The sequence below is a fragment of the Cibotium barometz genome, chromosome 25 (genome assembly GCF_041138505.1).
Source record: "Cibotium barometz isolate CiBa-2024 chromosome 25, ASM4113850v1, whole genome shotgun sequence".
Lineage (NCBI taxonomy): Eukaryota > Viridiplantae > Streptophyta > Polypodiopsida > Cyatheales > Cibotiaceae > Cibotium > Cibotium barometz.
In genome coordinates, this window is record NC_141070.1 from 30361759 (window position 1) to 30505937 (window position 144179).

The 144179-nt window shown below is 41.2% G+C and overlaps 3 protein-coding genes and 1 pseudogene across 8 annotated transcripts; 3 read left to right on the forward strand and 1 right to left on the reverse strand.

Moving 5' to 3' along the window:
* Window positions 1-12271: 12271 nt before the first annotated feature.
* Window positions 12272-51210, forward strand: LOC147624453 (mitochondrial metalloendopeptidase OMA1-like). 2 transcript variants are annotated; one of them, XM_086819443.1, is made up of 4 exons: window positions 12272-13016; window positions 13175-13639; window positions 13863-14014; window positions 50846-51210. In XM_086819443.1, exons 1-4 carry the CDS (start codon window positions 12480-12482, stop codon window positions 51096-51098), a joined length of 1407 nt encoding a protein of 468 aa, XP_086675569.1. In that variant the 5' UTR covers window positions 12272-12479; the 3' UTR covers window positions 51099-51210. The 2 variants fall into 2 exon arrangements, with proteins under 2 accessions (XP_086675569.1, XP_086675568.1); XM_086819442.1 differs by having other exon boundaries at window positions 12275-13016; window positions 13112-13639.
* Window positions 51211-60915: 9705 nt separating this feature from the next.
* On the reverse strand, window positions 60916-108222 carry LOC147624454 (DNA (cytosine-5)-methyltransferase 1-like). Of its 3 annotated transcripts, none has more exons than XM_086819444.1 (22): window positions 107868-108219; window positions 107606-107667; window positions 107418-107514; window positions 107105-107209; window positions 106643-106765; window positions 105868-105970; window positions 92014-92171; window positions 91821-91886; window positions 91498-91716; window positions 91345-91403; window positions 91192-91258; window positions 90789-91031; window positions 90591-90677; window positions 90373-90441; window positions 90202-90288; window positions 90021-90108; window positions 74605-74726; window positions 74338-74442; window positions 66546-66589; window positions 62045-62114; window positions 61862-61965; window positions 60916-61779 (listed from the first exon to the last, which is right to left on the reverse strand). In XM_086819444.1, the coding sequence occupies exons 1-22, from the start codon at window positions 108099-108101 to the stop codon at window positions 61608-61610; spliced, it is 2484 nt and encodes an 827-aa protein (XP_086675570.1). In that variant the 5' UTR covers window positions 108102-108219; the 3' UTR covers window positions 60916-61607. The 3 variants fall into 3 exon arrangements, with proteins under 3 accessions (XP_086675570.1, XP_086675573.1, XP_086675572.1); XM_086819447.1 differs by lacking the exon at window positions 107868-108219 and adding an exon at window positions 107757-107805; XM_086819446.1 differs by lacking the exons at window positions 60916-61779; window positions 66546-66589 and having other exon boundaries at window positions 107868-108222.
* LOC147624455 (uncharacterized) lies at window positions 61009-70048 on the forward strand. Of its 2 annotated transcripts, none has more exons than XR_015269101.1 (2): window positions 61009-61141; window positions 62077-62436. XR_015269101.1 is itself a non-coding variant. In XM_086819448.1 (2 exons), the coding sequence occupies exons 1-2, from the start codon at window positions 61016-61018 to the stop codon at window positions 67938-67940; spliced, it is 405 nt and encodes a 134-aa protein (XP_086675574.1). In that variant the 5' UTR covers window positions 61013-61015; the 3' UTR covers window positions 67941-70048. The 2 variants fall into 2 exon arrangements, 1 of the variants encoding a protein (XP_086675574.1); XM_086819448.1 differs by lacking the exon at window positions 62077-62436 and adding an exon at window positions 67662-70048 and having other exon boundaries at window positions 61013-61141.
* Window positions 108223-138654: 30432 nt separating the features above from the next.
* Window positions 138655-140077, forward strand: LOC147624456 (caffeoylshikimate esterase pseudogene; annotated as a pseudogene). Its single transcript, XR_015269150.1, has one exon. The product of XR_015269150.1 is annotated as a caffeoylshikimate esterase pseudogene (transcript).
* Window positions 140078-144179: the final 4102 nt, after the last annotated feature.

A 144179-nucleotide genomic window follows, 5' to 3' on the forward strand; every position in this document is an offset into this window, starting at 1 on the left:
AGGGTAGTCTAGTTTGTGTTTGCTTGGTTGGGCTAGGATGCATCCAATTGCAAAGTTAGAAGCATCGATATGCACATGGAAGATAGTATCCCAGTTTAGCACTCCTAGTATGGGACCACTATCTAAAGCTTGCTTCAACGTGTCATAGGATTGTTGGCATTCTTCTGTCCACTCAAATATAATGAGACGCTTATGTAAGGGACGTGTAATCTCGGCATAGAAGAGGATGAATTGCCTATAGTACCCTACATGTCCTATAAACCTTTGGACTCCCTTGTAGTTTCTTGGTGGGGCTAATTCCAAGATAATTTTGATTTTACTTTCATCTATGGAAATCCCATTTTTGGACACTATATGTCCTAAGATGACTCCGTGTTTAGCCCAAAATTGGCATTTGAATGGGTTTAAAGATAGGTGATAAAGTCTACATCATTCAAAGACCTTTTGTAAGTAGGATATATGCTCTTTCCATGACGAATAAATGCACAAATCATCTAAGAAAGCTTCAAGAAATTTCCTTAGAAAATCTTTAATAAAGGCAGTGTTCATAAGCCATTGGAATGTGGCCAATGCATTTGTCAAGCCAAATGGCATAAAGTCCGTGTTTTGTAACAAAAGAAGCTTTCACTTGATCCTCTAGAGTAATGGAAATTTCGTTATATCTTGAATACCCATCTAAGAAGTTGTATGCTTCCTTTTTGCCAGCTAAGAATTTGTATGCTTCTTTGAATATACATCTAAGAAGTTGTATGCTTCCTTTCCAGCTACTCATTCAAGTATGTGTTCTGAATATGTAAATGGGTAATGATCTCATCTTGTTACACTGCATTGATCTTTTTGAGATCGACACATACTCATAATTTTTCATTTTTTTAAGGTACAACTACAATGGGTGACACCCAGTCTAAATGTTCAATCTCATAGATGAATCCACATTTGATGAACTTGTTTATATCTTCTTTAACAATGTTAGCATACTTTGGATTCATTGGAAAAGGTCACTGATGTATAGGTTTAGCATTTGGGACCATGGGGATTGTGTGCTGCACAACCTCAACAAGTACTCCCTTCATATCATGGTAAGTCCATGCAAAGAAATTCTTATATTCCTTGAGGAGATCGATGAGTTCAACTTCCTGATTTTGAGTGAGGTCTTTTGCTATAAAGACTGGCTTAGGGTCTTCCCCAAGTTCATCAACCAAGGCTACTTCTTTTAGTTCAGTCAAACCATCATAAGTTGCAATACATAACTTTTTGTAATTCCTCTCCCCAGTTTGTCAATAAACTTGCAATGTTCATACTATGCACCCACATATTGTAGCCATTGGTGGTTGTTCTTTCTTGCAGCCTTCAATGATGATTAGACATATAGCGTTTACATCTCCACCATTTTCGGAGATGCTCCTTGGTGTTTTTAAGAACTTCATTCATTTCTTCGGATTAGGAATCATCAGTATCAAATTCTGAGCTACTCCATGCAATTTCTTTTGATGTTGTTAGCTTTATTTTGCTTGTGGCAACAACTAAGGACTTGGTGTCACTTTTGGTCTCTGTTTCAGACTCCTCATCACCACCATTAGTGCTTGAGTCCAAGTCATTCCATGTTTTCTCAAGTTCACTATAACCATTCCCCTCATAAGGTAGAACATGAATCATTCCTAATGGCACAACCTTGGGGAGCTCCTCACCATCAAGTGTAACCCATGCAAATCCTCTGGTTCCCTAACTATCTATTGTAGCCATCATATGTATCTAGTTTAGATCATCTTCAGGCTCAATAGCTTGTTTGTCCATCGTAGGTTGGGTCCTTTCCTACATCAGTATCTTCTCTACAAGTATAGTAATATTGCAATGGGGTTGAATAAGTGGTGGTGTCTGAATGATTTTCAAAAGTCCTCTATTACCCATAGGATATACATGGCTAGTCACAAGATCAACCTTGATGATGGAATCATCGAATTGGAGGTAGGCATGGTTCTTAGACCAGTCATGTACCATCTTTGCCTCTCTCATGAATGGGCATCCCAAGACCATTTCATATGATTCAGGCTATTTGGAAAAGTCCATAACAATGAAGGTATGTTTAACTCGACGTTTAAGAACCTTGATCTTTAAATCTTGTAGCATCCCAATAGGTTTGGTGACAATTCTTGACAATGATGTGTGAGACTTCTAGACGTGGCTTGGCCATCTTCTCCTAGCATTTCTTGGTGATTATGCTCACTTTCGCACCACCACTTAGGACTTCCATTACTGTGATGCCCATCGGACTTGTCACCTTCCAAGTATTGTCTTAGTTTATTAAGCAAAATTTTAACCATAGATTTGGTATTTTCTTCTTCAACTAGGATTGTTGATTCGGGCACAACTCAAGGTGTCTCCATTGTATATTAGGGACATGCCTTATGCATATTAGCAAATGGTGGTAATCCTACATTGAGTTCTCCCATTGCTTCAAAAAATCAAGGATCTCCACTCAATTGGGGGCGGTTATAGTTGTACTTGCTTGTGAGACCATAAAATCTAACAATTTGGGGATGTTCAGTGGTGGCAAACTCATGACCTCCTTTCCATAAAAAGGTGAGACTAGAAGATCCATCTTTGAGATGGGCTCATGGTTTCCATAGGGTAGTTTTCCCTTAAACTAATGAGGGATCAAACTATGAGAGGTGGAGGCCTCATTCTCTTCCATGATGACACTCAGCACATCTAGAGGTTTGTGAATCTCAGTAGTAGGACATTAAGGTACTAGGGTGTATGGTTTAATCTCCTCTTGTGTTTTTGTAAAACTAAATCACTAAATTCTTGAACTTGCTCAATTTCCATCTAAGAATTAGGATAAGAGCCAAGTTTTTTTTTGTATTATCTAGTTTCAAGAATTACACATTCCTGTGGGGTCTCCTTCCTCATGCTCTTGGTTTTGGGGAGTATTTACCTACCATGTTAAAAATTGGCCCTTATGTCCAAGGAGTCTAAGTCCTCATCTAGGTCCCTAATGAAGACTGGCTCTTGAGGCTTTCCTAGCCTTTTGTCTTTTTAGTTTACTTCATTTTTCCATTCTTAACTAACTTTTTTCTACTATGGCCCTTCTTCTTTTGACTCTTTTATCAAGGCCATATATGCTTGTTTGAGAACATGTTGGTTTTGGGCTCAGGTGATATCATTCAAAGGTGTGATCAAGATTTTTTAGGATCTACCTTTGAGTTTGATTACTTATCCCAATCATGTTTAGGGGCATGATGATGGGTCCCATCTATGTACTTGTCACCACAATCTTGTTGGGGCAATCCTTAATCCAATGATCTATGCCACAATGGTTACAAGTAGCCGGTGGCATGTTTGAGGGAACAACTTGGTTAAGTTGAGGGAAACTTTATAGGACATTATGAAACTCGATGGGGACCTTAATAGTGGTAACACTGAAGAGGCCTTCTCCTTCCTCTTGGCCCCTTCCTATTGTGGCAAGTTGGTAAACTAGCTTGACTCCCCCTCTCCCATCCATTACATATCATGATGAAGCTCTATGTGGTCCTTAAAGAGGTGTAGGGTGGGTTTGACATCCACATCATATTCTTGGTAATTGTTAGGCTCCTCAAAGCTTACTTTATTATTAGGAGGTGTCACCCTTGGTGGAGGTGGTTGAGGTTCTAGGACTGGTGGCACATTGGGCGCATTGTGTATGCCCTTTGATATGAAAAGATGCAGGGGAGAAGAGAGCTTGAGCTCTTGCAAGCACACACACACACAAACCCTAGAAGAGAGCACATAAGGTGAGAGACTGAAAACTCTTCTTCTTCTTCACATAACAAAAGAGGTCTACAAAGAAGATGAAGTGACTAACACACATAATAAAGTATATACAAGCGGTCCATAATGTCAACACGCTAAGAGGAGTGGGTAGATGTGGACTAGTCAGTGTAGTCTAGTTGTAGAATCTCTAGCAAAGATATGTCGGTGCCAGCTACCAAACCCGTCCCAGTGATATAAATGTTAAACAGTCAAGCAGGCGTCTCGTGAGTGTCAACTCATGTTGAGCTTGACATCTCAACACTCCCCCTCAAGCTCAACTCCAGCTCATGAACTCCAATCATATCTCAAAATCTGCGGAGCTTCTTAGCTCCCAAGGTCTTCGTGAAGATGTCAGGAACCTGATCCTTTGTGCTGACATAGACCAAGTCAATGTCGCCTGCCAAGACTCTCTCCCTGATGAAGTGGTAATGCACCTCAATGTGTTTCATCCGCACATGGAAAACTGGGTTCCTAGCCAATTGTATACTGCTAAGATTGTCACAATATATGATAACCTTTCTCTCCACATGCAACCACAAATCAAGAAGTAGCTTGCGTAACCAAGCTACCTCACATGCTGCCACTGCAGCTCCTCTGTACTCTGCCTCTATGCTCGACAAGGCAACTGTGGGCTGCTTCTTTTGCTGCTCCATGTCACAGCACCACTCCCCAAGAAAAACATAAATCCACTAGTAGATCCCCTATCTAAAATGCTACCTACCCAATCTGCATCTGTGTACCCATATAGCTCCAATGGTACACTTGCTACATAAAACAATGCATAATCAACAATGGTCCTCAAATACCAAAGTGTGCGTCGTATACAGTCAAGATATGGTTTACGCCGCGGAACCTGCATAAACTGGCTCTCTAAGCCAACAGTGTAGCTCAAATCTGGCCTGTTAATCGTGACATAGATCAGACTCCCCATAATCTTCCTGTACATAGTGGGATCCTCCAACGCATAACCTGCATCATCGGCACTAAGCTTGCCATTTTGATCTAATGGCACTGAGATTGGCTTACAACCAGCCATCCCATACTTGGACAACATGCAACTGTCTCTGTGATAACCAAATACCCTCAGGTGAGCGAATGACCTCAATTCGCAAAAAGTAGCGCAGATCTCCCAACGCAGATCTCCCAAATCCTTCATCTAAAACTTCCTTTTGAGAAGAATTTTCACATGCTCAATCTCTTCCAAGTTGTCACCCCCAACAATAAGATCATCGACATATATGGTGATAATCACAATACCCTCATCACTCTTGCACACATACAAAGAGTGATCTACATCTGCCATATGAAAACCAATATTGACAAGATACTCAGCAATCTTGTCATGCCATGCTTGTGGAGCTTGCTTCAGCCCATACAAGGCCTTACGAAGCTTACATACATACTCTGGGTGACCTGTATCCTCAAAACCTGATGGCTAATCCATATACACCTCTTCTTGCAAGTCACCATGCAAGAACACATTTTTTATATCCATTTGATGATGTAAAAACTAGCCTTTAGCTACAGCCACCGCAATCACAACTCTCACAGTTGCCATCTTTGCAAAAACTGGAGCAAATGTCTCCTCATAATCAATCCCATGTGTCTGCGCATATCCTTTGGCTACCAATCTAGCCTTGTACCTGCTTATGCTACCATCACTATTATGTTTCACCTTATACACCCACTTACAACCAATAGCTTTCTTGCCTTCACGCAATGGAACCAAATCCGAAGTTTCATTTCCATAAATGCATCCATCTCCTCATCCGTAGCTTTCTCCCAACACGCATTTCCAATAGCCTCATCAAAGAATGTGGGTTCTACAACCTGCACAACTTTTGCCATATACGCATAGTGATGTGCCATACATAACCATCATAAGTCAACCTCTGCCATATACGCATAGTGATGTGCCAACATAACCATCATAAGTCAACCTCTGCACATGATTTTTGACTCTTCCAGATCTTTGTAACTTTGCATTCATGGGGCTTCCATAGCCTTCTTCACACCAAGTGTCCTCATTGCTGAAATCCCAAGCTCCTCATCAAGGCTCATCGCCGAGCCACTAGAATCTCCATCACAAGAGAATGCCCTATAGAAATGTCAGGCATACCAAGGGGCTCAACCACTTTCTCTTTGCCTTTATGTGATATACCAACTACATTTTCAGGACTGGTATTATGACGCAGCCTGCCACTCCATGGTCTATCAACAAAACCACTGATGAGGACTTTCCTGCCATCCACTCAGTCACTGTGATTGCTGACCTGCATTCTATACAACCACATTTCCACTTACATCAGCCCCAACAACATCCTTTTCAGTAGCATACCAGCTACTCATCTCATCAAATACAACATCCTTTTCAGCAGCATACCATCTACTCATCTCATCAAATACAACCTCCCTGCTTACCCTCAATTCACGTGTAGCAAGATTATAACATCTATATCCCTTTTTCTCAAGGGAATACCCAATAAACACACATTTTTCTACTTTTGAATCTAGCTTGGTATGTAACTCATCTGGCACATGCACTTATGCAATACATCCAAAAACTTTCAAGTGAGACAAATCAGGTTTCTTGCCAATAAACTTCTCCTCTGGCGTTACATCATGTATGGCTGCCAGTAGGAGTCCTATTCATGATATAAACTTCTATAGACACAACCTCAGCCCAATAGCTATGTGGCATATTCTTCTCAGCCACCATTAATGCTCGTGCTATCTGTGCAATGTGCTTGTATTTTCGCTCAGCAACTCCATTTTGCATGCGGAGTGTATCTACATGTAAATTGTCTCTGAATGCCATTCTTTCACAAGACTTCAGAGAACTCATTAGAGAAGTATTCTCCCCCTCCATCTGACCTTAGGCACTTCATATGCTTTCCTGTGTGTTTTTCACAGCCATAACTCTAAAATTTTAAAAATGAGTGAACACTTCACTCTTCTCCTTCATGAAGTACACCCACATTTTCCTTGTGTAGTCATCAATGAATGTTATGTAGTACCTGTAGCCACCCATAGACATAGTCTTCGTAGGACCCCATACATCTGAATGCACAACATCTAGTACATTCCTGCTCACATTTTTGTCATGTGAAAATACATGTTTTGTTTGCTTTCCAAATTGACATGCTTCACAAAGTTTCTGCATACCTTCAACTTTAAACTTAGGCAACCCTGTCACAATTTGTTTAGTCTACATAGACTTCATTCTTTGCACATAGACATGCCCAATTCTCTTATGCCAAATGTCTGTATTTGCAACAACTCCTGAACCATTTGCAAACATTGCAGCACTCACTTCAGGCATATTCACATTACGTGTACATGTAGCTGTAGCATCTTCATCAAGACACCTGAATGGGTATCTTAGCTCTCTTGGGTGTTGATATTTTGGTGGGTGGTGGTCTTTCTTTCTATTTTAGTGGTTTGTCTTCTTCTATCGTGGTAGCACATGTGATTGGAAAACTAGTCTAATGAGAGTGGTAGTTGACGGCGGCGGCGAGGATCCATAGGTGTAGCAGCTTTTGATTATGGAAGTAGAAGCTACTTTGGAGCATTTGGCTTTCAAAGCTAAGGTAGCATAAGAAGAAGTTATAGGGGGGTCAATGAGACATGAAGTACAATTATTTGGTCGAAGTTGGGGTGATCAAGAAGATCCAGGTGATGGGTCATACCATTGACCAGGCTTACACCATCCATGGTCCCCCCCATCCAGAGATGTACCTGGAGATGACTGTCGATGATGAAGCTTTGTGCGGTATGCGCAAATGACAGAGCCCAGTGAGAATTGCAGGTGTCATGCATGGGTGAGGGAAAAAGGTGTGCCCATGGTCCTAATCACCTAGACATGGCTAATCACCTAGAGAAGCTTTCTTTTTGTTTTTTGTTTTTTGGTCCTCCTTGTGGGTGGGTGAGCACTTGAAGGTTTTTTATTGATCAGCACCTCAAAAAAAGAGGATTGTGAAATGATTAGTCCATTTGGCTAGATTTATGAGCTTACCCTTGAGGCTAGCTTTGAATGCCTGTATAAGCTCTAGCATTTGTGGCACTTCCCCTTGGCTTGGTGTGATGAAGTGGAGGGATGGGTTGGAGCTTCATGGTGGACAAGGATCTTTTCATTGAAAGGATTGGGAAAATTGAGCTTGTGAGTGCCCATGCTCTGTGTGTGGGCAAGTCCGTGGTGGGATTTGGTTGATGAAGAGGAGACTTGCTTCCTTATTGGTGGCCGCCAACAAACTAGCAGCGTGGATTGGACAGGTCGGTTTTTGTGGATTTGGCCAACTTTTGAGGGTGATTTTGTGGGACTTAAATGATGGAGTTTCTATCATTGAAGTGTTCGGCGTCTAAGAGATGTTTTGGCACCCATTGTTGCTAAGTGATGAGGGTCCGTGGTTGATAAGGCTTCTTGGTTTTTTGTTGAGATGGAATTGAGCTTGAGCTTTGAGCACGTTGGTAGGCACCTGTTAACCCAATTCTAGGGTTGACAAGATCTACTGCAATTATCTTACATCAAGGAGTCACGAGATAGATACACCAAAGGGTCATACATTCAAGATATGAAGCAATAGTGTCGAAAGCTACAACTTGGATGGGCGCCCGTAATGGTGTGACAGAGTATTTCTGGTGATTCCCGCTTCAAGAGCGTGTGGTAGCAAGTTAGGATGAAGTCCTAAGTGATGTACTTCATGGATGTATTATGAGAGTAGTCATTGTAATATTATTAGGCCTCTTATGAGCCTAAAGTGCCTGGCCGGCCACAGTTTAAGTGAGTGTGAACACTTATGGCCATGTATATAAGTGAATATCTCTCATAATACAACATACTCTCCCATTGTGCAATTGAGTCTTGCTCTTGCTAATCGTCTTGCTAGTCTCTCTTCCTAATGCATGCTAGTGAGTGTGTGTGATTGAAGTGAGGTGAGAGGAGGGACGAGTACCCATAGTGCAACGCAGCGGTGTGACAACACTAGCGGGAGGCGCGGTGGAATTGCTTCTCAAGGAGTTGTAGAGCTTGGAGATCTCAAGGGTTACGAGCTTGGCCATTGGAAAGATCCTCACGACAGTTGCGGCTCACCAAGTAATCTCTTGTTGGATGTGTTTCAAGGGGGGTTAGGGTGAGCCATAACATTTTTGGTGCCGATGCCGGGGATTACCTTACATTAAAAGATATGGTTGACATCGGGTTCTGGAGATCACACTTTGCATTAAGAAGAACCCTAAAAAAGCTTCAATCACGCCAGAACTTCTATTGTCCTCAACGAGTTCGGCGACCAAGTCTTTAGATCTCGGTGCAGGTTCTGAGGACACAACCTACATCAGGTAGGGGGGGATGTTAATCCCAGTTAGGATTAACAATTATGCTCCTCCAATTGAGGACATTAATAAGTGTCATGCAAAGGCACTATGGGCACCCAAGCGTGTCTTGAGAGAGAGAGTGCGAGAGAGTACTCTAGCACATGTGCCTTATCTATACTTGTATGCTTGTATGCTTGTGTGTGGAGAAGTGAGAGAGAGTGATTGCCTTGTGTTATGGTGTGAGCGACTCTATGGTGAGACAGCGTGGAGGTGAAGCTTGGAGGATTGGAGCTTCTCAAGTAAGCTTGGAGACCTCAAGGGACACGAGCTCGAAGCATTGGTAAGTTCCCTACTACGACAGTTGTGTTCTATTGCTTCTTCCAAAGGTGAATGCATAGAGTTCCTTCTTGGAGGTGTGGTAGCCCATAGCAGTGCACTCGCCAAGTTGCCCTCCTCATCGTTGTACATGATGATATGGTCGTGCCAAATACTATAGCCGGAGTTGGAGTCGTCATGGAAGGCGACGCAGATGTGGTGGTGGCCCACTGCGACAGACTTACCGGAGTTAGGCTTGAGGGAGGCTCGGTCTCGCCAAAGACTATGATACGTACGGCCAAGTATGTGCGGTGGCAACTCCAGGCTGATGACGTTGATAGTGGCTAGGGGGTTGAGGCCGTTTTGGCCTGGAAGGTCGTTGAGGCTACTCATGCCACTCTGTAGGATGAAGCTGCTTGCTGTGAGGTGATTAGCGATGCAACTGACAATGAAGCTGCTGCTGTGAGGTGATTAGCGATGCAACTTCTTGCCTAACTGCTCCCCCTCTTCTTTGCGCTTTGCCCACTTTGCAAATACTAGCAGTTGTTCGGTCTCTCTCTTTGTTTCATAAGACACGGATCACATGTCTTTAGCACCAAGATGGCCCATCGTGTCTTCTTTGCTCCTTTGTGTTCTAGTACAACCACCTTGACTATGGCTCTTATGCTACCACAAGCTTTCAAGCTACCAAGAAATATGCTAGTAACCAGAGAGATGCCCTTTGCTTTCTCTTTCTCTTGATGAAATCAACAGTGTTTAAGATTGAGACCTAACACAATACTTTCATGCTTTGATGATTCTTCTATTCTTTTTCCTTCTCTACAAATCTTTAATTTGGCAACACCACTTTTCAAGAGTGAAAGGAAGATCTAATCTTAATGCACAGTCTAACCTATTCACCTTGCTAAGTCTAGCCTGATACCATGTTGAGAAACATGGATCAAGGCTAAACATGATTAAAATGCTAAGGTGGATTAAAGCAAATGCTAAACATGATTAAAATAACATGAGCAAGAGTAAGAATAACTAAAAGGAGATGAACAAAGTATGCAACCAAATGGACTTGCTTAATATTGCTTGAGATGAGTTGATTATGTTTACATTGCTTGAAGGTGCCCCTTTTATATGAGGTGGCTACTAAGTTGCTTGAGAGCTCATGTGGGATAAATTAGCTTTGATGATGTGGCAACTTGCTAGATGACCTTATACCTTACTCACTCCCAACCTCTTCCTTGTACTCTTTGGCACCACATTTCTCAACATCATCTAATCGATCAAGTTTAAAATAGGTGAATATAGTATTATTTTTAGCACGTAAATTTTTGTTTGGTCTCAGTAATCCATTTAGCATATAAATATTCAAATTTTCATCGCATATTATTCTTTTTGAACTTCTAATTGTATATGCTTCCAAAGTTCCAAGTTTAGAATAATCCAATATGTACATGACTTTTTGCTCATATAAAGCATTTGTAACTCATTTCTTTTGCTTTGTTTTAAATTTGTCCAGCATTGTAATTCAATCTATATGATAATGTATCATCCTTAAATATTTCTTTAACTTCAACTACGAAACTAAATGCTTATTTTTTAGATTTAGTAGTTGATTATTATCCAAACACATCGGCTAAATATGAATTACTTTTGTTTGGTCATCCTTTTCATAATGTGAATGCAATTCCTTGATCTTACATGCGTAGTAGCAATTCTCTACCTTGTAAATTTCAAGTGCAATCATAAATTTCAAGTGCAATCATAAATATATGTGAGAGAGAGAGAGAGAGAGAGAGAGAGAGAGAGAGAGAGTTAATATGCTACCTATGATGAAAAGTCGGGCCTACTTGATATGCTAGGTATGATGATGAAAAGTGGGGGCTACTTGATATGCTAGGTATGATTATGAAAAGTGGGGCCTACTTGATATTCTATGAGGAGAAAAAGTGGAGTGTTCAAGGTTTTTTTAATAAATGTTTTATTTTTGCCTTGTTAAAGTTTAGAATACCCCTAAGGCCTCCTTTTGAAAGGGCATAAAAGACAATCAAAAGTAGTCCCTACATTTGTTTATTTTTAAGTAGGCTTTAGTTAGGGGTTTACACATTTAGCCCACAAAACTTGGGCTCTCAGTGCCATTTTTCACATGGACAAAATGAGGGAGACTCCTTGTCCATATGAGAGAGAGAGAGAGAGACTTTCTTTGATGTGGGTAAGTTAGATGCCACTTTATATGCTTAGTGGGGCCTACTTGATATGCTATGATGAGGAAAAGTGGAGTGCAAAAATAAACCTCAACCAATAGTTTTTTGCCACCAAATATATATGTATCGAAGCTTCTTTTTTTTATGAATACCTTATTTTTGCTAGTTAAAGTTTGGAATTCCCTTAAGGCATGCTTTTGCAAAGGCATAAAAGACAATAAAAAGCAACCCCTAGGCTCGTCTCTTTTTAAATAGGCTTGAGTTAGGTGATTTACACAACCTACAAAACGAGGGATCTCTTAATAACGTGAAGATAAACGAGGGAGACTCATCCTCAGCACTATATGGCACGGTGCATTTAAGAAGTGGGAGGCATGGGATCTAAGGTGGGGAAGTGGTGGTGCGAAGGTCGGGGGACTATAAGATGGGTTGGGCCGTCGCACACTCTGACCCACCAGATGCGCACTCTAACCCCGCTGGACTACTCAGCGTGGCCCCTAACGAGTTCGAAACTCCCCACGCACACGCACGCGGCCCGTAACGAGTTCGAAACACGCACACGCACATGCACACTCACATGCACACGCACACGCACGCGTGCACATTCTCACTCACTCTCACGCTAGTAGAAAGTTGGCAAGGAGTTCAGTTGCTTCTAGAAATTCTAGAAAACAGACCGGAAGTAGCAGCTGTTCCATACCTGTTGGAGTCCACATCCAGACTCTTCCCAACCAGCATGTGCTCGTTTCTTACAGATCGTCTTGGGTTCTGCTGCAGACTGTCAAGCAAAACCTACGACAGTTGATCTTCACATAGCTCTGCACACGTTAGGAATTCATATTTTGGAGAGACACACACAGAGGCACACACATGGCGCGGTACCTTAAGAAAGGATTTCAAGGCGCGGCCTCGCTTCATAAAAGACTTTTTACCAGACAAACCCTGTCTTCCTGGCCCTCATACCTACAAGGGTGCTTGACAATGATAGTAAGGGGCGATGGCCGCATAACCAGAGAGCCAGTATCCATAGTTAGGGTTTATGGCAGAGAATCCGTGTCCACATTTAAGGTTCACAGCCACAGAGCCTCTTCATCATCTCTCTGCCGCTCACCACCGGCCGCAACCGCCGCCACCAGAAGTGCGGTCTCCCACCTGAAAGCTTCCAAGGGGCTCCGCTTCTACTACGCGGACTCGCGTGGCGTCGAGCATTTTCAAAGGAGAGGAGTCAGAGGATCTGGTAGGAAGTGGAGCAGCCGGCAGTATGTGCTTGTCACCATTGCGACCACTGGTTTGTGCATTGCGATCTACTACTCTAACCGCGAGGTTGTGCCGTACACCTACCGCAAGCACTTTGTCCTCATTCCACCAGACTTCGAGATCAAATTGGTGGAAGATCAGTTCCAAACTGTAAGTTCATATTTAATCTTTGACTGTTTCTTTTTTCTTTTTTTTTTAAAGCTCTTTGAGAGTTAATAGATTTGCCCAATTTTCTACAAAAAAAGGGGGGGGTCACATTTCAGAAAAATCATCCCCCCCCACTCCCCTCATACCTTGTATCTGCACAGCTCAAGGAGGAGTGGAAACCATTCATCCTCCCACCCTTCCACCCTGAGACCATTCGAGTGCGTAGAATTGTCAAAGATATCATCAGAGCCGTACTTGAAGGGACACAACTCGAGGATTCGCATACTGTGGAGTTGAAACACGGAGGCCAGCTGCACGTACCCAAGGCAGGTGACAAGAATGTCTTGATGTGGAAAGATAACATTGATTTTCCAGTCTCGGCACAATGGGGAAGTAAAGATCAAGTGTTGGATGATCGATGGGTCGACAAAAGCCGGAAAAAGGGATTGAAAGAGGGCTCCAAGCCTTTTGTGGAACATCTGAAGAAAATCCAGTGGGAAGTCTTCGTTGTAGACAAAGATATTGTGAATGCTTTCTGCCTTCCTGGGGGTAAAATTGTTGTGTTCACTGGGCTTCTAAAGTGTTTCCCAACAGATGAAGAGATTGCAACAGTTTTGGGTCATGAGGTAAAAAACTTTACTGTCCATGTTTTTGTTTTAGGTTGTATTTTTCTTTGGGACAAGGATGACACATCCAACCTTTTTTCTTTTTCACGCGCGCGCGCGCACACACACACAGGGGTGCACGTATGCACACATGCATGCACACACACACATACACGTTTATCATGATACATGACCAATAGAGCTTTGCTTGATAATGTCTTGAATGCGGTTTTGTAATTTACAGGTTGCACATGTTGTTGCGAGACACAGTGCCGAGCGCATGACACGCCATTTATATTTGACCCTGATACAGCTATTTATGCTTGCTTTTTTCTACGCTCCAGAACTTATTCAGTCAGTGTCATTATTATTTTTGGAGCTTCCTTTCTCACGAAGGTATGTGCAATTGGCTCAGCTCCCCATAGACTGGCTTGCCTCCTCATGCAATGGCCATCCATATGGTGTTGTACTATGCTACAGGAACTAGCTACTGTCGTGGGTACCATTTTGCAAGTGCATTTGCTTTATGTTTGTCCATTGTCCCTAGTGTGTCATTGGCTTTTTTTTCTGGGAAACAATGGAATGGACCAAGGAGGGAAAATCTCAACTTTTAGTGGATTGGTATTTCTTAGAAGACACCTTCAGGCAGTTCAGCTTTTCCAAGGAACTGGTTTAATGTGTTCCTCCCTTGATTACATCGTCCTTAGTCAAGTACTCATCTAGGAAGACAAAGGCGAGAGCTTTTCGATTTCCTGATCTCATGCAACAGCCTCTCTGGACCAGCACACTTGAATACTTGACACCACATTGGGACCGAATGGGCCCGGCCCCCCTTGGTTATGTCACATTACCAAGGAGTATTTATCTGATACAAGCTTTGGGGGGTGCTTCCTATGTCGAGCACAAGGTTATCCAGAATACAATAACAATGATATCCACATATCCACGGTTTTTTGTAAACCATTGAATCCATAAACATGGATTATAGCCCACATGCGGTTGTTGAGACCGATAAAGAGTGTGGACAATAGTATCCATAGCTCAATCCTCAGATCAAACAATCCACGGTCTGCAACTTCATGATGTCCAATTGTATATTCATGATAACATCACTTCTCAAATGTGCCCGAAAAAGCTAAAAATCGCCCAAAAACAGTCGCTATATTTTAGATTCTGCACCCTATTATAGGTTTGTGTGTACAATCCATATATGTATATACATGGTCATACGACCTTGAGGAGGCACCTACACTGGCTTCAGGGAAGTCAGAGGGTTCTGCATAGTGGTTCACGATGAAGATCCCTCAAGGCACACTGAATCAGCCGTCAAATATGTATATATTTTGCTTTTGATTTCGGCATTTTTCCTTCTCCACATTTTTTTTCTCCATACGCTTTGGCCATAGTGGCACCCGGTTCGCACACCGCCTAGGAGGTACGGTTCGGTACAGTTGATACGTACGGTTCGGTATGGTACGGTGGAGGTATGGTCGACTAGGATTCGCGACCATTTTTTTGCCCTTCTTTTTTCTGACCATTTTTTGGGGCTGTTTTTTGATCTTTTTTTCACTCACAAGTGCTCATTGCTCAAGTCTATCCTCTCCCTTGAGCTTCCTTCAAGGCTCAAGCCTCTCTCCCCTCTAGACTCTCTCAATCATTTCCCTCTTCCTCCACCATATTTTTTTATTTTATTTTTTGAATGGACCGTACCTCCACCGTATTTTTATTTTCAAAATTTAGCGGTGCGTTCCGAGACTGTATTTGAACGTACCGTACCAAATCGAACTTTTCGTACTTGACAACTATGGCTTTGGCTTTCTAAACTTGTAGATATGGTCATGAAGCCTTTAGAGCAAATTAGTGACTGGTCATCAAGTCTTTCTTGGGGACTGCATCTCATATGGAGATATAGGGCTTTGTGTGAATATATGCTTTTATGTGTGTGTGTGTGTGTGTGTGAGTGTGTGTGGAGTGCGCGTGTGAGAGCATATCTTGATATAGAGTTCTACACCCACCATTGGGCACTGATGACGTTGTTAGGTATTTTTTGGTAATATTTTCTTGGCATATGTACACACTTATGCATGGCATTTACAAATAAAGGGTGTCCATCTCCAAGGGCCAAAGGGGGTATAAGGCCACATGTGAACGGATCTAACAAAAATATGCAATGTGTACAGTTAGTTATTGGTTTACCTTGATAAATAAGAAATGGAAGGAGTGTGAGATGAGAATCAGTTTCACAAGGCAGGTTTTAGCACTATCATATGTGGACAAGGATGTTGACAAATAATGTGAGCATGCAAAGCACTATTTTTAAAAAAAAAAAACTGGATAAGGGACCCGTCAGAGGAGGTCAGCTACAGTACCGGTCCTTGGCATTTCATGGGAAACAAAGGTATTTGTGGTCCACAAGATATTATTAAAAAGGTGCAAAGTCTTCCTTGAATGCAAGAGTCACCATGGAATTTAATACAAGGCTTGCTAAAAATAGAAGGTGGCCTTGGATGGTTTCAAAAGTTCCTCAACTAGCCTCAAAATTCAAAAGGGCGCCGCGTGGAGGTGGGGTGAGCACTCTGACATACGTTGGAGTATTATGAATAATATAATGCTCTTTGGTTGAACGGGCAGCGCACGCTGGTGTATAAGAAGAGGAGGGGAGCAAGCTCAAGAAGATAGAGATGGTACCCGCAGCTCTAAAGCTCTAAGCCCAGCCCATGTGTGTAGAAAAGCTGCGTAGCTGTGCGTAGCAAATTGTGTGAGAGAGGCGCTGCACTCTCTATAGGTGTATAGGAGGGGAGCTGTAGCTTTCAGAGTGAGTAAAAGGGAGAACTCGCCATTCTTATGCGCAGTACATGTGCGCAGCCAGGTGTGTATAAGAGATAGCCTGTATAGCCAGTGTGATGGTGAGAGCTCGACTCTCTGATGCTCTCAGAGGGAGTAAGGAAGGTGCGTAGCTGTGCGTAGCAGAGTGTGTGAGAGCACAGCTCTCTCTATTTGGTGTGTAGAAGGGCTCTCAGAGAGAAGCGCTGCACTCTCTATAGGTGTGTAGAGGGAGAGCTGCAGTCCACGTGTGTATAGGAGGGCTGCGTAGTTATGAGGCTCTCAAAGAGCTGCGCAATCCATGTTTATAAGAGTGTGAGAGAGCTCGTAGTTTCCAGTGTGTGAAGGGGAGTTGTAGTTCTAATGTTCTCAAAGAGCGCGGCCCATGTGAGTAAGGGGAGAAGCACAGCCATTGTGTGAGAAGGCGTGTGTTTTTTTTCCTTATGAGTAAGAAGCTGCTCTCTGTGTTTGAGAGAGAAAGGAGACGAGCTCGTTTTCTTTGAAGAGAAGTACCCTCAGAACAGCCCACGGCACTCCAATTTGGGAGGGGAGGAGAAGCTGCAACGCTACTTGTATGAATGAAGAGAAGGTACCACGCCTAAAGAGTGCGGCTCTCTGTCATGATGGCAGCTTATGCAATGTAAGTGACGGCTGGCTAGTTTTTTGTTCTCTTTTTTGTGAAATAACTCATATACATAGGAGGAATCACCAGTTTGTGGCTTTGGAAAACCCATGTATATGATAACCAACTCTCTGATTTTGTGGAAAGCTCATGTGTATGAGAAAGACAGCCCTCTGGTTTTGCTTGAGAGAATATGTATGTATGGTGGTATGCTTCTTCAACAGACAGACTGAAGACCATAAAGTGATTGTGCCTCCTAGTCACACACTGCTTGCCAGGTTGGGAGAATTGAAGTTCCTTACTGATGTTGACTTTTCTTGGGGAACTGAAGTTTTGCAGAAAGCTCATAATTGATGGAATGTAACCTTGTTATGTCAAGTGGTTCTCTCACCATTTCTCTGTGGTGATCATTTTGCTTATGGTTGTGAGCCTATTTCATTATAAGGGTGCACCCCTATATGCATATGTATCAATTGAGTAAAGGGTGGCAGATGTTGATGTGCCCATCTCCCCTTGCATGTCTTGATCAAATGTATGTTCCAGTTACTTAGAAAATTGAATGAGGGTAGAGACAAGATTTTATGCTTAAGATGTTAAATGTTGTGTCAGCACACTGAGTAGCTGACTGGTGCCCCTTTTTCTTGATGTTGGTGTGTACTCCGAACTGTGGAAAGGCATTGCTATAGAGGTGTTCCGTGTTTCTCCGCCTCCCTTCACAGTTTTTGGTGCCCCCACTGAGGAGCATTCCAAGAACCTTCAGTTTACAAGACTGAAAACATGTGCATGTGATTAATCTCAGTGAATGACTGCTATGCCAGGACAGTTGTGTGACAGATGCCTTCTAAAATTGTGCTATATTACCTTGATTTGACAGCCAACTGAAGTATGGTTTGCAGGCTGAAATTCTTGGGATTAGTGCCGTTTCACAGTTGATGTGTTGCCTAAAAATTCTGGTAGAATTGGGAAATTAGCCAGTCGTGCCTCTTGGGAGTTGGATGGCCACTCTCAATGGATAATCACAATGGACCTCAATTTACTCCCTTCCATTTTACCCAAAGAATTCAGATAAATGTTCATGTGGACAGAAAAATTTTCTTTCAACAGCGTATGGCATATATGTTTGGGCCAGAAAGACTGAGGGAAATATTGGAGTCTCCTTTGCCGGTGGTAATTCCCATGATTAACTATGCAAATTCGTTTGATGTGCATGTATTCATCCTCTTCTAAACCTGAAGTGTTTTGAAGTTTTCTTCTGAGAATTGAGTTAGTAGAAGGTTTTGTTTTTGCATCTGTGTCAAAAGAGTTTTTTTTTGGGTAACAATGGCTTTCCCTTATCCAGAGTTTCATGGAAAAAATGATGAGAGTGTGGAAGAGTTCTTAGAAAACATGGAAGTTGCGTGCATAAGCAACCATATCCAGACACCCGCTCAAATGTTACGCCTTTTGCAAATCTGTTTGAAGGGTGATGCACGGAGCTGGTGTAAGGGTTATGAGGAGGAGTTGCAGAGGGCTGATCCACCTATGCCATTGACATTATTGTGAATCTTCCAATGACTAGGTAAAGCAAGCCTGTAGGACACTTCATTGATTTTGTGAATCACCTTGAAGGGTCCATAATAGCGAGGAGAAAGCTTAGGATATGATCCTTCTCGTCCTGGCCTCTTCCGAAGCCTAGCCTTCTCAAATTTCAGCAATACCCAATCACCTTCTTTGACTTCCATGTCCCTTCTATGTTTGTCAGCAGCCATTTTATGCTTATCCTGAGATCTTGCTATGGCTGTCCGCACCTGACCAAAGGCAACATCCAAGTCACGAACATATTCATCAGCTGCAAATATCTCATCCTTTGTACGAAGGATGGGTGGCAAGACCACTCTGTCATAAATAATCTCAAACGGAGCCTTGCCTGTGGAAGCATGGATTGTATTGTTGTAGGCAAACTCAACAAGTGGAAGATACTTCTCCCATGCACTCTTTTGATCTGCCACATAACACTTCAATAAATCCAACATGGCTGAATTTGCAGCTTCACTTTGGCCATCCGTTTGGGGATGATAAGCTGATGAAAACTCAAGTTTAGTACCCATATTATCAAATAAAGCCCTCCAAAATAGGGTTGTAGTCTTGGGATCTCTATCCCCAACAATGGATTTAGGCATACCATGATGCTTGAAAATATTAGCAAGAAAAAGCTTTACCATATGATCAGCTTTAATGGTTTTCTTGACGGGCAAGAAGTGAGCTTGCTTGCTAAACCTGTCCACGATAGTCCAAATAGCATCATTCCCATGCTGGGATCTAGGCAAATCCATAATAAAATCCATCGTGATACTGGTTGCGAGGAAATAGGCAATGGCTGAAGCAAACCTGGAGGCTTTTGCCTGTCAAATTTCACCTTTTGGCAAGTAATACATGCACGCACATAAGCCTCAAAGTCTTTACGCATGCTTGGCCAAAAGAAATACCTCTGAATCATACGAGTAGTAGGCATAATATCTCTATGACCAGCATAAGGTGGAGCGTGACATTCGTCCATAACCTTTGGACGCAAATCCTTTACCACACACAGGCAATTATTCTTCATGAGATAACCCTCGTTGATAACATAAGAGGCATGTGAATGACCAGCCATCAAATCAGTCCATATATGGCAAAAATCAGCATCGAAATGATACAAATCTCTCATAGCAGATAGATCTCCATGAGAGGCCACTGAGACTGCAGCAACATAAGGCCTCCTAGATAGTGCATTGGCCACTACATTTTTCTTTCCTGGGGTATGCACAATCTGAAAATGAATCATGGAAAGAAAGTTTGCCATTCTCATCTGCTTCTCTGAAAGCTTGGTTTGAGATAGAAAGTATCTCAAGCTTTGATGATCTGTCTTGACTACAAATTCAGCCCCAAGAAGGTAGTGTTTCCAAATCTTTAAGGCATGAATTACAGCCAAGAGCTCTTTCTCATAGATATCCATATGAAGCTCAGCATCATGCAAACGACGGCTCTCGTATGCAACTGCATGCCCTTCTTGATTTAGGACAGCTCCTATGCAATCACCACAAGCATCACATTCAACCACGAATGACTTGTGCAAGTCAGGAACAATCAATACTGGACCACATATGATCGCATGCTTGAGCTGCAAGAAAGCATCCTGTTCCTTGGAAGTCCATTTGAAAGCAGTTTTCTTCTTCGTGAGATCATGTAGAGGAGTGGCAATCATAGCAAAATGCCTTATGAAACGCGTGTAGTACGAACATAATCCCAGAAAACTACGTACTTGATGTACGTTTTGCAATTCGGGCCAATTCCGAATGGTCTCTATCTTTGCAGGATCCATTGTAACTCCATCCTTGGATACAATATGACCCAGATAATGAATCTCTGAAAGGAAAAACTCACTTTTCTTGGCATTGACGAAAAGTTTATGCTTTCGCAACTCTTCGAACACTGTGACGAAATGAGTTCTGTGTTCCTGCTCATTCTTGGAGAAAACCAAGATATCATCAAAGAAGACTCCTGTGAATTTGCGATGGGGTCGGAATATCCTATCCATCATACGATTAAAAGTAGCAGGAGCATTGGTGAGACCAAAAGGCATTACCAAGAATTCATATAATCCGAAGGCTGTCCTGAATGCAGTCTTATGGACATCTTGTGGCACCACGCGTATCTGGTGATAACCACTCTTCAAATCAAGTCTGCTAAAACAAGCCGAGCCATCAAGCTTATCCAAGATATCATCAATACGTGGAATAGGAAATCTGTTCTTGATGGTAAGCTTGTTCAAAGCTCTATAGTCTACACACATACGGAATGATCCGTCCTTCTTTTGAACAAGAAGCACAGGAGAGCAGTAAGGTGAGGAACTGGGCTGAACCAAACCTTTCTCTAAAAGCTCGTTGACCTGCTTCATGATTTCTTCTTGTTGTGCAGCACTCACTCGGTATGCGGGTTTGTTAGGTGGAGAACTACCTGGCACAAGATCTATACGGTGATCTTCGGGCCTGTTGGGAGGTACTTCACCTGGCAACGAGTCAGCAAAACAGTCTTTGAATGCATTAAGGAAATCCAGCCTATCATTAGACATAGCATCCACATTTTGATGATTTGGGACAAGACTATCACGCACAAAAACCAAGTACGCTGAAAGACTCTTTTTCATTGCTTTATTAATTTGGATGTGTGATACAACTGGGATAGAATCCCCTTCTTTGCCAGCATCAATAAAATGCATGCGGCCTTTATGCATAAAAGAAATCATATTAGACTTGTAGTCTTTGCGGGGCTCAAGCCTATGGTGCCACGGCTTGCCCAACAATACATCACATCCATTCAGTGGAGCAACTAAGAAATGCTCATTATCAAGGTAGCCCTGGATATGGATGCGCAACTTCCCTATCAAAGGGGTAACCTGCACCTCTTTACCAATAAATGCAGCTTCGGCTTCAATCTGAGTTCCATGTTTTCAACCTCAATTCCCAATGCAACTGCCATTTGCATAGAGATGAAATTGTCAGTTGCACAGTCATCAAACATAAAGAGTGCGGGCTGATCCTTGATTTGTCCCCAAGCCTTGCAAACCATACGCTCTTTTGCATCATGACCTGTATTTCCTTGCACATCAGGAACTGCATGTACATTAGCTTTGGTGTGCTTGTCCTCGTGCTTTGGTTTGCGATCTGGGCATTGCCGAAACATGTGGTCTTTGCTACCACAAGAAAAGCATTTTCCATCCTTGGCATATTGCTCTCTTTGCTCCGAGGTTAAGCCGAATTTGTTCTTTCTTGGGCCCTGTTCTTTAGATGTATTATTTTCAGCTTTACCACCCTTGTAAGGCTCCCGGAAGTTCTTTTTAGGTGGTTGTCCACCCTTTTGCTGATTTGGGACAGCCTTGTCTTTTCCCTTGGAACCTCCTTGATCCTGCTTAATCTTGAGCACCAATTGCTCCGTAGCAAGAGCAGAAGCTGTGAGTTGTTGCAACGTATGTTTCGGGTGCAATTCAATACCCGATCTATATGCTGGTTGTAGTCCAGAACGAAACTTCCTCTTTCTTTCATCCTCTGTGATTTGCATGAAGGGAGTCACTTCCAGCAACACTTTCCAGAATTTGTTAATGTTGAGAGATGTAATCGTGGTGTTGTGTGTATGTGGGAAAGCACCCTAGAGGTGCAAGATATTGTGTGTATGTGTGTATGTGGGAAAGCACTCTAGAAGTGCAAGATATTGTGGTGAGATGGAATGCCACATGTAATATTGTATGGTGTGTGAGTGTTGACTAAAAGAGTGGAAAAGGAGTTGCCACATGGATGATGATGTGTAAAGTGGGATAAGGCTAGAGAGCCTATATCATTGTATGGTTCATTGTGATATGCAATACAAGGGAATAGTGTTGAGTGTGCAATCTCTCTCTCTCTAGTCATGGAGTTTTTAGTGTGGTTTAATCCACCTTAATCTTATGCTTAATCTATGTCCTTCACCATGACCAATCCCATTTCTAGAATCTTAACATGGTATCAGAGCCAAATGGGCTCTTGGTCATGGGTGATTATTATGTATATTAGCTTGTTTGTGTGTTTGTTTGATTAAGCATTATTTTCAGTTTATTATGAAAAAAAATTATGCACACTCATATTATCATTTGGATTTGCATTTGTGATGAGATTTGAGAGGAGATTTGCATTTGTGAGGATTTGAGAGGAGATTTGCAACAAGGAGGTTGCATAGAAGCTGCCCAAGAGAGTTGCAAATGGAGTTTTGCAACATGGAGAGCTTGCTCATCATCAAGGAAGCTGAAAATGAAGATTTCAGCATTATGAAGGCTATGGAGTCTTCATCATCATCAAGGAAAAGCTGCCAAGAGAAGATATGCTGCTGATTATGTCTCAAGAAGGTTGGTTTTGTGAAGTTTTGCCTCAAAATTTTGTATTTGAGCATGGAAGAATGTTCATATTTGAGAAGGGTTGCTATGTGTGGGATTTGTGGATCCCATGGTTCTTTGCATTTGGGCAAAGAGTGTAAGAGGTGCAATGCTTGTCTAAGAAGGGACAAGCGGTTATGGGCTTAGAAGAAGTCCATGGTTGAGCACATTGGAAAGAGTGATGCTCATGTTTTTGCTCATAGAAGATGGGCAATGTTTGGTGGAAGCTTTTGGAGTTTTCACATTGGTTTGCACCTATGGTTTCATTTGAGAGACCATGTGAAGAAGCACCCTTGAAGTTTGTATGCAAGAAAAAGCATAGAGAGTGCAAGTTCATTTGGAAACTTGCAAGGCCATGTTGATGGCTATGGGAAAAACCTCAATGAGAGGTTTAGAAGAGGCAAAGAGACTAAAACTTGAATGGATGCATGCATGTTAGAGCTCAAATCGGGGAGCTCTTGAAGGCCATTTGGATGGCTGTGTGAACCTCATTGAAGAGGTAGAGGAGGCAAAGTGACAGTAACAAGTGCAAATGGCAACTCTCAACACCCACTGCTGAGAGATTGAGAGGTGGATCTCAATGAGCAAGCAAAGAGCTCATATTAGGCAGTTTTGCAGGAGGCGGTTGTTACGCACACAACGTTAAGCAGCTTGGTTACAGAGAAGGGCAACACAACAGCTAAGCGAGCAAGACAATAGCATGAAGAGACTCGTGGTGGTGTAGACAAAGATACACCCAAGACTATAGAGGGCAGCACACACTAGCTGGAACAGCGTATGGAGTAGAGATCTGAGCCGAGGAGAGAAGCAATCGAGAGGAAGGAGAAACGAAGTACTCAGAGTACAACTTTGAAGAGCTATAATCAGCAGCGCAGATAACTTCCATACAGAGAACAAGCTAGGAGATGATTGCAGAGATAGTATAGGAGCTGTAGAGAAAGCGAGCAGCGAACAGCAACATTTGCTCACAGAAATCGTGAGAAGCGAAACCATGTGAAGAGACTAGAGGAGGCGCATCAGCAACGCTTGCAGCAGGTAATAATAGGAAAGGCGATAGAGCACGCAGTCGCCAGACAACAAGGCCATCAATGTAGGCATGGAAGCCACATGAGTTGAGTTGAGGCAGAAGCCATCAATGTAGACGGCCATTGTAGCTGCTGGGGAATGATAGCTGCAACTACAGCAGGAACAAGTCGCCATAGCTTGGCGAGGAAAAGTCAGAAAAAGCTTATGGAGGAGAAGACCCCAGTGGGTCCAAAGTTGCAAGTGGCGCAAAGGTTGACAGCTCTGCAGGATACCGCGTGGGTGGATGAGACAGAAATCTAGCACACACGCCTATCGTTTTCTTTATTTCATAGCATAAATGCCGTAATTCGAGTGGATGATTTTTTTTAAAAAAAACGTTAATAGAGCTAAGGTCACAATGCCACATAAAGATGGATTCACACACACCTTAATTGGACATCACTCATCTGCACTTGGGTCCGCTGCCCGGCTTCGGCCAAAAAGGTTTGTAATTTTGTATTTTTCACCCAAAAATGATGATGGACAAATCGTCCACGAGCATGCGTGCTCAAAACGGAAAAAATTTTGTAATCATCCATGGTATGAGGGTCGCCCTGCCCGAGCTCACCTAGAAGCTCGAAATGGTAGTTATTGTGATGTGTGCATGAGCGATGCACGTGTGAGGTGCATGCGCATGGGTTGGTTCCCACCCGAACTTCCATGTTCAAATCGGACTCAGTGGTTCCGCTGTGAGCGATGAGTCGGCTCAAAATGGACTAGGTGTCTAAGATGGTAGACACGGGCACACATGTTTGGATGATGGACACTCCAATGTATCATTGAGGGGGAGTGTTGAGAGATAGCGATTGCGTTTGTGCAATGCTACATTGTATGGATGATGGATGATGGGTGAGTTGTAGAACACCTCGATTAAGAGGGGGTGTTGAGAGATGTAATCGTGGTGTTGTGTGTATGTGGGAAAGCACCCTAGAGGTGCAAGATATTGTGTGTATGTGTGTATGTGGGAAAGCACTCTAGAAGTGCAAGATATTGTGGTGAGATGGAATGCCACATGTAATATTGTATGGTGTGTGAGTGTTGACTAAAAGAGTGGAAAAGGAGTTGCCACATGGATGATGATGTGTAAAGTGGGATAAGGCTAGAGAGCCTATATCATTGTATGGTTCATTGTGATATGCAATACAAGGGAATAGTGTTGAGTGTGCAATCTCTCTCTCTCTCTAGTCATGGAGTTTTTAGTGTGGTTTAATCCACCTTAATCTTATGCTTAATCTATGTCCTTCACCATGACCAATCCCATTTCTAGAATCTTAACAGTTAACATACTGTTGCACACTCTCATTGTCTCTTTGTTCCAGCCTGTCCCACTTTTGAGTGAGAGTTTGCTCTGCATTGGGTAGCAAGAACTGAGCATAAAATCTATCTTTGAATTCCTTCCAAGTGGAGATGGGATCCTTGGTGATCTTTTCAGTGATCCACCAATGAGCAGCAGTCCCTTTCAAAAACATGCTAGCATGGCGCACCTTCGACTTTTCTGTGAAATCCTCATCGCTAAAAGCAATGTCAAACTGTGCCACAAATGCTAACACCTTAGAAGCATCATGTTCACCATGAAAGACATCAAATTTGACAGATTTATCACCTGCTTTGAATTCCTTGAGCTTCCTGGCATGAGGCTCATGGTCTTCTCTTTTTCTTTTCTCCTTATCCAACGGGGTAGCCCTATCTGCATGGGCTCCATGGGCTGTCATAGAAGCTTCATGGGGCACGGTGGCATGTGCTCCACGAATTCGAAACTCAGATGCATGTGACTTACCTGCATATGGCAATGTCTCTCCATGAGACAACTCAGAAGGCAAAATTTTTCTGGAAGTAGACCTGTCACCATGAGATACATGTCTTGCATGCATGTGACTTTCATGCCCTCCATGAGCACTGGCATACATATATCTATCAGGCTTTGTGCCTTGTGGAGAGGATGCATGTCGAGAGGTGACAGTCACCTCTTCCTTTTGCATAAAAGATTTCAGCCTTTGGGATGCGGGATCTCCATGTTTCAAACGAGGTGGATTTCTGAATTTCAGCTCTCCGTCATCCCCCTCTTTGATATCACCTTTGCGGAGGAGGTAGGCAAGTGCCAACTCCCTTGGTTTCTTGCCCACTTCACGAGCCATTGATTCAAAAGTTACATCTACCATAGCATCAGCCTTCCTGGCTTCAATAGCACTTTGTAGATGGGGATCTTCATGCAAAAACTTTAACTCTTGCTCTTGAGCCTGCAAAAGTTTTCTCATATGTTCCATTTCAGCCCTCATAGCATCAGGCTCTTGTTCAAGCATAACTGTCTTTCCTGGAGACAGTTGACCCTTGGATTCACTATCCATAACCCTTTCAAGGGGCTTGTGTCTACCTCGCAGGGCATCAGACCCACGAGAGGTACTAGATGGACACCTCGAATTTGGCACTTCCAAAGGGTTTCCTTGGCTGTCCATTGTGTTTTAAGTTTGCTAAAAGCGGGATGTCCAGTACACAGGTTCGTTTCCCCACTAGGAAGAGGGAAACAACCGTGCTCTGATACCAATGAAACCGATCCCGTCAAGTGGGAAAGACTCCGTTGGACACCCACACGCTTAATAACACAACTTTAAAACCACAAATTTGAAATGGACAACTTAATACAACTTGAAATTTAAATGAAATGAAATGGAAAGATGGACACCAGCACTGGGGCCGGAACGGGCCGACCCCCCCCTCAATATATGATATATTTATTGGGAGTATTTAATAAATACAATGCTCCATGGGTTCCAAGAACCAGATAATGTCCATGTACATATGAAAACAGTACCAAACAAATAGGCTCGAATTTCGATGTAGAAGCTCGAAGCAGTACGACCACTAGTGTGGTCCAATCTCTACGGTCCTGTTCTTTCACTGGACTCCGCGGAGAGCGCCTCACTGGTGTTCCGAGACCACGCACAAACAGGCGCTCTCGTACTAACGCCTGGCTCTCCCGATCTCAGCACCTTTGGACCGAGGTTTGCCAATATAGCTTGGACAACCCGGCATCGAACGGGTGTTGGCCGAGCGGGATGAATTCTTTATCAGATTTAAACATAAAATACTTTACTCAAATCTGAAAATCACTTACTTGTAGATGGTTGATAGAGAACCAATACTTATGGTATTTGTGTAGAATTTGAAACCACCCAAGAGATGTGAAGTCTTCTTGTAGCCGCCGATGGAAAAGAAGTACAACCTCGTGCAAATAGGCGATAGAAAAACTGCCTTGGGAGAAATAAAGTCTTGCTTCAGGAACACAGCCACCCGTGGTATAGGAGAAGGTGGCTCAGTCTCAAGAGGCGTGGAAAAACAGCCAGTATAGAGTGGCCTGGCTGCAGATGAATGCTCTGACTGCAAAGAGGTAGTGTAGGTGCGTGCAGTGGAACAAGGTAATCTGCTGGAAGAGATGCGCAGGAGAGCACACAGGCGCCTACAAAGGCACCTCCGTCTGCTGGTGGCAGTCTGCTGGGGGTACCACGCTGCCTGCTGGTCCAGGAGTCGTCGCCGGCTGCAGTACAACCTGTAAGAGGAGGTAGCGCAGCAATCTGGAGGTGACAGCCGCCTGCAAAAGGTGCAGTCACCTATAAAGGAGATGAAGAAGCCGCCTGTGGAGATTAGAGGCAGTCGCTTGTATGGGTGGTGGAGCAGCCGATAGGACAGCCAGCGAAGGTGATCGCCGGGTGATGAACCAACGCCAGATAGAAGCGATAGGTGTCCACGCTTGAAGAAGAGAGTCCCTTGTTATAAAAATTAAGGTGAAGTTAACTTTGGTGATACCCACGTTTGCATGTGGGTGGGGAGTTTGGGTAGGTAACCATGCCCACCCCCACACTCACTTAAGTGGGGCTCCCCACCTTGGCCCCTAAGTGGGTGCCCAAAGGGGGTGCCCACATTTAAGTGAATGTGAACACCTAACCTTATAAAATGAAAGGTTAGAATATGAAACATTAAAACAATATGTGCGACATACTTACCACCTGTTCACATGCACCAAAACTTGTCAGAATACAGAGCAGACTTCACGACTCACTGGCAGGCGTCCCCGCTCAGTAAGTAACACGTCAAACAGGCAAACACACAAATACATGTCATGCGAAAGCAATGGAAATATATACATGGGGGTTTTAAATCAAACTAGAAACATGTACACTTACAAAATGGAGGTAAGTAATTGCATTTAAAATGTAAACATTAAAAATATGGGTATTTTAAATATATGCATGCACTGTCAGAATATGCAGCGGAAATGATGACCAAATCTGGGAACACAAGAGCAAAAACGCAGGCAGAAAAAACAGCACAAAAAGAGAGAGATGTAGGCGTGTAACTCTGCTCTGATATACACAAGAAGATCCCGAATATGATACAAATGAGGTATGGGGGCTGAGGAGCTATATATACTCCCCTAGAGGGCAGTCGGCCAGCACTGGAAGAGGCCCACGACTGGACAAAACCCACGACTGCTGAAAAACAGCAGTCGGCCAGCATCTGGTGCCCCATGTCTGCACAGAACAAGTCGGCCAGCACTCAGACAGCCCACGACTGCTACAGATGCAGTCGGCCAGCTTCAGAGTGCTCCTGGCATCACCTGGCAGCCCTCCCAAGCCTCAGAAAAATGGGAAAAAATAGGGGAAAAATACGGAGAGTGGGGAAAAAATGATAAAACACCTCATAAGGGCGGGCACACCCACAACAAAGGCCCTGGTGTATAAATCTAGACAGGAGATGACTTCTAACACCCCCTCTCAGCTCCTGGCTGTGTAACCAACCACTGGGAGCTGGGGTGCCGCCTGAGCAAATCCTGAGAGCGACTTCGTGAAGAGGTCCACTGTACTGTCCTCCGTCAAACAGAACTCCAGCAAGATGTCATCAGCAACAATCTGTTCACGAACAAAGTGCCTCTGGATGACCATGGGTTCCTCCAGTGGAAGCCCAAACCTGCAATGTAACCTCCTCCTGCTCCGTAAAACTGCTCCTGGGCCATAAGTAGATCCCCTCGTGTCCGAATCTCCTCCCCAAACTGAGTCACTCCAACCGCGGAGTCGGACTCCATCCAACAATCCCCCTCCTGTGTACAAGAGTCCATGATCCTTCGCATGCCGCAGAAACCACAGGAAACGCAATCCTGCCTCACAAAGAGACATCTGCAACCAAGAGCTCAACTGCCTCATCAGGAAGCTCTCGTCCAATCCGGTGTCCATCAACCAGATCCATGAACCATACAGCTTCTGAATCACAGAGACATCACACTGCTCACAAGGATCAACACCTGTTACGGTGCACAAGCAAGTCCTGGAAACCTTCTGAAGACCACGCAAGGCCTTCTGAAACCTGTCAACCACCCCCTCTGAATCCGGAACCACAAAGCCTGGAGAAACCACCTCCTTCTGCAAGTAATCACCTGTCACCTGCCTGGCTTTCCGAAAGGTCCCCGTGGAAAGAACATCCTCAACTACTGGAAGTTCTATGTCCCGAACACTACGAGACATCAGAGCATAAGTGACCTGTTCAGCTTCCTCTGACTCACGAACACAAGAACTACCAACCTCAGTACTGGAAAGTTCCTGCCAACTGCTGCCATCTACTGGTAAGCTATCCACCACCTGGTCTCGGAAAGCTCGCACCTGCAGCGTATCCACACCTGAGTAGCCATTACCATACTGCCACTCATCACAATCCTGAGGACCTGGGAGAGAGAGTGCTGAAAGCCTGTAAACTCCATTCTCCACTCCGCCTTCCCAAACCACTTGGCCTGTTGCTTTGTCCCGGAGAGCAACAAAATGCTCATCAAACTCCACCCGTACGCCAGTCTTGCAAACCTGATGCACTGACAACAGATGAAAACCAAGTGCTGGAACATACAACACCTGGGAGGAATGCTTCCCCCCTCTGCCATCGGGAACTATCTCCATCCTGCCCTCACTGTGAACTGGGATAGTGGACGTATCCCCAGTAAGAATATGACCAGAACACCTACAGAGATCCTGTAAACCGGAACGGGAAGGAGTCATGTGCCTGGAAGCACCACTATCGAGAATCCACTCCCGAGTATCCGTTGCGGAGAGTCCTCCAATCTCCTCCCTGCCTGAAGAAAATGAAGCATCGGTGTCCATCACCTCCAGGTGCACAAAAGCCGGAGTCTTCATGATTGCTGAGGAGTCTTCACCCTTCTCGGTCTTCCGCTTGGGACACTGCCTCCAGTAGTGGCCTTTCTCGCCACAATCATTACAGGTCCTCTCTGCCTTTAGTTTCTCGCGGTCAGCGTCGGACATCTTCTCAGAAGACTTCTCCGATGAAGCCTTCCCCTTGCCCGTGTTACGGCCTTTCGACCGTTGGCCAGTAAAGGCCTCCGAACCTCCACCTTGAGGAGGGTTCGTGAATCGTTCCTCCTGGTCCAGGACCATGGGCACAAGCTCCTCCCACGTGATGGTGCTGAGCCTGCCACTGGTAATCAACGACGAGTAGAATGCTGAGTACGAAGAGGGCAAATGTGACAGCAACGTTATGGCCATGTCCTCTGACGATATCTCCTTCCCAGCCTGAAGAACTTCCTGCTGAAGAGCCTGCAGCTTGTTAATATGCTCCCGCATCGTCGCCGACTTTGCAGGGCTCATAACCCGCATCTGTACTTCCAAAGAAATCCTCTTCATGGGTGATACCCTGTTGTACAGAGAAGCCAAATGCTGCCATATACCTCTGGCCAGCGTCATGTGCTTTACATGATTGATTACCTGTGGTGTGCAATTGAGGAAAATAAACGAACGGACCCTGGCGTTGACGCGATCCCACATTTGCGTCTGGGCCTCCCGGTCCTTTCGGGTTGACGGTAACTCCCCTTCCTCTACTTCCGGCCGTGGAACACCAACAACGACAAAATCGGCGAGGTCGTAAGACTCCAGAACGGATTCCATCATCACCTTCCATATGCCGTAGTTGCTCCCGTCTAACTGACGGTCCACCGGAAACGTGGGGAGTGTCGGGATCTTCACATGTCTCTCGGCCATCTCATACAAATCTGCCATAGCGGGGATGTACTCTGAAAAGGGTGGGTGGGTGGGAACAAAGAAGAATTGATACCTGCAAGTGGCTGTCCAGCAAATCAGCCCGCCTTCCTCTTGCTTCTCCTCTTCCCGAACAGTCCAAAACAGTCCACCAATCAGCCACAAAACAGCCCCCTCTTGCTCACACAAATCCCAAGACCTATCTAGAGCCTAGGCTCTGATACCATGTCAGAATATGCAGCGGAAATGATGACCAAATCTGGGAACACAAGAGCAAAAACGCAGGCAGAAAAAACAGCACAAAAAGAGAGAGATGTAGGCGTGTAACTCTGCTCTGATATACACAAGAAGATCCCGAATATGATACAAATGAGGTATGGGGGCTGAGGAGCTATATATACTCCCCTAGAGGGCAGTCGGCCAGCACTGGAAGAGGCCCACGACTGGACAAAACCCACGACTGCTGAAAAACAGCAGTCGGCCAGCATCTAGTGCCCCATGTCTGCACAGAACAAGTCGGCCAGCACTCAGACAGCCCACGACTGCTACAGATGCAGTCGGCCAGCTTCAGAGTGCTCCTGGCATCACCTGGCAGCCCTCCCAAGCCTCAGAAAAATGGGAAAAAATAGGGGAAAAATACGGAGAGTGGGGAAAAAATGATAAAACACCTCATAAGGGCGGGCACACCCACAACAAAGGCCCTGGTGTATAAATCTAGACAGGAGATGACTTCTAACATGCACCACATGATATATTGGTTTTCTTAGAGTGACCCCACGAGTTTCCTCTAGGGGAGGTCATGATTGAAGCCATTTTTCATCAAAGCTAGTACACAACTTGCATGTGCACACATGGATATGCATAATTGCCAAGTAACATAAGCCTTGATTGGTGCACGGAGCCATTTGATTGGCATGAACCCAATAAGGTTCTTCACGTCAGAATTTATTTTAGGGTGTTAGGTATAGGAATGCTTTAGCATAGAGTTGAAATAGAACCATGAAAGTTAGTAGCTACTATGACACTATCCACTATCAAGCACCAACCATTGACCATTGACATGTGACCACTATTATTAGTTTCAAAAATGCAAAATATGTGTGCATGTGCAAATAGTAACATGGACATATCTCCCGTTCATGGAACAAGTACAAAATATCTGCCAGCACAAAACTGGCACGACATAAAAACATAAAAACCTGGTCTTCCTATGGAGTGACAGTCCCATAGGTAAGACACAGTTCCAGGCACGAGTCTCCCTATGGTGTGACAGTCCCATAGGCAAAACACGGCACGAATACTGGCTCTTCCATGGCGTGACAATCCCATGGGTCGAACACAGTCCAGGTCATACACGGGTGGCACTGGTCTAGCTCCCGTCCATACGACACCATCCTGCTAACACACGGGTGGCACCAGTCTGGCTCCCGTCCATGTCAGCAAAATACTGGCCTCTTCACACGAGACACCGGCCTGGCCTCAAGTGAACGAGACGCAAAAACTGGAGATGGACCAAACGGTCGGCCAATTGGTGACAGTAGGGCGGCGGGCCTTGTGTGAGAGGCTTGGAACTTGGAAGTTGGAAGCTAGAAGAAGCTTGAAAGCTTGAAAGTTGTGTGTGCTTGTAGCCTTGTAGAGGCTTATTCTTATATAGATAGGCAAGAGAGAGAGACAAGCCACAAGGGCAAGAAAGAGAGAGAGGGCCAAGCCATCCCCAAACGGCTAAGCCAACAGCCATAAACGGTGAACGAAATGGCTAGAAACGGGCAGAAAAACGCGCAATGGCTCCTTGTCGCCCCCCCACAGAGCCGTCCCCGTTCTTGAAGGCGTCCCCGTCCCTTGTGAGTGACGATTCCTAGGGGATGTCCGTCCTTCCCCTGCCGTCCCCGTCCCCATCGCCGGTCCGTCCCGTTTCGGCGTCCCTCCGTTCCAAGCTCTTGTCCCTTCCGTCCCCTGTGACTATGTCGAAAAGCTATCCCTCAAGGCCCCCTAATGAGGACCGCCGAATATAGGGTGTAACTGTCACCATTTGGTCCATCTCCATTTTTGGAGCCACTTCTATGGGGCTGTCACTCGATAGAGCAGCCAGATTTGTGCCATGTTCACATAGGCCAGGCCAACGTCCTATATGAAAGGGCCAGTTTTATGGTGTCACGTGGACGGGAGCCAGATCAATGCCACCCGTGTGTGACCAATGTTGCGTCACATGGACGGGAGCCTGTCGGTGCCACCCGTGTGTGATTTGCTTTGTGCTGTATGGACGGGAGCCTCTTGGTGCCACCCGTGTATGGCCAGGATGGTGTCTTACTTATGGGACTGTCACTCCATATAGGAAGACCAGGACATATTTATTTATATATGTAGAGCCAGTTTTGTGCCCGACAAGAACCTCTTGGACAAGTTTCATGAAAGGGAGATTTCGTCCATTATTTGTGCACATGCATTTATGCCTGCATGCATAAATTTGTTTTTGCATGACTTATTTGCGTGTGTCTGCCTATTATGTCGTGCCAATACGCTGGACAGGGACGCCCCCAGTGTACCGTGGAGTGTTGTTTGCTGACTTGGTGGTGTGGCGTGTAAACAGGTGGTAAGTATATTTCGTTTTGGCCTTTTACAATGGTAAAATCCATAAACTAGAGTGAACCTTAATATTTATAAGGTATAGTGTTCACACCCATTTTTAAATAGGGGGTGGACATTTGCTTATGAGGAAGGGGCCCAAAGATAATAAGTTGAATTAAGGTTTTAATAACCCTTAAATAAAATCCCTGCATGGAACTCTTTTCGAAAGAAGCCACGTGTGGGTTGGTGGCATCTCTTGCCTTCTCCACGCTTGGTTGCAATTGGGTTCCTTCTCCACGCCTGGATGCGCCCACCTCTTCCACGCTTGTGTACTTGCTCCTTCACACCGCCTCTACGCCTGAATACAGTCGCCTACTTGCTGCCTTGTGTACGTGTTGTACCACCTGCAGTACCTGCTCATTTACTACCTTGTGTACTTGCTGTACCTGGTGGCTGCCCACGTGTACTTGACAAGTACATGCTGTACCTGCTAGCTTCCCACATGTACCTGATGAGTACCTACTGTACCTGCAACTGTTGGCTGCCCACGTGTACCTGCTGGCTGCCCATATGTACGTGCTGTACCTGCCCTATGTACCGGCTGGTTGCTTTGTTTACAGTAGCTGAAGCTTCCATTTTGGAGTACAAAACAAGGGAAATGGTCTTCACTACTGAGACTTGAATTAAAATCCATGCTAGGTATTTATTTCAATATTTTATCTCAAATTCAGATAATAATTCAAGTTAAATGCTGCTATTTCAAGCTTTGTGTAGGAAAGTTTCTTCTCCAGTTGCATAAACTGTAGAAGATCATTGGGAAGAGGTTTCTCCCATGACTGCCCTGACCATGTCCTCATTTATAGAGGAGCCAGTGAAGGTCAAGAGGGTATGAGGAAAAACCAAGTACAAAGCTTAATTTGGAGAACTGGGAAACGTTCCCTCTGCGGTGTACACTATTGCGTGCGTTAGTACGGGCGTGCCCGTTTGTGCACGGTCTCGGAAGACCAGTGTGTCACGTGCATCCCGCACTTGGATGCCACGTAGACATTTCTGTATAGAAGGTGCAGGACCTGGGATGGTGAACTGGTCCCATGTGAGCCCAGTCCGAGACGAGTCAGCCAGGGATCCATCTCAGTCGTCCGAGGTCAGGTGTGCATTGTCCTGCACATGAGTCCAAGGTGAGGTGTGCACTGTCCTGCACATGAAACAGTGCCAGTCCCGCGCTGTGAATCTCCCTCTAGAATGATGTCAGTGGTTCTGTGTATCTGGTATGGTACCGGATGCCAGATCACTGAGTAGATTATGTTTAGGACAAGGGGCCAGCCCATAGGGCTACCCCGGAGCTTAGTATGGGCATGGGAATGGTGTGAAACCATCCCCATGAGGGCCAGGAAGGCCCAGGCTGGACCCACCAGCCATGGAGGGGCTGTAGGACAGCCCTAGGGCACAGATAAGGCAATCTCCAGGAGATTACAGCCTTTATATTGCTGTAGGGCATGTATGGGGCAGCCCATACAGGCTGCCCAGCCTTGGGATTGTGGACAAAAGTGGTGTCCAGCCAATCAGAAGCAGGCGCATCACTTTCAGCCTGTTAGGAAAAAAAGGCAGTATTTTTTGGGATTTAATTCAGCATTTATTGCTGAATTTTCACCAGTCGTGGGACAAAGCCTGTTTTTCAGCTGGCCGACTGCTCCTGAGGAGGAGTATAAATTGTGGAGGCCATAATCCCATCATTCATCTCAGTTTTCACCAAGTGCTCAAGCCAATCTAGGGCCAAACAAGCCAAGGAGATTGCCAAGCAAAGGGGTGGACTTCTGAAGGTCAAGGGCAGGATTTTCCAGCCAAGAAAAGGTCAAGTTTTCTGTATTTGTTTTCAGATTTACATCATTCTAATAAAGCAAATACACCATCCGTGGTGGGGGCCCTACAGAGGGTAATTGGGACCCAATACTGTGTCCTGTCCATCTCCCCCTTCTCTCTCTATTTTTCTGCACATCCCCTTTCAGTTTGTGCATTAATTTCCGTCGCAAAAGGAGTGCTGATTTTTGAGTTTTGAAGTACCGATCCTTCTCCGAAGCTTCCGCATATTACAGTGGTATGAGAGCCTACTTCAAGGACAAAGATTCAGCAAAGAAAACCAGAAATTTTTTCTCGCTCGTGTGGTTGGTTTTTAGACGCCGGTGGACTACCCCTTTCGGAGTGACTCCTGTCCCTTGAAGGACGGTTGGTTTTTAGCCTCCGGAAGCCTCCGGAAGTCTCCCACACAGATAGTGGATGGTCAGATTGCGTTCCGGAAAGGAATTGCATTTTCCCGCTATGGCGAGCTTCGGTGACGAGAGAGAACTAGAACCACGGGACTAGAGTGCACTAGGCAGCCCAGCTAGGGCACCAGGCTTGAGTGTCACAGACATGTTCCAGCAGATGATGCGAGCAATCGCAGACCAGACAGCCAAGTTGAATGAGCAGAAGGCGCGGATCTTGGCTCTGGAGGAGCGTTCTCGCTCTCCAGCGTCGCGTTTTCCATCTCCTCCTCTCTCTCCTTCCGTATCCCAGATACCAGATCCTCGTCACAGGGATCCTCTCGTGGGGTCACAGCCGCAGCCAAGCTCCTTGCTTGAGTTGCAGATGCGTGCATTGGAGATTCGACAACGAGAAGACGACGCCATGCGACGCGTGGAACACGAGCGTTACCTCAGAGCTTTGGACGCCAGATTGACACCGGCGGCGCCCTCGAATCATTTTCCCGAGAAAATGAATTTCAGTAAGTATAATGGTAAACTCGATCCCACAACTCTTTATTCATGGTTACATCAATTTGAAGCTTACTTTGCCGCAGTTAGGAAAACAGATACTGACAAAGTGATCTTAGCCAGTTGGTACTTGGAAGGTCCTTGGTGGACTCAGTGGGCTCATACCCACACCAGAGCAGGTATGGCAGCTTATGTGTGGGACGAGTTCGTCCGCGACCTTAAGCAGCGGTTTCTACCGCCCCACTACCTTGAGCGACTCGAAGACGAGTTCAGGGGAGCGCGTCAGAACGCGCAACCAGTCCTTCAGTTTGCCAATAAAATTTCAACCTTGTGTCAGCAATTAGGCTTATCTGATACGGACAAAAAAGGGCAGTTTTTGTATGGCCTGGACACGCAAATCCAATGGGAGGTGCGTATGTTTAGGCCAGCCACCTTTGAGGACGCACTCTCGCTTGCGCAGAGTGCAGAAATGAAACACAATGGTGGCAAACCCAAGACTTCCCAGCCGGCTTCTCCCAAGGCTAACGCCTTGGGGGACAAAAGCCAGAACCAGACGGGGTCTTCCCCAGGACAGAGCCCGGGAGCCTCTGGCTCCAAGAACTCGAACAATGCGTCTAAGCTTACTCCAGACCAGAAAGCGGAGGCATGCAAGACAGGTGGCAAGTTGAGTGCTGAGGAGCTTTCTCAGTACAAGGAGGAGGGAAGATGTTTCTTTTGTCATACAAAAGGACATACTTCTCGGGATTATCCGAAGAAGCCTCCAAAGGCCGCCGCCGCCTCCACAGCTTCCGTGGTGAGCTCAGCTCCCACACAGACCCTAGCGGCTAACCCTAGTTCTTCAACCCCCGGTGCTTTAGTTGGAGCAATTATTAGCCGGGAACTCGAAGATAAGCAGAAGGGCGCCCATGACCAGGAGTATGAGCGCAACGAATTGCTCAAGTCCTTTGGCTACATAGGTGGCCAGAGAGTCGTTGTCTTGTTTGACAGCGGCAGCACGGAGGATGTGGTCACGGAACAGGCCGCTAGGCGTGCCCGTTTCGAGCCGACTCTGGTGGACAAACAGGTTGAGGGTTTTAGCACAGGTATGACAACGAGCGTCAAGTATGAAGCTCTAGGTGCTAAGTTAGTGATTCAGGGCATAGAGTTTGTGCGTGACTTTATGGTTGTCCCTCTTGTAGGAGCAGACATAATTTTGGGTATCCAGTGGTTTCACAAGTTTCTTCGTGATGTCAAGTGGGACAAGCACACGTTCCAGATCAATCGGAACGTGTCAAACACCCCGGTGACCATTAAGTGTGAGCCAGGTATTCCAAACTTTCCGCTCATAAGCCACTTGCAGGCTAAACGAGCAGTCAGGAAAGGCGCACAGTGTGCGATGATTTACATCCAGACAGCCCAAACGGTGGCCAGTGCTTCCGAGAAGTACTCGGTTCTCCATGAAAAGTTCCAGAAGATTTTTCTTCGGGACAGTCTCCCTCCCCAGCTCCCCCCGTCCAGACCGAAGGATCACAGGATTGACCTCCTCCCAGGCTCGGAACCCTCGAGCAAGTTTCCGTATCGCCTTTCTAAGGCAATGGAATCGGAGTTGGACCGCCAACTCCAAGAATTGTTGCAAGCTGACTTCATCCGCCCCAGCGTATTGCCATTTGCAGCACCGATCTTGTTTGTCAAGAAGAAAGATGGGTCTTCCCGGTTGTGTGTCGATTATCGTGCACTCAACAAGCGGACTATCAAGAGCAGATTCCCGATGCCTCAAATTGACTATATTCTCGAGAGGCTGAATGGAGCAAAGGTGTTCTCCAAACTGGATTTAAAGAGTGGGTACCACCAGGTACGGATTGTAGAGGCGGACATCCCCAAGACAGCCTTCCGTATAGAACGGGCCCACTATGAATTTGTGGTCATGCCATTTGGTTTGGCGAATGCCCCAGCTACATTTAACCGCATGATGATGCGTGTTTTCCGGGAGTTGATTGGAGAGTGTGTGTTCATATTTTTGGACGACATACTCATATTTTCAGCTACAGTTGAGCAGCATGACATTGATGTGGAGAAAGTCCTTAAGTTGCTGGAAAGCAACGAGCTCTATGTCAATGAAGAGAAGTCAGAATTTTATCTGTTCCAGGTACATTACTTGGGATATATAATTAGTGCTGAAGGCATTCGACTTGATCCGGCTAAGGTGGCCGAGATTGTTAACTGGGAAGTATCACAGACAGCTTATGACATTAGATCATTTGTGGGTATATGCCAGGCATATTCCACCCACATTGACAAGTTTTCTGATCTCTCGGCAGATCTCACTGATCTGCTAAAGGGAGTGAAAACCAGAAGGCAAAAGATTCGAATGACTCCACGAGCGTTGAAGGCATTCTAGAACCTCAAGGTGGCTTTGTCAGAAGCGCCTTGTTTAGCCCTTGCCTCGTGGGACGAACCATTTCAGGTGATCACCGATGCGAGTAACATCGCAATTGGAGGTGTATTGCAACAAAATGGTCATCCAGTGCTTCCGTCAAGTTAAGCAGAAGGGGATGTCACGTGCATCCTGCACTTGGATGCCACGTAGACATTTCTGTACAGAAGGTGCAGGACCTAGGATGGTGAACTGGTCCCATGTGAGCCCAGTCCGGGACGAGTCAGCCAGGGATCCATCTCAGTCGTCCGAGGTCAGGTGTGCATTGTCTTGCACATGAGTCCAAGGTGAGGTGTGCACTGTCCTGCACATGAAACAGTGCCGCGCTGTGAATCTCCCTCTAGAATGATGTTAGTGGTTCTGTGTATCGGGTATGGTACCGGATGCCAGATCACTGAGTAGATTATGTTTAGGACAAGGGGCCAGTCCATAGGGCTACCCCGGAGCTTAGTATGGGCATTGGAATGGTGTGAAACCATCCCCATGAGGGCCAGGAAGGCCCAGGCTAGACCCACCAGCCATGGAGGGGCTGTAGGACAGCCCTAGGGCACAGATAAGGCAATCTCCAGGAGATTACAGCCTTTATATTGCTGTAGGGCATGTATGGGGCAGCCCATACAGGCTGCCCAGCCTTGGGATTGTGGACAAAAGTGGTGTCCAGCCAATCAGAAGCAGGCGCATCACTTTCAGCCTGTTAGGAAAAAAAGGCAGTATTTTTTGGGATTTAATTCAGCATTTATTGCTGAATTTTCACCAGTCGTGGGACATAGTCTGTTTTTTAGCTGGCCGACTGCTCCTGAGGAGGAGTATAAATAGTGGAGGCCATAATCCCATCATTCATCTCAGTTTTCACCAAGTGCTCAAGCCAATCTAGGGCCAGTCAAGCCAAGGAGATTGCCAAGCAAAGGGGTGGACTTCTGAAGGTCAAGGGCAGGATTTTCCAGCCAAGAAAAGGTCAAGTTTTCTGTATTTGTTTTCAGATTTACATCGTTCTAATAAAGCAAATACACCATCCGTGGTGGGGGCCCTACAGAAGGTAATTGGGACCCAATACTGTGTCCTCTCCATCTCCCCCTTCTCTCTCTATTTTTCTGCACATCCCCTTTCAGTTTGTGCGTTAATTTCCGTCGCGAAAAGAGTGCTGATTTCTGAGTTTTGAAGTACCGATCCTTCTCCGAAGCTTCCGCATATTACACAGTGAAAGGCAAGTGTACACCCAGTGAAGGTGGGAACGAGTCTGTGATTTAAGGCTACTCCGACCAACACTTTCTTCATCGGTTTGAACCAGATCTGTTTAGTTGTTTGCACTCCCTAGTGGAGGAATCTGGCCTTTTCAAGCCCATGACACTTGTACAAATATAAATACTCCAAGAAATACAATAAGTATTGAGGGGGGGAGCGGCCCTCTCCGGCCCCAGTGCTGGTGTCATTTGTATTTTTCAGTATTTCCAGTGTTTGTGTTGCTGGTGTTGTTTCCATTGATTAATAACAATTAGATTAAGTGTTCTAAATATGTGTATATTGTCTTCCGATCTATAGGCGTCCTCATTGGTATCAGAGCCCGGTCGTCTCTCTTTCTCAAGAGGAGACACGGAGTTTTGGAGATCGGAAGCAAGCACAAACAATTAATTCAATGGACAGCCAAGGCAACCCATTGGAAGTGCCGAATTCGAGGGGCCAATCAAGTGCTTCACGGGATTCCGATGCCTTGCATGGAAGGCATAAGCCTCTTGAGAGAGTCTATGACAGTGCATACATGGGACAGCAATCACGTGGTAAAGAAACCCATGCACGAAGAAGGGCCCAATGCATTGAGGGCTGAGTTGGAGCACATGAAGAGGCTCTTGCAGCAAGCAAAAGAGCAAGAGCTGAAATTCTTGCATGAGGACCCCCATGTACAAAGTGTCATAGAAGCCAAGAAAGCTGATGCGATGGTGGACATGACTTTTGAGTCTATGGCTCGAGAGGTGGGCAATAAGCCAAGGGAGCTGGCACTCTCTTATCTTATCCGTAGGGTGACCTTAAAGAGGGAGAGGATGGACAGCTTATGTTCAAGAATCCACCCCGTTTGCAGCATGGAGACCCAGCCTCTCAAAGGTTGAGATCATACTTGCATAAAGAAGAAGTATCGGTCACCTCTCACCATGCATCCACTCCTCATGGCACAGGAGAAAACAGATTTATACATGCTCAAGGCCATTTGGATTTCAAGAATGTACATCATGGGGACAGTGGTCGTCGGCATGCAAGCCAAAAGACCTTGCCTATTGAGTTGTCTCGTGCGAGACAAGGCATCTTTCAGCGAGGTTACATGCAGTGGGGCCACAAGAACCAAAGACCCATGTCACTTTGGCTAGTGGAACACCTATGATTGCCCATGAAGCTCATGCAGAGAGAGCTACCCCGTTGGACAGGGGCAAGAGAAGGAGGCAAGAGCTTGAGCCTCATGCCAAAAAGCTCAAGGAGTTCAAGGCCGGGGATAAATTAGTGAAATTTGATGCCTATCATGGGGAGTTTGATGCTTCCAAGGTGCTTGCTTTTGTGGCTCAGTTTGATATTGCTTTTAGTGAAGAGGACTTCACTGAGAAGTCCAAGATCCATCATGCAAGCATGTTTTTTGAAGGGGACAGCTGCCCATTGGTGGATCACTGAAAAGACCACCAAAGACCCCATTTGCACTTGGAAAGAGTTTAAGGACAGATTTTATGCCCAATTTTTGCCACCAAATGCAAAGCATACACCCACATTAAAGTGAGATAGACTTGATCAAAAGGATAATGAGAGTGTGCAGCAGTATGTGAGCAAATTTTGGAAAGTTTTCCTCAAGGTTACTCCTTTCATGCAACTCTCCGAGGATGAAAAGAAAAGAAAGTTTCGTTCCGGGTTGTAGCCAGCCTATCGTTTAGGCATTGAATTGCACCTGAAACACACTCTTCAGCAGCTTATATCCGCTCTTGCTACAGAGCAATTGGTGCTCAAAATCAAGCAAGATCAAGGTGGTTCCAAGGGCAAAGAGAAGGCTATCCCAAACTTGCAAAAAAGGTGGACAGCCACCTAAAAAGAGCTTCCGGGATGTCCAGAAAGGAGGTAAAGCTGAAAATACCTCATCCAAGGATCAGGGGCCAAAGAAAAACAAGTTTGGCTTGACCCTCGAACAAAGGGAGCAATATGCAAAGGAGGGGAAATACTTTTCTTGTGGTAGCAAAGAGCATATGTTTAGACAATGCCTCAACCGCAAACAAAAGCAAGAGGACAAGCAACCCAAGGCAAATGTGCATGCAGTTCCCGATGTGCAAGGAAATACAAAGCATGATGGTAAAGAGAGGATGGTATGCAAAGCATGGGGTCAAATCAAGGATCAGTCCGCTCTATTTATGTTTGATGATTGTGCAACAAATAACTTCATCTCTATTCAGATGGCAGCCGCCTTGGGCATTGAGGTTGAGGACATGGGGCCTCAAATTGAAGCAGAAGCTGCCTTTGTTGGTAAAGAGGTACAGGTTACCCCACTTATTGGGAAGTTGCGTATACATATTCAGGGTTATCTTGATCATGAGCTTTTCTTGGTTGCACCTGTGATGTATTGCTTGGCAAGCCATGGCACCATATGCTTGAGCCCCGCAAAGCGTACAAGACAAACATGATTTCCTTTATGCATAGAGGCCACACGCATGTTATTGATGCTGGCAAGGAAGGGGATTCTATCCTAGTTGTATTCCACATCCAGATTAATAAAGCAATGAAAAAGAGTCTTTCTGCGTACTTGTTTTTGTTCGTGATAGCATTGAACCAAGTCATGAAAATGTGGATGTTTTGACTCAGTATAGGCTGAATTTTCTTCATGCATACAAAGATTGTTTTGCTGATGCATTGCCAGGTGCATTACCTCCTCAAAGGCCCGAGGATCATTGCATAGATCTTGTGCCAGGTAGTTCTCCACCTAACAAACCCGCATATCGTGTGAGTGCCGCACAACATGAAGAGATCATGAAGCAAGTTAATGAGCTTTTGGAGAAAGATTTGGTTCAGCCAAGTTCCTCACCTTTTTGCTCTCCCGTGCTTCTTGTTCAAAAGAAAGATGGGTCATTCCGCATGTGTGTGGATTATAGAGCTCTAAATAAGCTCACCATCAAGAATAGATTTCCAATCCCGCGCATTGATGACATTTTGGATAAGCTTGATGGCTTGGCTTGTTTCAGCCGTATTGATTTGAAGAGTGGTTATCACCAGATACGAGTGGTGCCAGAGAATGTCCACAAAACTACTTTCAGGATAGCTTTTGGACTGTATGAGTTTTTGGTGATGCCTTTTGGTCTCAGCAATGTCCCAGCCACATTCAATCATATGATGGATACAATATTCCGACCCCATTGAAAATTTACAGGTGTATTCTTTGATGACATCTTGGTTTTCTCCAAGAATGAGCAGGAGCATAGGACTCATTTGGCCACAGTGTTTGAAGAGTTGTAAAAGCATAAACTCTTCATTAATGCCAAGAAAAGTGAGTTCTTTCTTTCAGAGATACACTATTTGGACCACATTGTATCCAAGGATAGTGTAAGAATGGATCCTGCCAAGATTGAAACCATTCGAAATTGGTCCGAGTTGCAAAATGTACATCAAGTACGTAGTTTTCTAGGGTTATGTTCATATTACATGCGCTTCATAAAGCACTTTGCTATGATTGCCATGCCTCTACATGATCTCACGAAGAAGAAAGTCACTTTTAAATGGATCCCTAAGGAGCAGGATGCCTTCTTGCAACTCAAGAATGCTATCATATATGGAGCCGTCTTGATTGTTCCCGATTTGCAAAAGCCATTCATGGTGGAATGTGATGCATGTGGGAATTGTATAGGGGTTGTCCTAAATCAAAAAGGTCATGCAGTTATTGCATAATGCCGAGCTTCATATGGACATCTATGAGAAAGAGCTCTTGGTTGTAATTCATGCCTTAAAGATATGGAAACATTATCTTCTTGGGGATGAATTTGTAGTCAAGACAGATCATCAAAGCTTGAGATATTTTCTATCTCAAACAAAGCTTTCGTAGAAGCAGCTAAGAATGGCAAACTTTCTTTCCATGTTTCATTTTCAGATTGTACATACTCCGAGAAAGAAAAATGTAGTGGCAGATGCATTATCCAGGAGGGCTTATGTGGCTGCAGTTTCAGTGGCCTCTCATGGAGACTTATCTACCATGCGAGATTTGTATCATTTGGATGTTGATTTTTGCCATATATGGACTGATTTAATGGCTGGTCACTCACATGCCTCTTATGTGATCAAAGAGGGTTATCTTATGAAGGATAATTGCTTATGTGTGGTGAAGGATATCCGTCCAAAGGTTATGGAGGAATGTCACGCTCCACCTTATGCTGGTCATAGAGGTATCATGCCTGCTACATGCATGATTGAGAGATATTTCTTATGTCCAAGCATGCGTAAAGACATTGAGGCATATGTACGTGCATGTCTTACTTGCCAAAAGGTGAAATTTGATAGGCAAAAGCCTCCAAGTTTGCTTCAGCCATTGCCTATTCCCTCGCAGCAATGGGAAAGCATTACTATGGACTTCATTATGGATTTACCTAGATCCCAACATGGGAATGATGCTATTTGGACCATTGTGGATAGGTTTAGCAAGCAAGCTCACTTCTTACCTGTCAAGAAAACCATTAAAGTTGATCATATGGTGAAGCTTTTTCTTGCTAACATCTTCAAGCATCATGGTATGCCCAAGTCCATTGTTGGGGATGGAGATCCCAGGACTACGAGCCTCTTTTGGAGGGCTTTATTTGATAACATGGGTACTAAACTTGAGTTTTCATTAGCTTATCACCCTCAAACAGATGGTCAAAGTGAAGCTACAAATTCAGCCGTGTTGGATTTGTTGAAGTGTTATGTGGCAGATCAAAAGACTACGTGGGAGAAATATCTTCCACTTGTAGAGTTTGCCTACAACAACACAGTTCATGCCTCCACAGGAAAGGCCCCGTTTGAGATTATTTATGGCAGAGTAGTCTTACCACTCATCTTTCGTGCAAAGAATGAGATTTTTGCAGCTGATGAGTATGTGCGTGACTTGGATGTAGCCTTTGCTTAGGTGCGGACAGCCATTGCAAGGTCACAAGATAAGCATAAAAGGGCTGCTGAAGGTGATTGGGTATTGCTGAAATTTGAGAAAGCTAGGCTTCGGAAGAGGCCAGGACGAGAGGGATCATATCCAAAGCTTTCTACTCGATATTATGGACCTTTCAAAGTGATTGAAAAGATCAATGAAGTGTCCTTCAGGCTTGCTTTACCCAGCCATTGGAAGATTCACAATGCTTTTCATGTGAGTCTTTTGCAGAAGTATGTGGGGCCAGATCCAGAGGAGCCTGTCACAAAAGATCCGCCAGAAGTTGATGAGCTTGAGGAGATCCTTCAACCAGAGCAGATTGTATTTCACAACGAGAGAAAGTTACCACATGGGAAGCTTTCTAGGAGATACCTTGTGAAATTTAAAAATTATTAGCAAAGTGGGTAGATGGAGGATTATTTTGCTGACTACCCTCAGCTTCTGCAAACATATCTTGAGGCTTTTCAGTTGAGGTCAACTGTTTAGAAGCCCGGGGGGATGTCACCACTTGGTCCATCTCCATGTCTGGAGCCACTTCTATGGGACTGTCACTCCATAGAGCGGCCAAATTTGTGCCATGTTCACATGGAGCCAGGCCAGTGTCCCATGTGAAAGGGCCAGTTTTATGGTGTCACATGGACGGGAGTCAGCTTCATGCCACCCGTGTGTGACCAATGCTGCGTCACATGGATGGGAACCAGCTTCGTGCCACCCATGTGTGATTTGCTTCGTGCTGTATGGACAGGAGCCTGCTAGCGTCACCCATGTATGGCCAGGATAGTGTCTTACCTATCGGACTGTCACTCCATAGGAAGACTAGGACATATTTATTTATATCTGTCGAGCCAGTTTTGTGCTTGATAGGAACCTCTTGTACAAGTTTCATGAAAGGGAGATTTCGGCCATTATTTGTGCACATGCATTTATGCCTGCATGCATAAATTTGTTTTTGAATGACTTATGCGTGTCTGCCTGTTATGCCGTGCCAGAGGTATAGTGTTCACACCCATGTTTAAATAGGGGGTGGGCATTTGCTTATGAGGGAGGAGCCCAAAGATAATAAGTTAAATTAAGGTTTTAATAACCCTTAAATAAAATCCCTGCATGGAACTCTTTTGGAAAGAAGCCATGTGTGGGTTGGTGGCATCTCTTGCCTTCTCTACGCCTGGCTGCAATCCGCAGTGTACACTGTTGCATGCGTTAGTACAGGCGTGCCCGTTTGTGCACGGTCCCGGAAGACCAATGAAAGGCAAGTATACACCCAGTGAAGGTGGGGAATGAGCTTGTGATTTAAGGCTACTCCGACCAACACTTTCTTCATCGGTTTGAACCAGATCTGTTTGGTTGTTTGCACTCCCTAGTGGAGGAATCTGGCCTTTTCAGGCCCATGACACTTGTACAAATATAAATACTCCAAGAAATACAATAAGTATTGAGGGGGGAGGGGCTGGCCCTTTCCGGCTCCAATGCTGGTGTCATTTGTATTTTTCAGTATTTCCAGTGTTTGTGTTGCTGGTGTTGTTTCCATTGATTAATAATAATTAGATTAAGTGTTCTAAATATGTGTATATTGTCTTCCGATGTGTAGGCCTCCTATAGGGAGCGGTCACAGAGACGCTTCTAATCCATTCGGCCGAAAATCCCATCTTGATCATGGTGCTCTTTAGAAAAGCCCAATTGACCTTGTCACACAGGCCTTGTCAAAATCCAGAAGAAGAACTGCCATGTCCTTGCGAAGTCTGGCTGCAACAATCACCTCCCAAAAGGTGAAGATGTTATCCAAGATGCTCCTAACATGGATGAAGCCGGTTTGGGTTCCATGGATCAAGTCGCGGAGATTAGGTAGGCAATGGCCGATGGCTTTGGTGAGGATTTTGTAAGCGTTTCCTAGGAGGGTGATGGAATGCCACTGGCGAATCTCCAACAGGTCACCACCCTCCTCCATAATCAAATAAATCAGCCCCTCTCAGAGAGTCTCTCTGGCATGTGACCTCATGCCATGATCTCATTGAAGGTGGCCATGAATTGGTCTTCCATGAGATCCCAATAACGCAAAAGGAGAGAGATTGGTGTAACTCGATTAGAGAGGAGGAGGAGCACAAAAGAGCCTGGAGGCCTAGGGACCACCACCACTTGCGTATGTTGCCAGACTCTCTCACCTCCTCCACCTGAGGGGTGAGGGAATCTGTTGAAATGAGATTTTTGAAGAAACCTATGGTGGCTATGGCCTGAACTTGGGGGGGATCCGTGTTACAACCCCACGGATCTCCTAAACACGAAACACAAGTGATTACTATGAACCCCTTGAGAGGGGTGCATGCTAGCTCACCTCCCAACCAATAGGTTCTATGCCTCGAACCACCCTTGAGCCAAGGGCCAAGGTTTGACTCCCACATATCCATGCCAGTCTTCCCCATAGAGGCCTTTGGCATGTCGATCTATGCTTTGCTACATGCGTGGCTGGAGTCTTGGTCGAACTTTGACCACTGGTGAGGTTATAACAATAATAACCCATGTTTCACTTATATAGTGCCACTACTGCTATCAATAACGATCATGTTATAAATAGCTAGTACACATGGATTTATTAGTAATAACCTTAGCTGCCCGTATTAGCCTGCTCTCTCTTAATCCCAAGGCTTCCCTAATCTTGCTAGATTAGGCCACTAATCTTTAGATTTAGCACTAAGGACGTAACATACTTTCCCCCCTCAGGCGTTTCCACTCTTGGAAATGAAATTTGTCTAAGAAAGAAAACTGGGAAACCTATGCTATAAACCAGAAAAACTCCCCTCCCCCCCCTCCCAAGTCGAGCCCTTTGTTCTATCTTTCCACTTAATTTTATACTCATGTCATGTGCATGCACATGGACATGCTTAATCCCAGGCTAATCCCTAATTTGGGCAGCAAATAAACATAGTTTTAGGCATGATTAGGGTCTTGTTAGGCACTAAAGCTGATCCAGGTGGACAAGCATGATATTCATCAAAGCTGACATCTCTGGATACAATAATCTTCCTGGTGGAAGGTACATACAGCCTATATCCCTTGCTCTCACTACTATACCCCACAAAAATACATTTCAATGCCTTTGCTTCAAGTTTGTCTTTGTTGTTGTGTTGGTACATGCACGTAAGCCAGACATCCAAAAACACGCATATGAGTGACTACAGGGATTCTGACATTCAAAAGCCTCATAAGCTGTCATAGATTTGAATGCATTAATGGGACAACGGTTCAACACATAGTTGGCGCACATGACCGCTTCAAGCCAAAATCTGGATGGAAAATCGTTGCTTTTAAGCATACATTTCGCAATTTCCGTAAGTGTACGATTACGGCACTTAGCCACACCATTCTCTTGTGGTGTATAAAGACTAGTCACTCATGAGAAATACGACGTGTTTGCATAAAAGCTGTAAACTCATGTGACAAATATTCCCCCCTGGATTTGTACGCAATGTCACGAGCTTATGGCTGCAAGCATTTTCAGCCATAGGGAGAAACTGATGGAAAGCTAAAAATGCATCTGATTTAGCTTTCAAACCATACACCCAACAAAAACAAGTGTAATCGTCAATGAAAGTCATAAAGTACAGATGTCGTGCAAAAGTGGATGCCCTCATAGGGCCACATAAATCACTATGTACGAGTTGCAAAGGCTAAGTAGCTCGCACAGTGCCATCCTTTGGAAAGGATTAACGATGCATCTTTCTCAATATACATCCCTCGCATACATGCTTGTGTGGGAGCTGCATAGGTGGCAGCTCATGAACCATAGACTGACGTTGTAAACGCATAAGAGAAGGGAAATTAAGGTGACCAAACCGAGCATGCCATAGTTCAGTGTCATGCATAACCTGTGATGTGGAAGCAACCATGGCATCATCATGAGAATCACTACTGCTGTCATACATGTCAAGCATGTAAAGGTCATTGTGCAGTGTACCAGAGAGCATAAGCGCATCAGAATCTATTTTGTCATAAATGGAGCAGCAATGATTAGACAATTGGATTTTGAGACCAACTTTCGCAAGTGCTTAGATAGAAATAAGATTCTTGCGAATTCCAGGTACATACAAAGTATCTACAAGAGTAAACATGTCCCCACTACATGACTTTGGGCCGGTACCACTTGCAACATTTTGGGCCGATTCAGTTAGCTCCTGACTAGAGTTGTATACTCTATGTACACCAAAAGTGTGATCGAGGCACCAACAACTTTGTAGCACAAAGTTAGCAAAGGACTGCTGGCAAGAACTGTTCCTGAGAGTTTGTAGCACAAAGTTAGCAAATGACTGTTGGCAAGAACTGTTCCTGAGAGCTACACTGTGCAATGAATTCATGCTATGGTTGTCTTTGGTGGGACTCATTACAATTCAGCTTTTTTTTTCATTGTATCAACTTTGACCTTTACGTTAGGATAGAATTGGATTGGCTTATAGGGAATCTGTGATGCCAGTAGTAGGAATCCACTCGAGGAGTTCCATTCTAGTTTAGGCTAGGGCTAGTGGATGCTATGGTGGAATATAAGAATTAGACGTTACACTTAATAGTTGATTCTCCCACTTAGATTCACGAAGATATGAATCTAATAGAAGGGGGAATAATGTGTCATCCCTAACTAGGCTTAGGACCAGTGTTAGTGAGATGTTTGAATAACTGAGGTTAACGGGATGTGCAAACTGAGGGTTAGAGCTAGGGCTTAGCTGAACATAGGAACTAATGGGATCGGCCCATGAGGGTAAGGGCTAGCAAGGATGAGGTCTCGATTGGCCTAGGGTCAGTCTTAAGCTAATTAGGAGCTAATAATGGCAAAAAGCTCATTGATGGAGGAGTATGCTAATTATAGCCTGGTTACTAGTATATGAGTGTGCCTTGGGTTCACTTATGAGAAAGGAGGCATCCTCGTGTGGTAGCGACATCTACCAGGATGAGGTGGATCTCGTGGCCAAGAGTAGCAGCAAGCAAGTGGATGATTTGGTGGTATAGGACGCCAATGAGTGTTGTTAGGTCATAGTTGACTCACGGCCTTCTGGACTTGAGGCTCTGGAATGGGACCTGTGGCTGGGAGGAGAGTTGCTAACCGAATTCTATCGCGATTGTCCTCAGTAGGACTCGACACGCGTTACTTCAACCTTGATAGGGCTTCCATGTATGTGGACCTAAAAGAGTAGAAGATTCCAAGGGATGTAAGCAATGATGTAGATTAAGTGATGTCGTGGGTTGACCACTTCTGGTGTGACTAGCATGCATAAGGATTGGAGTTAATGAGGGCTAGTAGGAAGAATAAGGCCAAGGGCCTAATATATGCATTGTACTTCTTATAATTGACTCTCATATATTGCAATTTGTATGTTGTTGCTATCTTAATAAAGCATGGAGTTGATTCTATGCTTTGATCCTCCTTAGATCCAAGTTTTAGTCCTTTGGCCAGGCTGGACTAAACCTACCTTTAAGCTTCCTAAACTGTCCCAAACATGTCCATTTCTGCCCAATGCTGATTTGCTACCAATTAATTCCTAACAGAAGTGTCTCACATTGCCAACACGGGTCTTCAGTTTCCATCTCGTTCATAGCCTGCCCCTCCTCATAGGCCTTTTACTTTTTGAACACTGATTGACCTTCAGAACTGCTAACCGTATGCAAACCCGAATCATCTATGATTATTCAATAACGGTGTCCCTTCTTAAATGAAGACTGCTAACGGTCTGCTAACCCTAAAACTCTGATCGAGGAGTCTCTTCAATCCCAGTACATGTCTTTGCTTACTAAGTCTAATTTGTGTCTCTCTATATATTGCCCTTTTTGTGGACGTTGGATTGAGGTGGAAATTTTTTGAAGGGTTACGATACGTTGAAGTCTAATTCTTAATTCAATAAAGACTTGGAATACAAACTGAGTTGTTCAATGTATACTTCAGGCAGGAGCTTGAAGCAGACCATATAGGATTGCTTCTGATGGCAGCTGCAGGTTACGATCCCCGGATTGCGCCACATCTGTATGAAAAACTAGGAGAGCTTGGTGGATCCTCTGCTGAGTTGCTTCAATACGTGACGACACATCCATCGGGTAAAAAACGAGGTGAGAGGCTAAGGAATACTGGCACAATGGAGAAAGCTTTTAAAATTTACTTAGAAAGGGCTGGAGGCAAAGCCATTGAAGGTTTCTTATGAGCTTTGCAGGAAGGCCTTCACAAGCTGGGGGTACTTGCTTGCAATTTTTAAATGAACTTATGTAAAAAGAAAGAATTGTACAGAAGTTCTTGCAATAAAAGAATTTTGCCAACACAATCTTTATCTGTCGTGTGGAGAAATGTTTAAATGCTAGGTTACATTTTAGTGTGGGAAAAAGTCAATCGCTAGGTAAGTACGAAACATTAACCAATAGTTGTAATTGGAAATAGTGTCCCCTTATTTATCTTTGCATTTGAAAGCCACGGTTATGTCAATTTCAAATGGAGTAATTCTCAAGGCACAGATTCATGGTGATTTACAATGCTTTAGCACTGCTACTTCCATGGCCATTGTACCCAATGATGTGCAGTAGCATACTCGGTCGTGGTTATACATTGAATCCTGTGATTGGTCAGTGGAGAAGGGCCCATGGATGATGAATTTTCATGTTTTCTCCTTTACCATTATGGTTCTCCAACTATTGAAGGAATAAATGAATGTTTTTCTGGTCTCATATGCCATTTTGGCCTTTCACAGGTGCTAAAAGCTCTCCCCTCACCACTGTAAATATGTCCACCTGCCAAAGAGAGAACACTAATTGGCTGTTTCTTCTCTAAGCTATCTCATAGAGACGAACAAATTGGATCCGCCCAAGCAAAGGTCTTGCACATGCTTCACTCAAATTACACCCACAGGAATGTCATCATGCATGAAGCAGGCACGACCAGCAACATCAAATCACCAAAATTCACCACAACTAACTCACGATGCCCACCATCATTGGAATTATAACTTTCTCCATTTGAAGCAACAAATCTAAGGTACCCTATTTGGCTCGACTTGAATCTATAGCTCACAACCACACACATGCATGTTTTAAACAAGTATAAGAAACAAATAGAGATACTATGAAACACACCTCAACCCAAGCATAGGCGCAAAGAGCTCAAAGCCACTTGAAGCACATCATCATGTTTTGAGTCATGTTGCTCGTTTGTCTACCTTTGCCTTCTATGATTAAACTTTTGTATAAGTTGAACTTTGGGCACTAAATTCGGAGTAGATTTAAAACCCCACTAATGTCATTGAAAGTTTCCCTCAAGTGTTTTTTAACACTAGTTTTAGACACACGAACTTCGTGTAGAACTTCTTGTCATTGTCATGTGTGTGTGCATCCACTCGTTGAAGTATAATCCTGTTGGGTTTTCACCAAAGTCGCGAATAAAATGAATAGACCTGTACTTTCTTCAATCCAAGGCATAAGAAAGAGGTCAAGTCAAGCTTATGTATAATTTTGTCATTGAAGAAGATAAGAAAAGTCATAAGCTTTATTGTTCGGAATGGATCCTTTCCCTTTGCAACCAAGGCTTACATTGGTGATATGTTGAAGCAAGACTTGGCTTTGTAAAATACTATTTGTGTGAGCTCCCCTTTCAAACCATTTGGGGTATCCTCAAAACTTGGGTACTAGTTGAGACAAGAAGCGTAGAACTAGTTAGGCCTAGTTAGCAACGTTCTTAAGACTATTTTTATTAAACCTTACACAAATCCTTTTGACCATAAGTTCAAGAGGAAATGATAATTTTTAACAAGCATATTCTTCATGCTTTCATTGGAATATAACTAAAACTTGACAATTTTGAGAAGGTTTTCTTCCTTCTCCCACCATTTTGAGAAGGAATTTTCAAAACTTGAACATGCCTTACCTATCTTTTCCCAAACCTTTCTAGTTAGAGGTGCAATTACCAAACAATGACTTTTGGTAAGCCTAACACATACCAAATAGGAAATTTACATTTTAAAAGCCGACGACTATTTTGTGAACATGTCAAATGTAGACCTAGAACTAGAAACATGGATTCCATAGAGTAATAGCTTACTATTTAGAGCCTAGCATTGTCAATGGGGAGGTACTGGGTTCAAAACTAGAAACGACACTTGCTCCCTTATAAGACACAAATCACATGCTAGTGTGTTAGGCATGTAGATGTCATGGTGGTGGTTTCCATACACAAATCACATGCTAGTGTGTTAGGCATGTAGATGTCATGGTGGTGGTTTCCATACACAAACACTGAAACTTCTCCACCTCCATTGGCATTTGTGTGGCAACATATGCATGCAATCTAGCTCATCCATCATTGTCTCTCATACGGAACACTATTTTCCATAGACATCAAAGATCACACTAAACAACTACATAGATTTTTCACTCTAATCAACCAAGCAACTCATTGTGGGGTTTATCTTGTGGCTTGTCCAATGCCTTGACTATTGATTAAACATTTGAACAACATAGGGTGGTATAAGAAACAATGACATCACATGTAGATAGACCTATTGGAGGCCTAAGTTAGGACACTTAGACATATATATATGCTAGTCCATTTTATGGAGTTAACAACTATTAATATCAACAAACAAAGATGGACACAACAACACAATGACAACTCAAGATATGAAGTGGTAGCGTCCATTTCAACCACTTAGACGGGCGCCCTTAAATGTCTTCGGAATGCTTCCAGCGATTCTCAATCCAAGAGCGTGTAACAACAAGCTACTATGTACCCATGTGAATGTAGTTCATGCATGTATTTATGCTAATATAATTATATTTGTATAAGGTCACTTATGAGCCAACATTAGACATTGGGCACCTCAATTGGCCACACTTTGAGTGTGTGTGAACACATAAGGCCTCGTATGTAAGTCTACTTTTCTCATAATATAAACACTCTCATTGTACAATTTAGTCTTGATCTTGCTACCTAAACCTCTTGCTAATCATCTTTCTATTGCATGCTAGTTCACACACCACTCATTTGATCCACAACACCTCTAACCCAATCACTCGACAATGCAAAATCCATCAAGCTACTGAGGCTACCTATCTCTATTGCAAATGGTGGGCACAACCCTATAAAAGTTCGCTACCATGCCTCCAACAATCTAAAAATCGTGACTCCCCAAGAAAAGTTATATCAAGTAAATGTCGAAGTAGCAAAGAGAGGCGACGAAAGCAATTGAGTTGGAGAAGTCTTTGTGCTATTCTCTAGAAGTGTACAGACATGGGCACACCTTCTGCCCATTGTTGTCTATGCATGTCACTCGCATATTTCACTACAAGAATCATAAATTTTCAACCTAACTAATCTCGTCAATCCCAACTATCCAAGTACATTTCTTGATGAGGAGACCATGGCTGGCACAAGTCTAGTCCATGGTACGATCGAGTTTCTAGAGCTATAGATATCTTCAATGAGCTCTCATGCATGTTTCCTCTGCTTCATCTCCAATTCATCCCCAACACCTCGCCCTAGCCAACACTTTTCCATGAAGGTGCCTTACTTCTCTACATCACATTGTGAGATTGGGGCATACTCTCATGTCATGCCATGAAGCTCCAGACCTCCATCTGCCCATGCAAATCATTGCATAGTGGTCTCCAATTCATCCCCAACACCTCGCCCTAGCCAACACTTTTCCATGAAGGTGCCTTACTTCTCTACATCACATTGTGAGATTGGGGCATACTCTCATGTCATGCCATGAAACTCCAGACCTCCATCTGCCCATGCAAATCATTGCATTGTGGTCTTAGCACTCCTTTCATAAATCGCAGGTATGGTTTGAGATTTATACCAATTTTGACTAGTTTGGTCTACATGTTCAATAAAGCAAGCTATTTTTCTTGAAGTCGACATCTTTGTAAAAATGGACACACTACTTTGAGATTTATACCTATTTTGAGTAGTTTGGCCTACACGTTCAGTAAAACAAGCTATTTTTGTTGAAATCGGCATCTTTGTAAAAGTGCACACTGTTTTGAGCCCCACAAGTAATATGATTAAAATACACCAAGAGAAAGCGTGGGCTTACTCTTGTGTGAACCCGATCTTATGTTATGCCATGTCAATTATTATTTTATAATTTATTTACCAGTCATTTTCTTCCAATAGGGTTATCAAAGCCAAGATTATTTATAAAGCTTGAAGTCGATGAAGAAATGGGAAGAACTAGAAGATAGAGAGGTGAAGGAAGCCAAGGAAAAGGTAAATTTTCAATTGCAATTGAAGAGGGAATTCTAAGGTTCAAAAGAAAGCTTACTATGACCCGCCGCCGTTGGACAACCAATTTCCACAATTATTTTAGTCACAAGGGAAATATAGATAGAAAAAACCACCCAAACCCAAAAATGGTTTTTTGGAATTTTTAACTTTCTTCAAATCAAAGAGCACGAATGTGATTTTTCCAACCCAAAGGCTCCAAAACCACTATTTTCAAGGCTTGCTATTGAATTTCATCTCCCTTCCTCTCTCAACGACATGCACGACCACATTTTCTTTTCCCTAAGTTACTTCTCTAGATCGCTATTATGCAGGCAATGAGTGGCTTCTCTTTTACCCTTTAAGCTTTCAAACCTTAAAGCTTTCATAAGCTTTCAAAAGCTTATCTTAAAGCTCTCATGTATAAGTTATAAACATTTTTTTAAATAAAATCCCACTCCATAGCATATCTTAGCTCGTGCAAATGATTTTTCCTTGCCCGTAAATTTCAACAATTTACAAAGCACTATTTGGTCCCAAAATCTATATTTTTACAAGTGCCCTAAAAATTAACCCAAAATTAAAAAAAACTTTTAAAATTTCCTCAAAAAATTTTAGAGCTTTTATCAATAGTTGGGACAAAAAAAATTGCCACTTAACGAAGTCGTATCAAACCTCTTTATTTTAAAGTAATGGATTCGAGTATTGATTTCAATCAAGCCACGAACGACGACACTACCAATGAAGCTGCTCATGTTCGAGATGGTAGATTTTCTACTTTTCCACTTCCACAACCGACCTTTAAAAATTGAATTCAACTTCTCGAGCAACTACTCCAAGATGAGCAACAAAAATGCCTCGCCTTCGAGTACCGTCTTGTTGGTACTGACGTTTCCAATTCTTCTTCTGAAGACGCATGCATCACCAAGATCATCAAGGCTACTTTCAATGCTTGACAAACCAAACAAGACAATAATATCACGTCTTGACAAACCAAACAAGACAATAATATCACGTCATATTTTTTCTCTTATCAAATTTGATGGCAAAAAGGATGCTTGTCTTGTGCTTTCATGGTTAATTCAACTAGATAATTACTTTTGTGAAGAGACTTTTTCAGAATAGGGGATAAGATTAAATGTGTTGTCAACCATATGGTAGATCACAGATCATTTACGGTAGGATGTTCGTCTCATAAATAGCCATGACAAAGCTACTACTTAAGAGGATTTCAATGCAAAGTGAAGGTTAGCATTTTACCACAGTTTGTCCTCAAAGCTCGTTGTGGTGCATGGGACACTTTCACAATGTCCAACCCCGAGATGATACCCCAATATAGTGTAAAGCTTTAGCAAACTCTACTTATACTCCTGATGCTTGAAGAAGTTTTTTAAGATACGATTCAATGTGGTTATGAATCTAGTCTCAAAGAAACTCTTCAAGTAAAGATAAACATATTCAAACCTACTTCACTGATGATGCTATTCCTTTAGCTCATGATGCGAAACGCAAAAGAAATTTACACAAGCCTACTCATCAATTTATTACTTCTCTTTCAAATAATCAAAAAACCTAGGGCTTCAACAATAACCGACAATCTTTTCCTCGTCATTATGGTGCTCTTATTGGGTCACCTTCCTTTAATGGTTTTAATGCAAATAAAAAGTCATGGGTAGCGGCTAGTAATACGCACACTAATTTTAATTAAAATGTAAAGACTATTAATGTATTAAAGCACTATAACTCAACCAAGAAGCCTCACCCTATGTGCTACAAGTGCAACCAACCAGGTCACTTTGCTACTCGATGTTGGAAGACCTCTAAACAACCAATTACTTGCCTTCAAAACATCGAGGAGGTGTTTGACGAAGATGGTGCATATGCTCCACATTAGTTTGAAGATATGCTAAATAATCATGGTTATCCCGACCAAAGCGATGTGCCAGGTAACCCTATTTTAACTTATTCATTTCTTAAAAAGAAGGGTAAAATTAATGGTCATGTTATTATTGTGTTGCATGATGATAGACTCAACAAGCTTTTCAAGATCAATTTAGAGATTCTTTTACAAATGACCTACCGAGACCATACATCTCACCCCAAAGATCATACTATTCAGATTCTCCTTGCTAGTCAACTGCCTCATAGAGTCCTTTATAGACAAAATCAAGTCCAACAAAAAGATATTCAATGATAAATTGAAGAGCTCTTATATTGTACCCTTATACGACCTAGTAGTTGGTATTTGAGTACTATTAGTCCAAAATTGAAGAGCTCTTATATTGTACCCTTATACGACCTAATAGTTGGTATTTGAGTACTATTAGTCCAAAATAAGAATTAAACCTATCACATGTGCATTGACTATAAAGTATTGAATAATATAACTATTAAAAACATGTATCGTATTCCTCATGTTGATGATTTGTTAGATAAGCTTCATGGTGCATGTGTGTGTAGTAAGATTGATTCAAAATCTGGATATGATCAAGCTCGTATGTATACTTCTGATGTTTATAAGATTGCATTTCACGCTTAAACAAGTCACTATGAATATCTTGTTATGCCTTTTGGTCTTACCAATGCACCTACCACATTTAGTAAAATGATGAAGCACATTTTCTTGAAACACTAACATTTTGTTATCGTATTCTTTGATGACATTCGTGTTATTCAAAATGGAAAAGGCCAATAACATTTAACGTTTACCTTCAAACTTTTGAAAGAAAAACCACTCATTAATCCTAAGAAAAGCTCTTACTTTATATATATATATATATATATATTTAGGTCACATTGTCTAAGGTGATGGCATTAGTGTTGGCCCAACGAAAGGATCTGCCTCCGACATGGTGCAAGAGTCTCCCCAGTCTCCTCACCCATTGTCCACTCACCCAAAGGGTGTTGGAGGGATGAGAGGAGTCTCATGCTAATTAGTATATGTATAACATATTTTTTTCAGCATTGGTAGGCTCACCTTAGCGCAACATGGACCCCAGCATGAACTCAACCCATTGGCAACCACCACAATGCTTCTTAGCTCCAAGCGATAGCAAACAGTGAAGACCAACATAAGCCATCCTAGCACTATGATACCAAACGAAAGGATCTACCTCAAACATGGCGGTGGTGGGAGAGCCCCCCCATCACCTCATCCCATTGCCCACTCACCCAAAGGGTGTTAGAGAGATGAGGGGATGAAGGCTAATTATTTTTTCCAAGCACAGAGTTAACATGTACGATACAACTCAGCCATGTCTCAACATGAGGCTACAATATTCCAATAATAAAGGTAGACCCCAAAAAGTTCAAACTATTGAGACTTCGCCTACTAAGCTTCATTTCTTTCTAGGTCTTTGCAATTTCTATAAAAAGTATATTCTGAACTTTTTCTTTGATTGCTTTATCTTTAACTATACTCCTTCCAAAACAAACTATTTTTCATTGGGGTTGCATAAACCTACTTGCATCAATTATAGAGGTATAATCACTACTTTGTAAAAGTTATAGATCATTTTTAGTAATCTAATGTAAAGAACAAAGTTTTCAAATTTATTTCCAAATGTCTTGTTTGTTAATGAGTTAAGCGACATCATAAGAAACATGGCTTACTCATGCCATTGTCTATACCTAATGAATCTTCAAAAGAAATTTCTATGGATTTTATTACTAGTTTAAATGACCTTCTTTAGAGTATTGTTGATAGATTTACTAAGCAAACATAATTTTTATTGACGCAAAAAGACATTGTCTACTTAACAAGGTGGACATCTATGTTTTACACATGATGATTTGTCTAAAGTTTTTTGTATTTGATCATGATTCTAGATTTTGTAATCATTTTTATATTACTTTATTTTTAAATCTTAGCTCTAAAATTGATTTCACAACTTCTTTTCATTCTCACAATATAACAAGACCGAAGAAACTATAATTTACTTACATCTTCATTTACTATAAATTGCTTACAATAATACACCATATTCTACTACAAGAAAACCTCCTTTTGAAGTCGTTTATCTCGCAAGAAATTACCAACATCTGCCTCTTTACTTTCATATATTATACTTGTAGTAGTTAATAATTTAATAAATGCTATATCCATATTCTTTAACAAGTACATGAAGCAATCACAAAACCCAAACATAATATATTACGAACATAGGGTAATAATTTTTCAAGAAAGTAATTAAGTTTGGCTAAGTGAAGAAAAAGAAGATTAAAAAGTGTAAAGAAACACCTTACCATTAAATTAGCTTCTAGATTTTATAGTCCATTGAGGATTCTTAGAAAGATTAATTTTCATTTCAATATACCATCACATTAACATATTCATAAACTTTTCACATTAGTCTATTATGATAATTAAAAGACACTCTTCCCATATTTCCAATCTATGAATGATACCCCACATTATTACACAAAGATTATCATAAAACCAAAAATTATTTTAAACAATGAGCAAACCATAACAAGGGAAGAAATATTTATCACAAATACTTAGTGAAATTTACCATCTTATTAAAGAGGCTCAATGGCTCCATGATCATGTCCTAAATGCCTATCTATCTCTTAATGATTATTTTGTGATTTTATTCCAACTGAGAACAATTGCTTATTACTCTTGAGACACATTAATAGAAAAAAATTTATAAAATTCTATTATTTCTTATTTTTATTATTTATGAATTTTTTTATACAAAATAAAGTCAAAGTACCTTTTTAAATATGGATAATTGTATCTTATTGTACAAGTATGCATAAGATTTCATACATACATGAAAGTATAGATTACATCGTCTTGATTTATTGTGTTTCATATGGTTATTTATATTTTTTACTAATTAATTTATGAACTAATTAACATAATTAATGTAGGTATAGATCCTTAGATTAAATAATGAAAGCGAGCAAATGATAGTCATGAAGATTTTGAGAGAATTAAATTTCATTGTCGATAGATTATTACTATTGATTCTATTTTTTTGTATATTTATATTTATTATTAACAAGCATATTTATTGAAACGTGTGAAAGTTACCTTATGCATATTTAATTGTTATGCTCAATATATTATTACTATTTTTTGTAATATCAATATTTATTATTAATGGACATATTTAAAACATGTGAGTTTTCTTATATTTTATAAGAGATGTACACATTTATATGGTTTGAGATTTATATCTATTTTGAGTAGTTTAGCTTGCACGTTCAATAAAGTAAGTATTTTTATTGAAATCGATATCTTTGTAATAGTGGACACTAGTGAGTCCACAAGTTGTTTCAAGCAATATGATTAAAATACACCAAGGGAAAGCATAGACTCACTCTTGTATGAGGGCAAATTAGACCGAATCTTGTGTTATGTGTAAACTTTACTCTACCAGGTTAATTATTATTTTACAATTTACCTACATATTATTTACCCCAACATAACCTCGACGACACCTTGATGGAAGATGCTAGACCATCCAGAGTTCTTACCCCCGACAACAACTTCAACATCACCTTGGTTGTGATGCAAGGATGGGATCACTATTAGGAAAGAGAACATGCAAAATCTGCTTTTTGTGATATACATGTCCCATGTCACTTGGGAGTTTTTTTGTGCTCATATCAGCTCTTACTTTAGGGTGCAAGAAACTATAGCTTTAGATTAAGCCTGTATAAAATGTGTGGAAGCATGCATATAATTTCTCCCTTATTGCTTGCATTGAGTGGATTGAAGCATGGGAATGAGATTTGTTGGAGAAACTAGCCAAGTGTAAGAGAGAAACCAAGAATGAAGCTTGGTATTTTGGGCTTGCAGATATGCTGCACGCTCAAATAGCATGAGTCTCTTTTAATAACTCTCTCCGAAGGACAATTATGAGTCTCTCGATGACCTTCATGAGGACATTCGAGGAGCCTGCTACTCAAAGAAAGACAGTGAAAATGATGCTGTTACAGCGAGCACCCACAGCCAATGATGGGCGAATACCACATCAAACACAGGTACTCACCTGCTCTCTGTCTAAACATATATTCGCCTTTGTTGGCGATGAAGCACTACATTTTCTGCTGAATTATGACCAATCATAGGTTAACCCATTTAAGGTTAGATTACATATGGAATTCTTTACCATTTCCACCCATTTGATTTAAACAGAAGCTAGCCCTTATGGTTTTCAATAACCATGGAAATGCCCTCTTTGAACTGTCTGTATGGTAGATTCTTTTCTAACCCATTAATGAGGTCAATGGATAGAATGCATCCTCATTGGGACCTCCTTCACATCTTCACACTTTTAGAAATGAATAATAGGATGAATAATCTCATAGGATGATCAGCTCTTAATAGAGCTTATACAAAGGAACAAATGGGGAAAGAACACCACCTTTGCCTCTAGCCTTCTGTGGGTACTTGCAACGATCTCGAAATTTCCAGATGCTGAGATCTCCATTGTAAGCACTTGGCCGATTATGCAGCATCCAATTTAGTACCATTGTTTGTGAAGATCAATCCATGAGGGAACTTGGTAGGAAGCTCCATAACTGAGCCATCTGGACACGACTGCAATATGGCACAGCCCAGTGTATAGCCTAAAGCCCTTGCTACCGGCACGGCCACAGCATTCCCCACTTGTATATATCTGCATACCCCAAATCCAAACGCATCATCAACAGATTTTCTTTCAAATGCATATACTCATTAGAACATGTATTCTAGAGAACCTTTGTTTAACAGGACCGAAAAGCTGGTAGTAATCCGGAAAACCCTGTAGGCGTGCATTTTCTCTAATTGTAAGGACACGGTCTTGCTCTGGATGAAGAATAGCCTAATGCCAACACTAGAGTTAGTATATAGAGGTTATCAAATGTTGGCCCAAATGAAGTGTTTATACATTTCTTCTAGACCTGATTGTGCGGCTCTGCTCTTGTCACAACAGTTGGCACAGTTTCATCCCACCACAATCGACGAAAAGGCCTGCCATACCACAATTGTGAGTAGTCTTATTTATTGGCCATAGAATAGCTAGAGCCACTAAACATATCAAGATGGGAAAGAAAATAGAAATCATGACGAAGTGCAAGGTGTATGAGTAGTATGCACCTACACATGGTTGAAGTTCTTTTTTGACCAAATCAAGTGTATTTTGATAGAAATGACGGATTTCAAAAATACTAAGAGCTATAAAAGTGACTTCTGACCTTGTGGCTCCTTGAAAAAAGAAATGTTTTTTTTAATAAAACTATAAAAAAACACAAGTTTAGCTTTCTTTTTGCATGATTTGTGTTAACATACTATCTTGGGGAAAGTCGCAAAAGATGTTTCATTTCTTTGAGCACTAGAAACAGTCACAAGAGATCGTTCATTGTTTTATCATTTTGAATGTTTTACTTTAATCATTTTATGTTTAGACTATTTTGTTTATTTCATTTCAAAGCTTCCATTTTATTTCATTTCATGTGTCTAAAATATCTTGATCAAGTTGAAATGTGAACGCACTTGCTTGATTTGAGGTGTGCAAAGCTTGAATAAGCAAGAGAGTAACTTTTGACTTTATAATTCTAGGCCCAATTCTGTTTCATCAGAGGTGAAACATTTTGTACTGTTGCATAGCTACAAAATAGGTTTTCATGTGACTTTGTCTAGTATGATAGCTTCTACTTTCTTGGATAAGAGTTTGCTGGAGTCTACATAGTCCTGAGTGTCGATAAGAAATATATACATGATCTATAGATTTCTTGTGCAAGCAAGTAAAGATCTCAAAGAAATGTGTCTAGATGGTCTTCAATGTTGATGCCACTTTCCATCGAGGATCACAACCCCTCTAGCATGAGATGTGTGAGCCATGTTTTTGTGTATAGTGGGCCTGATTTGTGTGGGCTGTAACTAGCTTGTTGATCCTCTACAAAATTCATGAAGATGGCTGGCCTGGTTGCAGCAACATTACCTGCCACTCTAGTGGCTCATCGGCTGCCCAGCAACTGCAACTTGAATGCTACTTGGCACTTAGTAAATATAGGTAAAACACTAGATTTTTTATCACGTGCACACCACAATCGGATATGCCACATGGACATGATTAACAGCTTTAAGCAAGTGGCGACAGTTCCAAAGGTATGAATAGTGGAAGAAGAGCGGGAAGAGAGTAAGTCAAGCCTACAATAGGACTAGATTGAAGATCTAGCAACGGTGAATCATGTCCTGTGCTCCAAGTTCCAAAAGCGAGGATGTCGTTAGTGAGTGTGACATGGATGTAGATCTCTGCGTTCGCAAGCTTTTGGGCAGGTTTAGAGGCCGAATAGGCACCATTCAAACCTTGCCCATACACCCCTAGGCTAGTTGCTCAAGTTTGGAGAAGGTTGGCACACTTGGTAGCCAAATGACCTATGCTAGCCCCTAAAGATGCAAATAAATACATGGCTGAGGGTCAGATGAGAGCATTCAATCCAAGATTTTGCTAAAATGGAATCAAGGGCAACAATGAAAGTGCTTGGATCAACAATAGGAAACCTTTAGACAATAGTTTGCAACAGGTGGAAAACCGGTTCACTTCATAGCATGCATTTGTAATTAATGCGCATCATTCCAGAGCCTAGATCTAGTTTAGATTTGAGCTATCATGGTACATATTCATATCTTGGCAATATATAGTGGATTAGGTCAATTCACGTGGAGTATGCACAAGCTGAAGCATGGACAAAACAAGAGAGAGAAGAGGGAGCTGACCGATTGCTTACGACTTCCTAAAATAGAAGAAATAGCTAGAATACCCATATATATATATATATATATATATATATATATATATATATATATATGTATGTATGTATGTATGTATGTATGTATGTATGTATGTATATGTATATGTATATATATGTATATACATATACATATATATACATATATGTATATATATATATATATATATACATATATATATACATATATACATATACATATATATACATATATACATATATACATATACATATATATACATATATACATATATACATATATATATATATATATATATATATAGGTAAAGCCAATATAACACTAAGATGCACAATTCTAACACCCCCTCTGCAACTCATAGTGTGCAAGAGTCTGAAGAAGACAAGTTGATGAAGATGCAACCATGGACCCTCCAATACTCCAGATACTGGAATCACCTCGGAGAGAAGACCCGCCAACCTGTTTCCTTGAAACAAAAATGCCACCGTAAACAGCAAGGAACTTTGCTTGGCTTCGAATTCTCACGCAAGTGTTCGGTGAGCTCTAAGAATAGTTGATGAGTTACTGGACGCACCGCGTCCATAATCCCCAACAGTGGACTATGAACACATCACGTCCCAAAGGCCTCGAACAATGAACTTGGAACAGATCCAGTGCATAATCTCTACTATACCAAAGATGACCATGTCTTGCCAGATGTCTAATGCTTGGAACTCCGAATCACGGTTCCCATGAACCAGTAAGTGGAGCTACAATTAGCCCCTCTCCCGCCTACAAGCCTTCTCTGGCTGGAAGCAGATGGGGGAACTGCATGTATACTAGAGAAGTACACCATCTTGGTCCTCGCGAGTCGGAAGTGCCTTGGGAGCCCTAGATGTGTCTGCATCACTGTCGTTTATCGTGTCTTTGCCATGTTTCTGAGATGAAGAGTTTCCCTTGGTCTTGTCCTTCTTCTTGGACAAACAATCCTTGGATAGATGTCCTCTTCCCACAAGAGAAGCAATGACTCGAACCTTTATTCTATATTGAAGTAACTGATCTGAACTGTTAAGAGACACCTTGATCTTACCTTGAGAAATGAGGACGGACTCTTCCTCCAAGAGTAGGGAGCTAAGGTCATCCTTGTTCGTACAAGGGGACACCATATCCACAGCAGCAAAGTACACAAATCTCAGCACTCCAAGACTTCTCTCGAGCACTCTCCAACGAAGCGAGACACCAAGACCAATCAGCCCCCTCTCAATTCTGAGAGAGAAAGAGGCTGGACGGCAGCAAAACAGTCCACCAAAACTCACCGAAAACACCCAACCGGAGGGAGGGGGGGCCGGGCAAGAAGTAGAGATGTCAAGGCCGCTTGTCAGGATGCACCACATGCAAGAAAACACCTTCCACTGCAGTCCACATTGTAAAACAGAGAAAACAGCCCTTTCAACGCGATCAATGCTGAAAAACAGCACCAAGAAGCTTGCCGATGATGCTTGGCACGAAGCAGCAACAACTAGGCAGTGAGGGAGTGAAACGTTGATGAGGAAGAGCATGGGGAGAAGAAAACACAGCTATGTAGAAAAAAACGCAGCCACTGATTAGTGCTCCAAAAAACACAGCAGACCAGAAACGCAACCAACTGAAAGGAGATACAACCGCCTTCAGTAGTCAGAAGTGCAACCAGCAGAGGAGCAGAATCCTAAGCGAATGACACCATGTTGGAGTCATAGTTACCGTGGAACGGGAACGTTCCGGGAACGTCAGATGCTAGAACAGGAGCGGATCGGGAACGTTGGGGAATGCCACGTCATATGAGAGTGTGGGGCAGCCAAGAGGAAGGGTGGAGTGGTAGGGGAGAGCAAGTTGCAACTCAGCAAAGGGGAGAGCACTCAGGCTTCAGCAAATGGCAAAAAAACAGCCGCAGCAGCAACAAAACACGCCGCCGCCCCCGCCGCGCAGAGACAGTCAGGCCGGAACGCCCGGAACGCGTGTTCCGCCCTACGTTCCGGCGTTCCGAGAAACGTTCCGCCACATTCGGAGTGTCCTGGGCGTTCCGTGCTCCGATTGCACGTTCCGGGCACGCGGCATCTTCCAGACCGGCGTTCCGGCGTTCCTGGAAGGTGGAATGCCGTTCCGCGGTAACTATGGTTGGAGTATGCACAAGCAGAAGCATAGACAAAACAAGAGAGAGAAGAGGGAGAAAAGGAGAGTTTATAAAAGCATGAAGCTTTTCAATGGCAATAGCCAACAAGAAAATGTTGAACTTCTGCTTGGGATTGAACTACATCAAGTGAATATGTGAGGCCCCTTTTATAGTGAAGAAAGTGAGCTGGCTGACTGCTCACGACTTCCTAAAATAGAAGAAATAGCAAAAATACCCCCCCCCCAAAAAAAAAAAAGGTAAAGCCAATATTTCATTGAGATGCACAATTCTAACAATTCAACCTTGTCTTTTGATTAACTACAATTTAAAGAGAATAGCATTAATCAACTTTATTAGCATAATCAAGTCACACTTCTGCACCCATGTGACAAAATTATCTCTTACAAACTTATTTTCTTGCTTTATGACAACGCTGATTGAATATCTACTTCTACAATGATAAACTTTGAGAGGTGATGAGTACCATAATGGTTTCTTCAAATGTGGACCAAGGATGGGCTTAGAAGTAGAAATTTACATACTTGGAAGAGCGCCCATTTACGAATGTGATTGCATAATCTGGAACCTGCATTCAAATAATGAGAAGGTGAAATGTACTTCAACCATAGTGCCCATCTACCTTTATTATAACACTGCCTAGAATGCTGTGACTGGAGCCTTATAAAGTTTCCACGAACTGCACAGAGTTTTAATGGAGACCATAGTTGCAATCATTTGCAAAAATAGGTATGAAACTTTTCAAATACCGATTGTACTTGGATTATCCGATGTCGCCATTTTAATGCATGTAGACCCCATTGTCTTTCATGAACACAATCCCCAGCTACAAAGATGACACTTTGCCATTTTGTTCTTAATTTAAAAAATTTCTACAATCAAGGCTGCATATTTGTTACCTTAAAATGTTTCATATAGGACAGAAAGATCACATAATGTACTCAAGTATCAAAGATGCATGTTTGCATGGGTTTACATTATCTATCATATGAGTGATTGTGACTATGATGTGGACTAGCTTGACAAAATGCTCCACTACCTTTTCCCATAAAATCTTTTCAGTTACCTTCTGTTCTTACGCAAAAAGGTGCCAAAGAGGATGAATCCACCTTCACCTTCTCTGGGGGAGCTTTAGGTATCAAGACTGAAATGGTTAGTTTTTGGTGAAGGCTGTTAGCATTATTCATCTCCTGGGTGTATGCCCATTTTGTTGTGTCAGAGGCGCCCAGTTGCAGCACCTATTTTTCCCTCATGTTTCGGCCCTTGGTTGTGGGTTGGCTACCCATTTGATCTCTCATATTTTTCCCATTTTATGCTGGTCAGTTTGTCTTGAGGGGGTTGGCCATGTATATAGGCTGCTACATATGGCCCAGTGATTCTCTCCCCTCATTTACTCACGAGAGCCCTCACGGGCCGAGTCCTCCCTCACGGGAGTATGTCATCACACCTTCACTTACGGGGACCACCCCACGCTAGGGGCAGACATGTACACTTCATCTTCATTGTTATGCAGATTGTTTTTCTCTCCTCTCTCTATGCCGTTGTCTCGTTCCTTGCTTTTCGCTGCGCACTTTGACATGGTATCAAAGCTCCAAGTTCTGGCGGTTTTCTGGAGCTGATCCTGGCGTTTTCTGCTGAAGGATGGAGTAGGAGAAGATCTACGTTTTTGGTGCTACTGTTCGCGTGCAGAAGGGTGGCTGCTGAGGCTGTGTTTTCGCTGGAGGTTTGGACCTGATTTGGCAAGGCTTCTCAGCCCTGCAGCGTATTTGGAGGGTGCACTCAGAGGCGGTGGTTGTCCTACACGGGGATGGAAGAGGCAGGGTCTTGTGGGGATGCGTCGGCAGGGGTACATGCAAGTACCCTCGCTGTCCATGTCCCACCCACCCTACTTCATGCCACAAAGGGAGCTCATCCCGTAGGGTCTTGAACAGTTTCTTGAGAGTACAGGTTTACCAAAGATTGATGTGGTCATTCCATGGCAGACAGGTACTTGCACAGTTTCCAGATACAGGTTCAGGTTCCAAAGATTTGCGACAAGTTGTAGCAACAGTTTGGAGATGTGATGCATGGCCTTGGAGTTTTCTCACGTAGAGGATGCAGGTAGATGCCTTTGCGATTTCTCGGGATGCTGGAGAAGTTTTTCACTCTACAGTTGGTGCATCAGGGTGTTGTGATGGTTGATTTCTTCGACACGATGACCGGTTGGTTGGGAGCTTGTCAGCCGGGGGTGTGTCTTTGTTAACACCAAAGAGCTTTCATTTATGCCAGGTGGTTGGGTGACTCATGCATCCCATGAGCAGTAGTTCTATCACCGTAAGGGCAGACTTTGGATACAGGTTCTGCAGAGATGGCAGGGTGCAGGTTGTCAACTGAAGAGGTGGACGGTTTGGTTAGTACACCTGCAAGAGCTTGACATGGGGCTTCCTTTTCAGAGGGAATGCATTTTCTGCGGCGGAACCAGATGTCCATGTGATCCGGAGTAGGGATCAATAGAGGATCCGCAACTTTGGATGGTGCTCAGGAAGACCAAACTCAGGAGCAGGTATGGCCCGGGAGCAGAAGGTTCGAGTACCAGGGTTGATGTTGAGACCAGAGGTTTGCAGAGGTTGGTGCTTCGTTTGACGGGCCTTTGGATTGAGGACCACAGAAACTGCATGGGTTGATTCAGAGGGGGTTTGAGAGGTTCGCAAGGTGCCAGAGGGGGCCACTCTGTGTGGTCAAGTGTGACATATTTGGGTTGGAGATGTGGACAGTTGGAGGTCCACTTGTGGATTTTGCTTACGGCGCAATGTCTTCGAGCCGGGCATCGACTAAGGCAGAGTTGAGGCAGCTTCTTGGCATTATGCAAGAGATAATCGACATCTCAGTCAAGGAGTTTGGGTTTTCTTCCAGCTCCTTGGAGACTTGTTCCACACCCAAGATCTGAGAGGGGGTGTTAGCATTATTCATCTCTTGGGTGTGTGCCCATTTTGTCATGTCAAGGGCGCCTAGTTTGTTCCCGAGCAGCACCTATTTTTCCCTCACGTTTCGGCCCTTGGTTGTGGGTTGGCCACCCATTTGATCTCTCATATTTTCCTCATTTTATGCTGGTCGGTTTGTCTTGAGGGGGTCGGCCATGTATGTAGGCTGCTATATATGACCTAGTGATTCTCTCCCCTCATTCACTCACAAGAGCCCTCATGGGCCGAGTCCTCCCTCACGGGAGTATGTCATCACGCCCTCACTTACGGGGACCACCCCACGCTAGGGGCAGACATGTACACTTCATCTTCATTGTTATGCAGATTGTTTTTCTCCTCTCTGTGCTGTTGTCTCGTTCCTTGCGCACTTTGGCAAAGGCTACGTTGTTGTGCTCTTCAAATATGAACCCAAGAACTGTGCAAACCCTCTAGATCTTCTCAAATTATCTGAATCTAACACTCCTAATTTGCAAGACTCTCAAGATGCCACTTATTTCTCCTGATTTGCAAGGCTTTGAAAATACGCTTACTAAAGCTGCTGACCAGCCACACTTGGCCATCATGCAGCCCAACCTGCTCCTTGACTGCTGAATGGACCAGTCAAAACAGGGGGAAATCTTCCTATGAAAGGAACCCTCAGCCCCTCAGCCAAACCATCCAAACACCTTAGTGTTTACCTTGAGCACTTGAGCACCAGACAGTCAAGGATTTCCTACAGACCAGCAAATCATCATGCTGGTGTCTTCATCACTCGGGTTGTTGCAGCCCATTCTGACACCATCCCTGCTCTGTTCAAGAAGTACACGTCTCGTGCTCAACACAAAATTCTTGTCTTCTGCTTGGGAGGAATTACTCTACAGGTCAAGGATCTTTTCTACTGTTTGTACTCTCTGCAACTTCAGAATGACGGAAATACAGTGAAAGATGGGACCATTTAGTGTGTTTTGGGACCCCAACCGGGTATTCAGTGTACTCTCCCTTTCCCCCTATCTCTTTTGTAATGGAAATCAACACACCAATAAGCTTTGCAAGACAAGGTGGCAAAAAAATAAATAAATAAAAATGCAGTTGGCTTGTTTGTTCACCAAAAAACTGTAGTGCCTCCCACTAGGTTCTTTAGTGGATGGTTTGTACGTGCTCTAGAACACTTGTTGAGCTGCCCACTATGAGTCGTATTAAAGAAGAGCTTTTGAATAGGACTATTTTTGGGTCTACAATCCCGGGGAGCTGATCGTCACCAGCGCTTGAGAAGATAAACCCATTATGTGCACATGAACATGGATGCAAAAGAGAGAAAGCAGATGATGTTGCAAATGCACGTGGGTACATCGGAAAGAGAACTTGACAAGAAATGAGAATGCGAAGCAACTGCATGCAAGTATGAGCTTGCATTGGAGCAGTCAAGACTGAAATTCGAGGATGATCAAAATTGGCAACAACCCAAGCCCAAGCAAGGTCCTCGGGCTACGCTGAAGAGAAGTTTATTCCTGAGCTGGCAAGGTTATACCTCTGGCTATATTCTAGGAGGCCAAAATTTCGGAACATCAAAGAGCAACTAGACTTCGTGCCAAGGATCACTCCAGAGTGGCCAACATTTTTAACATGGACGAGCAACTAGATTATCCCAAGTGATCACTCTACATTGTTAGTGGAGGATTTTGTCCCAAGTGTTTGCTCTCAGGTGTCGACAAAGCAAGGTGATTTTGTTCCATGCTCCTTAGGGTCAACGCCTAGCAAGGTGGCTACAAGCAAGCAAGACATAAATTTGTAAGTAAGAAGGTTTTGAGTGAAGTTATGTCTTCGTTTCACACTTGCATTAGCTTGTTGGTTCAATAGTGGTGGACCTTGTGCCTTTGCTAATCATAGCCACATGGTCATAGTTCGAAGGTTGTCTCTCTATCTCATTCCTTTGGGATGACTCACATGCATAGTGGGGACTATAAATTGGGCACTATTAACTATTATAGTTATTAATAGGTGATAATTAACAAGCATACTGGGCATTGTTAACTATCATCCTTGTTGACTGGTGACTGTTAACAAGCATAATTGACACTATTAACTAGCATACTGGTAGGTGTTAACTAGCGTACTTATAAGATTTCTCTCTCCAACTTTTGAGATGTAAAGGTGTAAGAACCTCCCCTTCAATCTCTGAAATCATCCCCTAATTTAGAATACAAGAAAACATTATTTTAACCTCTTTAGGTCTAGAGAGAGAAAATATTCTAGAAAGATAATACAATTTTAAAATATTTTTGGATAAGTATTTTCTCTCAATCAATATGAACAGATCTCTTGAAAAATAGAACTTAAAAAGAGTGTTTCAATGTACATTAGAAATTAATTAAATATGTGTATTGGACATCTTGATCTAAGAATACATAATTTCAAAAAAAAATTGATTAAGATCCAAAGAGTGCTCTAAAGGGCCAATAAGATTAATCCAAGTATTGGAATAAGGTATACAGAGAATAAAAGAAAATCTCTCAAAAATAAGTAAATTCTCACATAAGATGAAGAGTTGACTAGTGTTGGGTTATTAGTAAAAAATTAGGATTTTTTAGTAAAAAAATAAAAATTTTGACACCTCAAAATGGGAAGAAAGGCTCATGAAGGAGGCGCCTAGAAATCACATCAAGGAAACATTTCAATACAAAAAAATAAGATATTTCATCACTTCTCTCTCCTCTTTCAAACCAAATCAAGAAAGTAAAACAAACTAGTTTAAAACTTGTCCAAAATGGATCAAACTGAAGCTGAAAGCCTCTAGATTTTAGTTGGACTTGGTTGGTGGCCTCCCTCACTTATAAATAGTTTCCCAATCCTTTGTGATATTTTTTTAACTTTTTTAAGGGATCCAAAGATCCAAAACATGTCTCAATCATTCTCGCCATTCCCATTTCTGATCGGTAAGTTTTAACAGTTCGTTCCATTTTCCCTTGCCATTTCTGACAACACTTGCGATTTTTCTTGCATAATCTCAATTTGAAGGTAGTACTAGCTGCTTTTCTCTTCTGTCTTCTCCACCAGTTTTCTTTTTCCTAATTTACTATCATATACTCTCTTATTTCTTGCATCTCCATGTATTCATGCTCCTCCCTCCCCTTTATTTTGAATCGACCTTGCTGATGTGGCCTTTCCTTGTTCCAACCCCCTCAAAATATCGTTTTGGTTTTCATTTTTGTTTCCTTGTTTCCCATAACTATGCTGTAGTTTCATGACGGCACTTCATATCAAGGGAGCTCCTACAATTCATTGTCTTGCAAGACCATTTCATCTTCAACAGATTTGGGACATAGTCCCTTTGGAGGTAAATATGGATGTAGTTTCTAGGTGGAATTGTGAGAGTCAATAAGAACTTCTGAATTCCACAACGATATATCTTCAAGTCTTTGGAGCGAATCAACACTTGGTCAAAGGTTTTTTTCTTTACCCAAGTTTCAAGTTCAACATCAACATCAGGTGTCAACAATTTGACTACAATGGCACTAACCATTCTCAAAACTATACAGAGAACAACTCTGTCGAGTTTCACTTCATGAATTCATAAGCACTGGGTGCACCTTTGGACTTTTCAAGGGAGCACATTTGGTCTTCCTTGATGTGTAGTACGAGACATTGTTGGTGACCTCTACTTAAGCCAATAGGTTGAGCAAGAGGAAATGTCACATGCACCTTGCACTTGGGTGCCATGTGATACAACTTTGTTAGTGGCCACAATTCAGCCCATACTTCGCAAGCACACATGTTGTACTGGTGGACAAGCCCATACAACCTACATATTTCCATACAATAGGACCTAGGCAACCAGCTTTACCCACAACACATATATCCATCAAAGGGGCATCAGAGAGTTTGCAATACCCTATGCCAATGAAACAAAGCTGAAATTGTGATATTGCAACCACAACCTGCCGATGAATACCAATATGAACATTCAGCCAGCTATGTGCAATGCAAAAATATCTTGTAAACATGTCAACCAGCCTTGCCAAAGAAGAAATTGACCAACATAGAGAGACTTCTAGAGCCAGAGAGGCGAGTTGAGATGTGCCCCCAAATGATGTTTTATAACAAAACCCAATTCCTAATGCTAGCAGCCAACCCAAGACGGGTCTTCTAAAAGAATAGCTATGCTATATTTGGCCCTCCACGTGCCAAAAGCAATTGCCGACGCAATAACAAGATTCACAACGACAGACAAACAAATCATCATTCCCAACTTCATCTCTTAAGAGACCACTTATTCAACATCATATTTGCTTAGATATAAGAAGAATGCACCTCTTGGTCATCCCAAAAAACTCATCTCCTACTAAAGGGAAGTTACTTTACTAGTCAAGAATCTTTTGTATTTTTCGTACTCCTTGAAACTTCATAATAAGGTGGGGAGCCTATACATTATGGGAACGAATTGAGTAACCAATGAAATCTCTCTTTGCTCCCCATCATACTCGCACACCCAATTCTCTAGCTCCCTAAGCTCAATTGTCACATGCATCGGTTCCATCTCTTAAATGCATGTATTACCCTACACTCTAGAAAGCATTAGAGGTACGTTTCAAAAAAGAAACAACCATGTTGTCAGCTTAATCTCAAAAATATGAAAAATAAAGGTTGAATGTTGAAGCCCATTCATGAATAACACAAAGTTTACAAACTAGCTCGCCTACTTTGACTCTAAATATGACTATTCATAGCATCTTCTACACATAGTTTCTTCGACTGACAAGTAAGAAAAGATCAAGTCATGAAAAATACCCTGTTTATTCGAAACATAAGTAATTAACACAAATTAACCCATGATTTTCTTTTGAACTACAAAGAGAGGATTATAGAAGCATTTCTAGCTCTATTCTCAAGAATATAATATGTAGTTTAGTATTCAATGGATCTACTATAGATCTTTGAAAATAGTCTAGCTTGCTTGTGTTTAATTTTAAACAATAGATAACATTAAGAGTATCAATTCTTCCACTATTGCTTGCTACATTTTTTCTATAGATTTTTTATTTTAAGTTAAATAAGTTTCAAATAAATACACTTCCATTAGTGCACTGTAAGAACACCCTTTCCCTCTCGTTCCGAGCTTCTATGTTTCCTACCACCTCACCTCAATTTCCTCGCACATTTTCTTTCCTCTCCATCTTCTCTCTTCTTTCTCTTCTCCTCTACCGATTACCCTTACTTGATCATTATTGTGGCATTATTGCATCAACTTCCTAAAAGTGTATTTTCCATTCCATGTGTGAAATAAAAAGATAAATTTGTTGCTTCATTCTTGACATGGATCGAAAAAAAACTAGTTTTGTGGCTAAAGATCAATAAGCCAAGAATATTGTGATCAGCTTACCAATGGCTTCCCTGACTTCAACAACACCCTCTTCATTTTAGGATCAAGAGAAACAATCTTCTTCTCATCCACACTAACACCAGGAAGATCTCTAAAATTTGCTGCCTGTCAAACAACACAAGATATTCGATGAACTACTTACATAGTAACAATAGATGTAAGAACATACACATACTTAAATCATTCAAGCACATTCTATTTATTCTTAATTCACTAGAGTAGAGTAAGTGGTCAATCAATTGTGTCAAGTTTGCGAAGTTAAAAAACCTTGGCATGTGGGATATGGCATGTACGTTCATAGTCATCAGCATTTAGACAAAGTGGACGATGATCATACAATAACAACTTCTGCTTCTTGGAAGTAATTAACTTACTTTCACCTGTCAATACTGCATAAATACTTTAAATTTAGTCCAAGGTTTCATTCCATTCAAAAATCTCTATTTCTCTCTCTCTCGCACACACATAAATACACATGTTATACATCTCCCTAATGTTTTCTATCTCAACCATTACCTCTTGTTTAAGATTATTAAGTATTACTATGTACTAACTTTGTAAGCCAGATAAATTTTAATCAAGTAAAAAATGCTTTTTCTCAAGAAGTTTAGTTGAATGGAGAACTTGTGAAATTGTTTTTTTAAGTAAACCCAAGAAAAATATACGATGATCTCAAAAGAGTCAACTCAAATTAAAGACCATTTTGGTGACGGCTACAATTTTAGTCTCAACGTGAATGAGTTTCGATCATATTATTTGCTAAACCATGACACAAGGACGAATGAGAATCAATACCTTGATTCTAAGGGCTGTGGAAAAACCACAAATTATTTGAGTGTTAATGAAAAACTAATTTTTATGTTGATCTTTTAAGTAAGCCAAGAGAAATACATGATGGTGGATCATAAGAATCTACTTATAATCAAAGACCTTTTTGATGATGTTTGTGAGTGTTACACCAAGGAAACAAAAACAACAAAAGATGAAACAATATTTGGTTTTTAAGTTTAGATGCATACCATTCAAAGAGATTCTTATAAACATGTATTGATAAGGAAATTGAGATGAAGCTAAAATTGGAGATGGAAAAAGAGAGTTTAAAAAAAAAGTGAATCACAAGGGAGATATGAACAAACCTACATAAAAAAGAAGATAATTGTGAAGAGAGAATATAGAGGACAAAAGAGAGGAGAAAAAAGTGAAAGGCACAGGATAGCATTGAACAAAAGAAAGGACAAGTAGAGAAGTAAAAAATAGGAAACAAAAGATAGGACATACAAGTGGAAGGCACAGGATAACATTTCACAAAAGAAAAGAAGGTAGAGAAGATATGAATGGCAAAACAATCACTATGAGGCCTCGAAAAGAAAACACAAAACCAACAATTCATTGTTTTAACATTGACATAATAAGACCACAAAGTTAACTTATATGGATACAACTTGTAAATAAATGTTTTAAAAGAAAGAAGATACTATCGCACAACATTTAAAGGTAATTTTTGTTTCTTGTGATTCCATGTTTATTTGTAATCCCCTCAAATGCCTTTCATTCTAAAACTCATATGAAGTGCATACATAATACAAAAGAAGATAGGATTAAGAAGTTTAGCAGGGGAGAAACAGAAAACTTTACAATCAACCCTTTATATATTAAGTGTAAGCTAACTTAAGAATGTGACTTATCCACACAAATACCTTACTCTTTTGCTTATATTAAGTTGGCTTGTCCACACAAACATTGCTCTATGATTTGATTACCAAACATTGTTTAAATCCAAATGCATTGGCCTTCATCTTAACTTGCAATTTGGAATATAGAGATAAACAATACTAAAAGCAAGTAAAAGTATGTCAAGTAACAAGAAAGTAGTGAATTACAATTTAAGACAACTTTACACCCAAAAAGCAAAATTTGACACTCCTACATTTGCTTTATGAAAGAGCATACTTTATACCTATTACCATTAGACTGCAATCTTCTATAAATAAACATGTCATTGTATATTTTGTTTTGTGGAAACACAAACTAGTTTTACCTATTTAAATAATGTCAGCTCTCTCTATGATGGCTTTTGTTGTATATTGGTAACTTTGTTATGGTGACATAGATGATAGGTTTTTGCGCAACAATAATTTTGAATCTAGTAAAAAATTGCATATCTTGTACTGTTGCCTACTATGATCTTTGTAATGGTGACAATGCTAAGGGTTAACTTTCAAAAGCACTTCTTGGATGTTCAAATGAGGACTAAAGCTTGATTGTTAGTGTTGGATATGTATTAATGCAATTGTCATGTCAAACTTTCTTTTCTATGAAAAAAAAATGTTTTCAATGGTGACATTTTCCTAAAAAGAGTATATATATATATATATATATATATATATATATATATATATAATGCTAAGGGCTCATTTAATTTCTCAACCTATTGGCATGCAAAGAATGACAACAATAAGGTTGCCACATCAAACTACTTGAACATTGAAGCATGCATCACAATCCTAAGAAATTTGAAAATTTGTCAAGTGCAATATAATACATCTTGCCTATGACAAGGACAATTTTTGTAGATTTCAATTCTGTCATTAAATTGATGTGTAAGCTCCAACAAATAATTCAAGACATGTCAAAATTAGGTCACAAGCAATTTAAAACTTGCAAATCACTTTAATAACTCTATTTATAACTCAATACTCTCATCACAAGTACACACTTTCCCAGACTTGGTGCTTTTCAACCACACTAATATGAAGAAAGCTAGATTGTCTTGAAACCATTATGTGTACCTTCTTCCTTTTACAATCATGGGATCTTTAATTTCTAGCTAAGAGCCATGATACGCCTTGTACATATTCATTAATCAACCAAAAATACTCCAAATTATATTCTGTAACAAGAGCAACAAGACAAGTAAAAAACATTTATACAAGTAATTATTTCTTTGGAGATGAGCTCGCAACATACCCAAATATCCTATGCATCACGACTATCAAGAATGTGAGAAGCTTTGATCATCATAAATGTCCATAAGATTGTCCTTTTTTTCACCTCCCCTTTTATGCACCTTGTAACCCATGATTGGGTTGAATTAACTCAAAAATATTTTCAATTATTACTCTTTTTCTTCGCATGACCTTTTGCCTTTGTCATGGTGGTGAGAATAAGCAATCGAAAGAAGACAAGGACAATAGACTAAAAATAAGATCAAACTTTGCATTAACAAATTTGATCATTCTTTTTTTCCCTACACATTTTGCCTTCAATGAGTGTTGTGCCACCTACTCAATCATCCTATGATCGTGCTTCTACACATGTGGGACAATTGTACCTCTTGTCAAATGCTCATAAACAAGCAAAACAACTAGGGTTCTTACAATGGAAGCAAATAAGTCCTCATTATCCTCAAGGATATGAATACTAGGATACAAAGTGAAGAAGCAAAGATTTTAACATCATTTGACCTTCAGTTCACAAAATAATATTATGCACATTATTTTGGGGGGAATTGCCACGTGGTGGAGCGAGGGATCGACCACATAGTAGCTCTTACAAAAGGTGTGCATAATAGTGTGGATCCACATAGCCACATTGGTTTTAACAAATGCCCTCATAAGGGGGAGCGATAAAGCACAAAGCCACCAACTATTATGTGTTAATTCTTTCTTATGCATTAGCACATGGACATCCTAAGAGACCAATTAGATGATGGCTTTTACAAAGCAAACGAATTCCTATGAAAAAAGCTAAAGTATGAGAACAAGTTACTAAGCTAGCAATAAGACAACTAACTTTTCTTGTGTAGATGTTTGCTCTTAAAGTGGCTTCTCACAAGCCAATTCATGTTCATAATCTAACAATCATTCTACACTTCTAAAATGTTCCTTCTCATGTAAACTACAACACGTGTTCTAGGTGTAGGAATACCAATCAATTTGAAACTTCTAGTCTCTCGAGTCACATGTTTCTTCTTGTATGACATCATATGAAATGTTTTCAAAATTCTTGGCTAAATGAAACCCAAAAAACCCCTTTATTCAATTTCAAAACCTCAAAAAATTGCCCAAAACTACAAAATCAATGATGAAACACATCCATACTATAGAATTGAGTAAAAGCTCAAATTTTGAAGGCTTGAAGGATGTTTTGTTCCCTCCAATGATGTCTTGTCTAAACTCTTCTTCATTCATATACAATTAAAGGCATAATTCTTATTGGAGGACCTTATTGATTAAAGCATGGCATGCCTTACATATATATAAAATCTACATACCAAGAAGAAACCCTAAGTGCAAGGCTTCATGTAAAATACAACAAACATGAGAATCTTATAGGTGATACGAAACCAATCAACCATCAACATAAGACCATTAGTGTTGAAACACTGAAACAAGTAAAAGAGAGTTGCCTTAGAAAATGCACAAATGGTGATCTTTGCAAACTCTCCAACATCTTTATTGTGGGCATCCATCAAATATGTCACTTATTATCATAACCAATGACACTCTATCTTTCACAAGTTAAGAGCATACTCAAGCTTGCACACCAATGGCATCTAAACATTTCTTCTTGTCTAGACATATGTGAACTAGAGAAATAACGTGATGAGGGAAAAAGATGCTTAGACCTATGTCTCTTGGAGCTTCCTTGTAACCGATAAATCATGTTGTTACACCACCCAAGGAGTCATTGCCAACAAGATGCCCTAAAGAAGCTCCATAATGGGAGGGCAAGAGATCATGAAGATTTACGAGCAAAGCACTTTGCACATGCACACACGATGTTTTAGCCCCATTCTTAAAAGCTTATATAAGAACGCAATATATGGGAAGGCTTCCCCCCCTCCTTGGTTTACCAACACTTCCATGTATGTAACTATAAGAGGTATAGTCGAGTGTGCATACCATGCAATCTTTCGGGAGAAATTAGCACTATTGGGGTTAACCAAGGCTGTCTGCTTGCACAAACAATATTTGGGCTATATATTGATGAGATTGCATTCTTTGTGGGCACCGATACTATTTGGACTATATATTGATGGGATTGTATCCTTTGTGGACAACTTTGGAGACAAAGAATTACCATTGCAATATTGCTATATGTTGATAACATAGTCCCTGTCGCAATCTAAGAGGAGGGATTGCAAAAACACCTAGATGCTTTGGATAGATTCAATAGAGACACACCTCACGGTTCATTTGAGCAAAACGAAAGTGATGGTATAATGCTTCCTATTCCTAGGGGGATGTGGGGAGATTATGCTAAGATATGTATACCTTGGTGTAACAATCATAAGCCCTTTGTAAAATATGACTATTGTTGCCACTAATAGATTAGCCCGAGAGAATACCTCCCTGGCTTATTTGGAGAAAGTGCTTCCAAGCACATTTCCAATAACCTTCTAGTAAGCATTGGCTCTTTGACACTTTAGTAAGCCCAACAACTATGTAAGGGGCAACCGTTTAAGGCTAGGATTGGGGAAGGATGTGTGGAGTATTGAGAGGCCACATGTTAAGCCCCCTAAAGGACCACCTAATACACACGCTAAACACACAAGGCTAGTACATTTAGAAGGATGCAAGGAAGCAAACATCCTGACTTGATTCCATCAAGAATCTCCCCCAAGCTAGGGTTCCACTCCCTTAGGTCAAGCCAATCAACCCTATAATCTCTGTGTGACCACTCCCTAATCCCAAGGCTCCCCAACCTGGATTGGATGACTTAATGCCAAGGATAAGTGTTAGATGATGAACATACTTCCCCTCTAAAGACCTTCCCTCTCAAGGAAACAAAACCAAGGAATCTCTGCTCCAAACTAGTACCCTTTCGAGTCCTCCATTGATTTGTCTTTCCACTTGATCTTATACTCAAGATCAACTTATGCCTAAGCTTCCTCTCTTTGAAATCCAATATAAGCTCGTGTAACGTGTGGAAGCTTACAAACAGGATTGTACTTTGATCATGAATATTCAACACCTCGGTTCCTAACGATTCCACAATGTAGTGGAGATAAGAGTGCAAGAGAGACATAAAGAAAGAAAGAAAGAAAGTTATATTGAACATTTTCAAAATACCTTGTGGGTCTATGAGACCAAAAGTGATGCAATAGTGTCCATGTAACCTCATCATGGTACAAAAGAAAATAAAGACTAGAGCTATGAGCTAGGAATGTCAAATCCAAGCCATTTGATACAAAGTACGACCATCATCATCATACTACCGATGGAGAGAGAGAGAGAGAGAGAGAGAGAGAGAGAGAGAGAGAGAGAGAAGAAGAAGAAGAGGAGGAGGAGGAGGAAAAACAACAACAACAAAGACAAGGCACATCCGATTGGGTCCCAAATATCCTCTGAAGGACCCCCACCAAGCACTTGTATATTTGCTTTATGGAATTATGAGAAAAAGGCTGACTTTCAATAGGTTCACCTTGGCTATAAATCTGCAGCCTGTAGTACCTAAATCTTGACCTTCAAGTTCACCTTGCTTGGGTTCTCCTGTGGCTGTCCTGGCCCTTGGACACCTTCGACACTTTGTGAATTATGAGACGGTGAAAACCCTTGCCTAGCCCATGCTATTATACTTCTCACATTTTCTGGTCAGTGGACTGAAAGGAGGGGGTCGACCTGCTTATAATCCCACGACTTGTTTATATGGCATAGAGTGTGCCTTTTCACACTGGCCAGCCATTCAAGCTGGCTGCTGCTTGTGGTATGGCTCCACAAAAGCTGGCCGACTGAAATGAAGGCCCCTTTGGCTGGCCACCTTGCTACCCAAGTTTGGTGGGGCTTGCAGAATGGCTGCCCAGGCCTTCTAGGCCTTGCCATCGATAGCCTGCCCATGCCTCCTAGAGGAGGGCCGACTTGGCCCTTACCTCCTAAAGGCTGGCTGACTAGGCGTATGCCCTGTAAGGGCTGGCCAATAAAGCTTCGGGGCTCTTGTGGGCCAATGCTATTGCCCATGGGCTGTCAAGGCCCAAGTGCAGGGCACATGAATGAACCAACGGCCTTGCACTCTATGCAGTTCTACATGCTGTTATATTCTCCTTAGGTGCCCTTGGTTCCTGAGATGACTGCACAATGTAGTGGAGATAAGAGAGAGAGAGAGAGAGAGAGAGAGAGAGAGAGAGAGAGAGAGAGAAATGAAATGAAATGTTATATTAACGTCTTCAAAAGGCCATAATGACCTATGAGACCAAAAAGTTACGTCATGGTGGATCTGATACAATGTCTGGATAAGAAACCAGAGAGAGAGAGAGAGAGAGAGAGAAGAAGAAGAAGAAGAAGAAGAAGTAGAAGAAGAAGAAAGATTGGGTCCCAAATACCCTCTTAAGGGCCCCCACCAAGAAATGGTGTATTTGCTTTATTGAATGATGAGAAAAAGATTGGCTTTCTGTAGGTTCACCTTGGCTTTAAATCTGCAACCTGTAGTACCTGATCCATGACCTCCAAGTTCACCTTGCTTGGGTTCTCTCTTGGCCCTTGGATACCTACAGCACTTTGTGAATTATGAGATGGTGAAAACCCTTGGCTAGCCTATGCTTTTATACTTCTCCTTTATGCTGGTCAGTGGACTGAAGAGGTCGGCCAGTTCATAATCCCATGACCTGTTTATATGCCATAAAATAAGTCTTTCCACACTGGGCTGCCATTTTGGCTGCTGGCCACCTGTGGTATGGCTCCACAAGGGCTGGTCGACTATAGTGAAGGCCCTTTGGCTGGCGCCTTGCTGCCCATGACTTCTAGGGCTGGCCCACAGCCTGCCCATGCCTGCTAGAGGCTGGCCGACTAGTCCTATGCCCTATAAAGGCTGGTCAATAAAGCTTTGGAACACTTGTGGGCCAATGCTATACAGCCCATGGGCTGCCCCTGGTGGCCCAAGTGCAAGGCAACATGGGTAATCCTATGGCCATGCACCTTGCATCTGACTACAAGCCTATCAATGCCCGAAGCACATGTCATTATTTTAGAGGGTGACTCACAATACGGACTGGCACTGCTCCATGTGCAAGGCTTGTACACCTGACCCTAGACACTTAGAGTAAAACCTTGGCTGACTCGTCCAGATAAAGGGCTAACAAGGGACTAGTTATACCACTCCATGTCTTGCAGCTGCTGTACAAATATGTCCACATGGCATCGAGGTGTGTCGACGTGTGGGATGCACATGACATTTGGCTGATGCTGGCTCATGTGAAACAAAGGACAAGTCCTCAATCTCTACCAATTCGGGAGGTGTAACTACGATATCCTTAGCGCCCAATTTCTCATATCCTTAGCACCCAGTTTCTCCTTGAGTCTACTCACATGATAAATTGGATGACCTTTTACATTAGGAGGCAATTCAAATTTATAAGCCAACTTTTCAAGATTTGATAAGATCCGCAATACCTAGGGGATAACTTCTCAACCTTCCATGTCCACAACGTCTATGAACTCTTGGGCATCTCTAGATATACTAGCATTCTCTTGAAAAACTCCCTTGGCAAACACTTTCTATCAACATAAAACCGTACTCTATCTTGAGCATTTATGATAGATTCATGTGCAATAACTAGCATCTCTTGTATATTTGTTAAGAAATCTCTAGCCACATCAATCTTTATACTCTTAAGTTTTGATATCATTACTTGAGATCAAGGTCATATTCATATATCAACACAAATGGACTGCATTCTGCAACCAATAGCTGAATGCTTAGCATTATGATAGGCAAACTCGACCACGAGAATGTACCTCTCCCAATCAGATGGCCGCTTGGAAATGCATGCATCCTCCAAAAGTTGATTCACCTACTCTGTCTGCCCATCAAACTGATGGATGATTAGAAGAACTCATACTTAACGTAGTCTCCAATTTCTGGAAAACTAGCCACCAAAAGTCTCCAAATAACTTTGGCTCCCTATCACTCACCATCTCACAAGGCAACACACAACCTGAAATGAAGCTCCCTAAACAGTTGCATCAAATCATTTTCTCTAACAATTGACCTTGTAGGTAAAAACCGCGTGATCTTCGTCATTTTGTCTACCACCACCTAGAATGCATTGTGCGCCTTGTTGATCCATGGTAATCCAACAATAAAATCCATGGAAATACTATCTCATTTTCCAAAAGGGATCTCCACAAGATGTAACAACCCTCCGCCTCTAAGACACTCAACCTTATTCATCTAGCATTGATTACATTGATGACACTTTACCTCATAGTGCTAGACTTCCATTTTCATTTTAGGCCAATAAAACATCCATTTTACTAAATCAAGTGGATGATGACCTATTACAAGAGAGTCATGACATTCATAATGAATCTTTCTCCTAATCTCAGCACAATCTAGTACACAAACTCTATCATCTTGGAACAATAATCCATTCCAAATCAAGTACTGACTACCACACCACCCTAATAAGTGGTACAACTCCAAGGTCTTGGTCAAAAATTGTGTAGCTCCTTGCCTAAACTTGGTATCAATACCAACTCACATGCCCATTGGTCTAACAAAGCACTCCTAGGGAATCATACAAGTTAGTACTAATCTCGATAAAATTCAAAAGATTTACCTCTCCAATCATCTACAACTCGATTCAAATTTTATTTTTGTATTGAATCTCCATATCAAAGTCTTGCATAAGCTCTACCCATCATGCCTTCCTCTCTCTCAACTCAAGTCTATCACAAATGTACTTGATCAACTCATGACCAATCGAGATAATAAGTTTGGACCATATAAATAATGTCTCCAAATTTCCAATGTCTGTATCACCACATACAACTCCTTCTCTTGAGTATGCCACCTAACCCGGCTACCATCAAGCTTCTTGCTTTAAATGCCACACGATGACCTCTCCGACATAAGGCACACCCTACTGTGTAGTCACTAGTGTCAAACTCAACCACAAATCCTTTGACCAAAACCAGGTAAGACAAAAATAGGAGCTTCCTTCACCTTAAGCATGAGAGTTTAGAAAGCCTCGTCAAGCCTCTCATTCTAGGTTATAGGACTATTGAACTAACGTTCCCCCGTAACATGGTGGCTTGTTGATGCCATTGGAAATACCTAAAAAGAAGTGGCAAAGTATTTCTATGGATTTTGTGGTTGGATTACCACTGACCTTGAGGGAAAATAAGTCTCTTTGGGTGATCGTTGTGATGGACTCACCAAATGGGCTAGGTTCATCCCTACAAAATAGAAAATCTCAATTGTATAGCTTGCTCATCATTATTTGAAAAGTTGTTTAGTCTTTACGACTTGCCAATTGATACTGTCAATGATCAAGATCAAAAGAACACTGGACATTTCTAACATGAGGCATTCAAGAAATTGGATACAAAACTAAGTACAAGTTCATCTTACCATCTTCAATTTGATGGGCACACAAAACGTGTAAATCAAACCGTGGAAGACATGCTACATGCATATGTCTATCAAATAGTTTGATTGGGAAGATTATCTCCCGTTAGTAGAGTTTGCTTAAAATAGTGCTAAGCATTCTGCTACTAAGATGAGTCTTTTTATGCTCATGTATGGCTCTCACCTTAGAGCCTCGTGGATGATTGGCTTAGAGAAAGTCCAAGTTGGTGGTGCAGTTGATTTCTTGAAACAAGACATGTTACACTTTGAAAGATAGAGCGAAGTTTCATGCCAACCAAGAGTGATCAGGTAGAGTCCTAAACATAGTCACAAGAAACGTTTCGAGGTTTTTCGGGTTTTGTTTCGAAAGGTTTCATCCTTCGGCTAAGAAGCCGTGAGATTTCAAAGAATCAATAATTTCATGGTGTATAAAAACTTAAAGAACTTATAGTAGCCGTAAAAAAACAGAGTACAATGATGAAAAAATGCGGTCTTCTCGCACATCTCGGGAAACCATCCTTATTTTGGTGAGGCTGTCAAATCCCCACGAATCCCCTCGTGATCGATCTTAGTTCGAACTCGAATCCTGCAAACAAACGAACAAACAAACAAGCAAGGGGGTGCAAGCCTGACTCACCTCCCAACCATGACAACCGTGGGCAAGTCCACAGTCTTGGCTGTCCCCACCGAGCCACGAGCTGAGCTAACTAGGTTGACGTACCGACCAATCTCCTCCTCATGACGTCACATACCGCCACGAAGCTACCCTCGCAGGCCTCAAGACTGCTGTCGGCCTCGGCTGCATAAGCAGGTGCACGTCTGCACTAGATCCAAGCTCCAAGACCATAGAGCTCTCACAAACTCGCGCGACTCTCTATATCATAATAACTAACCTTGGCCACCCTTTTATAGGCTCTTCGCCGGTCATCGAGCGTCCACACTTGGCCGCCCGCCCATCCATACTTGGGTGCCCGCGCGTTAGTATATCCCTAAGTCAGCTCATCAATCAGCCTGCCTAGTTCGAAGCTTCCCCAAGCCTCGAAACTAGTCTTGCATGCGTATAGCACACGGTAGATACCCACTGTGCACATGACATACTACCCTTCCTCTAAGAGCTCACTCCTGAGCTCACTAAAAAGCCAGGGTAATCTCTCTGAAGAGAAGTCAATGTCTCCCATGTAGCGTCCTCCTCAACACGATCCTTCCACTTGATCTTGTATTCCGTGATAAACGTATGACGCAATCTTCGTTCACAAAATCCAAGAATCTTTTCAGGCTCGTGCGGAATAAATGTCATGTCTTGGACATTTATAATTTCTTGAGGAGTAACTAACTGATCTGCTCCACCCAGTACTTCCTTAAGTCTACTGACATGAAATACAGGATGAACTTTTACATGACAAGGCAAATCCAATTCATATGCAACTGAACGAATCCGTCGTGTAACACGAAATGGTCCACAGTGTCTAGGGGATAATTTCGGAGATCTTCTTATCCGTAAAGTCTCGAAATCTTTCGAAACTCGCAAATACACCATCGTTCCTTCAGAGAACTCTCTAGTTGAATTATGTCTATTAGAATAAAACTTGTCTCGATCTTGAGCACTTCTAATAGATTCCTTCGCAACTTGTAACATTTCCTGCATATCTTGCAAAAAATTACGTGCTGCATCATGCTGAAGTCTTGAGAATCCTACTGTAACAAGTGATCTTGGTTGAAAACCGTACATAAGCATGAAAAGACTAAACCCTATACTCGTATGCTTAGTACTGTTATATGCAAATTCTAACATATGCTCGAAGCATATCTTCCAAAATCTGATTCACTCTTTCAGTCTGGCCATCAGATTGAGGATGATATGAGGAACTCAAATTCAAAGTTATTTCCAACTTCTCGAAAACAAGTTTCCAAAAATCACTCGTAAACTTAGAGTCCCTTTCACTGACTATGTCCTGCAGTAACCCGTACAGTCTAAACAATTGCTCAATAAACTGCCGAGCTTATTGCATAGCTGTAATAGTCTTCCGGGTCGGTAAAAATCTAGCCATCTTTGTCAAGCGATCTACCACAACCCAAATAGAATCAAAGCCTTGATGTGTTCTTGGCAATCCGATAATAAAATCCATGGAAATACTTTCCCATTTATTACCTAGGATTTGCAAAGGATGCAACAACCCAGCCTGTCTAAAGCGTTCAGCTTTATTTGCCTGACAAATCTGACACTTGAGAACATAATCTTCTACATACCCTTTCATCTTCGGCCAATAAAAAGTGTGTTTCACTAATGATAGTGTCCTGTGTATCCCAGGGTGTCCAATAGAAGGGCGTCGTGACACTCTCTCAGAATCTTGGACCTAATATCCAAGATCTGTGAAACACAAATTTTGTCATTACGAAATAGTAAACCATTCCGAATCATCCATTGACCTCCTGCAACCTGAATGGTAGACTGCTCAGTCACCGAGTCTTGGTCAATCAATGAGCTCCCGTCTTGGATCTTTTGCCAAAATGGACCAAAATAACTATCAGTCCTGCAAAGCCCTCTCAATGACTGAAATAAGTCAGTAGAAATCTCGGTGAACGACAAAGTATTCACCTCTCTAATCCAACTAAGCGCATTTGCAATATTATTCATGGACCCTTTCCGATAACGGATCTCAAAATTAAAATCTTGCATTAACTCTGCCCAACGAGCTTTCCTACCTCTCAAATCATCCGCATCACACATACTTGATTGACTGATGATCAATCAATACCACAAACTTGGAGCCATATAAATAATGTCTCCAAACCTTGAGAGCATGAATCACAGCATAAAGCTCCTTCTCAAGGATTGGCCACTACTAACGGGCGGGCACCCAACTATGGATGGACGGGCGGCCAAGTGTGGACGCCCGATGACCGGCCAAGAGCCTATAAAAGAGTGGCCAAGGTTAGTTATTATGATATAGAGAGTCTCGCGAGTTTGTGAGAGCTCTATGGTCTTGGAGCCTGGATCTAGTGCAGACGTGCACCTGCTTATGCAACCGAGGCCGACAGCAATCTCGAGGCCCGCGAGGGCAGTTTCGTGGCAGTATGGGACGTCGCGAGGAGGAGATTGGTCGGTACGTCATCGTAGTTAGCTCAGCTCGTGGCTCGGTGGGGACAGCCAAGACTGTGGGCTTACCCACGACTGTCATGGTTGGGAGGTGAGTCAGGCCGCTGTCCCCACCGAGCCACGAGCTGAGCTAACTAGGTTGACGTACCGACCAATCTCCTCCTCGCGACGTCCCATACTGCCACGAAGCTGCTCTCGCGGACCTTGAGACTACTGTCGGCCTCAGCTGCATAAGCAAGTGCACATCTGCACTAGATCCAGGCTCCAAGACCATAGAGCTCTCACAAACTCGCGAGACTCTCTATATCATAATACCTAACCTTGGCCACCCTTTTATAGGCTCTTGGCCGGTCATCGGGCGTCCACACTTGGCCGCCCGCCCGTCCATACTTGGATGCCCGCCCGCTAGTATATCCCTAACTCAGCTCGTCAATCAACCTGCCTAGTTCCAAGCTTCCCCAAGCCTCGAAACTAGTCTTACATGCGTATAGCACACGGTAGATACCCACTGTGCACATGACAGAGGCGTTATGGAAATTTTGCTTGATTAGATGCCTCAAGTGGTTCGATCAAGGACTCTTGAGACATTAAACAAGAGATGGTAGAAATTGAGAAAGATTTAAGACATTGAAGGATGATGTATGAAGAAAAAGGGAAAATAAGAGAGGCGAAGAAGAGAGGAGAAGAAGAGAAAAGAAGAAGAAAAGCAAGGGAGAAGAAGAGAAGAGAAGAAGAGAAAGAAAGAAGAAAAAGAAGAAAGGAGTAGAGGTAAAAGAAGTAGCACAAGATGGAAAAGAGAAGGAGGGAGGCAAGAGAAGAGGAAAGGAAGGGATTTCAAGGTTTTAAGAAACTGTTTCGAAGTTTCAAGGTTTCAAAAGCCAGAAACAAGTTTTTTTGTTACTATGGTCCTAGAAGAAGGTCAATGGGTTTACTTCAAAATTTCTAAAGTAATGAGAACTAGAAAAGTCTATACGTTGTCTCTAAGATATGCTAGATCTTTTATGATCTTGAAAAAGATTAATAAGGTTGTTTATAGGTTACATCTTCTGAAATGAGTACATGTCCATTCTATCTTTTATGTTAGTAGATTGAATTCTACTTTCCTCTACACGCTTTAATAACCTCTTCATAATTCCAAAATAACCAAAGCCACATTTATGTGTCAAGGTGCTTTTCTTTAATTTGCTTTTTGATAAAATTAACATGTATGTTTTCATATCATGCTTTTGTCCACATGCTTTAATAATGCCATGCACTTTTATATAGGTAGGCCCTCTTTGGCCAACCTTTTTTTAAATAAAGCGTGGCCCCACTTATAGATACATGTGAATACGCATGGTATTAAACCATGTGAACATTTTTTAGCTTGCAAACCTCATTAAAATCACATCTTAACATTAGCTTAATACAATACTCGCATCCTTGGACTCTTGTATGTCCCTGGCCCTCAAACAGATACGTACCATAAACCCACGCACACACAGTATTAGAACATGTGTACACAAATAAAAGCAACTAAGCATGAATGAATGCATCTATTCAACATCACTAGAGGATATGGAGCTCGTTTGGAGAGAAGTTAATTTCTCCCAACATATGGGAATTATGTGGGATTGGCTTTAGCAAAGGCCATAATGTCAATGAGAGCAAGAGAGGTGGACTTGAACACAATAATTTTTTTGAAATCTAAAGAGGGCAGAGGAGAGGCAGTGTGAAGGTGGGAGACAAGGAGAAGGCAAGAGGCAAGGAGAAAGGACGGGTTGGGAGGTGGAAGGGCACGAGGGAGGCAAAGGGACACAAGGGAAACCGAAGGGCAAAGAAAGGATGGAAGAGCAAAGGGAGACAGGGAGGCAGGAGGCAAGAGACAAAGTGGTGGGAGGCAAGAAGGCTAGGAGGCAACAGGAGACAAGAGGCAAGAGGAAATGGTTATTCCTTCAAAAAATGTATTACTAGAATTTTGACATCTTGGCAAATAAAGAGGAGTAGACTTACCAAAAAAACAAGGACACTCTAAGAGTATCATATGCCAATAATGAGCTTCTGAAGAGTGATCATTAGCTCTTTGTTGACTCTAGACCTTTGTATGCTCTAAGTTGAGACTCGTTTTTGAATAACAAATTTCCACTGTGAAGGGACTTGTGAGCCTTAAATAAAGTGAGAACAACAATGAATGTGCTACAAAACAAAACAACGATTTCATTTTGCTTCTCTTATTTATTAGATAAATTCAAGTACTAACCTTCTTTTGGTAAGCGAATGAAGCTTTGAAAATGTGTGCAAGGTTTTTTCCCGTATGGCATCTCATTTCGGCTTTCAAAATTTTCCACCTGAGTTGTCATTGAAAGAAATGAACTTAGGTGCCAAAAAAATAGACCATTGTGCCTATTTTTCAGTACAATGAGAAGAGAAGACTAACTTACAGGAGGAAGATCTGAAATGGCATCAACAAGAGTCAAAGCCTTCATTAGATTAGGTTTTTGAGTCTCGTTATAAGTTACCAAGTTCCTCTGCAATGACAAATTATAAGAAATGTAGCCTCATCAAGTGACAGAAACAAATTTTTTGACATAAGAGAGCCAAGAGACAAATACCTCCCACTCTTGTGGTGTTCCTCCTTTTTTGACAACATCATGGGTTGGTAGAGGATAGGGTGGTAGTATCTACATAGAGGAAAAGTTTTGACACCACTTCAGTGGCAATCCCTTTTGCTTAGAGGCGAGTACCAAACCTTGTGAGCTCACAAGAGAATATGTAATAAATAGAGTCATCATTGAAAGTTAATCTCAAAATGGAGATCAAATTGAAGTACCTCTAGAGGAGAGGCCCCCCAAAGAAAGACCCTCATGCGAAATTGTGGTAAACCATAGCAGCCAGCAATCATGAGGCCCAACTTTGCCTGGATTGAGCATTTATATTTCAACCACAAATGTGAAACTATGTTGCTCTCATTTAAAAAAATGATTGTTACATGGAGTCCTAATTAAAAGTTAAGGTTTGGTTTCCAAACCTGGTAATGCATTTTGACAAGCCGACTCAACGCATATTTACCCAAATAGCCTTGTGCAAATTTCAAGATATCGACCACGTTCTCCATTAAAACAAAGCGTGGCCTCAAGAAGTTTACAATGTCCATGTATACATTCATTTGCTTATTTCGAGCATCAGCAAGTGGATTCTCCTTGTTTCTAAAACGGTTGAATCCACTTGCTCCTTGACAAGGAGGACCACCACAAAGCACATCAACATTGCCCTAAATTCAAGAAAATGTTTTTGTCAATCCTTCTAAACACTCACATGTTTTCTCTAGAATCTCTCAAAGTTGCACAAATAACAGGATGCTGGAAAGCATAACATGATCAAAACTTGTTTTGTAACAATTCGCATTAAAACGAGGAGAAGGGATAGCATACCGGTAAGGGTAATAAATTAGCTTTTTTCCCGGCAAGTACAAACTTTTTAATGCTATCCTCACAATCCCTATAAAAAACAAAATGGAAGTTGGAGAGATGGGAATTGGTATCAACCAAAGTTAAGCAATGTTTCAAATGTGCTGAAGAACTTACCCTAAGCCTTCCAAAGGCTCCCAAGTATCATCACTTTCTGTATATCCCTTCCAATGGACCTTCACAAACAGTGTGGATAAGTGAGATAATTATATTGAAAATTGTTGATCCCATTGGGGCACAAAGTAAAGTATCACTTTGTAAGAAGACAACCTTAAACTCAAGCCCCGACTTCCTCACTCCAGATGGGTCAACATAGCGAATCCCAACAATCTTCTCCACTTCAAACTCTCCCTCGTCTAAGCCAATGGAGTCATCATTTTTGTTCTCTATATGAGTGACCTCGGCACTTTCTTCCTTGGCATGTTTCTCACAAAGCTGATACCATTCCTTGATGAGAGCCAAGAAGTCCTCTGCAGCCTCATTGCGGACCTGCACTATTTAACAAAAATTCTATAGATCAGCACAGATTACACTGATGTTTAAAATAAGACAAATACATCATTACAATTTGTGACAAACTCAACTTAATCCACCTCTGTTTCAGGATGGCTGTTCTTCAAGCTTTTGCATGCATACTCATTGATATCAACTGCCCATCTCTGTATAAATAAGTTGCAATCTTAGCTTCCTTCTTAAATGAACTTTGGAACCACATAACCTAGAGGCTTCAACTTATAGTGACCAAGGTGACCTTAAACACACAAAAAAGGTAGAAAAGAAGCATACAGTCACCAATTTTATGCCAGACAAAGATGCTCCCATGCATAAACCAGTGGACATTGCCCCGCAGCCTGAGTACAAGTCAAGAAGGGACAGCTCTGCATCCCTGCTTTTATTCTCTCTCCGTTGTGATGATAATGTATCAATTTTCGCTGATTTACCATCTGCAAAAGCATATAAATCTCTCTCTCTCTCTCTCTCTCTCTCTCTCTCTCTCTCTCTCTCTCTCTCTCTCTCTCTCATGTCACTAAAGCCCATCCGCTGAATCTAATAGGAGGAGGATGTCATCTGCATATAGTAGGGGGATCAATATGCATGTCAATGTGGGACCAAATCTGCATAAGTAGTAGGGGGATCAATATGCACGTCAATGAAGATCGAGATCTCAGCAATGTAGAGGACGAAAAGAGTGGGAGATAGAGGGCAGCCCTGTTTCACCCCAGTAGTGCTGGAAATCTCCTCCTACGATGTACCTCCTAGGGTTCTCACTCATCTGGTGATGGACTCGTAGAGGGCAATGATGCTCCAAACCATGTCAAATGGGACTCCTATCTCTTGAAGATGTTGTAGGAGACAGGTCAAGGTACATTATCTAAAGCTTTGCAGCAATCCATAGAGAGAGAGAGAGAGAGGGGGGAGGGGGGAGGGGGAGGGGGAATGCCTTTCAGAATTTTGCATTCAATAGGACCTCGCTGTTAACTTTGATAAAGCAAGGTAATAATCTTCAATATCTCTCCCACCTTCACATCCAGATTGAGCTTCACATACCAAGGGGATATGTGCAGATTGTTTGATCATGTGTAGATGATGAGAGAGATGCCTTTAAAGATTTTTGCACTCAATGGAACCTCTCTATTAGACCTTGGTAAAACCAAGGTTAACCGAGAGGTAATGGTCTTCAACATCTCTCACCCCTTCACATCCAGATTGAGCTTCACATACAAAGGGGATCATGTAGAGATTGTCTCATCATATGTCTACCTCAATGTCACTTTCACTAGCCCATGCTTCAACATGGTTCCCACAACACAGGCCAAACAATCACATACCTCCATTGCATCAATCACATGGATCCCCACAAGTGCTCGAGGCTTGCCCAAGAGTCCTCGATACATTTAGCACACAATGGCCACCCTGAAGTAAGGTATGCTGGAGTTTCCACTTGGTTCTCAAGATATGGGCTCCCCGTTGACCACCGCCTCCAACCCCTTCAATACAAGTTGGATTCCCCTTTCCTCCAGCTTTCTCATGAGGACACCAACTAGGTTAACCGGTTAGATCTTCTCAACCTTAACACCCACTCCACATGGATCACATCTTCAGAGCTCACACTGAAGATGCACTTCTAGAGTCTTCTACAAACATCATTTCCTCATGCTCACTGAGGATGGTGTAACCATAGTTGCCAGACGTTTTTAAAATGAAAAGTATTAATTATGGCTTGTATATATAGTTTTAAAGCCTAGGAACCAAAGATTTCATGTATAAAAGTTGACCTTGTGCATAAAAACTCAAGAGTGAACAATTTGAAGCCTATGGCTATCATAATTCATTAAATCTCAATACATTCACATGGCCCCAAGCTCCCATGGGTCTGGTGGCAGCAATGCCAACTTTAATATTGATTTACCAATGACCATTCAACATTGAGCATATTTGTTTTCAAAAAAACACGTCCCAAAAAAAGTTTAAAAAATATTTTTTTATTTTTTTAATTAAAAAACTACCATTAAAAAATCCATCCCCAAAATTGGGACATTTTGAAACACACATTTTTTATTTTTTCAAAAAAATGCATTTTTTTGCAACTATGGGTGTAACATGCACAGAAGCTTCATGGTCGAATTGGTAACTGCAATGCTCAGAATTGACAAAATCTTTTACGACGAATATAACACCAACAAACTGAAGTAGATGTGCAAATGAGAGAGAGAGAGAGAGAGAGAGAGAGAGAGGCCACAGTATTGGGTCCCAAATACCCTCTGTAGGGCCCCCAATACCCTTTGCATTTGCTTTATTAGAATGATGTAAATCAAATAATAAAGAGAAAATCTTCACCTGCACTTTTCGCCTTGGTTGAAGTCTTCCTTTTGGCTATCATGGCCCTTGGAAGCAGAGGCCCCTTATGAATTATGAGATGCTTTCATCATTTTCTTGGCTAGAGTATTTATACCCCCTCAGCCCTCTAGTTAGCTGCCACTACTGGAGTTGGGCTACGGAATATTCCTCACGACCTACTATAAATAGCATTAAATGCTATTATAGCCATCATTTCACACCCAATATTGGGCTACCTCTCATGCGCATTACTGCTAGGCTGCCGGGCAGCTTGTGTGAGCTGCCCCACACACTGGCCGACAAGCAAATAAGGGCATGGTGCCTTGTCGGTTGCTTGACCAGAGGCCCTAGGGCTGGCCGACAGCCCCTCCAACCCAAGGCATGGGTGGTGGGCACAGCCTGGGCCCTCTTGGCCCCTTGAGGGTAGTTCTACACCTCCCCCATGCCCACACTCGGAGTTTGGCTTAGCCTTGGGGTAGCCCTACGGAGTTGGCCCCATCTCTACATGCAAACATGCATGCCTACAAAAGTCTAGCATCCAGTTGGAAACCAAATACACAAAACATCTAACATCATTCCAAAGGGAGACTCACAGCACAGACTGGCACTGTTTCATGTGCAAGACAATGCACACTTGACCTCAAACGCATAGAGTGGAACCTTGGCTAACTCGTCCCGGACGAGGCTCACATGGAACCAGTTTCCACTCCATGTCCTACACCTTATTCAAATATGTCCACATGGCATCCAAGTGCGGGATGCACATGACAAATGGATGGAGCTCATATGGAAACCTAGGGATGAGAGAATCTGATGATTATACCCACAAAATTTGAGACAAAGGAGCATTAGAAATGGTGTTGCCCAATATACTATGAGATTCGACACCGAAGGTTTCAATGTCTGCTCTATGAGGGATTTGGCCCACTTTCCAAGATCGTTAAGTTTCCATACCAATGCTACCTAGGACTCTTCCTACTAGAGCTCCGTAAACACATGGGCACTTTCTAGAGAGAGACTTGGCCCTAGCCACATTGACCCCTCTCTCACCAACCAACCATGACCAACTTCTTATGAAGCCAAGAGGAGGAAGACACCCATACATAAGATCATGTGGACCCACCTCACGTTATTGTAGACTTGGCCCAGCCACATTGACCCCTCTCTCACCAACCAACCATGACCAACTTCTTATGAAGCCAAGAGGAGGAAGACACCCAAACATAAGATCATGTGGACCCACCTCAGGTTATTGCAGACCCACCTCACCCAAGAGGAGTTACCTCAGATCAAGCCTCTACATTTGATTGTGCCATAGTCACAAGGGACGGGGGACGGGGACGGGGACGGGACGGGGGACGGCCATAAGTAGGGAACGGGGACGGGAGAGGAAACAGCACTCAAAAAATAATTTTTTTTAAAAATTTTCTACTCTGCACTTATTCTACTTTGGAAGCACATCAAAATGAGCACAAATTTACACTAAAATGCTAAGATTTTGAGTCAAAGATAATAATTAAGTAGATACAAAATGAGTCATGACTCATGAGTCAGGACTCAGGAGCCTTAAGGAGGCAAAATACAAGGACGGACTCAAATGAGTCAATGACAAAAAAGTGCTGAAGACTAGAGGCTAGAGGCTAGAGCTAAGTAGTAAGGCCCATGAATCATGATCCATGAATGATCATCCACGTGAAGTGCTCGCCTCATGGTCATGGGTAGCTTGTGCGGCTGCCAAAGAAGCATCAAGCTCATCCTCAGTCTCATCCTCACTGGCATGCTGCTCCTGCACCTCATCCTCCCGTTGCTCTTCTTGTTGACTCATCTCCCACTCGGTGAAGGAATCTGCCTTCTTGGTCATGCTCTTGCAAAGCATTCGCAAGTTCGCGCTGACGAAGACAAGGTCATTGGCACGCTCTACCCCGAGTCGGTTCCTCTTCCTAGAGGCAATGTGGCTGTAGGTACTCCAAAGTTGCTCCAAGCAAGAGGAGCTGACGGCCTGGCTAAGTATGCGGATGGCAAGCTGCTGCAGCTCCGGTCCATCTGAACCAAAGTCCTCCCACCATAGAGCAGCACCAACTTTGGAGCGGTCAACCTGTGCATCATGACAGCCATAGGAGCCATGAAACGACCTGTACATCGAAAGCTGGTCCCTGATCTTGCGCCTAACCGATGCATCAGGCACAAGACGATCCAAGATGATCCTCCATCCAGCGCTCACCTCCCGGTCGCTCTCCTGCTTGTTGCCTTGGAATTCTGGGTCCACCACATAAGCTACTGCATGCAATGGAGAGTAGTAGGAATTCCACCTTCCTAGACACAAGGCATGGATCTCCTCGTATCTGTCTTCGTCAGGCACGAAGTCTTTCAACTTCTCTATCATGCGATCCATGGCCTCGTAGACCTTGCCTATGCATGGCTGCATAGCGTCTACAATCCTCAACAGGTGGACTATGGGCCTCACCATAGCATCTGTGGTCTTCACACGCTCCCACCAAGAGACGTCATCCGCCCGTAGCCTACACTCTTGGCCAGTGTTTGTATGGGACTCTTGCATGGCGACAAACTCGTCGCTAAGGAAAAGCCCCCTCAAAGCACCACTACAATCCTTCAACCGGCCCAACATGAGAAAGTTGTAGGCGAACCGGGTGTCGGAATATTTGAGAAGAGAGAGACAGGACCTCTTGTTGAACTCATGCCGAAGTCTTTGGTGGTTGAGGACAAAGGAGACCATGGTGTTGGCCTCCTCAATGAGCGGGCTGATCCATGGCAATGCCCCGATGTCCTTGAGGAGGTTGTTTAGGCAATGAGCCATACAAAAGAACACCGTGACATGTCCATACATACCTTGGAGAATAGCTCCCGCCGCCCTATTGGAAGGCTCCCCATCCGCAACAAAGCCCACTACATGCTCGGGGCCAACGATCTCCATGGTGGTAGCCCACTCCGCCGCAAGCACATCCGCGCTCTTCCCAGTGCCGGATGCATCATGAGATGAGATGAAGTACATCTCTCCACGGGAATATGCAACCATGCCGTGAATACTCCTCTTGCGGGTGTCACTCCATCCATCCACAATGAGGGAGACTCCGTTCCTCTCCCATTGCCGCTTTGTGTTGTCGACCGCTTGCTCTACAATGCGCTTCTCCTTGTCGAGCAATGTAGTGCGCAAGCTCTCGGATGAGGGGGGCGTATAGGTTGAGCCAAACTCCCCAATCTTCTTAACCATTACCTTGAAGTATTCCGACCTATTCAAGAAAGTAATTTACTAATGAGAAGGAGACTAGGATGATGAAAACATGAATGATGAATTGGCAATGATCGATTGCACTTACCTAGCCGCTTGAAAGGCAATGTGGTCGTGGAAGAAGAAGCGGGCCACCGCCATATCCACCTCCTCCTTCAACTTGGGGTTCCAATTCTCCCCAAGTGTAGATTGTCGCCGTGGGCCACGTAATGATTGAGAGGCCGTGGAGATGGAGGGTGCCGGTGTCGTGGATGGAGTAACATTCCGACTTGATGGCGAAGGTGATGGTGTGCATGATCCCGATCCACCACATGACTCCATGGTAGAGGCTTGAGTTCCTCTCCCCATCGTCGCGGGATCCACGGCCACTCGTGGTGTCGTCCTTGTCGCTTCGACCGCTTCGTAGACGCTAAGCTTGTCAAGAAGTTCCCGTCTCTTCTCGGGCGTGACATTCGTGCAAAACCTCACCTCATGCCCACTCTCATGCAAGAGGTGGGCTCGCACTTTGTCGGCGCCACCCGTTCGCCGGTACGGGCAAAGCTTGCATACCCATGGCCGAGAACCGTCTCCATGAACGAATGTGGTGTAGTTTACCTCCTCCCACCATGTCCATCCCGTTGTCCTTCTACGAGAAGCCCCGGCACATGAGGAGGATGCCATGGTTGAAGATGGCTTGCCGCTTGACTCTTGAGCCTTGAGGAGAGAGAGAGAGAGAGAGAGAGAGAGAGAGAGAGAGAGAGAGCCTAGAGGCTTGGAAGTTGGAAGAGTCAAGACTCAAGAGGCTTGAGGGAGAGGTGAGAGCCTAGGCCCTAGAGCTTGGAACTTGGAAGTTGGAAGAGACTCGAGAGAACTTGAGAAGATTCAAGAATCAAGAAGCTTGAGCAATGAGCAATGAACTTGTGTGTGGCAGCTTGTAGCCTTGTAGAGGTGGGCTCTTATATAGATAGGCAAGAGAGAGAGAGGGCCAAGGCCCAACAACATAAACGGCTAGTAGAGCCCAAGCCCAACAGCCATAAACGGCTACAGTGGGGCAGGCACGCAGCACGCAGGCGCAACGGCCAGAAACGGGCAGGCGCAACGGCTATCTGCCGTCCCCCGACAGCCGTCCCCCGTCCCTACGCCGTCCCCTGCGCCGTCCCCGGTTTGAAACGCCAGACAGGGGACGTCCGTCCGTCCCCGTCCGTCCCCGTCCCTGTGCCATCCCGTGTCGGCGTCCCCGCGTTTCTAGGCGCCGTCCCCGCCGTCCCCTGTGACTATGGATTATGCCTAATGTCCCTAGCCCCTTGGACATCGGCCATGATCCCCTCCTCAAGTACAAATCCAAGACATGCTCTGTCCCCAATTGGCCGACCATTTGGTCCATCTCCAGATTTGTGTCTCGTTCACTTGAGGCCAGGCTAGTGTCTCATGTGAAGGGGCCAGTATTTTTGCACAACATGGACAGGAGCCAAACTTGTGCCACCCGTGTGTTAGCAGGATGGTGTCGTATGGACGGGAGCTAGACTAGTGCCCCCCGTGTATGACCTGGACTGTGTTCTATCCATGGGAGTGTCACGCCATGGAAGAGACAATTTTTGTGCTGTGTCTTGCCTATGGGACTGTCACTCCATAGGGAGGCTCGTGCTTGGATCTGTGTCTTACCTATGGGATTGTCACTCCATAGGAAGACCGGGATTTATGTTTTCTGTCGTGCCATTATTGTGCCCAACAGATGTTTAGTACTTGTTCCATGAACAGGAGATATGTCCATGATACTGTTTGCAGATGCATTCATGTTTTGCATGTTTGGAACTGTTTTCGCATGACTTGTATTTTTGTGTTTGCCTATTTTGACGTGCCACTTACTGAGCGGAGATGCCTACCAATGAGTCGTGAAGTTTGCTCTGTCTTCTTCTGACGAGTTTTGTTGCGTGTGAACAAGTGGTAAGTGTATTGCACTTGTTTGTTTTAAAACTTTCTTTCTAATTCTTATTTTTTTATAAGGTTGTAAGTTCACATTCATTTAAGAGTGGGATACACACGATTGTGCAAGCGATCATATCTCTCCGATAGCCCTCAGGTTACTGCACATTGGTGGGCTGCATTCTCTACACAAGCAACTACGCCTTCCCTCTGCAGGCGGCTATGCCTCCCTTCCACAGGCGAAAAGAATGGTGAAAGCAATTGCGCAAGTAGGGCCTACTAAGACGTGGACAAGTCTTGAGTATACAAAGATGCGTACATCCATGTTGGATGAGCAGAAGGCCTTGATAGACAAGGCGCTCACTCCTATGAAAGCAGGTTGGCAAGAGTTTGGATGCACTATTATTTCAGATGGGTGGGCAGACATTCGCAAGAGGCACATAATCAATATCCTTGTGTCATCTTGCTTGGGCACCTATTTCTTGCGTGCCGTGGATGCAGGGAGAGCAGGAGATGGCCACATTCGACAAGATATCCTTGAGGTTGGGGAGGACAATGTTGTGCAGGTGGTGACCGACAACGCCTCTAACTGCAAGGCAATGGGTCAAATGGTCGAGGCAGAGTTTCCACATATAGTGTGGACTCCATGTGTCTTTAGTAGACTCTCTCTCTCTCTCTCTCTCTCTCTCTCTCTCTCTCTCTCTCTCTCTCTCTCTCTCTCTTGCGTGTATCTCGACATGACTTTTCTAGGCTTGATCTTTTCCATGAAACCACCTGCCGATGCCCACCTATATATTTCCCTCACTTAAATGGGGTGGCTTCTTGAATTAAAGTTCCACCTTCCTTGCTTTCCAATACATCACCATTCTTGTTAAAAGAAAGGGCAAATTCTCTAGGTTTTAACCTAGACCTCATGTGCCATAGATTCAAAAGTGTCATCCACCCATGTGGCTTGTTTCTTTGCATGAGGATTTACATGCAAATATTTCAACTTTTTCTCCCTAGCAAGTAGTTGTCATTTTACATGTTCAACCACATCGGACCCATCATGATTAATGCCCTTTCCTTTGGCACGAGACGACTATCCCAACAATACATGATCCCCAAGGCGTGCATCATGAGCATACCCTTCACAACAAGCCTTTCATTGGAGTTCCCTCTCGTATTACTACTTGCTTGGCTGGCCATAAAGTTCCAAAGCACTAATAAGCTACTATAACAAGATTTAGGATCGTTTTCTACACCAAAGTTAAGAAATCATACCAACGAAATTCCACCCACCGGAATTGAGCACAATCTTGACCAGTAAACAGGATGACATATAGCACAACACAAAGCAACGCACTAAAATCATGAAGCTTGCATTGGGGCTAGAATGGGCCTTCCCCTCCCTCAATAATATGATTACCAATAATATGATATTATTCAGGAGTATTCCAGGTTATAAGCGTCACAAGATTTCCAATTAGAACAGTAGAACTAAAACGAGTACCAAACAATGTGTTTGCGTCGATGTAGACTCGAATTCCATCAAGTGGCAGCCCCGCGTTCTCCAAGCTCCAACATCAAACCAAACGCACGCTACCCTCCATTGGTCTCCACGCAAAGCACGCGACGAGCCAAGACCGAGGGATAGAAGACGGAATTTGTGCACAGAAGCAACCAGTGGCATCACAAGTGCAGGCCAAAAACGTAACTTCAATTCAGATGACGATTGCCGATCAACAATACAACACAACCATCACTGTTTCGGCTGTGTACGGCCTGTACAACAGCAATAGGTGCAAGTACAATAAGGACAGGACAGTTGCTCAATAGCACAAAAGGTATGGCGGGTACAATAAGTGGGTTGGCCATGCACCTAGTGGGGTGCCCAGTGTTGGGCCCATAGGCACACGGGCTCCCACGCCCAAACCATCACGAATGTAAACTTGCAAAATAAGTTATAACAAAAAAACTTCACAGAGAAGTTCACACGAGCAATCATCCCCGGACCCCAACCCCTTAACTGGGTACACAATCCAAGGTATTTCACACGCAAAAACATATGATGCAATGAACATCTTGTCATGGACAATCTCCCCTTCATATAGCTTGTATCCAATGACCTTTTTGAGCGTAGATAGTGTTCAAAGCCCAAAGGGTCAAAGCACAAGAGTATATCTGGATCCCCAAATATCGACATCTTACCCAAAAGTTACTAGACTTGTGCCAAAAGATCTAAGTGTCAAAAATTTAGTAATATTGGATGAAAGGTGAAATAATATATGGCAATAGGGTCAAATAGGTATAAGTCAACAATCATATTCACAATCTAATCATTGTGGTTGATAATATTGTTGCCGTTAGAAGACGACTCATCTTGTCTACGTCTTCTGAAAAAATTGCTACTGAGAACTGAATCAAGGCTAAGACCAACCAAGACAATGTTCGAAACAATCACGAACAAATCAATTACCAGAAGATCTTGGGTGACCTTGTGATAAAGATCCACGTGGTGTAAAAGTGTAATGGCTATGCACCCACCAACGTAGCAAAATGCCAAGGTGAGATTAGTTGGAAATACTTTTGAACATCCACGTAAAGAATGAGGTTAAGTCCCTCAACTAAGTCATGTAATTTGTTTGCTAGAGTTAAAAGAAGAAATCTCCAATGCCCCATAGGTGGATTGGGAGATGGCCAATTTGGGTCAATCAATACAAGCAAGTTCAAGCTTGAAAATCTACATTGGCAAGTAGAAACAACTTACGAAGGGCACACTAAAATTTCTCCTTACTTACCACCGCTTAACCATGGTTGCCACAAGAAAGCAATGTTGGACCAACAAAGGAAACCTTGTCAATGAGGTTAAAATTTTCAAAATATAAGTTGATCTTAAATAACCATTAATTGATTGTATGTTATTTACGTTGGCAATTCTAAGGTTCCAAGTGCATGGCCACCATCTGCAGTTGCATACCCTATTGCCATGGGGAGAGGATTGATTCATCTTCAAAACTCAATCATGGTAGTGAAAGGAACTTGATTGTGTTACTGCATTTCCTAGAGATTCTATTACATCCCTATAAAAACCGATTCCGAAAGGATGAGTCAAAGCCATCGTGGAATAAGGTCATGGTAAGGCTACCAAAGAAGAAGCCACAATAGACTGCTTTTGTATATCGTAGGGGATTAACAGAACCCAAGGTGAAACTAAGACTTTGGGATATTGGAGAGTCGTTGTAAATGTAAGGTCAAATTAAATGGAATAAGGTCATGGTAAGGCTACCAAAGAAGAAGCAATAATAGACTACTCTATATATCATAAGGAATCAACAAGACCACGATCAAGCTGGGAAATTATGGAGAGAGTCAATGTGAATGCAAAGTCATTGTGCAATCTTAAATTATAGCCCATACCTTTGACAACTTTTCATGAAGTTCAAGTGGCAAATGGAGCTACAATGGATTACACAATTATGTGTGAAGAGGTGTGTTTGGACCATTCAAAAGAATACATGTGCAAAGTTAATATGCTTGTTCTTGATATGGAGCCTATCAACATGGTTCTTGGATGTGATTGGCTCTTAAGTCTTGGATTTTTCACTATGAAATTAAGCAAGGTTTTATGTAGTTCATGCATGGTGAACAGAGTATCACATTGGTGGGAGTGATTGCATCAAAGCTTACTTTAATCAATGCCACTCAACTTAAGAGAGCTCAAGAAGATGGATTATGTGTATGTGTTATAGCTTTACAAAGATGAGAGCAATGATTTCGAGAAGATGGAAATGCATAAAGGCATGCAAAAGTGGATGAGTATAAAGATGTAATAAACATGCCAAAATGTTTGCCACCAAAAAGTAAAATTGATCATGGGATAGAGCTTGAGCCTAATGCTAAGCCCAAAAACAATCTACCATATACATTATTCATAGTGGAGAGAGATAAGGTGGTAAAACAAGTACAAGAATTGATGGATATGGGATGAGTGGAGATAAGTCAATCTCTTTTTATATCTGTGATACTAGGAGATTTGTGCAGTTCAATGTAGGTTGATTGAGAGCTTTTATCCATACCAAAATCAACATAAACATCTTTGAAGGACAACACAAACACCAAGCTTGCACATAGATACTATGGTCTATACAAGATTGAGTGAAGAGTTGAACAACTAGCCTATAAGCTAATGCTACCCAACAACTAAACATATATATGATGTGTTCCATGTCTCTCAATTAAAAGCATATAATTAAAGTACAAGATGAATTACCTCCAATGAACGAGGAAAGTATGATAAAATATGTATCAAAGAAGGTATTGGACAGTAAAGAAAAGGTGTTATGTGACCATTCTTTGGTGGAATACCTCATCAAGTGGAAGGACTTACCCAATGAAGAGGCTTCATGGCAACCAGCCTCAATTTTGGAAGCATATAAGGACATTATGGGTGCATTTGGTGGGCCAAATGAGAAGAAATAATAGTGATTTTTTATTGTTGAAATTTTTGTATGTCACTGTTAGAGAGCTTCATACCAATTAGAGATTATGATACTTACATTTGGAAATAATGGTAATTGAGGTACTATCATGGGGAGCAAGTTTTAAGATTGATTCAAAGATGTAAGGTGTAGCTTTCAACCATTGGAGACAATTCATAGCCGTGAATCACATGTGGATGCTTTCACATGTTGACTTGACATGTCACTCATTTATATGCTTTGTGGATATGGTACTCAAGCACTTAAATGTGGAAATCCAACCCATATGTAAGGCTTATATATTACAAGGTATTGAGAACAAAACCTATGGATGGTGGTTAAAAATATTTGATACGATATGTACCATACATATTCAAAACAAGCACAAAAAGTATGCTAAGTTAAGTACGCCACTCTTCTCCTAGTTTAATAGATATAACAAATGGATTTGGACTCTAGACCATGATAAGAGGGAGAATAAGAATCTAAGAATGAAATTTAGATATGAGCAATAGGAGGTGGACAAGGAGGAAAGCTTTCAACCACATAGAGCAAGAGTGGAAGGAACCCAAGTATAAATACTTGAGCTAAGAAAAAGGACAAGGCATTGTCACCGACAAATGGAGTCTTTAGAAGTCACATGACTAAAAATTTGGTGCACTTTCTTGTGGGACAAGTGGATAGATATTAAGAAGATAAATATTTAAAACATTCTTGTGTCTTTGTGCAAGGACACCAAGTTTTTGTGTGCCATTGATGCATTTGTGCAAAGCAAAGTTGTCAAATGAAAGCTCACCTATGTGAGATGGTCATGGAGATCGGTCCACAAAACATTGTGCCAGTTATCATTGATAATGAATCCAATTGTATGCCTATATGGAAAGGATGCTAGAGGAAGAGTTTCCACATATTGTGTGGACTCCATGTGCTACCCATAGCTTGGATGTTCCAAAGATTGGAAAAATAAGTGGGATCTTTAGCACGTCCATCAACATAGTCAAGTTTGTCACAAAGAAACCTACATTTCTTGCAATGAATCAAATTAATAGTGATATGGAGCTTTTCAAGCCATCATGGACCAACATGTTTATTATGGCTGAGAGGCTAGAAAGAATACACCATGGCATCTTGCTTATTATTGTCTCCAAAGAGTGGTAAGCTTGGGAGGATCGTGACCACCAAGCAATGGCATTTGCACATAGTAATAAAGAATGATTGATGGACAGAGATTGCAGCTCTATCGAAGGCAATTCAATCCTTGTATAGTGTCCTTCAAATAACAATTATGGAGGGTATTACACTTAGACTCGTTTATGAGTTCATGGGTAGGAACGGTAAAGCCTTAACAAAGCATTGTCTTGTCGCCGGTCGGCTCAAAGATAAGCATGTTACAAATTACTACATAGGAATAGAATGTCCTTTGAAGATTGCATTGTGTAACTATGGATCTTTCGTTTCAAAACGTAGCTGTTTTCTTGAATCATACCATGTTTTTTTGGGATTCATTAATCATACCATGAGAGTTTATTTTGGGATTCATGGCATCAGAAAGATATGAAACCATTGATGAGATTGATTCCATACGCCAATCCATGCGATTGCCCATATGTTGCATCCTCTATGGATGCAATGAGGAACACTATGGGGAAATTCAGCCCTACAGTCAACCCATTACATTCATTTCAGCGATAAAACCAGATACATTGAACGGTGGGAGCCCTTCTAAGAATTATGGGGACCAACACAATACCTTACAAATGAGAGAGAAAGAAACCTCAACGGTCAACCTTAAGGTCAAGTTGACCAGACCTCTAGAGTGACAAACCCCCTAGCCTTGACTCCATAGCACCCATGGGGGTTGGCCAAATGCTCTCAAGTAATGAGTAACAGAGATACAAAATCAGAGAATGTAGAGGCAAAGTGCATGATTGGACTAATACATGCGCATTGATCAATGGCCTTTTTTTTGTCATTTAAGGCAACAGGTTCATGCATCAATATAAACCCACAACAATTGGCAATATCACATCATCACTACATGTCCAGGCTATTTGAAAGTTATTACACACTGCTCCGTGTGGCATCTTTCTGTAAAGCATGTCATCTATAAACCCATCAATACATTGTATATGATAATGCAAATGGATTATGCTACAGTTTCGAAAAAGAAAGTTTGATATGAAGCATATGTACCTGAAGGCAATGAATAGAACCTTGAAAATGCATAGTCGTATCCCATATCATAGTAATAATCACATTTGGGGATCGATTTTGGGTCGCTTATGTTAAAGAATTGCTGCAATACAACCACTTCAACTTATGAGAATCCTTTAAAGTGCCGCTACTATTTATTGCTAAGACTAACAAACATACAATTTTCCAAACTGTTATATCCATTTACTTTTGTCAAACCAAGTGAAGCATAAGTGCCATTGATTATCAAAGTCTACCTTGCTATATGCAACTAAATGGAATACTAGCACCTAAAAATTCCAAAGGACTATAACTCAAATATGCCTAGAATTAAGTAAGCATTCAGGAGAAGCTGTCTTGTAGGTTGGTTGCCTTAAATTATTTAAGGCTTGTTATCTTGGCTCCAACTAGGTTACCACGACGTTACATTGATATATCAATAAGTAAATTGATTTATCAATTCTTAATGGAATAATAAGTCAGTAAGTTGTGGTCAATCCATATCACATAGTTCTAGTGCTTCCACAAAACATATTTGCCTTTAAAATTCTATAAAGATATTAATAAATATGGGACTAGAGGACTAGCCTAGCCACCTGGAACTAGCTGTCCATTCATATGTTGGTAAAATAGGGTTTGGAATAGATTAGGATAGGGTTTGGAATAGAAAGCATGAGATTAAGATAAGTTTGCCAACAAAAATTTGACTCCAACAACTAAAAATTTAAATATTGCTAAGTGAGTTGCAAAAAGAGGTAAATTGTAATAAACCCACCAAAGGAGACAATTTGATAATCTTGAGCTTTTGTTCCAGACATTCCAAAGGATTGGAGTCTTTGACCTCAGAGTAGAATACTCTTTTAGGGTCATGTTCTTGACCCTCTGCTTCTCCAATTGCCTGTATGAATAGAACATGAACATATTTAAACACTCAAGAAAGGGGAGCATTATTTTGCGCACACATATATATGTATGTATGCATGTATGTATACACATAATTTTATATGTATGCATGTACGTATGACACATATATATGTATGTACGCATGTATGTATATACATAATTTTATATGTATGTATGCATGTATATATGACACATGTTTTTGTATGGATGTATGCAAGCATGCATGTGCACACTGCACATGTATACATACACGTGTGTATATGTCACATCATTTGAAAAAATTATGTAGTTTGATGATACAGTAGTCTATGCATTTCTGACTTGAACTATTTACCGTATCTTGGGCACGGAAAAACCATTGGGCGGTAAACCAGAAAGACCCGTCATCTTTTTTGTAGAACTCTACAATTCTGCCGATGTAATCAGGACCACCTCCAGCCTAATAAGGACATGAAAGACATTAAACACTAAATGAAGTGATTTTCATGTATTTGAGAGCACAATCTTAGAATCTAAAAACACTCATTTGCCTTGAAAATTTCTGGGAAACAAAGGAAAACAATTAAGAAGTTGGATTAAAACAGGCATTTGCCTTGTAATTAAAATAATTAACAGTCGAATAAGGAATAAGAAATGCAGGAGCGTACATGGACATAGGCACACTCATTCAAATCATATGTGATCCCAACCACCTCTGCTTTGGCATAGTGCGCCACACATTTGGCCGTATCCCCATCTTGCTCTCTACAAAGCCCACCTTAAATTTCATCCAGAAACCAACAGAATCTGTATGCCTCTTTCCGATTTACAAAAATACATGCTGTGGAAAGCTTACAAGTAATTCTCGTCGGCCTTTTTCTTCTTCTCCCTAGCAGGAGCTTTGTCTGCACCCTCTTCCTGCAATTAATGGCAGCTTAATTGATAGACTAATAACCTTAAACCAGAATAATAGCAGATGATAAATGCATCAGCACATGCCTCTTTACCTCATAAGCCCAAGCCTTGGGAAGGAATAAGGAGAGGATATGATTAAGTGGGCTAGAAACAAGATTATTATGTGATTAGGTTGTAATTTAGAGATAAAATGGCACACTAGCCTTCTTTGGTGGGTATTTGTCGGGCCATCTTCTGCGAGCTTCTGCTTTACTGAAGGGGTTGCCAAGAAATCGGCAACTGAAGGCGCCGTAATCGTCATTGCCTTTGTTGCATCTACCGCCCTTTTTCTGCAAAACGTCATGGGAGGTCTTGAGTTTCTTCTTCACAGAAGAGAGCAGGACCTCATCGTCGCTGCACTCTTCTAATTCCACCTCCAAGATCTTCCGCGCCGGCATAATTTTCCCAAAAAAGGGGATAGAATTTGAAATCAAAAAAGGCGGGAAAACAGAAGCCTCTGCTCTGGGCTAGGAGAAGAGGACGAAACCCTAATGTCTCTTGCTTTCGCTTTATCCCTAGATGAGCAATTTTGAATCTCCACAGGCGGGAAAATGCTCCCCCCCCCCCCCCCCCACACACACACACACACACACACACACACACAAAAAATGTGACTTTTCACATTGTGGAGTCGTCGGTGGTGATGTCCACCCTTCTCCCAAACCCAGATGTTTGTGCCCTTTCACAAGCGTCCACACCAATGTTCGTGTCTACCTTTCAGTGGCCCAAGTACTTTTTGTACTAAAGATCATGGTTTCAGATTTTGATGGGGGGCATTATCTCACTTATCCGCATGGTAACCAAGGGTGTTCTTGCTCCATGCAGTTTTTTGAATAGTTAACATGACTCGAGAGGTTAGTATGGCACTATTTGTACTAAAGATCATCGTTTCGGATTTTGATGGGGGGCATTATCGCACTAGTAACCAAGAGTGTTCTTGCTCCATGCAGTTTTTTGAATAGTTGAACATGACTTGAGACTGTAGTAGCTGCACTTGTATGCTGTCTGTGTGAAGGAAAAAACTACCAACCAACCAATGCCTTTTTTCCTGTTAGAGGGGGAACTTGTATAGTGGATGTTTGTGAATCCAGCCTTAAGCTCCACGTGTGTGGAATCATCTAACTAGCACTAAGTCAAGCACATTCGTCCAAGGTTTCCTATAGAAAGGGGTGGCAACAAAAAGTTGTCCCAACCCACAGCATGAAAATGTTCTAATTTAATCTGAAGAAGCCTAGAAGAGAATTTGGGGGTTGGCCAACCAAAACCGTGCCTCCTCCTTTGTGTAAGTTGATGACCATCTTTTCCCCTTCGTCCTTTACATTTGATATGTGACCTTGCTACTAGAGTCTAGACCAAGAGGCATCATGGGAGGAGGTTGTGAAATGGCAACCTTCTTGTATGGGGAGAGCCTCTAAGATGGCTTCACACATTGTGAATGGCTAGGCAATTGATAGAAATAAGAGGCGATGTCCAGCAAGGTCGGACAGATAAGCAAAAAGCTATCTTCCAATGTCAAGTTGGCTAGCTACTTGTCTCTTCAAGGATGGGCAAGCCTTCAAGTACATAGCCAACCGCTTGCAATGTTGCATGGTTGGCTACCTAAAGCGGCGTGCTTCACAAAAGGGCACTTTGTCCAACCACTTGCAATGTTGTAAGATCAGCTAAAGGTGGCTTTCTTCACAAAAGGGCAAATTTTCCGACCCAACAAGTAATTGGGTAGCACTCTCCACCCCAACGTTTTCGCATCATGTTCACCATGAAGTGGCAAGGCTTGATTGCACTAACAATTGCTTTTTGCCCTTAATTTATTCTTTCATTTTTAGAAGCATACAATGTGAAACTTGCTTTTCAATAGGTTTAGGCATAACTAAACCATCTGAAAGATTTTCTTTTTTGGAATTACCCTCTTTCTCAAGAGAGAAGTCGTCATCCTGTTCATCTTCTTAACCATCTTCTTCTTCTTCTCTTGGCAATTGGATGCAATGTGTCCTTTTTTTCAACAATTGTAACATGTGAAAACTCTAGGTATAAAATCTTGTTAGGCTTATCATCGTTCTTCTTATTATTGTTGGCTTGGAGTTGAATGAGAACTTGCCAAAATTTATCCACATATAGTTGTACAGTCTCTTTGTCAAGGTGATGAAGCATATCCCACTGTTGTCGTGCCCTTGCTTTATACCGAGGTGGCAAGAAAATCTTTATAATAAGCTTTTGAAATTCTTTCCAAGTTGTTGGTCTTTTCACGTCCTTGCTTGGTTGCATTCCACCATAATGATGCACTTTCAACCAAGTGATTTGCAGCGCACTTGATCTTATCTTTCTATATATAAAAAATTCCATAAAAATAATCATCAAAAGTTGACTAATCTATGACATCACGATTTCTACATCCTCTTACTATCAAAATTTTAAAATGTGAAAGCCTTACAAATGACTGATTTTCTTTCCTTTTTGTTTCTCTTTCTCACAGAAAGTTTCTTCCTGTGACCCTTGTACCACTTACCCATATTTATATGTATTAGAAAAAGCTTACTTTTCAAAAAGATAACTTCAAAAAAAAAAAGCACAAGTGCTTTTTTGAGTTTTTGAGCGTAAAAGCTCTATAAAAATATGGCAAGCTACAATTAAAAGTCTTGGGCCTACCAAAAGTATAAAATACTATTTGGTATGTACAAAGGTACGAGACCTTAGCCTTATAAAAATATTAATGTCTAAATATGAAACCATAAAATCTGTTCACATGTCTTTCAAAATATCTCATAGTGGTCCAACGCATGTTCCACACGTGATTAAAACATAATTCGCCACTCAATCATCGCCTACATCCAAAATAGTATTAGTCAGTGCACACAGCTGATTAAACACATTAATCTCAACCATATCATATTAGTGCACCTAGCTGATTAAACACATCAATCCTGGCAAATAATATAAATAAAAGGTGCATCTAAATAAAATATCTCAAAATAAAATAATGGGCATCCATAGAGACCTTAACCTTACAAAAACATTAATGCCAAAATATAAAACCATAAATGGTGTACACATGTTTTTTAAAATATCTTATAGTGGTCCAACACATGTTCTACCCATAATTAACACATAATTTGCCACTTAATCATCACCTAGATCTAATATAATATTAGTCAGTACACACAACTGATTAAACACATTAATCTTAACTGTATCATATAAATACACATAGCCGATTAAATACATTAATCTTGGTAGATATCATACCAGTGCACACAGCTGATTAAACACATTAATCTTAGTAGATGATATAAATAAAAGGCACATCAAAAATAAAATATTTTAAAATAAAATAATGGGTGTCTCCATTATTTTATTTTATTTTAAAATAAAATAATGGGTGTCCCCATAGAGGTTATGATGACTAATAGAAACAATGGAACGACAGAGAAGATAGAATGATAGAGAAGATACAACAATGAGAGAGAGAGAGAACCATACAAAGGGCAAGCGAGCACAGGAGCACGAGCACAAGTTAGGTCGAGTGAACCGCCAGTGAGCACAAGCACAAGGTAGGCCAAGCGAAGCCAGATGCCTAAGCGAACCATACAAAGGCCAAACTAGCAATGAGCATGAGAGCGAGTGAACCACAAATGCCCATGACATGTAGGGTGATGTCTCAAGAAAGAGGAGCTCACTCCCCCACTCCCCCGTGCTATTGCATGTGAATGTTACAAAAAAGGACCCACGTTTTAAAGATACTGAACATTTTATTGAGTGGCCTTAATATATATATTGGACCATTGGTATCAAATAGGGAGGAATATTCGATGCAAATTAAAGCAAAAAAAGATTTTGGGGTCCTATTTAGTGTCTAGAGTAGCACATGAAAAAAACTAGGGTATAGTGTATTTTCCACTCGTGAATTTTGAAGAATGCTTGCAAAGTTGACTGGGAGGATAGTGTATTTTGCACTCATGAATTTTGAAGAATACTTGTAATTTCCTATTCCTAAGGCTGCGCAATGCTAAAGGTCCTCTGCATGTTTTCAGATTGCTCTTGCATGCCTGTCTTCGTCGTGAAGGGTCGTACCCCTCCCCCCTCAAGCCTAGATAGTGTTGCCATATATATAGGCAGTGATGTGTGTGAACACACTTAGGACCGCCGGGGCACTTTTCCCCTCTTTAGGAGGTTTTTTTCCCCCGCTTGTATATACGCCCATCCTTTTAGGGCTAACTTATCTTTGTACATTGACACAATCTAATAAACTGTGTGTTGGTGTGCATTCTTGCTTCTTCTTCTCCAAGCTTTGTGTGCTTTCCTGCAACCCTAATTCCAACAATTGGTATCAGAGCAGGCATCAGCTCCCAGGGCTACGTCGCTAGCAACCTCCAACTCACGTTCTCCGATTGAGGTGAGCTTTCACGAGCGCTTGCAGGTCCCTATACTCTGCAGATTCGCCCGTAGGGCTTTGCATTCTCAGAAATTGCATCTGAGGTCGTTTTGGGCTCCGTTTTTGCATACAAGTACTACACAGGTGTTTTCATCATTTTGTGCAGAAATTTTGACAGTGCAGTTTTATGCAAAACAGGCATACGTATTCTATTGTGGACCATGCTACATAGCATGAGTTGTTTTTTTGTTCAGTCTTTACCTCATTCCAGGTAGCTTTTGCATCAGTTTCAGTCAGTGGCCATGGCCGATAAAACAGCAATGATGTATTTCGCATGTTATCTTGCTGATGACAAATTGGATGGAGACAGCAACTACCCACTTTGGGCATACATGATGCAGCATGTTTTGGTTTACAAAAGGAGTGTGGAACATTGTGCAGGGTATGGATATACGTCCAGGTTCTGTGAATGTAGGATCTGTTGAGGATGTTGCAGGTTCTAGCAGCTCTACTGTTGCTGCTATTTTACCCACTGCTGCTGAACAAGCTCGTTGGGATGGTAAAGATGCGCAGGCTCATGCCTTGATTGCACTTTCTGTCAAACGTAACATCACTCCACATATTCGTTCAGCTAAAACAGCAAAACAGGCTTAGGATATTCTAGCTGGTTTGTATGCAGGTCGTAACGAGGCAAAAATCTCTTACCTGCGTAAAGAGCTAGAATCAAAGATTATGTAGGAAGATGATGACATGAATGTTTTTCTTGCAGAGATTAAAGATCTCAAGGAACAGTTGATTTCTGCACATCACTCCACATATTCGTTCAGCTAAAACAGCAAAACAGGCTTAGGATATTCTAGCTGGTTTGTTTGCAGGTCGTAACGAGGCAAAAATCTCTTACCTGCGTAAAGAGCTAGAATCAAAGATTATGCAGGAAGATGACATGAATGTTTTTCTTGCAGAGATTAAAGATCTCAAGGAACAGTTGATTTCTGCACAGCAGGTGAGTCCACGTGGAGACTTGTTAATGAGGACATACCTGATGTTGCCAAGTATGATACTTTAGTCAACAAGCTCTTTGCAAACGTGCAGTTGATCAGGCGTTTGTTGTTATTGCCTAGCAGAGAAGAAGTGGTAAGGTAGCCCCTTCCACTGTTTCTTCTCCTATTAGTAGGTATGCAACTTCTTCTCCTTCCACAGGTAGCAACAGTAGGTCTGAGAAGGCTCTTGATAAAGGCAAGAAAAAGATCAGGTGCAACTATTATAAGGCAACTGATCATATCATTAAGAATTGCCCTAAGCTAAAGGCTAAAGAGGCAAAGAACAAAGAGTCAAATGCAGCCACAATAGCGGATGCTTCTACAAATGCAGATTCTACAAATGTTGTGCAAGATACAAACTGGGCGTTTAGCGTGTATTGCCAATATGACCCATCTGTACATGATGCATGTTTGGCAGTTTCTATTGACTTTGATGTATGGTATTTTGACAGTGGTGCTACAAAGCACATTACCTCGCATCGTGATATGTTCACTTGTCTTGAGGCTGTCTCTAATGGGAATACTCTCACATGTGCCAATAATGCTTCTTACCCAGTGAAGGGAATTGATAAAATTATGCTTACTGCTACAAATGGCAGCGCTTTCACACTTTTAGATGCATTGTATGTGCCAGGGATAAAGAAGAATCTATTGTCTGTCTCTGCGCTTGCTAGACTTGGACTTGTAGTCAAATTTGTAGATGACAGATGTACTGTTCATGATTTGACTTCTGGTGATACGATTATTACCTCTGGCACCTTGTTTTGTGGGATGTATAGGCTCAATTCTTATGACAAGTGTGTGGAAGATTCAACAAATGCAATTTCTGATGAAAAGGCAGTCTTAGATGCAAAACTATGGCATGCTCGTTTTGGTCATCTGAACTTTGCTAGTTTGCTACATTTACAGAAATTTGATATGGTTGCTTCATTTCTCCCTCTTGAGGCACCATTAAAACATGTTTGTGAAGGCTGTATTTTGGGCAAAATGCAGCATTTTACGTTTCCAAAGGATGGTTCTGTGCGGGCCACTCGCAAATTGCAACTTGTACATAGTGATGTATGTGGGCCTATGCAAACTCCGTCATTTGGTAAACACTTGTACTTTGTGACTTTCATTCATGATTACTCAAGGCATGCATGGGTATATCCACTGAAGGCAAAGTCCGAAGTGTTTTTGTGCTTCAAACAGTTCTTGCTTATGGTTGAAAATGTATCCAATTGTATTGTGGGCACCCTCCATTCTGATCGAGGGGGGGAGTACATGTCTAAAGAATTTGATGCATTTCTGGCTAGTCGTGGGATAAAACACCAATGTACAGTGCCGTATACCCCTCAGCAAAATGGTGTTGCTGAGAGGAAAAACATGTCACTTATGGAGATGGCACGATGTATGGTCAAGAGCCAAGCTTTGCCACATGTGTTTTGGTTTGAGGCTCTCATGTGTGCTGCATATGTACTCAACACGTGTCCCACTAAGGCCTTGCAGTCTGTTACTCCATACGAAGCTTGGCATGGCAGGAAGCCTTCTATTAGTCACTTGCGTGTCTTTGGTTGCTTGGCCTATGCTTTAGTGCCTGTGCAACAACGTAGAAAATTGGATGATAAGGCTGTCAAATGCATTTTTATCAGTTACAGTGCTGAGAGCAAGGGTTACAGATTGTATCATCCACAGTCAAAGCATATCTTGATTAGTCGAGATGTTGTTTTTGTGGAAGATGCTGTGCAACCTTTGTTATCATGTACCAAAGAGATAGGTGTGAGCTCACGGGATGTATTTGATACGTTGTTGCCTCTGTTTACAGGTGGGAATTCAAATGTAAGTCCTAACGAGGCAAATATTCAGCCTATGCTGATTTCAAACGATATCATAGATCAGCCTATTTTTTATGCAGATTTACAGATGTAATCTATGAGAATAGGGCTGAAAATGAGCAGGCTAGAGGTATGTCTAAATGGCTGGTGCAAACCTTGCATGATAGTAAAATTGATGCACCTATGTCTAGTCGTACTCGTTCAGGTTTTCAGCATGCCTCTTATGCATCAGATCGTTATGCTTTGGCTGTGTCTAGTATGTGTGAAGAGGAAGAACCTCTTTCATTTGATGAGGCACAAAAATCAAAAAACTGGTTGGCTGCAATGTAAAGTGAATATGATGCTATAATGAAGAATGGTACATGGTCTTTGTGTAATTTGCCTATTGGTAAAAAGGTCATTGGATGTAAGTTGGTTTTTAAGTTGAAACGAAAGCCAGATGGCAGTGTTGATCGCTATAAAGCTAGGCTTGTTGCAAAGGGTTATGATCAAGAAAAGGGCATTGATTTTGATGAGACCTTTGCTCCCACTTGTGGTATGACTACCATTCGTAGCATTTGTGCATTGGTAGCTCATAATGGTTGGAATGTACATCAGTTGGACATAAAGACTGCGTTCTTGAATGGAGATTTGCATGAGGAGGTGTATGTATTGCAGCCTCGTGGTTTTGTTCAAAGAGGGCAGGAAAACAGTTTGCAGGTTGAAAAAGGCTTTGTATGGTTTAAAGCAAGCTCCACGAGCTTGGTATGAAAAGATACATGCATATTTGACTACACATGGTTTTCAGAATAGTCCAACAGAAAGCACTTTGTATGTTAAACGTGTGGATGATGTACATCTAATCATTGCTCTCTATGTCGACGATGACATGCTGCTCACAGGACCAAATGTCCAACAGAAAGCACTTTGTATGTTAAACGTGTGGATGATGTACATCTAATCATTGCTCTCTATGTCGACGATGACATGCTGCTCACAGGACCAAATGAGGGTCATATTGCTGATTTTAAGGCTGATTTGAATGCCTCTTTTGAGATTCAGATTTGGGGCATTTGCATCATTATTTGGGGATACAATTTAAGCAGTGTGATGGAGGTATTGCTTTGTGTCAGACAAAGTATATTGAGACATTGTTGCGGAGATTTGGCCTTGAAGACTGCAAGCCTATTGCCAATGGAGACAGATTTGAAGTTGAGTCTTCATGATGCTGGAGATCACTTTGATGTCACACTCTATCAGACAGCTGTCGGTTGCCTCATCTATGTATGCATTACGAGACCGAACATTCAGTCTGCGCAGTCTCACAGGTGAGCAGGTTTATGCATAGCCCAGGGTCTCAGCATTGGAAGATAGTTAAATGCATCTTTTGCTACTTGAGTGGCACCATATATCTTGGGTTGTTTTATCCCAATGGGGGGATCATTGCCGCCAAATTTACATGCTTTTTCGGACTCAGATTGGGCTGGTTGCTATGATACAAGAGTGTCCACAAGTGGTTTTTGTTTCATGCTCGGTAGCTCATGCATATCTTGGTTGAGCAAGAAGCAACCTATTGTGGCCACTTCTAGTTGTGAAGCTGAGTACAGGGCAGCTTTCACAACTACGGTTGAGTGTGTGTGGCTCAGACGGCTTATGTGGCTGACTTGGGTGTTGGATAGGAGTCTGCCACCTCTATCTACACTGACAGTCAAAGCGCATTGGCAATTGCAAGAAACCCAGTTTTTCATGCTCGCACAAAGCACATTGAGGTGCATTATCACTATGTCAGGGAGAGACTCTCAGCGCAGGAGAGATGAGCTTGGCATATGTGCCAACACAGGACAACCTCGCCGATCTTTTCACAAAGGCGCTTCCTCGTGAGAAGTTTGAAGCTTTCCGCAAAGCTTTGGGCTTGCTCCTCTTTGTGGACTGATCTACTTCGGGCATGGCACTTCCCTATACATGAGTGCCAGCTCTCGTTCACACCATCACTCCTAGGGGAGATTTGTTGCCATATATATAGGCAGTGATGTGTGGGCACTTTTTCTCTCTTTAGGAGGTATTTTCCCCCGGCTTGTATATATGCCCATCCTTCTAGGGCTAACTTATCTTTGTACATTGACACAATCTAATAAACTGTGTGTTGGTGTGCATTCTTGCTTCTTCTTCTCCAAGATTTGTGTGCTTTCGTGCAACCCTAATTTCAACAGACAGTTGTAAGTGTCAAAATAATTTGTTGAAACCACAAGCAACATTCGATGAACCCTTAGAAACACTTTTGAAAATAAACATCTCATTCGATAATTTATCAATTTTTATTTTTTAATACAAACTTTGGCCCCCCTATTCACTCTACTCTCCCTTAAAATTCATACCTCTTGATTTAGAAAGAGGAAGACAAAAATAAAACCATAGATATTTTTTATTTATGATAACAAAAATTCCCATAGATTAAAAAATGAGAGAAACATCTTCTACCCTTTCTTTTTTCAATCTTGACATCTTCTTGCCTCTATTTCATTGTATATAGCAGCTATGGTTGCTCTCTAACCATCACAAGAAGCCCTACCCATATTGTTACACAGTATCATTGCTCTCCATGGAGTCTTATGCATGTGGAAGCTTATCACCCTTCCACTTCTCCTCGCTCTACAAAGAGCACCCTGATAATCAACATGATGGCCTCAACGCCCTCCTCTACAGATGCTACTCAATCTCCTATAATCTCCAACCAAAAAAAAACGTTGCAAGTTAAGAGAGGCCATTAAGTACTTTACTATCCTCTGGCCTAGCAAGGAAACAAAAGTCATGGTCTCTTTTATAGTAATATGGCATAGCGGAAAGAGAGAGCAAGACAAAGCACAATAGACAATGTAATAGATACACAATGGAGAGAATTAACTATCATGGTTATTAATAGGTGATTATTAACAAGCATACTGGGCATTGTTAACTATCATCCTTGTTGATGACTGGTGACTGTTAACTCATAATTGGCACTATTAACTAGCATACTGGTAGGTGTTAACTAGCGTACTTGTAAGATTCCTCTCTCCAGCTTTTTAGATGTAAAGGCGTAAGAACCTCCCCTTCAGTCTCTGAAATCATCTCCTAATTTAGAATGCGAGAAAACGTTATTTTAACCTTTTTTGGTCTAGAGAGAAAATATTATAGAAAAATAATATAATTTTGAAATATTTTTGGATAAGTATTTTCTCCCAATCAATATGAAGAGATCCCCTCAAAAATAGAATCTTAAAAATAGTGTTTCAAAGTGCATTAAAAATTAATTGAATATGTGTATTGGAGATCTTGGCCTAGGGATACATAATTTCCAAAAAAAATATTAAGGTCCAAAGAGTGCTCTAAAGAGCCAATAAGATTAATCCAAGTGTTGGAATAAGGAAAATACAGAGAATAAAAGAAAATCTTTCAAAAATGAGTAAATTCTCACATAAGATGAAGAGTTGATTAGTGTTGGATTTATTAGTAAAAAATTAAGATTTTTTAGTTAAAAAATAAAAAATTTGACACCTTTGAGTGGAGAGAAAGGCTCATGAAGGAGGCGAGGCGCCTAGAAGTCACATTAAGGTGGTATTATTTTTAATACAAAAAAATTAAGATATTTCATCTCTTCTCTCTCCTCCTTCAAACCAAATCAAGAAAGTGAGACAAACTAGTTTAAAACTTATCTAAAATGAGTCAAACTGAAGCTGAAAGCCTCTATATTCTAGTTGGACTTGCTTGGTGGCCTCCCTCACTTATAAATGAATTCCCAATCCTTTGTGACATTTTTTAACTTTTTCAAGGGGTCCAAAGATCCAAAACATGTCTCAATCATTTTGGCCATTCCCATTTCTGTATCTATGCGTTTCAACGGTTCCTTCCATTCCCCCTTGCCATTTTCGACAACACTTGCGATTTTCCTTGCATAATCTCAATTTGAAGGTAGTACTAGATGTTTTTCTCTTATTTCTTCTCACCAATTTCCTTTTCCTAATTTACTATCATATACTCTCTTATTTCTTGCATCTCCATGTATTTATGCTCCCTCCCTCCCTCCCCTTTATTTTGCATCCACCTTGCTGATGTGGCCTTTCCTTGTTTCTCATAACTATGCTGTAGTTTCATGAAGGCACTTCATATTAAGGGAGCTCCTACAATTCATTGTTTGTTACAAGACCATTTCATCTTCAACAAGTTTTGGGACATGGTCCCTTTGGAGGTAAATATGGATGTAGTTTCTAGGTGGAATTGTGAGAGTCAGTAAGAACTTCTCAATTCCACAAAACAATACATCTTCAAGTCTTTGGAGCGAATCAACACTTGGTCAAAGGTTTTTCCTTTACCCAAGTTTCAAGTTCAACATCTGCATCAGGTGTCAACAATTTGACTACAATGACACTAACCATTCTCAAAACTATACAGAGAACAACTATGTCGAGTTTCACTTCATGAATTCATAGGCAGTGGGTGCACCTTTGGACTTTTCAAGGAAGCACATTTGGTCTTCCTTGATGTGTAGAACGAGACATTGTTGGTGACCTCTACTTAAGCCAATAGGTTAAGCAAGAGGAAATGTCACATGCACCTTGCACTTGGATGCCATCTTGTTAGGGGCCACAATTCAACCCATACTTCGCAAGCACACAACTTCTATGTTGTATTGGTGTGGACAAGCCCATACAACCTAAGTATTTCCATACAATAAGACCTAGGCAACCAGCTTTACCCACAACACATATATCCATCAAAGGGGCATCAGAGAGTTGGCAATACCCTATGCCAATGAAACAATGCTGAAATTGTGATATTGCAACCACAACCTACCGAGATGAATACCAATATGAACATTCAGCCAGCTATGTGCAATGCAAAAATATCTTGTAAACATGTCAACCAGCCTTGCCAAAGAAGAAATTGACCAACATAGAGAGACTTCTAGAGCCAGAGAGGCAAGTTGAGATGTGCCCCCAAATGATGTTTTACAACAAAACCCAATTCCTAATGCTAACAGCCTGGGTCTTCTATAAGAATAGCTATGCCATATTTAGCCCTCCACATGGCAAAAGCAATTGCCCACGCAATAACAAGATTCACAAGACAGACGCACAAATCATCATTCCCAACAACTTCGTCTCTTAAGAGACCACTTATTCAACATCGTATTTACTTAGATATAAGAAGAATGCACCTCTTGGTCATCCCAAAAAACTCATCTCCTTCTGAAGGGAAGATACTTTACTAGTCAAGAATCTTTTGTGTTTTTCGTACTCCTTGAAACTTCATAATAAGGTGGGGAGCCTATACGTTATGGGAACGAATTGAGTGTCCAATGAAATCTCTCTTTGCTCCCCATGAAATTCGCACACCCAATTCTCTAGCTCCCTAACGCTCAATTGTCACATGCATCGGTTCCATCTCTTAAATGCATGTATTACCCTACACTCTAGAAAGCATTAGAGGTACGTTTCAAAAAAGAAACAACCATGTTGTGAGCTTAATCTCAAAAATATGAAAAACAAAGGTTGAATGTTGAAGCCCATTCATGAATAACACAAAGTTTACAAACTAGCTTGCCTACTTTGACTCTAAATATGACTATTCATAGCATCTTCTACACATAGTTTCTTCGACTGACAAGTAAGAAAAGATCAAGTCATGAAAAATACCCTGTTTATTTGAAACATAAGTAATTAACACAAATTAACCCATGATTTTCTTTTGAACTACAAAGAGAGGATTATAGAAGCATTTCTAGCTCTATTCTCAAGAATATAATATGTAGTTTAGTATTCAATGGATCTACTATAGATCTTTGAAAATAGTCTAGCTTGCTTGTGTTTAATTTTAAACAATAGATAACATTAAGAGTATCAATTCTTCCACTATTGCTTGCTACATTTTTTCTATAGATTTTTTATTTTTAAGTTAAATAAGTTTCAAATAAATACACTTCCATTAGTGCACTGTAAGAACACCCTTTCCCTCTCGTTCCAAGCTTCTATGTTTCCTTCCACCTCACCTCAATTTCCTTGCACATTTTCTTTCCTCTCCATCTTCTCTCTTCTTTCTCTTGTCCTCTACCCATTTCCCTTGATCATTATTGTGGCATTATTGCATTAACTCCTCAAAAGTGTATTTTCCATTCCATGTGTCAAATAAAAAGGTAAATTTGTTGCTTCATTCTTGAAATGGATCGAAAAAAATAGTTTTGTGGCTAAAGATCAATAAGCCAAGAATATTATGATGAGCTTACCATGGCTTCCTTGACTTCAACAACACCCTCTTCATTTTAGGATCAAGAGAAACAATCTTCTTCTCATCCACACCAACACCAGGAAGATCTCTAAAATTTGTTGCCTGTCAAACAACACAAGATAATCGATGAACTACTTACATAGTAACAATAGATGAAGGAGCATACACATACTTAAATCATTCAAACACATTCTATTTATTCTTAATTCACTAGAGTAGAGTAAGTGGTCAATCAATTGTGTCAAATTTGCGAAGTTAGAAAACCTTGGCATGTGGGATATGGCATGTACGTTCATAGTCATCAGCATTTAGACAAAGTGGACGATGATCATACAGTAACAACTTCTGCTTCTTGGAAGTAATTAACTTACTTTCACCTGTCAATACTGTATAAGTACTTTTAATTTAGTCCAAGGTTTCATTCCATTGAAAACTCTCTATTTCTCTCTCTCTCTCTCTCGTGCACACACACACAAATACACATGTATACATCTCCCCAATGTTTTCTATCTCAACCATTACCTTTTGTTTAAGATTACTAAGTATTACTATGAACTTACTTTGTAAGTCAGATAAATTTTAATCAAGTAAAGAATGCTTTTTCTCAAGAAGTTTAGTTGAATGGAGAACCCCTTGTGAAATTGATCTTTTAAGTAAAGCCAAGAAAAATATATGATGATCTCAATAGAGGCAACACAAATTAAAGACCATTTTGGTGATGGCTTTAATCTTAGTCTCAATGTGAATGAGATTCAACCATATTATTTGCTAAACCATGACAAGGACGAATGAGAATCAATACCTTAGTTCTAAGGGGTATGGAAAAACCTCACAAATTATTTGAGTGTTAATGAAAAACTAATTTTTATATTGATCTTATGAGTAAGCCAAGAGAAATACATGATGGTGATCATTAGAATCAAAGACCTTTTTGATGATGTTTATGAGTGTTAAACCAAGGAAACAAAAACAACAAAAGATGAAACAATATTTAGTTTTTAAGTTTAGATGCGTACCATTCAAAGAGATTCTTGTAAACATGTATTGATAAGGAAATGGAGATGTAGCTAAAAATTGGAGATGGAAAAAGAGAGTTTTAAAAAAAGTGAATCACAAGGGAGATATGAACAAACCTGCGTAAAAAAGAATATAATTGTGAAGAGAGAATATAGAGAACAAAAGAGAGGAGAAAAAAGTGAAAGGCACAAGATAGCATTGAACAAAAGAAAGGACAAGTAGAGAAGTAATGAATAGGAAACAAAAGATAGGACATACAAGTGGAAGGCACAGGATAGCATTTCACAAAAGAAAAGAAGGTAGAGAAGATATGAATGGCAAAACAATCAATATGAGGCCTAGTAAAGAAAACACAGAACCAACAATTCATTGTTTTAACATTGACATAATATGACCACAAATTTAACTTATATGGATACAACTTGTAAATAAATGTTTTAAAAGAAAGAAGATACTATCTCACAACATTTAAAGGTAATTTTTGTTTCTTGTGATTCCATGTTTATTTATGATCCCCTCAAATGCCTTTCATTCTAAAACTCATATGAAAATAAAGAGAAGAGCATACATAATACAAAAGAAGATAGGATTTAGAAGTTTAGCTTGGGAGAAAAAGAAAACTTTACAATAAGCCCTTTTTATATTAAGTGTAAGCCAACTTAAGAATGTGACTTATCCACACAAATACATTACTCTATGCTTTTATTGAGTTGGCTTATCCACACAAAGACATTGCTCTATGATTTGATTACCAAACATTGTTTAAATCCAAATGCACTGGTCTTCATCTTAACTTGCAATTTGAAATATAGGGATAAACAATACTAAAAACACGTAAAAGTATGTCAAGTAACAAGAAAGCAGTGAATTACAATTTAAGACAACTTTACACCCAAAAAGCAAAATTTGACACACCTCCATTTGCTTTATGAAAGAGCATACCTTATACCTGTTACCATTAGAATTCAATCTTCTATAAATAAACATGTCATTGTATATTTTGCTTTGTGGCAACACAAACTAGTTTTACCTATTTAAATAATGTAAGCTCTCTCTTTGATGGCTTGTTGTATATTGGTAACTTTGTTATGGCGACATAGATGATAAGTTTATGCGCAACAATAATTTTGAATCTAGTAAAAAATTGCATATCTTGAGGGTTAACTTTCAAAAGCACTTCTTGGATGTTCAAATGAGGACTAAAGCTTGATTGTTAGTGTTGGATGTGTATGAATGCAATTGTCATGTCAAACTTTCTTTTATATGAAAAAAAATGTTTTCAATGGTGACATTTTCCTAAAAAGAGTATATATATATATATATATATATATATATATATATATATATAGTGTGCTAAGGGCTCATTTAATTTCTCAAGCTATTGGCACCAATAAGGTTGCCAAATCAAACTACTTTAACATTGAAGCATGCATCACAATCCTAAAAAATTTGAAAAGTTGTCAAGTGCAATATAATACACCTTGCCTATGACAAGGACACTTTTGTCATTAAATTGATGTGTAAGCTCCAACAAATAATTCAAGACATGTCAAAATTAGGTCACATGCAATTTAAGACTTGCAAATCACTTTCATATTAACCAATCACTCTATTTATAACTCAATACTCTCATCACTTACAAAATCCACATGTACAAGTACACACTTTCCTAGACTTGGTGCTTTTCAACCACACTAATATGAAGAAAGCTAGATTGTCTTGAAACCATTATGTGTACCTTCTTCCTTTTACAATCATGGGATCTTTAATTTCTAGCTAAGAGCCATGATATGCCTCCTACTTAGATGTAGATATTCATTAATCAACCAAAAATACTCCAAATTATATTCTATAACAAGAGCAACAAGACAAGTAAAAAATATTTATACAAGTAATAATTTCTTTGGATATGAGCTCCCAACATACCCAAATGTCCTATGCATCACGACTATCAAGAATGTGAGAAGCTTTGATCATCATAAATGTCCATAAGATTGTCTTTTTTTCACCTCCCCTTTTATGCACCTTGTAACCCATGATTGGGTTAAATTAACTAGAAAATATTGTGCAATTATTGCTCTTTTTCTTCGCATGACCTTTTGCCTTTGTCATGGTGAGGATAAGCAATCGAAATAAGACAAAGACAAGTGACTAAAAATAAGATCAAACTTTGCATTAACAAATTTGATCGTTCTTTTTTTCCCTACACATTTTGCCTTCAATGAGTGTTGTGCCACCTACTCAATCATCCTATGATCGTGCTTCTACACATGTGGGACAATTGTACCTCTTGTCAAATGCTCGTGCTTATTTAGAGAACAAGCAAAACAACTAGAGTTCTTACAATGGAAGCAAGCATACTGTGGGCATTGTTAACTATCATCCTTGTTGACTGGTGGACTGTTAACTCATAATTGGCACTATTAACTAGCATACTGGTAGGTGTTAACTAGCGTACTTGTAAGATTCCTCCCTCCAACTTTTTAGATGTAAAGGCGTAAGAACCTCCCCTTCAGTCTCTGAAATTATCTCCTAATTTAGAATGCAAGAAAACATTATTTTAACCTCTTTTGGTCTAGAGAGAAAATATTATAGAAAAATAATACAATTTTGAAATATTTTTGGATAAGTATTTTCTCCCAATCAATATGAAGAGATCCCCTCAAAAATAGAATCTTAAAAATAGTGTTTCAAAGTGCATTAAAAATTAATTGAATATGTGTATTGGAGATCTTGGCCTAGGGATACATAATTTCAAAAAAAAAATATTAAGGTCCAAAGAGTGCTCTAAAGAGCCAATAAGATTAATCCAAGTGTTGGAATAAGGAAAATACAGAGAATAAAAGAAAATCTTTCAAAAATGAGTAAATTCTCACATAAGATGAAGAGTTGATTAGTGTTGGATTTATTAGTAAAAAATTAAGATTTTTTAGTTAAAAAATAAAAATTTTGACACCTTTGAATGGAGAGAAAGGCTCATGAAGGAGGCGAGGTGCCTAGAAGTCACATCAAGGTGGTATTATTTTTAATACAAAAAAATTAAGATATTTCATCTCCTCTCTCCTCCATACCAAATCAAGAAAGTGAGACAAACTAGTTTAAAACTTATCTAAAATGAATCAAACTGAAGCTGAAAGCCTCTAGTTTCTAGTTGGACTTGGTTGGCGGCCTCCCTCACTTTATAAATGAATTCCCAATCCTTTGTGACATTTTTTAACTTTTTCAAGGGGTCCAAAGATCCAAAACATGTCTCAATCATTTTGGTCATTCCCATTTCTGTATCTGTGCATTTCAACCGTTCGTTCCATTCCCCCTTGCCATTATCGATAACACTTGCGATTTTCCTTGTTTTGTGGGATGTATAGGCTCAATTCTTATGACAAGTGTGTGGAAGATTCAGCAAATGCAATTTCTGATGAAAAGACAGTTTTAGATGCAAAACTATGGCATGCTCGTTTTGGTCGTGTGAATTTTGCTAGTTTGCTGCGTTTGCGGAAATTTGATATGGTTGCTTCATTTCTCCCTCTTGAGGCACCATTAAAACATGTTTGTGAAGGCTGTATTTTGGGCAAAATGCAGCGTTTTGCGTTTCCAAAGGATGGTTCTGTGCGGGCCACTCGCAAATTGCAACTTGTACATAGTGATGTATGTGGGCCTATGCAAACTCCGTCATTTGGTAAACACTTGTACTTTGTGACTTTCATTCATAAATACTCAAGGCATGCATGGGTATATCCACTGAAGGCAAAGTCCGAAGTGTTTTTGTGCTTTAAACAGTTCTTGCTTATGGTTGAAAATGTATCCAATTGTACTGTGGGCACCCCGTTCTGATCGAGGGGGGGAGTACATGTCTAAAGAGTTTGATGTATTTCTGGCTAGTCGTGGGATAAAACACCAATGTACCAGCTTTACCTACAACACATATATCCATCAAAGGAGAGTTGGCAATACCCTATGCCAATGAAACAATGCTGAAATTGTGATATTGCAACCACAACCTACCGAGATGAATACCAATATGAACATTCAGCCAGCTATGTGCAATGCAAAAATATCTTGTAAACATGTCAACCAGCCTTGCCAAAGAAGAAATTGACCAACATAGAGAGACTTCTAGAGCCAGAGAGGCAAGTTGAGATGTGCCCCCAAATGATGTTTTACAACAAAACCCAATTCCTAATGCTAACAGCCCGGGTCTTCTATAAGAATAGCTATGCCATATTTAGCCCTCCACATGGCAAAAGCAATTGCCCACGCAATAACAAGATTCACAAGACAGACGCACAAATCATCATTCCCAACAACTTCGTCTCTTAAGAGACCACTTATTCAACATCGTATTTACTTAGATATAAGAAGAATGCACCTCTTGGTCATCCCAAAAAACTCATCTCCTTCTGAAGGGAAGATACTTTACTAGTCAAGAATCTTTTGTGTTTTTCGTACTCCTTGAAACTTCATAATAAGGTGGGGAGCCTATACGTTATGGGAACGAATTGAGTGTCCAATGAAATCTCTCTTTGCTCCCCATGAAATTCGCACACCCAATTCTCTAGCTCCCTAACGCTCAATTGTCACATGCATCGGTTCCATCTCTTAAATGCATGTATTACCCTACACTCTAGAAAGCATTAGAGGTACGTTTCAAAAAAGAAACAACCATGTTGTGAGCTTAATCTCAAAAATATGAAAAACAAAGGTTGAATGTTGAAGCCCATTCATGAATAACACAAAGTTTACAAACTAGCTCGCCTACTTTGACTCTAAATATGACTATTCATAGCATCTTCTACACATAGTTTCTTCGACTGACAAGTAAGAAAAGATCAAGTCATGAAAAATACCCTGTTTATTTGAAACATAAGTAATTAACACAAATTAACCCATGATTTTCTTTTGAACTACAAAGAGAGGATTATAGAAGCATTTCTAGCTCTATTCTCAAGAATATAATATGTAGTTTAGTATTCAATGGATCTACTATAGATCTTTGAAAATAGTCTAGCTTGCTTGTGTTTAATTTTAAACAATAGATAACATTAAGAGTATCAATTCTTCCACTATTGCTTGCTACATTTTTTCTATAGATTTTTTATTTTTAAGTTAAATAAGTTTCAAATAAATACACTTCCATTAGTGCACTGTAAGAACACCCTTTCCCTCTCGTTCCAAGCTTCTATGTTTCCTTCCACCTCACCTCAATTTCCTCGCACATTTTCTTTCCTCTCCATCTTCTCTCTTCTTTCTCTTGTCCTCTACCCATTTCCCTTGATCATTATTGTGGCATTATTGCATTAACTCCTCAAAAGTGTATTTTCCATTCCATGTGTCAAATAAAAAGGTAAATTTGTTGCTTCATTCTTGAAATGGATCGAAAAAAATAGTTTTGTGGCTAAAGATCAATAAGCCAAGAATATTGTGATGAGCTTACCATGGCTTCCTTGACTTCAACAACACCCTCTTCATTTTAGGATCAAGAGAAACAATCTTCTTCTCATCCACACCAACACCAGGAAGATCTCTAAAATTTGTTGCCTGTCAAACAACACAAGATAATCGATGAACTACTTACATAGTAACAATAGATGAAGGAGCATACACATACTTAAATCATTCAAACACATTCTATTTATTCTTAATTCACTAGAGTAGAGTAAGTGGTCAATCAATTGTGTCAAATTTGCGAAGTTAGAAAACCTTGGCATGTGGGATATGGCATGTACGTTCATAGTCATCAGCATTTAGACAAAGTGGACGATGATCATACAGTAACAACTTCTGCTTCTTGGAAGTAATTAACTTACTTTCACCTTTCAATACTGCATAAGTACTTTTAATTTAGTCCAAGGTTTCATTCCATTGAAAACTCTCTATTTCTCTCTCTCTCTCTCGTGCACACACACACAAATACACATGTATACATCTCCCCAATGTTTTCTATCTCAACCATTACCTTTTGTTTAAGATTACTAAGTATTACTATGAACTTACTTTGTAAGTCAGATAAATTTTAATCAAGTAAAGAATGCTTTTTCTCAAGAAGTTTAGTTGAATGGAGAACCCCTTGTGAAATTGATCTTTTAAGTAAAGCCAAGAAAAATATATGATGATCTCAATAGAGGCAACACAAATTAAAGACCATTTTGGTGATGGCTTTAATCTTAGTCTCAATGTGAATGAGATTCAACCATATTATTTGCTAAACCATGACAAGGACGAATGAGAATCAATACCTTAGTTCTAAGGGGTATGGAAAAACCTCACAAATTATTTGAGTGTTAATGAAAAACTAATTTTTATATTGATCTTATGAGTAAGCCAAGAGAAATACATGATGGTGATCATTAGAATCAAAGACCTTTTTGATGATGTTTATGAGTGTTAAACCAAGGAAACAAAAACAACAAAAGATGAAACAATATTTAGTTTTTAAGTTTAGATGCGTACCATTCAAAGAGATTCTTGTAAACATGTATTGATAAGGAAATGGAGATGTAGCTAAAAATTGGAGATGGAAAAAGAGAGTTTTAAAAAAAGTGAATCACAAGGGAGATATGAACAAACCTGCGTAAAAAAGAATATAATTGTGAAGAGAGAATATAGAGAACAAAAGAGAGGAGAAAAAAGTGAAAGGCACAAGATAGCATTGAACAAAAGAAAGGACAAGTAGAGAAGTAATGAATAGGAAACAAAAGATAGGACATACAAGTGGAAGGCACAGGATAGCATTTCACAAAAGAAAAGAAGGTAGAGAAGATATGAATGGCAAAACAATCAATATGAGGCCTAGTAAAGAAAACACAAAACCAACAATTCATTGTTTTAACATTGACATAATAAGACCACAAATTTAACTTATATGGATACAACTTGTAAATAAATGTTTTAAAAGAAAGAAGATACTATCTCACAACATTTAAAGGTAATTTTTGTTTCTTGTGATTCCATGTTTATTTGTGATCCCCTCAAATGCCTTTCATTCTAAAACTCATATGAAAATAAAGAGAAGAGCATACATAATACAAAAGAAGATAGGATTTAGAAAAAAGAAAACTTTACAATAAGCCCTTTTTATTGAGTTGGCTTATCCACACAAAGACATTGCTCTATAATTTGATTACCAAACATTGTTTAAATCCAAATGCACTGGCCTTCATCTTAACTTGCAATTTGAAATATAGGGATATTTCTCAAGCTATTGGCACCAATAAGGTTGCCAAATCAAACTACTTGAACATTGAAGCATGCATCACAATCCTAAAAAATTTGAAAAGTTATCAAGTGCAATATAATTCACCTTGCCTATGACAAGGACACTTTTGTCATTAAATTGATGTGTAAGCTCCAACAAATAATTCAAGACATGTCAAAATTAGGTCACATGCAATTTAAGACTTGCAAATCACTTTCATATTAACCAATCACTCTATTTATAACTCAATACTCTCATCACTTACAAAATCCACATGTACAAGTACACACTTTCCTAGACTTGGTGCTTTTCAACCACACTAATATGAAGAAAGCTAGATTGTCTTGAAACCATTATGTGTACCTTCTTCCTTTTACAATCATGGGATCTTTAATTTCTAGCTAAGAGCCATGATATGCCTCCTACTTAGATGTAGATATTCATTAATCAACCAAAAATATTCCAAATTATATTCTATAACAAGAGCAACAAGACAAGTAAAAAATATTTATACAAGTAATAATTTCTTTGGATATGAGCTCCCAACATACCCAAATGTCCTATGCATCACGACTATCAAGAATGTGAGAAGCTTTGATCATCATAAATGTCCATAAGATTGTCTTTTTTTCACCTCCCCTTTTATGCACCTTGTAACCCATGATTGGGTTAAATTAACTAGAAAATATTGTGCAATTATTGCTCTTTTTCTTCGCATGACCTTTTGCCTTTGTCATGGTGAGGATAAGCAATCGAAAGAAGACAAAGACAAGTGACTAAAAATAAGATCAAACTTTGCATTAACAAATTTGATCGTTCTTTTTTTCCCTACACATTTTGCCTTGAATGGGTGTTGTGCCACCTACTCAATCATCCTATGATCGTGCTTCTACACATGTGGGACAATTGTACCTCTTGTCAAATGCTCGTGCTTATTTAGAGAACAAGCAAAACAACTAGGGTTCTTACAATGGAAGCAAGCATACTGTGGGCATTGTTAACTATCATCCTTGTTGACTGGTGGACTGTTAACTCATAATTGGCACTATTAACTAGCATACTGGTAGGTGTTAACTAGCATCCTTGTAGGTGTTAACTAGCGTACTTGTAAGATTCCTCCCTCCATCTTTTTAGATGTAAAGGCGTAAGAACCTCCCCTTCAGTCTCTGAAATTATCTCCTAATTTAGAATGCAAGAAAACATTATTTTAACCTCTTTTGGTCTAGAGAGAAAATATTATAGAAAAATAATACAATTTTAAAATATTTTTGGATAAGTATTTTCTCCCAATCAATATGAAGAGATCCCCTCAAAAATAGAATCTTAAAAATAGTGTTTCAAAGTGCATTAAAAATTAATTGAATATGTGTATTGGAGATCTTGGCCTAGGGATACATAATTTTAAAAAAAAATATTAAGGTTCAAAGAGTGCTCTAAAGAGCCAATAAGATTAATCCAAGTGTTGGAATAAGAAAAATACAGAGAAAAAAAGAAAATCTTTCAAAAATGAGTAAATTCTCATATAAGATGAAGAGTTAATTAGTGTTGGATTTATTAGTAAAAAATTAAGATTTTTTAGTTAAAAAATAAAAATTTTGACACCTTTGAATGGAGAGAAAGGCTCATGAAGGAGGCGAGGTGCCTAGAAGTCACATCAAGGTGGTATTATTTTTAATACATAAAAATTAAGATATTTCATCTCTTCTCTCTCCTCCTTCATACCAAATCAAGAAAGTGAGACAAACTAGTTTAAAACTTATCTAAAATGAATCAAACTGAAGCTGAAAGCCTCTAGATTCTAGTTGGACTTGGTTGGTGGCCTCCCTCACTTATAAATGAACTCCCAATCCTTTGTGACATTTTTTAACTTTTTCAAGGGGTCCAAAGATCCAAAACATGTCTCAATCATTTTGGCCATTCCCATTTCTGTATCTGTGCGTTTCAACGGTTCGTTCCATTCCCCCTTGCCATTTTCGACAACACTTGTGATTTTCCTTATTTTGTGGGTGTATAGGCTCAATTCTTTTCTGATGAAAAGGCAGTTTTAGATGCAAAACTATGGCATGCTCGTTTTGGTCATGTGAACTTTGCTAGTTTGCTGCGTTTGTAGAAATTTGATATGGTTGCTTCATTTCTCTCTCTTGAGGCACCATTAAAACATGTTTGTGAAGGCTGTATTTTGGGTAAAATGCAGCGTTTTGCGTTTCCAAAGGATGGTTCTGTGCGGGCCACTCTCAAATTGCAACTTGTACATAGTGATGTATGTGGGCCTATGCAAACTCCGTCATTTGGTAAACACTTGTACTTTGTGACTTTCATTCATGATTACTCAAGGCATGCATGGGTATATCCACTGAAGGCAAAGTTTGAAGTGTTTTTGCGCTTCAAACAGTTCTTGCTTATGGTTGAAAATGTATCCAATTGTACTGTGGGCACCCTCCATTCTGATCGAGGGGGGGAGTACATGTCTAAAGAGTTTGATGCATTTCTGGCTAGTCGTGGGATAAAACACCAATGTACAGTGCTGTATACCCCTCAGCAAAATGGTGTTGCTGAGAGGAAAAACATGTCACTTATGGAGATGGCACGATGTATGGTCAAGAGCCAAGCTTTGCCACATGCGTTTTGGTTTGAGGCTCTCATGTGTGCTGCATATGTTCTCAACACGTGTCCCACTAAGGCCTTGCAGTTTGTTACTCCATACGAAGCTTGGCATGGCAGGAAGCCTTCTATTAGTCACTTGCGTGTCTTTGGTTGCTTGGCCTATGCTTTAGTGCCCATGCAGCAACGTAGAAAATTGGATGATAAGGCTGTCAAATGCATTTTTGTCAGTTACAGTGCTGAGAGCAAGGGTTACAGATTGTATCATCCACAGTCAAAGCGTATCTTGATTAGTCAAGATGTTGTTTTTGTGGAAGATGCTGTCAGCTCCCTAAAGAACATGCATGGGTTTGCTCTGAGGGTTACTTCATATGGACACCGTGTAGTTGAGGATAGATACCAAAGAGATAGGTGTGAGCTCATGGGATGTATTTGATACGTTGTTGCCTCTGTTTACAGGTGGGAATTCAAATGTAAGTCCTAATGAGGCAAATATTCAGCCTATGCAGATTTCAAACATCATAGATCAACCTATTTCTGATGCAGATTTACAAATGTAATTTATGAGGATAGGGCTGAAAATGAGCAGGCTAGAGGTATGCCTAAATGGCTGGTGCAAACCTTGCATGATAATAAAATTGATGCACCTATGTCTAGTCGTACTCGTTCATGTTTTCAGCATGCCTCTTATGCATCAGATTGTTATGCTTTGGCTGTGTCTAGTATGTGTGAAGAGGAAGAACCTCTTTCATTTGATGAGGCACAAAAATCAGAAAATTGGTTGGCTGCAATGCAAAGTGAACATGATGCTATAATGAAGAATGGTACATGGTCTTTGTGTGATTTGCCTATTGGTAAAAAGGTCATTGGATGTAAGTGGGTTTTTAAGTTGAAACGAAAGCCAGATGGTAGTGTTGATCGCTATAAGGCCAGGCTTGTTGCAAAGGGTTATGCTCAAGAAAAGGGCATTGATTTTGATGAGACCTTTGCTTCCACTTGTGGTATGACTACCATTCGTAGCATTTTGCATTGGTAGCTCATAATGGTTGGAATGTACATCAGTTGGACATAAAGACTGCGTTCATGAATGGAAATTTGCATGAGGAGGTGTATGTATTGCAGCCTCGTGGTTGTGTTCAAAGAGGGCAGGAAAACGGTGTGCAGGTTGAAAAAGGCTTTGTACGGTTTAAAGCAAGCTCCACGAGCTTGGTATGAAAAGATACATGCATATTTGACTACACATGGTTTTCAGAATAGTCCAACAGAAAGCACTTTGTATGTAAAATGTGTGGATGGTGTACATCTAATCATTGCTCTCTATGTCGACGATGACATGCTGCTCACAGGACCAAATGAGAGTCATATTGCTGATCTTAATGTTGATTTGAATGCCTCTTTTGAGATTCAGATTTGGGGCACTTGCATCATTATTTGGGGATACAATTTAAGCAGTGCGATGGAGGTATTGCTTTGTGTCAGACAAAGTATATTGAGACATTGTTGCGGAGATTTGGCCTTGAAGACTGCAAGCCTATTGCTACTCCAATGGAGACAGGTTTGAAGTTGAGTCTTCATGATGCTGGAGATCACTTTGATGTCACACTCTATCAGACAGCTGTCGGTTGCCTCATTTATGTATGCATTATGAGGTCGGACATCTAGTCTGCACAGTCTCACAGGTGAGCAGGTTTATTCATAGCCCAGGGTCTCAGCATTGGAAGGTAGTTAAACGCATCTTTCGCTACTTGAGTGGCACCATACATCTTGGGTTGTTTTATACCAAGGGGGGATCATTGCTGCCAAATTTACATGCTTTTTCGGACTCAGATTGGGCTGGTTGCTATGATACAAGAGTGTCCACAAGTGGTTTTTGTTTCATGCTCGGTAGCTCATGCATATCTTGGTTGAGCAAGAAGCAACCTACTGTGGCCACTTCTAGTTGTGAAGCTGAGTACAGGGCAGCTTTCACAACTACGGTTGAGTGTGTGTGGCTCAGACGGCTTATGTGGCTGACTTGGGTGTTGGATAGGAGTCTGCCACCTCTATCTACACTGACAGTCAAAGCGCATTGGCAGTTGCAAGAAACCCAGTTTTTCATGCTCGCACAAAGCACATTGAGGTGCATTATCACTATGTCAGGGGGGGAGAGACTCTCAGCAGGAGAGATGAGCTTGGCATATGTGCCAACACAGGACAACCTCGCCGATCTTTTCACAAAGACGCTTCCTCGTGAGAAGTTTGAAGCTTTCCGCAAAGCTTTGGGCTTGCTCCCCTTTGTGGACTGATCTACTTCGGGCATGGCACTTCCCTATACATGAGTGCCAGCTCTCGTTCACACCATCACTTCCAGGGGGGATTTGTTGCCATATATATAGGCAGTGATGTATGGGCACTTTTTCTCTCTTTAGGAGGTTTTTCCCCCGGCTTGTATATACGCCCATCCTTCTTCTTCTCCAAGCTTTGTGTGCTTTCGTGCAACCCTAATTTCAACAGATAGTTGTAAACAGATAGTTGTAAGTGTCAAAATAATTGGTTGAAACTACAAGCAACATTCGATGAACCCTTAGAAACACTTTTGAAAAAAATCATCTCATTTGATAATTTATCAATTTTCATTTTTTAATACAAACTTTGGCCCCCCTATTCAGTCTACTCTCCCTTAAAATTCATACCTCTTGATTTAGAAAGAGGAAAACAGAAATAAACCATATATATTTTTTATTTATGATAACAAAAATTCCCATGGATTAAAAAATGAGAGAAACATCTTCTACCCTTTCTTTTTTCGATCTTGACATCTTCTTGCCTCTATTTCATTGTATCTATTTCATTGTATATAGCAGCTATGGCTGCTCTCTAACCATCACAAGAAGCCCTACCCATATTGTTACACAGTATCATTGCTCTCCATTGAGTCTTATACATGTGGAAGCTTATCACCCTTCCACTTCTCCTCTCTCTACAAAGAGCATCCTGATAATTAACATGATGGCCTCAACGCCCTCCTCTACAGATGCTACTCAATCTCCTATAATCTCCAACCAAAAAAAAACTCGGCGTTGCAAGTTAAGAGAGGCCATTAAGCCCTTTACTATCCTTTGGCCTAGCAAGGAAACAAAAGTCATGGACTCTTTTATAGTAATATGGCATAGCAGAAAGAGATAGCAAGACAAAGCACAATAGACAATGTAATAGATACACAATGGAGAGAATTTAAAATTCTGATTATACCAAAGAGGTACAAGTGATGGTGCTGTCCACCCGTGCGCTCTCAAGTAGTAGAGCTTAGATGGTGATTTAGACAGACTTTGGATGGAGTATGTGTACGAAGGGTAGAAGGGGGTGGATACTCACAAGCATTGGAGATCGTAGCTCATGGCAACCATGTCCATATATAGTATTGTAGGCGGTGTGGTAGATGCGTATACAATGAGGGCGGTTACACTGCCTACCTTGGGGCATTGATGAAGGTAGTTCTTTACAAGGATGTTGAAAGGGGATGCAAGATATGCCCAATCAAACTTATCACTTGCATGCAATAGAGCAGCAATGCACATGCGGAGGCAAAGGCTTGAGGCCACCACCAATGAGAGACATTGCCATTGCCAGCTATGGCCATGAGCAATGAGAGGGTGACGCTCCCCTTGGTGAGCACAATGTGAGATCTTGGGCAGGACGATGGCGAGCAACGTACAGAGGGCTGTGTTCACATGATCATCCATGGGCATGCTGCTATTGCATTGGTGCTCAAGGGCAGACATGGTGGTGCTTTGCCCCCACTGGATTGCAACATTTGTATACAGGCCCTCTCTCCCCCTATGTTATGCATGCACTTTCTATGAGACTGCGAAAGGCAAAAACCACATTGCTAAAAGCAAAGTTCGATGGTGTGCAATAGGCCAAGCGAATGTACAGACGTCGTTTCATTTTGTTTCTTTGATTAAGGTTTAAAAAACTATTAATTTCAGTTTCTCTCAAAAGTTTTAAAAAACCCATGAACTAGTTAATGAAAATTTTCACTCATTGTGTGCCCCTATTTGACATGTATAGTCTACATAGACATTAATTAATTAATGAAGCCCTATAGGGCTTGATTAATTAATGAAGCCCTATAGGGCTTGATTAATTAATTAACACCTTAGTCTATGCTAATGCCAGGACCTTTGGATATTATTATTCAAGCTATCTTACATTAATTAATTAGTGCCCGATGCACTAATTAATATTTTTTATTAAAAAGATTTTCTGGACATCTATCGTCGTGCATAGACTTAAGATGCTCTCTCTCTCTCTTCTCTCTCTCTCTCTCTCTCTCTCTCTCTCTCTCTCTCTCTCTCTCTCTCTCTCTCTCTCTCTCTCTCTCTCTCTCTCTCTCTCTCTCTCTCTCTCTCTCTCTCTCTCTATGTGCCCTTGATGAATAGTCACACCACCCGAGCGCCCTCACACGGTTTGTAGCCTCCGTGCAGTGAAGGAGAAGGCACGCTCCTCTAGTAATTTTCTTCCATTAAATTTTATGCATGTTTCTGATGCCTCGACGCGTAAATATATAACATGCAATTTTTGAAGCTTTTCTCATGTTTGCGCATAAGGGTTGCATGGTTGTTGGTTTTTCTTTTTCGTTAATTGATCATTATAACAATAATTGATATTTGTTAAATAATTGATCATTATAACAATAACTTACAAACGAATGATGATTTTCTGACAGTTTGTTCTTGGCCCAAACACATGTTACTGTTTTTACAGTTGGCCTGGTGTCAGCTTCTCGATTCCATCTTTGTGGTTTTCTTTAGGGTTGGTAGACCGAAAAGGACATATATGCAGCCATGATATATATAACAAGCACCCATATATATATATATATATGCTTTATTTCGGGTTTTAGTTGGCCATGAAGAATGGCTGCATATATTCACTTGAGTTGCCCATGATGAATGGAAAATTACTTTCTTTTAGGTCTTTCATTGTTGCATATTTTTCCTTTATTTTTGCTTCGAGTTTCCCACGGCAAATGTATTTTTGTTTGGGTAAATTTTACATTTAAACCCTGCATGACATGTGTATTGAATGCAAACACCCAACAAAATGTGTCTTCTGTAGGCATAAATCAATTTGTTTCTTAAACACGTCTATGCAATTCGAAAAATTGATATATAAATGCACCATCAACAAAACATGGCTTTTGCCAGAGTAAATGATTTTTTTCTTACTACATATCATTACTGCTGTGGGTTTTTATCAGAAAATTGGGTTTGTGAATTTGTTCTTTCAAAAGAGTGTATATGGTCAGTCAATGTTAAATATCGCATATTATTTGACTTTCATTGGAATGTACGACTTTTTTTAATGTGAACAAATTTATAATCGTAATGATAAAAAACATGCTATGTAAGATCTATACATCGTAACTCAAAAGGAAAATAGCCAATCACAAATGAGAAGAATGCTAACTCATAACCCTCTGTGCACAAAATCTCGCAATTCCCACCTGATAAAAAAACTAACTTGTTTGAAGTATCGGTGACTCTGGCAATAGGAAATAGAGATATCCATCTCTCTTGTTGGGAGCCACTTGAAGAATTTATAAGAAACCTAAAAAACAAAGTATGCTTATCGCTTGTAAATTTATTTGAACGGGCATATGTGTACATGGACAATTTATTAGCAAATAAACTAGGTGCATCACTACAAAGCACGCTTCTCAAAAGGATTCGCACAGGAAAATACTATCCGACTGCTTCTTGGATAATTCCAAAGACTCCATGGATCTGGTATGAATAGGATGAGGTCCGCTATAGTTTGGAACGTAATGAAACTCCCTCGTCTGACCCAGTGCCTCGACATTGATGAAATCTTCTTCGCAGATACTCCTGCTTTTACAAATACTTCAATCTTATACCTGCCCAATACAATAGACAAGATCATGAAGGCGAAGTTGGTGAGCTGCGCAAAGTGACGAAGATGTGCATGGGAAACCTAATGCAGAGCTTGGTAGTCGTAGCAATTCTATTGTCATTGATGACGATACAGAGAATCAATGTCAACAAAACTACTCTGCATCTTATCTTTCTGTTTCGGAGAGAGCATACAAGTTCAAAAAAGCAATTGTGGAAGGAGATGAGTTTGTTCCGCTCTCTTCGGAAGTCTGTAAATTTGTAGGCTTAACCGAGGAGGAAGCTTGCTTCCTCTAGATTCAAACTCTGCCTTGTAATCAGTTGTGTTTTGGCTTGGATTTGGTTTCTGGTTTATATTGCAGTCCCTTTGGTTTATAATACATATGCTTTACAGTTTGTAGTGGCTCGAAAGATCACACTTGTACTACATTTACGTGACCTCATTCTTATAAACGCAAACAACAATTTTCATTATGCTTGTCATTTTTAAATTTAAATAATAAGTATTCATTATGGTACATTAAATAGTAAAATATTTTCATTTATCTTTGATTATGCTTGTTCTTAACTTTTCTAAAGTAACGAAATGTTAGATTTGTTTCGGAAAATTAAATGAGCACCGTAAACAAATAAATTAATGTTGTCGAGTGAATAAATTAAATGCTTGATAGAAAATGGTGATACGTGTGCTACCCTATTTCCATTTACAACGTTTTGGGTGCATAGGACATGGCTTTAATAAAGGCAAGCATGCAAAGCACTAGCTTTTGAAGCCTTAAAAGATCGACCCCTTCCGACCATGGAGCTGCAAGACTCTCCACCTTAGCATCAGGCAAATGGCCGCTCCTCAGTCGCCCCCCCCGCCGCCAAATTTCTGGGGTTCAGCCCCAGAATCCCAGTTCTACGCCTCTTTAGGCGTCTCAAACAGCAAATCCTTCTTCCCCACCCCCTTCGGCCGCCTCTTCACGCAGTCGTGGCTGCCCGTGGGCGGCGCTCCTCCTCGCGGCGTCGTCCTCTGCACACACGGCTATAGCAGCGACAGCAACTGGATGTTCCAGAAGGTCCCCATCGCGTTCGCGCAATGGGGCTACGTTGCCTACGCCGCCGACGTTCTGGGCCACGGCCAGTCCGACGGCCTGCACGGCTATGTAGAAGACGTGGAGACTACGGCGGCGGCGTCCCTCTTCTTCTACCAGGCGGTTCGAGACAGGCCAGAGAACAAAAATTTGAAGAAGTTTCTGTTCGGGGAGTCTATGGGAGGAGGCTTAAGCTTCCTCATGCTTCTCAAGGATCCTCACGGATGGGATGGGGCCATCTTCTCCGCCCCCCTTTTCTTAATGCCGGAGCAGATGAAGCCCTCGAGGCTGCATCTGTTCGGCTATGGGCTTCTTCTAGGGTTTGCAGAGAAATGGCCTGCGATGCGACAGCCCAACGTGACAGGGAATGTGTTCAGGGACCCTGCCAAGGCCAAGGTGGTGGCGCAGAATCCGAGGCGCTACGCCATGCCGGCAAGAGTCGGCACCATGCGGCAGTTCTGTCGGATGTGCGAAATCTTCCAGCGGCGGTGCGGCGAGATCGCCACCCCTTTTCTGGTGGTGCACGGCACCGGCGACAACGTTACGGCGTACGAAGGCGGCGAGATGCTCTTAGACAGAGCCAAAAGCTCTGACAAGACTGTCAAGCTCTATGATGGAATGTATCACTCCCTCATTCAAGCTGAGCTCGATGAGAATACTGAGCTCGTGCTCGCCGACATCAGGACCTGGATCGACGCCAGGACTACACCACCACCTCCCATCAATGGGAGAGCTTCCAATCTTTCCTACCATTAAATTTTTTTTTGAAATCTTTTGTCTGCTTTAGTGCTGCAGTCAACAGCCAGCAGGTTTTGAACCCAGCACCTTCTATAAGGAACTTAAACACCTTACCGCTAGGCTGGCCCTCCATTGGTTTTCGTGCCATTAGTGCTATTTCTAGGAGAATTTAGTATTTTACTATTTTCTCAAAATTTATTAATGATTTTGAGAAAATACTAATTTAGTGGCATTAGTAGTATCTTTACTATTTTCTCAATACTTATTAGTGATTTTGCATTTTTCGCTCATTGTAGAACCTATTTGCTTTCTCAAACTCAATTAGAAGTTTAGCTCTCCTTCCCACCATGACTCTCAATTGTATCTTCTTGTTCCCCTAACTTTAACTTTGGTCCATTGACAACGCTCTTATATTACAATGTATTGTTCTATCTTGCTTGTCTACATTAAGCTCTATCTTGCTTGTTTAGTCTACCGTGCCAGATCATCGATTGAATGTGTTAATTCTAGTTTAATTTAGTTTTTGTCATTTAAGTGGGACAAACCACCAAGTCAAGGTGCTCTATAATCTGTGCATAATTTAACTTATCCACGAAGAAATTCAACTATCAAGGCTCTAAAGCGTAGTTTATCTCGTTTCTTTGAAAGGACTTCTACATGTATTGAGGCTTTACTTATAGATTTGCGTCAAGCCAACTACCATCAACAAACAATACATTTTCCCTTCATTGTTTGGTATACGCTAGTTTTTTTGGGGGTCTTTGTGCTCGTGTACGTGTGTGCTTTTTCATGTCGCTGTCAACAGCCAGTATGTTTTGAACCCAACACCTTATGCATGGGACTGCAACACCTTACCACTAGGCTGTGTCTCCATTGGTCGGTATACGCTACTTTTAATTTAATTTTGCCTTGGTTTTTACTTCTAGTGTGTAACAAGATGCTCGTAGCTTAATTATGATTTTAGAGCCTTGTCTTTGGGTTTACCATAAAAATAGTGAAAAGATGTAGGTATCCCACGCACAATGCAAACCATTTAAGAGAAAATACACGAAAAAGCAATCCACTTTTTCATTGTTGTTGAAATTCAATTCTCCTAATATAAGTTTACATGCATAAAATAAGTCATCTCCCTCTTTAGCACCTTGCTTTTTAATGAGCGCTAAAGGTAATATGAGGACTCCTTAACTTGAGAGAAGGTATGCATAACTGGTATGAGACTTACAAGAAACACTAAAAGGTAAGACTAGGAAAGATTATTCATATGTAAAAGGTTTGCATATAAATAAGATTCAGGGGATTTCAAATAAAAAATGGTTAATAAGCATTAAAGTTTAAGTAAAATGGAAAATAAATGGTGTACAATGGAAGCCCAAGGGACACAAAAGAGAGCGCCTCTTTCTAGGGGTAGTTGAAGAGACATTGGTTAATGAAAAGGCAATGTTTAGCCAATAAAAGGTGGAGAATCAAAGTACTAGTCTTGCAAGTCCTCAAGCTTATAATGCAAGGAGCATTACATTGGTATCAGAGCCAAGTTCTTTCTCTTTCATGATTCCATTGAGCCACTCATTCCTAACTCTAATTCTACTTATACCCATTAATCTCTACACCTTAATCTCTTTCTATTCATTTCCGTAAGCTAATCCTTATATTCCTCAAATATTCTCCATATAAAATATCACTTGCCTAATAAATTGGACATACTTTAGAGTTCTACATGGAGCAAGTGGAGTACAAGACAACCTTGAAGGATCATTGAAGCAAATATCAATAAGAAAAAGTTTGATTCAAGTATATGTGAAGTAGTTAATTCTTCTTTAAACAATTTATAACAAGGATTTAAAGATGTTTGGGATTCAAAGCCAATTAGTAAGCCACCTTATAGAGTAAGTTTGACTGAAAGATAAGAAGTTGAAAAACAATTGGCCGAATATTTAGACAAGGCTTTATTAGACCAAGTAAGTCTCCATGGGTTTCACCAATATTATTGGTGAAGAGAAAAGATGGATATATGTGCTTGTGCATAGATGATCATAGATTGAATGCAATCACAATAAAAAATAAATTTCGTATTTCCAAGATAGATGAGTTGTTTGATCAACTCGAAGGAGCTAAATATTTTAGTAAGATAGATTTAAGGTCTAGTATCATCAAGTAAGATTTAGAATTGAATATGTGCCAAAAACAACATTTAGGATATCTTTTGGACACTAAGTTTTTAGTTGTGCCTTTTAGTCTACTAATGTTCCCACTACGTTTATGACTATGATGAACACTATACTTCATCCTTATTTAGGAAAATTTGTGGTGGTTTTTATTGATGATATTCTAGTCTTTAGTTAAAATGAATAAGAATATATTGAGTACCTTAGAAAAGTATTTTAATTATTGAGAAAAAATAAATTATTTACTAAAAAATCTAAATGTGATTTCTTCAAAAAAGAAGTGCAATATCTTGGACACATAGTGTCTGAGGAAAGGATTTGTATGGATTCTGATAAAGTTGAAGCTATATTGAGATGGAAGTTCCCATCTAATATAGATGAGTTATAAATCTTTTTAGGACTTGCAAGGTTCTATTGAAAGTTTATAAGGATCTATGCTAAGATAGCTGTTCCAATGATGAATCAACTTAAAGAAAAAGGAAAACAATTTAGTTAGACTCATGATCAACAAACTAGTTTTGAAAACTTGAAAGTAGCAATAGCTACTGCTCTTATTTTGCATGGCATCATTAAGAGTTTGATTTTTAAATCATATATAGAAAAAGAAAATTTAATGTCGTGGTGGGCAGATTCTCTAAGTCGAGCACCCATGATAAATGAGTTGAGTCTTACTCAACTAGAAAGTGAATTGTTGGCTCACTTAAAAGGAAAATTTACTAATGACCCTAGCTATCAAGTAGTTTATAATTACTTGATTAAAAAAGATAACTCTTAAATAGAGAGTAAACAAACTGCAGCCACTAGTGATATAATAGTGTCACTTAAAAAAGATAGTGGTTCAAAGGAATCACTTAAAGAAGGGTCAATAAGTGAAAAAGATCACTGGAAAAAATTTTCCATTGATAATGGGTACTTATTATATAAAGGTCGCATTTGTGTACCTAAAGAAGAAAATATTCGAGAGAATATTTTACTAGAATGTCATGACAATCCAAGTGCGGGGCACTTGAGAATTTCTAAGACCTATATTTTACTAGAATGTCATGACAATCCAAGTGTGGGGCACTTGAGAATTTCTAAGACCTATATGCACTGATTGAAAGACAGTTTTATTAGACAAGTTTAAAGAAGACATCCAAAATTAGACAAGTTTAAAGAAGACATCCAAAATTATGTTATAAAATGTCCTAAGTGCCAAGTCAATAAAGCTGAGCACCTAAAAATAGGTGGAATATTACAACCACTACAAATACCTGAGAGTAAGTGGGAAAGTATTTCTATGGATTTCATAGTGGGACTACCCTAAGGTAAATGCAGAAGCTATCACCCATGCGGATCATCAATGTCCACAACACTAGTTGAGCTCAATATCTCAACACTCCTTCTCGAGCTCAACTCCACACACTATACTCTACATAAGCTCCTAAACTTGTTAAGCTCCCAATGCCTTTGTGAATATGTTAGCCACGTGATTCTCTGTGCTGACATATATACCAAATCCACATTACTTTGCTAGAACCTTCTCGCTCACAAAATGATAATGCAACTCAATATGCTTTATCCTAACATGATAGAGTGGGTTATTAGTGTGGCCAACTGTATGCTACTCATGTTGTCACAATAAATGACAATGGCCCTATCCATGGGCTCACCTATATTGCCAAGTAGCTTCCGAACCCAAGCTACCTCATAAGTTGCCATAGCACCGCCGTTTTCTTTTTACTTTTGCACCCAATCACAGATTTCATCTGAACTCAAAGTCGATTTTCATATGAACTCAAAGTGATAAATTATATGACTACTTTTGAGCTTACTACTATGCATATTTTAGGATGTAAAACTTTCAAGGGTTTTTTTGGAGTTTATTTGCAAATAAGTTGGTAGATCAATCTCATATTAAAATAAATTTGGCTTATATGAAGTATATAAGGATTTTCTTTTGAGAATTAAGAATATGTATTGCTAAATTTGCAAGGGAATGAAGATTAAATTCATTTGGTATAGATGGACATAGTCTTGGACTATTAATGTGTTGTTATCAAGAGTTTGATAAAACATTTTGAGAGATTTTGTTGAGGATGGTTTTAATTCATGATCAAGAGTTCATTTTTGGGCTCCCAAATGTAGAAAATTTACAAATTTTCATATTTCAAAATTGACCCAATAGCATGCATATGTATAGTTTGAGGGATTTATGTACATACGTTTAAGCAAACCAACTTCTTAACTCCCACGTGACATTTATATCCAATGCTGCCATTTCCTCATCCATGGTATCTTCCTATTTCTAATTTCCAATTGCATGCTTAAAACAAGTGGGCTCTATCTCCTATGTT

Excerpts from the sequence above, each read along its gene's own strand:
- LOC147624454 (XM_086819444.1), bottom strand. The coding sequence starts at position 108,101 with ATGCCGGCGCGGAAGATCTTGGAGGTGGAATTAGAAGAGTGCAGCGAC. Across the intron at positions 92,172-105,867 it reads GTTCTATTCATTGCCTTCAG|ATGGTAAATCAGCGAAAATT; the intron begins GTACATATGCTT and ends ATGCTTTTGCAG. Across the intron at positions 74,727-90,020 it reads CATTCGCTTACCAAAAGAAG|TATTGACAGGTGAAAGTAAG; the intron begins GTTAGTACTTGA and ends GTATTTATGCAG.
- LOC147624453 (XM_086819442.1), top strand. The coding sequence starts at position 12,480 with ATGGCGCGGTACCTTAAGAAAGGATTTCAAGGCGCGGCCTCGCTTCAT. Across the intron at positions 13,640-13,862 it reads CAACAGTTTTGGGTCATGAG|GTTGCACATGTTGTTGCGAG; the intron begins GTAAAAAACTTT and ends TGTAATTTACAG. Across the intron at positions 14,015-50,845 it reads GAGCTTCCTTTCTCACGAAG|GCAGGAGCTTGAAGCAGACC; the intron begins GTATGTGCAATT and ends TGTATACTTCAG.
- LOC147624455 (XM_086819448.1), top strand. The coding sequence starts at position 61,016 with ATGAGTCTCTCGATGACCTTCATGAGGACATTCGAGGAGCCTGCTACT. Across the intron at positions 61,142-67,661 it reads GAATACCACATCAAACACAG|GATGGAGTAGGAGAAGATCT; the intron begins GTACTCACCTGC and ends TTTCTGCTGAAG.